The sequence below is a fragment of the Phaseolus vulgaris genome, chromosome 11 (genome assembly GCF_051622355.1).
Source record: "Phaseolus vulgaris cultivar YP4 chromosome 11, ASM5162235v1, whole genome shotgun sequence".
Classification (NCBI taxonomy): Eukaryota; Viridiplantae; Streptophyta; class Magnoliopsida; order Fabales; family Fabaceae; genus Phaseolus; species Phaseolus vulgaris.
Window position 1 is genome coordinate 8454631 of NC_143508.1, and position 124293 is coordinate 8578923.

Genomic DNA, 124293 nt, shown 5'->3' on the forward strand with positions numbered 1-124293 from the left:
CATGGGGTCGAGAGAAATCAGAGAAAGAAAAGTCAAGTAGATGATATCTAGCAGGAATATGGCGAACGAGAAGATGTTTGAGGCCGAGCAAATGGCCTATCTCATGTCCCTTCAATAGGGATATGGCGGAAATGAATCACAAGAATGAGGAGGAGATATGAGTTATCCGAAAGGAGAATGAGGACACAAAGCGACAATTGATCGAGGGCAATTCGTCCAAGCAAGCAACAACGCAGTTTGCCACTAGCCAACCGCATCACCTAAATCTATCGCGTTCGTGAACATCCGCTAGGAAAAGGGAGAGTCTCTCCAAGTATTCATGGAAGGGTTTACCAAGGTGACGCTAAACAACCAAAATCTAAGCCCGGAAGTCACCATGCTCACATGGTCACGACCCTCCGACTGAGGTCGTTCGCCCGATAGCTTATGCAAGAAGTAGACCTCCAACTTGGATGAGCTCCTATAGCGAGCAACCAAATTCATGCAGCTGGAGGAACTCCATGAATACCGAAACCAAGTCTGGGCAAATACCGAGGGCAAAAAGAGGAAGGAGAAAGAGAAGATTGGTCCACCCTCATTCGGAAAAAACAACATATACAGGGAGAATAACGGCAACTCGATTCACCAAATACACCCCTTTGAACAATGACAGAGGAAAGATAATGGATGAGGCTCTGAGTGTGGATCTCCTTCTGACTCCTTGGAAGGTGTTGAGTCCCAGAGATGTTGATCCGTCATGTAAGTGTCGGTATCATCGCAATATCAAACACACGATCGAGGAGTGTCAGGCGTTGAAGCATAAGATTGAGGAGCTTATCCAAGTTGATCACCTACGTAAATACATGGAAGGTGACCATTGAAGCGTGAAACGTTCCCCTCCACGAAGAAAGGAACATTCAAGGATAGAGGAGGGGCGTAGGGAGTACTTCACGGATCGCACGATGATGAGCGTTGACCAGAGCGTCGGTCTCGACACGTCAAGCCTTCACGGAGGCACAAGCAAGGGTCAACACATCTTACAACATATTGTTGGGGAGATTGTCCCTCAACCGCCTAGGAACAATAATATTGAGATATTATTTGGCAATGAAGTTTTCATTGGTATCTAGGGATATTCTAACTATGCTTGTAGATCAAAAGGTTACACGAGAAAGTTATGTGGCTAGCTTAAGAATGGAGTCGACCGATAGAATGTTAAAACATGTGGCCAAAACAAGAGGGGAGATGAATTTTGTTCACAAGATTTTGCAAAGATTAAAAGTAGAGTGAAAATATTTGTAAAAATGCATCAATTGATTTTCTATTCAACTGGATAAAATATCATATTTACAGTTCTTTATGAAAAATCAACTAGTTGTTTTATTGAAACTGACTGTTTATACCGAAAAACAAAGAGCATAATATAAAGCAGTGTGAAGAGCAGGGAAAGAGAGATTCACATAAAGAGATTTATACTGGTTCACTTTTAACCAAGAGTTACATTCAGTCCTCAGTTTTCCACTGAGAATTCACTGTGCAATCAAAACTAAATTATAAAACACACACCAAGAATGTTGATCTTGAACCCCTTAAGAACACACAACACTCTTTGACAATGCCACAGTTTCCAGAAACCCTTATGAGACTAACTTGCACACAATTACAATACTCAAAGAAGGAAATAAAATACACAAGGGATTTTCAAAGTAGTAGAACAAAGAATAGAAAACCAAGATTCTATTCACACACATGTAATTATCCAAAAGCTCTTGTCTTCTCTTGCAAGCGTTTTTAATAAAGTGGCTTTCATCTTCTTTTTAAATGATCATAAAACAGTTTTTATATTGACTAAAAAAGTAGTTAATATTGTTAGATTATTAATAAAAAAACAATTAGAAACATTTTAAAACAGTTAGAAACATTTAAAAAACAATTTGAAATTCATAACAGAATTATGTTAAAAAACAACTGATTGATTTGAAAAATAACTAATTGATTTGTTTTTTCTGTTAATAATTTCACATAAAACAACCAATTAATTTATTGAAATAACCGTCTGTTTTTGCCTCACAAAAAAGACAAAAGTAAGTAAAAAAAAATCAAAATCTTTGAAAAACACTAAGTGCAATTCAATCGATTGTTTCGACAAATCAACTGGATAAAAAACTTGTTGCAATCATAATACCTCATACAACAACTTTTTCAACTGATTGAAAGCTCGAAACAACTAACTAAAACTCACATAGTTTTTAGAAAACACTTCTTTTAAATCAATACTAGATGTAAATTGACAATTCAAAAACTACTAAACATCACAAACAAACACAACAGTAGGTTCTTCAAGTCTTCAAAGCATATTTGGAAGCAACAAAGCACCTTGTTCAACATAGAGGGTCGACCTGAACAAGCAGGGGCAATCACAAGAGCATAGAGCCTCAAGGCAAAAGCTTAGGGTCTCACGATGGGAGTACACGGTCGCCCTAGTTGATATTGACCCTTGAATGAACGATGCTCGACTCGAACTCGATGAGGATCTCTGACCGATCCCGTTGCAGGATAAGAAGCACACAACGAATCTGGAACATCGTTATCCACCAGTGATGCACCTTCAATTCACAAGACACTCAGAGAGAATGTCCACCTCTTTACGTGGATTGCAATCAACATGTCGGGGGTAAGCCCCAAAGTGATTACACATAGACTCTTGATCTATAAGGAAGCACGATCATTCGTATAGAAGAAATGGAAGTCGGGGGAAGAAAAACGGGCGGCAGCGAGGTCCAAGGTCGAGAAACTTTTTTAGGCTGGACATATCGGGGAGCCTCATTACACCACATGGTTGCCCAATGTGGTAATGGTCTGAAAGGCAAGTGGCAAAAATGTATCAATTACACAAACTAGGGGAGGTCATGGATTGGATTTTTAAAATCTATATCCATTTTAACTTGATCAGATTTATTTGGATTTTTCAAATCCATTTAAAGTGGATTAAATCTAGATTAAATTCACTTTGTCAATTAGATTAAATCCATTTCGATTTGGACACGGCCTAACTTGACTCAACCTCGACCTAAACCAACTCGACCTGGACCTCGGCCAACTCGGCTAGATCTATACCCGGGCCCACTCGGTTAGACCTGGACCCGGGCTCACTTCGCTAGACTTGGACCCAGGTCAAATCGAGTTGACTTGGACTCAGGCAGACTAGGCTCGACCTGGTACCAATAAGGTTCAACTCGACATGGGCTTGAGTTGATTAAACTCGATATGGGCCCGGCCCAACTCAACTCAACATGGGCCATACTAACTCAACTTGACATAGGTCTGTGTTAACTTGACACTACTTGGCCCAGTTCGACATAGTTATGGGCCTACTTAGCCTAAAATGGACTCGAACAGAATTGACCTAACCTAGACCCAGTGATAACTCAACCTAAGCCCGGGCCTATTCAGCTCAATGTGGGTCGGGACCGACTCAGCTCGACGTGCGACTGGGTCAACTTGGTGTGACATGGGTCAGGTGCCGACTCCACCTCTTTTGGGTGCCAACTCAACTCGACATGGGCCAGGATCGACTCGTCTCAAGATCGGACCGGACCAACTCGACATCGGCCAGAACCGACTCTGCTCGACATCGACCTGGGTCGACTCACTCGACCTTGGCCCGGACCGACATGGCTTGACATCGACCAAGATCAACCAAATCGACTCGGATCGAAATCGGCTCGCACCAACTCGACTCGACATCGGTTCAGATTGACTCCACCTGACATGGGTCAGGAACGACTGAAATCGACATCGACCGAGGCCGACTCGGCTTAACATCAGTCAGGACTGACTCGGCTCGACCATGGCTTGACATCGTCCTGGCTTGACTTTGCTTGAGATGGGACCGAACCGACTCAGCTCAACATCGGTCAGGATCGACTCGGCTCGACATGGGCCTGAGCCGACTAGGCTCAAACTTGGCCCGTACTGACTTGGCTCAACGTCAACCCGGGCCAACTCGGCTAGACATGGATTCTGTCTAACACGACTCGACATCGGCCCAAGCCAACTCGGCTAGACATCAACCACAATCAACTCAGCTCAACATCAACGTGGGATGACTCGGCTCGACATCGGCCTGGGCTTACTTGGCTAGGCATGGACCCGGTTCGACATGGGTCTAGTTCGACACGAATCAATATCGGTATGGGCCTACTCGACTTAACATCATCCGCGATCAACTCGGCTCGACATCGGCTTGGCTGACTGGACTCGATAACGGCTTGGGCTGACATGGCTCGTCATCGACCCTGGTCGACTTGGCTCTTACATGGGTCCAGGCTAACTCGACTAAACTTGATACTGACCTTGATTAATTTGGCTCGACATGGGTCAGGACTAACTCGGCTCAACATCGACCCGAACCAACTCAACTCGACATGGGCTCGGGCCGACTCGACTCGACTCGACACAGGCTAGTGTCGACTCGGCTCAACTTGGGCCCAATCTAACTTTACTCAACATCGGCTCAGGCCGACTTAGCTCGACATCGGCCTGGGCCGACTCAGCTCAACATGGGCCCGATTGACTTGGCTTGACATAGGCCTAGACCGACTCAACTCGTCTTGGACCAGGGTTTACTATGCTTAACTTTTGCCTTGACTGACTTAACTCGACTTTTGTCCGGACCGAATCAACTCGACTTTGGCCCAGATTGACTCGACTCTACCTATGCCGGGGCCAAGTCAAAATCCAACTGAAAAGTCGTTTTTGGGTAATCCATATGTTAATAAAAATGATACATAAGTATACTATACATATTCATAAAGAATTATAAAAAACATACTAGATGGAAACCTATTATACCAATGAAATGATTCTCTATGAATAAATACAAAATTAGTCAACTTATTAGCACACGCATTCCCTTCACGGAAAATATGAGTAACCCTAAATCTGATTTTCCCATAGTAATTAAGACAAGTATTCCATCAATTATGAAGCATTCACGGAACATTAGTCTTAGCAGTAAACGCATCACAAACCAAGACAACATCACATTAAGTCAGACATTAGTAAGCCCTATCCTTTGAGTTTCCTCCATAGCATGCATAACTTCATAAAACTCAACAACCTTAACAGACTTCAAGAAACGCGAAGAAAACACCAATAAACTCCCACATAAAATACCTCCACAAGTACCAAGACCAGGATGCCCCTAACAACCCCATCAATGTTAATTTTAACCCAGTTTGGTGAAGGAAACTCATATCTAATAGGAAGAGGACGAAGAACTTTATCACTACTTCTTTGTTTGGATTAGAGGGTGTGGGAGAGTGGAAAGTTGAGGGTGAGGGGGAGTGGAAGTGTGAAGAAAGTGTGAAGAAAGTTGAGGTTGTTTGGATTGGGGTATGTTAGAGTGGATTATGAAGAAAGTTTATTGGAAATTGTGAATGATGGGATGGTTGTAAGAATATTATAAATTATTTTGAATAGTAAAATTTGTAAGATTACAAATTTACCCTTGTATATAAAAGAAGAATAAATAATGGTGAATAATTTTTCATATTTTAGTTAATTAAAAAAAATTTAAGTTTCATTTATAAATAAAAAAAAATGTAAAATTGAAAGAAATCATGAATTATAATTTTAAATTTAAGTATAATTTGATTATTTAACATTTTATTAAATTTATTTTATTTTTTACTTAAGTGAATTTATTTTCATAATTTTAATATTATATATGAATTTTTAAATTATGTTATATTATATATATATATATAGAAATATATATAAAATTAATTTTAATAATGATTTTCATTATTATGAATATCAAAATGAATATATTTTAAAAAGAAAATAGATATTTAGAATATAACATGAATATTAAGTAGTTGTCAAAATATATAATATAAAGTCATTACATTTGATCCATAAATAAATATAAAGACATGTTAATTTGTTTGTAATTTTGAAATTATGTAAAAATGAAGAACATAATAATGTTAATTAGAAAAAGAAAAGACATCCCCAATAATAACATTTTAATCTTTGTTGTGAAGACCTTCAAACGGTTTTCTACAAGATATATCTTATTCCGTTGTGTGATAATAATTGCATCTTTTTCATTGGCAACGTCTTCAATGCACCATTTGAAAAAATTACAGCCTAGAACCATGTCACTTCTAATCTGCTTTTAAGAAAACAATAAAATTGAACAATGAATAAGTTTAAAATAGCATTCTTAAGTTTGTATCAAACCTAATTGTATAAATTTTACCTTGTAGTTGGGACAACCCCAAAAACAATTTCTAGCATTTTTTTTTTCTGTTGTCGCTATTCTCAAAACAGCAAACTGTCCACAATCACAAATAGGAGCAACGAAGGCACTTGTGCTCCCAATAGCATGGGTAAAAGTACCACGTTTTTGCACAATACAACTAGATGACGACGTGTTCTGATACGCAGACATTGACTGACACTTAACCAATGTTGTTGAAGTTCCGTATTAGGGTTTAGGGACACAAATATGATTTATGCATAATAGAAATAAAATGGTAAAAAAGTTGCATTCAAAACAATATGATTATGTAAATAAGTAGCATGAAAAGTAGCATAAAACCTTAATATTAAATAACAATAACAATTCATTAGTGTTCAAAATGAAAATTAGAAATAAAAATAACAATGACAATAACATAATGATAACACAATCAATGGCCTTGATGACGTCGAATGTCATTCAGAGTATCCTCAATCCGGTCCATCCTTTGATCAACCCTGTCAATGCGGGTATTCATGTTTTGTATCCCGGACAAAATTTGGGTTAACAATTCGGTTTGATTGGGATTGCCGCCTCAGGTTGACCACCTTCAACATCTTGTGCTGACAATTCATCCTGTTCATCATCTTCTTTGTGTGCATGGTGAGGCCTACCAAGTTGCCATACGCCATTGACCTGGAATATATTTAATTTTGTCATACTCTTTTTCCCAAAGTAATGATTCCAGCCTAGCATTATTGGTTGCTCATTCGACAAGTCGAAGCCATACACCTGCAAGATCCTCGTGATCAAATTTGCATATGGGAGAGGCATTTTGTTATTCTGACATTTGATGATGTGCTGCATGATGTAATGAGGCCAATTAATGCGTATATTATTTTTTATTAACCACAACATCAAAATATCTTCATTTAGTAGTTGTGCAAAGTTGCTTCCACAAGGGCACAAGATATGCACCCATGTGTAATGCAACAGTCGGTCATTCATTTTCAGACTACCGGCATTTATGACATTTTCACCTTCAACATCTTCACGAATCATGGACGATAATGCCAGTGCTCGATCAAAATTCAGTTCCTCATGGATCGTCCCAGGCGTTAACTTAAGACCGTCATACTGGAGATGAGCAATGGTCATCCAATCCATTTCTTTAATGTGTATCATTGTTCTGCAAATCTCAATGGCAAGGTGACCAACAAGTGTGATTTTTACATTTGTATAAAATACTCTTACCAAGTCCTCATAATACGGAAGATTAATTCCAAGGAAAGGTTGTAAACCTTGCCAATTCAAAGCATTTTGGAATTCAAATCCTGGAGCAGCAAAAAATGGAGTATGCATAACTTTAGGTAGTAATATTGGTCTTGTGTGAAACTTTTTTTCAAACACCAACATTTGACGTTTAATACTAAAGTATCTTGAATAATCAAGAACTTGTTCAATCGTCATTGCTGGCTGAGGAGGAACGACAACATCTTCTGCTGGAGATTTACCCTTATGGGTTCTGTTACGTTTCTGGGATGATGATGTCATGTATAATGCAATTACTACAATAAATAACTAAACAGAAGTTAACATGATATCATAAACATAATGGTAGGTCATTTGAAGCCCAATAGTACAAGTTCACAAAGCAAAATATTACATGCCAATGAAAATACAAGTTCTCAAAGCAAAATATTACATGTCAATGAAAGTACAAGTTCACAAAGCAAAATATTAGATGTCCAATAATAAACAAACACAACCAAAGGTAACGCCGATGCACAAATATGAAATCAACGTCTAGTCATAAATCCAATCAACTTTGTCATGCGATGCTCATATGGCATTCCAAATAGTTGTTTAACCCTGCCTGGATGCTCACATAAGAACTCGTAGCATTGATCCATGACTTGTTCGTCCAGGATGTTAAGCTCCACGAGCATTGCCCAAATATCAGATTCTGAGTATTGGTATGAGGCATGACGTCGATAATGGTGTACATGCTCAGCATATAGGTCATTTCTACACCAATACAATAATCCTAATATCTAATTTTAAATAATTATAATAAACATTTTATTGTAAATGACTCTATCGTTTAATTTATGTAATATAACAAAATAAATATACAATAACAAAATTATAATTTAATCAATCAAAAAATAAATATATGTTCTCTTAACTTTTTTTTAGGGTTTTGGTACAATAATATTTTTAATATTTTAAATTACATTTACATTTTGTAACAATAAATTTTTTTTTATAATATTATTAATTTTTTTAATTACATATGTAACAATAAAACTCTCTATAACATTATTAATTTCTATAAAAACTTCTGTTAACAGTTATTATATCAAATTTGCCATTATGTCAAAATATTAACTATAAATAAATAAATGTATTAACTATGTAAAAATTTTAATTTATTACGTAACCTTTTTCTGTTTTTTTTTAAATTACTACAATATTTGATTTAATTTTTAAATAATAATATTAACAATTTACGTAAATTATGAGAAATAAATTATATATATTTTCATAACATTAAATGAAAAAAAAATTATAAATAAAACATTCAAAATTTGTATTTCCATTCTATAAAAATAATCATTTCAAATAAATAAATATTTTTCTAATAAAGCATTAAGTGTTAAAAAAAATATAATTATCTACCCATATTAGTAGAAAATCAAATTTATTATGTAATTTTATTCTGTTCTTTTTAATTACTACAATATTTGTTTAAATTTTTTCATAATAACATTAAAAAAATTTATGTAACTATGTACACATATTATTAAAAATTCTAATTTATTATGTAATCTTTTTCTGTTTTTTTTATTAATACAATATTTGTTTTAAAAAAATAACATTAAAAAATTATATTTACATTCTGTAAAAATAATAATTTCTAAAAAATAGTCTATTCTGTAAATTTAAATCAAAAAATTTATTTATTAACAGCTTCAAAGTTTTTAAAAAAATACTATCTATACATTCATAAATTTATTTATTAACATTATAAAATGTTCAAAAAAAAATTATGTATATTTGGTTTTTCTGTTTTTAAATTACTCCAACAATTTTTATAATCTTTTTAATAACAATATTTTAAAATAATATATTCATCTCTAATTTCAATCTATAAATTAAATTCAATTCATGTCACAAAAATAACATATTCAAATTTTATGAAATTTTTACATTAACAATTAACAATATACAATCTTAGATAATCAAATTTCCTAAACATTCACATCTAAAATTAAAAACTCATTAACAACTACTTTGAAATAATTTAAACAAATTAAATTCAAAATAAAACTAAACATCCAAACACAATTTTTAAAAAATAAACACATACATCAAGAGAGCATAACAAAACCACAACACAATGCAAGTCTAAGATTGATCAAACTGTGCCGGAAAAAAAAATCATTGAAAAATTAGTTCAAAAAACATAAAATCATAAATCTGGAAAATTAGAACCATAATCGATTATCTAAATCTTTATGGCACATAATCGATTATGCTTCCAGTGCAAAAACGACCATGATCGATTATCTCACGATTTTTTTTACATATAATCGATTTCACATAATCGATTATCAACTATTTTTTTTCCAGATAATCGATTATTGCATACGCTCATTTTCAGTGATAATCGATTAAGAGTGAAACTAAACTCACACACAACTCACCTGAGGTCACAAACGAAGAACCAAGCGCACTCACGACCCTCTCCAAGCTCTCTATGTATGTGCTTTGTGAATAACCGAATTGCCTTTGCTATGCTTTGTGAGGTTTGTGAGGTTTCTGAGCTTGGTAACCACATATATATTGCTGGAGCTCTTTATTACGCTCATCCACCCTCTCTCACCAACTTGACTATGCATTCATTGAGTTTTGAATTTGGTCAAACAGATTCCTGACTTGTTCAGGAATCTCATTTGTTGCTGAAAAGCTTGTTTTCACAAATGCTCATGCATGCTTCACGTACAATGCTCACATACGTCCAAAATTAAAGTGAGGGCACAAATGATATTTCACTCCATCCTACGTGACACTCACTCACTCACCCTCTCCTTTCTCTTCACTTCTCAGAAGACCCTCATTTTGGCCAACTTTCTCCTCAACCTCACCCTCACCCTCACCCATCAACATATTCAAACGGGGGTGACACCCAACATCTGTCTGCGGCTACAGTGCCACCCCCCCCAATCCAAACAGGGGCTACGAGTATTAATACAAAAAACTTAATCACATTGAAACCCAACATATCATTCTTCATTAAAGCTTTAAACGAATTTTCCACTAAACAGGTTAAATCTTTAATTACCGAAATAGTCTTAAAAACTTCAATTTTATCATGAAATCTAGCATAATTCCTCATATATCATATCATCTAAATAGAAAAAGTTATCACAACAAGATTAATCAATTTAATCAAAGGACAACTAACACTCTTAATAAAAGAAAAAAGATCATCGTTATCAGAGACATATTAAAAAAAGACATTTCTTAACTAGGTTTAAATACTCTTTATTATGCTAAATAATATATTTAAGAATTAAGATTGTTTTTTTATTTATTTCTTGAACTCTTAAAGACACATAAAAGATAAAACTAACCTAATTTTTCTAATTATTTTTATTCTCTTCACTCTTTTTACCCCAACTCTTTTTCTTGTTTTATGTGATTATTTGTCGTCCACCACAACTTCATTCTTGTCTTGTGACTAAATGTGTATTTGTTGTTGGCATGAAAAATGTAAGATTTATGTTTTCATTTTTCTGAGTTTTGCATATTCTTTTAAATTCAGTGATCCTTATATTTGTAATATTGTAGAATTTAGAAATAATTTTAGATTATACAATGAGAGAATATACGTGACTTTTAAATTCAAAACTTTATTCTATATTATATAATTTATAAGTTATTATAGGAATTTATTCTAAATTTTAAAATTCGGAGTGATTTCTAATATATATTCTAGTGGTTTTACAATGTTATAAAAAGTTTTGTTCATCTTGAACATTTGCAAAGTCCTCTAAGCTTTCCAACCACGCCTTCTAAAATAATAGCCAAATAGAAATGTTAATATTTATGAAATATATAAAAAAATAGGATGTAAAATTAAATACTCTAATAATAATATTGGGTATGTTTTACCCATCTTAAGATTAGGTCAAATATTTATTGACCCAAAAGCTATCAAAGTTGAAATTGTGGGTTGAAGAATTAAATCATATAGCTAAACTCCTTTCCAATGGTTAAATTAAACCTAATGATTTATTGTTTTCAACAAATTTTGAATACCTAATGAACAAAACACGAGTTGATATTCATTTGACTGTTTGTTTACACGTTTGATGGATCTAAAATATTTTTATCAAAACAAATACAAATGGTCGAATAAATTATTTCAAACATAATTATTAACAATTATATTTATCGAATGCATTTTCAAATCTAGAATTACATATTTTTAGTATATATTCAATTTTTTAAATATATTTTAAATTAAGTAATCTTGTATGAATCTCAAAATACATTTGGGATTGTATAATTCCAAATATATTTTAAAATTATAATATATTTTAAATTTCATAATATAAAAAATTATCATTTTACACAATTTAAATGAGAAAAACTTATTCAACCAATATAAGAGACAACAACAAAGAGATCACACAATGTTTCATGGAACAAAATTGTAAGGGCCAATTCTTCCTGCACCAAATTAATTGTGATCTGTACCCATTTTTTTTTTTTAAAATTCCAAATTGCTTTTATTACATTTTTTGAATTTTTGCATTTAGAGTAAGAAAAAAGACTTCCAGAATAAAACTGTGGATGATTATATTCAGAAGATCCATCTCAATATGAATATCAGCAAGATTAAAGATAAAATAGACAAATTTTTTTAAATATATTGGATTTAGATGACAATTGATCTGGTTGGAGAATTAGCCAACTGCAAGAACAAAGGTGCACTCCTAAAGTCAAGACGGAAAAGATGAAAAAGGAAGAAAATAAGAAGAAAGTGAGATCTTATTTACCTTTACATTAAGGATATACTGGACATTTCCTATCCCATAGGATTCAAGTTGAAAACATAGGGGTGAAGAAAAAAAAGTGCCTTCTGTCTATTATCGGTCCACGACGGACAGGGTGGACCTTCGTTCATTACTGATTTCATCCGCTACGAGCCCTTCGCATTTTTATATTATAGGTTTAGTTGATTTTTTTTTAACATGTAGTTATGTTTTAAGTTGTTTAAATTTGATTTTCGTAAGTAAATTAAAAAAAAATGAAAAATATTCTTGATATTTTAAATTTATTTAAAAATTAAAACAGTTTTAAAATAGCCTTCTATTTTCTCAAATGGAATATTTACAAATTAAAAAACATATATTTATAAAAATTGATGAAGTAAATAATTTTTAAAATAATTTATCCTGAATTTGACCATGAATTATAAAACATAAGTAGAGTTTTTCCATCACATTTTTTTTAAATTAAGAATTTTGTGTGGATGCTCTCCCTGCATCAGAAATTAGAACCATTGGATTTCTGCAGAACGATTAATCAAGGACTGTGATGTCGCAAGATGGTGGCGGAAGGCAAAACTGGACGTAGAGGATCCGAGTGCAACTACACGTCTTAACTAATGAGCACCTAACACCTCGTTGTTTTTTGTCGTCTACTCAATGATATACTTTATCGAGGGACCGTTTGAAACTTTCCTCTTTCTTGAGAAATTTTGTAACACCGAAATTTCATTTTTAAAAAAGAGAGGAAACAAAGAAAGGAATAATGATAATAGTTAAATAAAAAAGATTTTCTTAGCGCAACCAAACAGATCTAATTTCTCACTTTCGCTCATTTCGCATTTTGGCCAACTCACCATTGTTCTCGGGACGAGGCCGCACGCGATAACTATCCGAATGGCTCCGTTTCCGTCTGAGAACGGCGTCGAAGGAGACGACGAGAGAGAAGAGGAAGACGAAGAGGAAGAAGAAGAGGAAGAAGAAGTGGAAGATGAAGAAGAGGAAGAGGAACCGAGGCTCAAGTACCAGAGAATGGGAGGTAGCATACCTTCGCTGCTAGCGAGTGACGCCGCGTCGTGTATTGCCGTCGCCGAACGGATGATCGCTCTCGGCACACACGGCGGCACCGTTCACATCCTTGATTTTCTCGGGAATCAGGTTAGTTATGTTATCATCTATTCGTTGCGTAATTCGTCGTGGAGAATCTCCCTATTACTGTGTATCTGAGCTGTTATTACTCGAATTGGAGCTGGTTAGATCAAATTTATGGAGCGAAATATTTTGTGTGATTGAGAGCATGCGTGTGTTGACGTTCTATTGCTAGCAATTGTGGATATTATTTGACTTATGCTAGTAGTGTGCGCTTTGAGATTTCGCATAGCCGCTATTTTGTGATTGAGAATTTCGCAATTTCCGTGAGTTAGACCTGTTACTCGAATTCGAACTGGCTAGATCAAATTTACGGAACGGAACAATCTGTATTATTGAGCTTCGTTCGTTCATACTCTCTTCAAATGTATGATAAGGATTATGGATATAATTTGGTTTATGCTGACTCTGCGCTTTGAGATTTCATGTAGCCGCTGTCGTCAACTGTTATTTACTCAAATTGGAGCTGGCTTGATTATATTTATGGAAAGAAATAATTCGTGCGATTGTTAAGTTGTTTTCGTGATATTATCTTCAAAATCATATTATGCTTGGGTTTATGGATGTATTTTGGTTTATGTTGACACTGCGCTTTGAAATTTTTTGTCTAGCGGCTGTTGGCTCATGAGTCATGGTCAATTGCTTGCGTGTTGTGTTATTTATAGGAATCCGTTTCTAATTGAGTTACCTTGTTATAGGTTAAGGAATACTCTGCACATGCTTCTGTTGTCAACGACCTTAGTTTTGACACAGAAGGTGAATATATTGGAAGCTGTTCTGATGACGGATCAGTTGTGATAAACAGCCTTTTCACTGATGAGAAATTAAAGTTTGAGTACCATCGGCCAATGAAGGCAGTTGCGTTGGATCCAGATTATGCAAGGAAAATGTCCAGGAGATTTGTTGCTGGTGGTTTGGCTGGTCATTTATATTTAAATTCAAAGAAATGGTTGGGCTACCGCGATCAGGTTTGTCAGAATGTTTTAGTACTTGGGATTTCTCTTCTCTACTCTACAGTAATTTCTGTTTGTTAACGTTACAACGACCCCACTCTACCATCTCCCAAAGGTTTTGCACTCTGCTGAAGGTTCAATACATGCTGTGAAATGGAGAGCAAGTCTTGTTGCTTGGGCAAATGATGCAGGAGTGAAGGTTTATGATACTGCCAATGACCAGCGTGTTACATTTATTGAAAAACCACGAGGAAGCCCACGCCCCGAGCTTTTACTTCCTCACCTGGTCTGGCAGGTTAGTCAAATGATTTAGGCATGCTGTCGAGTTATCTCATTCTTTTCATGCAGTCTCTCTCTACTGCTATAATTGAAGGCTTATTCTGTGGCATTGTAATTTGAACTGTGGCAAGACCATTATTTCATATGTTCCTGTGTATCTCTTGATAAAACTGTGGAGCTTAATGCCTTCCATCACTTGTAGGATGATACCCTCTTGGTTATTGGATGGGGAACATCTGTCAAAATTGCTTCAATAAGGACAAATCACCAAAGGGCAGCGAATGGGTCATTCAGGCAAGTTCCTCTTTCTGGTGTGGTCCAGGTGGACATTGTGGCATCTTTCCAAACCAGCTACTTCATCTCAGGGCTTGCTCCCTTTGGTGATGCTTTGGTTGTTCTTGCATATATTCCTGGAGAAGAAGATGGAGATAAGGATTTTAGTAGCTCTGCTCATTCACGGCAGGTATTTATGCTCATTGTTAACAATGAAATGAAATTCTTTAATTTTCATGCTGACCTTCTATCCAGTTGTAAATTCCTCCCTTTGTTTATATGCTACAACTTGTTTTCTTTGTTCATTCTTCTGTCTTTTACTCAAGTAATGGTAAATTTCTCCAAATATCATAATTTGAAGTATAATTTCCTGGTCGGCATGCTGAAAATTTTATTTATTTGTTATTACATTTTGTGAAGGATCAAACAATGAATTTGATCATTTGGTACCAGATCAGCACCATGCTGCTTCCTTAGTTAGACATTTTCATATATATTACAGTCAGGCATGTAGCATGCTCATTATTTACTATTTATTGAGGGCACTATTACTTATTGGGGGTGTAGAAAATAATGAACTCAAGCTGCATAACAAAATCAGAATGGAAGCAATCAAATTTATATTGTATTTGCCAAAAATAAAGAGTATTTAGTGTATTATAATATGAAGCATCGATACTTCAGTTTGCTTCACATACTTGATATCGATACTCCTAGATGTTCAATAATTGTTAATGAAGTATCAAAACTTGTGAAACACCAATACCTTTATTTGTTTCGCATATCTTATACTGATATTGTTGAAGGTTCCATGGCTTTAAAACATTTATACCTAATAAAACTACATGAAACTGAAACATACAAGTATGTGTAATATAGGAACATAGTCTCTTTATGAATTATTTAAAGGAAAAAAAAAGAGATAGATATTGTTATCCCTATATGTAATTTGTAAATAATAGGAAGTAATTTATGATGACAATGGTTTGTAATTTTTTATTTATTTCAGCAATGCCTAAAAAATGTGTTTTTAATTTGGATCTATAAAATTGCAATTATATTTATTATATTTTATGAATTTTATACATTTTAAACTATGTATCTTGCACATACCATGTCCTGTTATCTTTAAAATAACTATTGTTGTATTGAATACATATCTCTTACACAGTGATCTATTCAATACATGTGTACATTAAAAAAATTGACTTTGTTATGAGCGTGAGTAAAATAATTTTGAACAGGGCAATGCTCAAAGACCAGAAGTAAGAATAGTAACATGGAATAATGATGAGCTTTCTACAGATGCTCTGCCAGTACATGGGTTTGAGCATTACAGGGCGAAAGACTATTCTCTTGCACATGCTCCCTTCTCAGGTTAACATTTGGCGTACTTTGTTTGTGATGTTTTGAAGCATATTCAGCTATGTTGAATATGCTGTATTTAATTCCACCGGATATTAGTATGATATCACTGCCTGCATAGTGGGGATTACAGTGGGAGACAAATAACCGACAGAAAATAGGTGACAGTATTCAAGAGATTCTGCACACCCCTACTCTTCACCTTTTTTGTCACCTGTCCATCTTCTCATCTCTTTTCCTTTTATAGTCATACAGATTAATTTTTCCTCCCCAAATTCCCCTTGGTTGCCTTGCCTCAATGGAAATCCGTTAGCATTTACCATTTTCTCCATTGGATTGTGTCTCTTGAAATCTTTGACTTCAATCATTCCCTCCCTGAGAGACCTGGATCCTCTGTGATCCTTCCTAATATGCACCTTAGTAACATATTGTTTTTCATTCAAATGTAGGTAGCAGTTATGCTGGTGGTCAGTGGGCTGCAGGTGATGAACCACTTTACTATATTGTATCTCTGAAGGATGTAGTTATTGCCAAGCCAAGGTTGATTTCAATTTCTATTGTACTGTTTTAAATTTTTTGGATGCGTTTATGTATGACTTGTGACCCTAAAAGTATTGAGAGGGATCTTGATAAAATGTTTTTGACAAATACATAATATGTGATGTTTCCTTTGTTTATTATGCATTGAAAGATGACAATATTTGTAGTTTAAACTGTTCATCATATCCACCCCCAGGAAAGGGGAGGGATTTAGTACGAAAAGAAATATTCTTTTGATAAAAAGTTGTCTTAAACCTCGTCATATCCACTTAGTATGATATATGCTGTTTTGTGTTTGTTTGTATTTTCTAAGACAAGATATGATGTGCCCTTGAGAATGTTCCAATGCAAATTGCAGTAGCTTGATTTGGGTATCATTGTTGTCAGTTAATTGGTAGTTGTGTTACGTCGAATATTTCCTATATTATTGTATTTCACTAGATTATAGAATTACAAAATGATAGTCTAAGGAATTTTTGTCACTCATTTTAGTATAAAAAATTGATGTCTGAATGCTGGCATCTATCCATGTTATCCTTCACACTTGTACACTTTGCTATTGGAAATTTTAACCTCCCTCCCTTAATTGACCCTGCAACACAGGCTGTTGTTATGGTAGTAAGAAGCTATATCATTTAAAATAAAAACATATGGGGTCTGTTATTTATCTAAAAGTTCTTGCTAAAACAATATGCTGGAATTTTTTAATACATTTAAAATGGTGTAATTGCACTTTTTACTTCTCAACTTTGTCACCTCCACAAATTTTGCCTCTGAATTTTTTTTCCGCCCATTGTACCATATGAGTTAAAAAATTAAAAACATTTTACCAATCCATCAATTGGAAAACTACTATGATAGCGTTGCCAATAAAATAAGTGATACAATTCCAAGTTGGCGTGATCATGTGCACTAATTCTAAATATAACTACCGTCCACTCTGAACCTTAACACACATCCTAACCAGCCCCACAACCACCCCATCCCTGCATTCTCAATTCTTCATTGCCACCCAAATCCCTACCTCACCTGGGACTACCCTCCCTTCCTCTACTCCAACCCCAACTTTCTAAAAATGTGGCTCCACTCATTCTTCCTCATAAGGGTCTTCAATACCACTTCTCCTTAAACCTTTTGGAGTTCCAAGTTCCCCTTCCACTAACTCCCATTCTCTTTTGATATTTTATTTTCCTTTGTGTCTTAACCACTTCAACTAACCCACTTAAAGTCCAAACCTTCCTCATTTGTAACCTCCCCCACCCACCCACACTCTCCTAGCCCAAGTCCACCGCCCCAGGATTTGACCCATCCACTCTTTTCGTTCACCTCTATCACATAGACACACCCCCTCAACAATATCCCTTCCAAGCACGTTCACCTAAGGCTCCAATGGAACACGAGAAGAGTCAAAACCCTCAAAGTGCTCATATTTCACCAAAATACCTTACTCCTCCCCCTTTATCACCGCCTCGACCTCGACTCATCAGGATCCAATTGGTAAAACAATAATTGCTAGTGGCATGTTTCTTACGGCGAGAGGTTGTTCATGTTAAATAATTTCTCAACAGAAACCCTCACATTCCCATGCTCCTAAGTCCCACGTGTGGCCCTTGACTCCGTCCATAATAAAATGGCCTCCTTGTGTGCATCGCAAGTTTGTTGAACATAGGTTGTGTCAAGTAGTTGTTTCCAACCCAAATTAGAACCCACCACTTCAACAATTCTCTTACTTTTTAACTGCTTGAATGCTTCCATCGAACCATCTTTAATTTGTTTGGCAACATGGCTCCACTCATTCTCGACATTGTTTTGATTCTTCTTATGGTGGTGTGTGTTGAAAATATGAAACGAAAATATATTTTTAGCACTAGGGGGAAGTTGTCGAGGAAGGAGGGGAGTCAAGGGTGTGGATGGATGGGGATGCTGGAGAGAATGATGGAGGGGGTGAGGTTGATGATGGTAGTGAGGGAGGACATGTTGGCGATGGCCGCCCATTTTTTGAGATCGTGACCGTGGCTTCTGAAAAATGAAAAGTTAAGTTCAAACAACTAGTTTGGGTTTATGATGTTGTCAATGGTGCAAGGTTAATGTCCACAACACACAACACTAATACTAGAATTAACATGTGGTGCCATGCTACATAGGCCAACATTAAATTTTCCACTTGTTTAATTGGTCAAGTCATGAGTTGTTTGCCAATTGACGGATTGGTAATGTATGTTTAATTTTTTAAATTATACAGTACAATGAACGAAAAAAATTGAATGGAAAATTTGCAATAGTACCAAAGTTGAGTGATAAAAAGGGCAATTAAGCCTTTAAAATATCATGTTTTTGTTCTAAGTTTTTCTAAAGATCTGAAAAAGTTAAATTAGATAATTTAGAAAAATTGATGCATTTTAATAATCAGGGATACTGAAGATCATATTGCGTGGCTTCTTCGGCATGGGTGGCATGAAAAAGCATTGGCTGTGGTTGAATCTGGTCAGGGACGAAGTGAACTGCTTGATGAGGTATTATGTTTTATCATAGTTCAGTCTATAATTTCTAATTGATTGTATGCTATTCAAATTATAAGTGTAAAATATAGAATAAAGGGTACTTGTGTAGGACATCATTGGAATGAAGATGTGCACAATTGTATATATAGGCACTTGTGTATGTTGATTGTATGTTTGTGAAAGCTCCTCAACTATTTTGTTTTCAAGAAGTTTGTTAAAGTATTATCTTTTGTTTTGCTATCAACAACACTCTATATAGACATTCAAGATGAAATTAAATGAATCTTGTGATAATTTCCGATATAATTAATGGTGATTGGATTATGTAAAGTAAAATTGTTGACCCGCTGTGCATAGATCTATATGAAACTTGAAATCAACTTGATTGGTATTGAAGCATGATTGACCGTTTGCTTTCTTCTCTAATTTCCTCAAGGTTCTATTTTGATGCAATTGGTACTTATGTTTGTTTTGGTTTAGTTATTTGGAAGTCTTTACTCTTGAGGGTACCTTAACTGCTTTTGGTATCCATTATTGTACTTCCCTTTAATATTAGTTCTTTTGTATAAAAAAACACAGTGGATGAATGTATTTTATGTGTATATGCTTTGTTACCTTCTAGTTGAATTTGTCCATTTGAGTATTATGAGAAGTTTTTCTTTTTTTCCACTATCTTTGCAGGTGGGATCTAGGTACCTTGATCATCTGATTGTGGAAAGGAAATACAGTGAAGCGGCATCTTTGTGTCCCAAGTTGCTTCGGCGATCAGCTCCAGCTTGGGAGAGGTACAACATGTCATTGTTTGTTAGTCTGTTACTATGTTCTGATTTGTAATTGGTCTTCAATGAGCTGCTTTCAACAGATGGGTTTTCCACTTTGCACATCTTCGTCAACTCCCTGTTTTAGTTCCTTACATGCCTACAGAAAACCCCAGACTACGTGATACTGCTTATGAGGTTAGCTAAAACAAAGTGGTCTCTGTCACACAATTAATGTGTTTGCTCAGTATCTGTAAAGAACTCACTTGATATAAATAATCTTTTATGCTGCTTTTTGGTTCTACAGGTTGCTCTTGTTGCATTGGCTACAAATTCTTCTTTTCATAAGGATCTCTTGTCCACTGTAAAATCCTGGCCTTCTGTAATTTATTCTGCATTACCTGTAATTTCAGCCATAGAACCTCAGCTAAATACTTCGTCCATGACTGATTCACTTAAGGAGGTTAGTCTGATTAATTGTACTTGCATTTTTTAATCTGTTAACCATCTATTTATGTTAACATTTTCTTATTTTGTGCTAGGCATTGGCAGAGTTGTATGTAATCAATGGGCAATATGAGAAGGCCTTCTCTTTGTATGCTGATGTAAGTGTTCAAAGTAATTTTTCTTTTGTTTAGGCAGCAATACATCCGTTAAATGCTAACGCATGCTTTATACTACAGCATGTCGTCTACTTGTTATTACTGCTAATGGACATTTCTTTTTTTTTGGTTGACTTTTTCAGCTTATGAAGCCAGAAGTATTTGATTTTATTGATAAACATAACCTACATGATGCAATTCGTGGAAAGGTATAATTATGCTTTGTAGAAGTTATGGTAATCTTGGAATTCCGTTTTCTCCATAGGTCTGTAGTATTACCTTACCTGACAAATTCATGTTTCATATATCTGCTGGCATTCTATTTTAATCACCTGAATTGTTTTCTTTACAAGCTTCATTGTAGTATAATAAGGTCTGGGTATCCATGTTTGCCATATCTGATATCTCTTGATATATTGAATGCATACAAAGAAGGATTAATGAACAAAGCCAAATTGGTTGAGTAAGAGTTCAATATTCTGACAATTGTTTATAGAGTTGTTGAATTTTCTATTTTAAGCAGTATATATGTTCAATTCTGTCTGTATTGGTTTTCATTTCTTTATATAATGATCATTGGACTCCTATTTGTTTAATGTTTATCTGTGCAGGTTGTTCAACTAATGATGCTAGATTGCAAGCGTGCAGTTCCTTTGTTGATCCAAAATAGGGACTTAATAAGTCCACCTGAAGCTGTGAAGCAACTTCTAAATGCTGATAATAAGTGTGATCGTAGATATTTTTTACATCTGTATCTCCATTCATTATTTGAAGTAAATCATCATGCTGGGAAAGATTTCCATGACATGCAGGTAGTTTTGTTTCTTTCATTTAGCTTTTTACAAGCTTCCTTTGCTTTGAAATCTAAGCAGTAAGTTAATCTCTCTTTAATATTTACAATTACAATTGATGAAAGCCATGTGTCTGCCATTTTGAGTTCCACTCGGCCATTACTACCTTTGTTTCTCTTATAGAAAATAAAGTAGCAAACTTCATTAAGTGACAACTCTGGTTCTAATTGATTATGGTCCAAGACAAATGTACAGGAACAAGGAAACGTTAAATCCAATGATAGGGACTTAGGTAATATTGGGTGTCTAAGTCCCGCATCAAATAACATGAAATGTTTGGTGGAGTATTTAAGTGTTTGGTTCTTTCCCCTTAACAACAACTAGCTTTTAAGGGTGACTTCCCTAAGTGTTTGGGTGCATATCAATTGGTATTCCCAAAAAGGGCTACCTACAGAGGGTTCTAACCAATGAAAGATTTTAAACCAATGAGGAAGTTGAGTGAATTATCACCGAATAAGTGTTTGTAGGGACAAATGTTATCCGTCCTCATTTTTACATGTGTATTTGTTCCAAAGTTTATCTAGTGTCTGTCTTGTCAATGAGATAACTCTGAAAGTTTGGAGATCATGTTTTCAAATCTTGAAAGCACTCTCTTTGCTTGCATGGTAAGACTCTTTATGTGGGCCCTCCTCAGACTCGACTTGTCAGGAGCCTTGTGCATTAGTAGTCTTCTTTGTTAGAAGAATCTTTGTGCTGTATGAATTGAAATTTAACATTATATTTGGATAATTTTCCTATGACGTGCGTGTTGAAAATTATTTCGTAACTGGTCCCAAGCTCAAATAAAAGTAAGGTTTATCTAAGGAAATTGACAACAAACACAATTTGTACTAATCTGTGTGCCCTGGATAGAGATTATGTGATTGTGTAATGCTAGGTTTATCCTAAAACACATAGGTGGTTTATCCATGTAACCAATCTACTTGGTGGGTTATGGAGTCTCTGATATAATTGATGTGTCAAAAACTATTTGATATCATGAATTAGGTGTAAACGCATGAATGGTTTTATGTGTATTGTAATGTTAAGTGTTAAAACAATAATTTTTATCAAGACATAAAGTTTGAAAGACATTGAAAAGTATGAAATGCCATAAGTAATAGACTTTGAGCTAGCAGAAATCCAGGACCTGTACATTTTATTCACAAGCATGCAACCATGGATGTGAGGGGATTTTCTATGACCTTGAGTTTGGTCTTGTGTGGTCGAATCCTTAGCTTTGGGTTTTTAGTTTGTTAAGGCACACTGTTCTGCTTCTCTAACATGGAACTGTCCCACTCTTCACATAAGGATATATAGCATCTCTAATTGTTGTGCAACAGTGTGTGTGCCCTGGAACTAGAATCATCAGGTCATTGTGCTTTTCTGATTCAATCTAGGTTTACTAATTTTTAATTGATCTTTAAATAGTCTAAGGCAATTGCCCCTATTTTTGTGATACATTTCTGTGGTATTCCGGCTGCACCATTTCAGTCTCAATTTTTATAGCATAATATTAGCGCTGATTGCTGAGGACAAGCTCTGGTGCAGCGTAAAGTTGCATCTTGTTGACCACATGGTCACAAGTTCAAACCCATAAACAGTCTCTTTGCACATGCAACGGTAAGACTGCATACAATGACCCTTCAGTATACCTTCGCATACCAACACGGAGCATTTTGCCTTTTAACACCAGGGTTATGTTGTTAGTATTAATGCTGGTTGCTTGCTGAGTCCCTACTGCTCTACTCTCCTCCCATTGTTTTTGCCTGGTTGATTCAATAACTGTCTTCTGAAGCTAAACATGAATAATAATGGTTTGTAAACGTGATTAAATTATTCTTTTCAGTCATTTACTATAATTTTTTTGGTATAATGTGCATAGGTAGAACTCTACGCAGAGTATGATCCAAAGATGCTACTACCTTTTCTTCGTAGCAGTCAACATTACACCCTTGAGAAGGTGATGAACCGATGGAAAACTTTGACAGTTATTTGTACTGTATGATTGTGAATCAAATTTCTGAGAGTTGTTTTTCAGGCTTATGAAATTTGCATTAAAAGGGACCTATTGAGGGAGCAAGTCTTCATCTTAGGAAGGATGGGAAACTCAAAACAAGCCCTAGCTGTTATTATAAACAATTTGGGGGATATAGAGGAGGTAATTAATTTTTTTTTTCAATTGAATGGGTTTGGTTTCAACCAACATCTAAATCGTGAATCAGATCTGTGGTGATTATGTTTGAAGTGGTCATAATTTTTTGCAGGCTGTAGAGTTTGTCACCATGCAGCATGATGATGAACTTTGGGAAGAATTGATCAAGCAATGCCTTCACAAACCTGAAATGGTACTATGATAACTTAACTTTTTGGCAGGCTTGAATGTTCATTGTGTCGTATTAGAATATGTTGGTTGACCACACATATATAATGTGTTAGCTTTAAGCTAGTGCATATTTAGTAGGATTAGTTACTACTGATTATCCATGTAAAGATTAACTTTTTTGTGTGATTAGGGCTCTATATTGCTTTAAAAATGACGACAACAAATATAATGTGAGGGGAAAAAATGTGGACATTTTTTTTTACCAAAAAAGTGTAAACATTGTTCTCTAAATTTGATTTTATTTAATTTTTAGAACTTTGATTCGAAATTGAAAAAAAAGTAAAGAGAGAAATAACTGACCCATTATGCTATTATTTTGTACTTCTACTCTTTCTCGGTCTGTTTTAAGCTTGATTATTGTAATTAATAGGTGGGCATATTATTGGAGCACACAGTTGGAAATCTCGATCCCCTTTACATTGTAAATAAGGTTCCTAACGGGTTGGAAATACCTCGGTAAGTAATTAATGTAAACTTTGTTATCAGATCATAGATTGTATTCGAAAATACTATTAGGATTTGTGCTTGCCTATAGTTCTAGAGATATGTGTCAGTAAGCATGATGTTCACTGACTCTAATATCTCTATCTACTTTCTGTAGGCTCCGGGATCGACTGGTTAAGATTATCACTGACTACAGGACTGAAACATCACTCAGGCATGGGTGCAATGATATTCTTAAGGTGTTTTTTCTTCCCTATTCCCTCTGGCTCGACCTTAGGAGGCCAAATTCTTGAATCTGAATAATTTGGTACCGCGGAATATCCCTCTGACTTGCTGTTATTGAAATAGGCGGACTGTGTCAATCTTTTAATCAAGTATTACAAAGAGGCAAGGCATGGAGTTTCTTTAGGTAATGAAGAAGATGAGCCACGGGTTAAAATGAGTGACGCTCGTGCTTCTCAGGTATTTGAGAAATCCCCGAGTCTAAGAACTATGGAGATGAAGTCAAAGACTAGGGGAGGTGGAAGATGTTGTATATGTTTTGATCCATTTTCTATACAGAATGTATCGGTCATTGTTTTCTTTTGCTGTCATGGTTATCATACAAATTGTCTCATGGATTCCTCTTACACTAGTAGTAAAAAGAAACAAACCACGTCCCTAGAGAAAGAAATGTATGATGATTACAATGGTTATGAGGACGATGCTAACGAAGACTCTGAAGATGAAGAAACCACGTCGCGTGGCCCTCGAATGCGCTGTATATTGTGTACTACTGCTGCTAGTTGAGTGTGTTTTTGTATGTGTCCACAGTTTGTGTTTGCATGGTTAATCTTTTAGTTCGTAGTTCCATACACGAAGAGCATGTGTGGTTTCATTTGTTGTCAATTTTTTTATGAATATAATTAATCATGGGTTTCACTCCCCCCATTTTTCGCATTGTCTTGATGGCTTGAAGCATATTCTCATTTAAGATCATGTTATCCCTTCTACATCAAGTTCCAGGTACCTTTCCCATATATGATGAAAGAATCAGGAGATGGTTGAGAGATGAGTTTTACTTCTCTTCTAGTATGTACCTATTTTGTCAAAAAAATTAAAATTAAATTAATAAAAAGTTGTTAAATGCAGGGTGAAAAATGCTAAAAGGAATAGGTAATGTATAAATACCAAAAAATTGTTTATTAACAAGAACAAAAGTACGACTACTGTGAAATTGAAAATATTGTGGTGGATTATATTTTATAGTTGAAATTTTTTTATTAATTTTTTTATTTTACTTTAGCGAAGGCTGAATCAGAATGGTTGGATTAATTGGAAAATAAAGGAATTGGTTCAGTCATTGGTTCTATTTTAAATAAAGCTTAAGTATATTTTTCGTCTATATTATATTTATATATTATAACGTGAAAATGATTTTTTTTCTACTTTAAATTTTATATTTCACTAAAAACATAAAAATATGAGAATGAAACAAATTTTTAACGTGTATTATAATATTCACATTAATAAGGAGTTAATACAAAATATTTTAATTCTAAAAATCTATTTATAAAAAAAATAAAATTAATTCAATAATTTTTTAACTACATTTTAGACTAAATACAAAAGTAGTATACAATATTTTAACTCTAAAAATCTATTTATCACAAAAATATTAATAATGACTTAATTCAATAATTTTTTGCAAAAACCAAATTCATAAAACGCCAAACTTAACGAACGTGAACCAATTTCATAACACGCCAAACTTAACGTACGAGAACCAATTTCATAATACGCCAAACTTAACCAATTAAAGTAGCAGCTGAGATGTGGCCCAAACTTTCCACATGACAAAGTTCAATTGTTATACGAAGAAATATAAGAGACGTAGAGCACTCACAAGATAACTGACAAGGCATAAATATGATAAGGCTCTCATTCCCATAACTATATTCCCAACTTATAAGATCTAAATCGATTAAGTAACTTATTTTATTAAAAGTGTTTGGATAGTTTGTTTTATCAGATATTATAAACTAAACTAGCTGGTAAATATAAAATTCATAAAAGATATAATTATATAAATGTTTTTTTTTAAAATTATTATTAAACTTTTTAGTACATCTATTTATTTTTAAAAAGTTCTGTAATTATTTTTATTTGAACAAGTCATTTTATTTAAATATGTTGATATAATGAGTATTAATTAAATTAAATTTTTATTTCGCATTTTAATGTTACACAATTTATTTTTTGACAATTTTCACTATGTAATTTTTCTTGTAGCATTATGTAATTTGAACTATATACAAAATTAAAAAACAATAAAAATGATTAATTAATTGTATCTATAAAATTAAAATGAGTAATAGTAGATCAAAAATATTAAAACTAAAAATATATATTAAAACATAAGAGATATTAGTGAAAAAAAATTAAATAAGTTACATGAAGTTAATTGAAGTAGAAAGTTGTAGTTTATATAACTTAAAAACTCCTAAAATAAACTAATTTTAAATATTTATCAAACATTTTTATATTGGTCAAGCTTATAAACTAGTCTTGGTAAGGTAATAACTAATTTATTAGTGTTATCAAACAAATTCAAGATTTGAACTTTTACATAAATATATAACAAAAAGGCAAAAGGAACTTTCACAGCTGTTGCTAGTGGAGGATAATTTTACTATACAACAACGAATTATTATACATTTGATCTATCATGCAAATCATACAATCCAGGTATTAGTCCTTATATTATAGAATTGGATAAAAGGAAAGTTATAGTTTGAATGCATACAATATAATTGTGCTGCTTAAAGTTAGTCACGTGGTCCTCAAACCAGATATGCACCATCAGTGAAGTTCAGACTTAATTTCATACAGAAAAATGTCAACATTTCGAATGCACTATAGCTTCAGAGGAATACATAACGAGTGTAAAAATTCTTCGATTTTTAGCATCCAAACATGAAGAGAACAAGAAATCAACAAAATATTTATGCACGATTTGAGAACTTATAGTTAGAACTTTCTAGTTTTATGGCTTAAGTTCGATTTCCTTAAAACCCATCTTAATAATATTTATGGTAGATTGTTAACCAACATATAAGTGTAGGATGTTAAATCCATTTAATAGGTGAATTCTCATAATATATTTAAGATATTTAAATTATTTTGATATTAAAGAGGTGAAATTAGTAATAAATATAATAAATACATAATAGTATGATAAAGAAGGATCAATGGACAAACATGTGATTAGAAGAAAAAGTGACAAAGGAAAAAATAAAACTAAATATATAATTTGGAGTTTTCATTTTTCTTGACTAGAATATTTTAATGTTTACCGTGAGGTTTATACCCATCGCCACAAGGTTAATAGTCTTGTTATATATTCCAAATTTATATGTTTGGCATTGGTCCCATGATATCGTCGTCGCCAAGCTTATATGTTTGGTATTGACTGTCGAAATTCATCAAGTTCGTACACTTGAAGAGTTTGTTATATATATATATATATATATATTTGCCAAGAATATACACTTGGTATTGATATCGTTGTCAAGCTTATGCACTTAGTATTGGTTGATTGATATTGTTATCTATATTATATCCTTGATATTGGTCACGTGATGTTGTCGCCAAGTTTATACACTTGGTATTGGTCATTAGTTTACATCAAGTTTTCACACTTAATGTTGTCGCCAAATTTATAGGTTTTGTATTAGTTGCTTGATATTTTCGTAAAACTTATAAACTTGGTATTGACTGTTAGAATATATTAAGTTCGTACATTTGAAAGTCTATATTCGTGGGATTTATTTACTCAAAGTTTATATATTCTTGAGTGTTTAATCGCTTGCATATAATTAGATTATGAAAACATGTTCTAGTGTTATGGTCAATGTTTGATCTCCTTAGGCTCGATTTTAGTAATGTTCTTGGTGGGACGATAACAGAGCTAAAGGAGTGTGTGATCGCTTTACCGCTTCTTTTAGCTTATAGGTTCAATGTTCGAGGTGAGGGATTATGTAGTGTTATAACACATGTCCAATTTTCTTAAATTTAATATTAATAATATTCGTAGTAGGTCATTGGTCGATCCATAAGAGTAACATAAGATATTTAGATCTATTTAATAGATGAATCCCGATAATACCACTGAGACATTTAAACTATTTTAATATGAATCATGAGATCAAAAGTTTTTTTAAACTAAAAATTAGTTTAATACTCTACTATTGTTTTGGTTATGCCAAATAATCATTATCACCAACCATAGATTTAATTCATTTCACACATAATTGGTTCGAGAGTGAAACTTTTTGTGGAATCATGTGAATTTTGGCTAATTTTCATCATGGTGAGTTATGTCAACTCAAGATTTTGTGTAAGTTATATAACCTCCAAAGGTCAGCCTGAATTTGTTACATACATACCTAAGTACTTTTTTTGTACACACGAAATTTCTTTCTATTCAGACATTCATATATTGGATCTCGGGTGTGACACTGAATTACGTGAATATTAGAATTGTAACAGTTTTTTTAAACTAAAAATTAGTTTAATACTCTACTATTGTTTTGGTTATGCCAAATAATCATTATCACCAACCATAGATTTAATTCATTTCACACATAATTGGTTCGAGAGTGAAACTTTTTGTGGAATCATGTGAATTTTGGCTAATTTTCATCATGGTGAGTTATGTCAACTCAAGATTTTGTGTAAGTTATATAACCTCCAAAGGTCAGCCTGAATTTGTTACATACATACCTAAGTACTTTTTTTGTACACACGAAATTTCTTTCTATTCAGACATTCATATATTGGATCTCGGGTGTGACACTGAATTACGTGAATATTAGAATTGTAACAAATTATTAACAGAAATGCTCCATAAAATAAGAAATACACTTGGATATGTGAATTCAAACCTTATCTTATAACATAGTTTTTATAAGATTCAAATTGAGTATGTATTTATATAAATTGAAATTTTGAATGGAATAAATATAAATTCTACAAACACAAATTCCTCAAAATTTAAATAAAATTATTATTTTAAAAATTCATGTTAGTACATTAAAATAATGTTTTTTAGATAAAAAAATTCTTATGAGAAACTCTTTTAGAGACGCTCTTGGAAATATGAAACTGCACCGTCACTTTTTAAATAGACCTGAAATGTTATTGTAGATATAAAATTAAGGCAAATTTTGTATTATAAAGTATATTATGTCCAAAAATATTATTTTCATTGGCCTGTTTGGTTATTATTTATTAATTTAAGAAAAATATCATTTTATTTGATTAAAATTTGAAAAATGAGAATGAAAAGGAAAGATAACATAAATATATGGTAGAAATAAATAGTTACTGTCAAGAATAACTATTCTAACGAAAAGTAGTTTGGCATGATTAGTAGTCACAATCGAGTCAATTTATTCATAATTCTAGTTTCAAGAATAGATATTCTAATGATTTTTATCTAATACTCTCTATTAATAATTGAGACTCTATAACATATAACTAGATAAGTTATATTCTAATTTAGTAGAAATTCAAACTAATTAATATTTCAATAAAAGAGACTTTAAAAAAGAATGTTATTCGACTTTTAAATATTTGAGATATCCATGATTATACAACGACATTAATTTTTCAAGTAATATGAAATAGTCAGCCGTTGTCATCAAATATAAATGGTGAAAAAGGTTTCTCGCAAATAAATAAATACATCCATTAAAATTTCGAAAATAACCTCACCCTAATTTTTATATTTCGGAAAGAATGAGATGAAAAAAAATGCCTTATGTACCCTACAAGGAAGCATGGTGAATAAAATTAATTTTATTATCAAAATATATATATATATATATATATATATTATATTCATGTCTTTGGTCATATAAATTTTTTTTATGCCACGTGTAGAGCTCTAATAGTTCAAACTCTATTTTTTTTAATGATTCCCTTATTTAGTTTCAAACTCATTATCTTTGTAATTGTTGTCTTAATGTTTGAATATACTAATTAACTATAATTTTCGTCAAACTAGAAATCAGAAGTTTGGAGGTGGTAGCCGAAGTGATTCTTTCGTAATCGTAATTTTTTAATGTCCAAATATTACAATGAGATGTTTTACTTATTGACAATAGTCAGACGATTAAAGTCAATGAGAATATAAAATATTAGTCTATCATACTTCCCTTACTTTACTTTGCTTTTTGGTTTTTGTTTTTGGTGGTCATCCTATGTTTATAGAGTTTTTTATTAAAATAATATCACAACAAATTTAAATAATAACAATCATATTTTTTATCTTCAAACTAATATCACAACAAATTTAAATAATAACAATCATATTACTTTATCTTCAAAATAATATCATAGATCAAATAATAACAATCATATTTTTAATCTTCACAATAATATTACATCAAATTTAAATAATAACAATTATATCTTTTATCTTCATGTATCAATTTATGAGTTTATAAGGAATAAAAAACATCTGAATAACAAATTTTTATTAGTCAATATTTCATTAGTTTTTTTCCTATCTCCATGCAACTAAAAAATAAATAATCTTTGATATCTTGCTAAAAAGTAACAATCATTCTCTCGATTAGCTTGTAAAATAACACATACATAATGCATACAATAATGCACATTATAAGGATCTTTCAATTATGATTCTCACACATCATCTTCAATTATTATAGAGATAAAAACTTACCTTGATCCATGAGAGTCCCTATGTGAGCACTTTCTTTAATCTTTTTTCCTTAATCTATCTCTTGCAATTCCTTTCTTTTCACGTCCGTTCTTGATGGTTAACCGTGAACCACTTCCTTTTCAAAGACAAGACGACAAAACCTGATTCTATTATTTCCTAATCTCCATCATATTAGATTTTCATTAGGTATCATAATATATATATATATATATATATATATATATATATATATATATATATATATATAACTTCTCACATTAACCAATGAGTCTTTTATTTTATTAAATCACATTCACATTAAAAATTAATTTACACAATTTTCTAACATTCTCCCACTTGACTCAAATGAGTTATAATACTTTCATGATTTAATAATTACATAAATCATAATGCGCATTGAAAGGCCTTACGTAGATTGGTTCTATCATCAATCAAAATCAAGAATACAACAATAATAAGAGAATAAGAGTAATGACAGTTACATGTCATATAATCAACACATTTCCTTCCATATACTACTATATCATCATTTCTCCTTAATACGACTTTATAATGAGAAGTCCATAATGAGTTCAGACATAATGTCATTTTCATCAACAATAACATAATTTGTTTTCCGCATCATAATTTGCATGTATATACATAAAGTAGAAAAAATAGATTTCAGAAATTTGTATATATCAATGAGCTCAGAGAGTCAAATAACCATTAATAACAACATTCACCGTTCACTAGTAGACATAAAGCTCATATTCTCAACATGACCAATAAATGTTTTGGGTGGTAACCCTTTTGTTAAAGGGTCGACAATCATAAGATCAGTGTTAATATGTTCTATTAACATTCTATGTTTATGAACTTCCTCTTTAAAGATAAAGTATTTCAATTCCATATGTTTAGCACCTTTCGAATACTTGTTTTTATAAAAGAAGACAACTATGAAATTATCATAATAAATTCTCAGCAGCATGACAATACTCTAAACAATTCCAAGTTCGGAAATAAAATTTCGCAACCAATTAGCATGAACTGTGGTCGTAAAGCATGCCACCAATTCAGCCTCCATGGTGGATGCAACAATGACTGACTGTTTTGCACTTTTCCATGAAATCGCTCCTCTGGCTAAAAGATATACATAACCAAATGTGGAATTTCTTGTATCCATACAACGAGCAAAATTTGAATCTGTACATCCAATCACCTTAAGATTATCAGATTTTCTATACTAAGAATGTGATTCTTTGTCCCTTGTAAGTATCTTAAAATTTTCTTTGCAGCTTTCTAATGATCCAATCCTCGATCACTCTGGTATCTACCAAGCATACCAAATGCAAAGCTAATATCTAGTCTTGTACATGTTCGAGCATACATCAAACTCTCAACAACAGATGCATAAGAGATATTCCCCATCTGTTTCTGTTCTAAATCATTCTTTGAACATTGCATAAAACTAAATTTGTCTCCTTTCTGTATTGGAACAGGAGATGTTGAACATTTATCCATTCTAAATTTATCTAAAACTTTATTAATATATGCTTTCTGAGACAAGTCAAACAGTCCTTGCGATCTATCACAAAATATTTCTATTCCTATCACATAGTATGTCTCACCCATATCTTTCATTTCAAAAATTATTAGAGAGAAACTTCTTAGTCTCGCTTAATAGACCAAGATCATTAGTTTTAAGCAAGATATCATCAACATATAGAATAAAAAATACAAAATTGCTCCCACCGACCTCTAGATATATACACCGATCGACAATGTTTTCCTTAAATCAAAAGGACACAATAGTATCATTGAACTTAAGATACCATTGTCTGGAAACCTATTTAAGCCCGTATACTGATTTCTTAAGTTTACACATCGTGTGTTCCTTTCCTTCTTCAATGAACCCCACTGGTTGGTTCATATAAACATCCTCTTCTAAATTCTCATTCAAAAAGGCAGTTTTAACATCCATCTAATGCAACTCAAGATCATAATGAGCTACTAATGTCATGATAATTCTAAAGGAATCTTTCTTAGAAAATGGTGAAGATGTTTCCTTATAATCAATGTCATCCTTTTGAGTAAAACCTTTGGCAACAAGTCAAGCCTTATAACGTTCAATTTTGCCATGAGAGTTACGTTTAGTCTTAAAGACCCATTTACATCCAACTCTCTTACATCCTTTTGGCAATTTCATAAGGTCCCATACATCATTGTATGCCATTGATTTAAGCTCATTTTTCATAGCATCTAACCACTTGTCAGAATTATCACCATTGATGGCTTCTGAAAATGAAACTAGGTCATTATCAATGTCTAAGCCATTTTTTGAATCTTGTATAATAAACCACATAATCATTTGAAATAATAGACTTTATTTCTCTTTGAGATCTTCTTAATACTATTTCTTGTGGTTGTTCTACTACAAGTTCATTGTTAACCTCATGATCATTAATTTGTTTTCTTCTTCATCGTTGAGTGGTTCAAATAACAATAATATTTGAAGTAGAGGTACTAGTTAAATGAACTTATACTTTAACTTCCTTAATCTCCAAATTTCGTGAAGCTTCACTCCCACTAGTTTCATCATTTTTAATGAACAATGCACTTCCAGTTTCAAAAATTCTTGTATTGTAGGTAACCAATGAAATATCCACTGATTTTTCTTACATCCAATTTCTTTTCTCGCGGATTGTATATTCTAATTTCTGCCTAACATCCCCAAACATGCAGGGATCTCAAACTGGGTTTCCTATCTGTCCACAATTCAAAAGTTGTCTTTTGAACCGTCTTACTAGGAACCTTGTTCAACAGATACATGACAGTTTTTAAAGCATACATCTATAATGATACAGGTAAAGATGAATTACTTCACATACTCCTAACCATATCCATTAAGGTTCAATTACGCCTTTCTGACACACCATTTTGTTGTGGTGTACCTGACATTGTGTATTGAGCACAAATACCATGTTTCTCAAGGAACTTAACAAATGAACCAGGGTGTTATCCACTTTCATCATACTTTCTGTAATATTCACCTCCTCTATCTGACCAGACAATTTTCACCTTTTTGTCTAGTTGTCTTTCTATTTCATTTATATAAACTTCCAAGGCATTCACTGCTTAAGATTTTTCATGCAGTAAATAGATATAACCATAACGTGAAAAATCATCAATAAAGGTGATAAAATACATTTCTTTATTGAAAGAATTTACATTAGAATGTCCACATATATCAGTGTGTATAATTTCAAGAAGTTGAGTGCTTCTTGTGGCTCCCTTCTTTGTTTGTTTTGTTTATTTGCCTTTAATACAATCCACACATACATTCAGGTCAGTAAAACCTAAATTTAGAAGTAATTCATTCTTTACTAATCTTTCCATCCTTTCTTTGGAAATATGTCCCAAATATTTATGGCACAAGAAAGCAGAACATTCATTCACTGAATTACTTTTAGTGTCAACATTATGATGTGAGGTCATAAGAGTTTCAGCATAAAAATTATCAAGATTCAATTTATATAAACCATCATAAAGAGTATCAGATCCAATCAAACAAGTACGCTTAGACAAACTAAAACAACCATTCCCAAATTTAAAAGAGTATCAACAACATCAAGTTTAGACAAAGAAACTAAATTCCTAGAGATACTAGGTACATACAAAAGTATTCATCAACTCTAAATAAAATCTAGTGTCAATGATTAAAAGATAAGTCTCGACAACTTCCACTGGAACCTTCACTCTATTCCCCATAAAGACAAACTTTTCATTTGGTTTTATGGTTCGGGTTGAAAGGAATCTCTGCATCATATTAGAAACATGAGTTGTGCATCCAAAATCAATCCACCAAGAATTATATGGAACTTCAGTTAAGTTGATTCAAAACATACATAATAAGCATTATGCTTACCTTTCTTTTCGAACCAAGCCTTACATTTCTGACAATCGTTTTGGAAATGTCTAGATTTCACACAGAAATAACATTTGTCATTTTTCTTCTGAAGTTTAGTAGAGGACACATTTTGTCTTTAATGGTCCTTTAACCTTTCCATATTTCTTGTAAACTTTTTGTCCAAAAGGTTGATTAGTTGTTCTCATAATTAATGGATATGATTGTTAGTAATAAGTATGCATTATTAGTTTTATTTATATATCCCAAGATAATAAATACTCATAATTAATGCATATGTATTACTGAATAATGTTAATATTACTAACGACATTATGTTTTGTGTATTAATGCATCACCCAAAGGAGAACATTAGTATGCATAAAATGCTTGTTATCTGAATTTATATTGTATGTTAGTTTATTACTCAAAGTATTAATGTTAAGTATGTTTTAATTACAGTTTCTATTCTTGTATCTTTGCATTCGCATGCTACGTCTGCTCCGTCTTTAATGGTTTTTTTATTGGACTCCAATTTCTCTTAGGTGTATTGGATCTTAATTTGTCTTTTCAATTATTATTCTCACACATCATATTCAGTTATAATAGAGATAGACACTTACTTTGATTCATGAGAGTCCCTATATGAGCAGTTTCTTTAATCTCCTTTTCTCAATCTATCTATTGTCATTCCTTTCTTTTGATGTTATTTCTTGATGATTAACCGTGAACAACTTCCTTAACAGAGACAAAAATCCGTTTCTATTCTTTCCCAATTTCCATCGGAAATTAAATTTTCATTAGATACCATAATATAATATATATATATATATATATTAAATATAAATAAAACTTCTCGAATCTTTTATTTTATTAAATAATATTTAAGTTATAAGTCACGTTATAAAATTAATTTACATAATTTTTTAACATAGTCAAATTTATATTCCGTTAAGATCATATCAAACATATTATTTGATATAATCCAAATGATACAAACACAAGTAAAGATTTTACAGATATTGAAATAAAAGGTCATAGCGTTTTTAAGAACGTTAAACCAAAGATTTATCCTTACATAACTTCTAATACAAATCTTAAAAGAAAAATAATGTATAATTCTTTAAGTGGTTTTAGTGTTATTTTATGATTAAAATTTAAGTTCATCTTAGTAACATCGCAATAAAAAATAACATTAAATATTAGTGTTAATTAGCCAGAAAGTGTAATTTTAATTAGAAAGTAAAACATAAACAATTGTACTTAACTTATTTTTTAAAATTAATAAAAATCACAATACATATATCTCAAAACTAATTAACTCGTATTAAAAGGTGGAAAGACAGAAATATAATTTTACTAATGAATAAATAAATAAAAAATCATAAACATTAAAGTTTGTGGGATCTCGGGTTGAGTTCCGATCACACAACACTACACAACTCTTTTATTCCATAATCCGTAACAGAATCACAAGTTAATAAACGAATGAATAATAAACTTATTAAAAAATACAGTGATGGTAAACTAAAAATTTGGATAATATTTATGAATAATATTTTTCATATTTTATATTTTTTTGTTGATATCTTTTAAAAAAACAAGCATGTCTAGGATACAAATAAGGGAAAGGGAAATGAAATGCCACATAGACAAAGAAAAAAAAAGGTGTTAAATGATAATTAAAGAAAAAAGTTAAACAATGAAGGCAAGGACACACCATTAACAAGTATGTTTGAGTTCTCACATAATTGAATACATTCTAATCTCTAAATAACACCTTTCACATAATTATTAGATTAACACATATAACTAAATATAATTTATTAGATTAATTAATATAAAAATTTAACAATGATATTCATGTTAATAACTCAATTTTTGTTAAGTTTAACTCAACTTTATAAATAAATTAATCATATAAACCAATTAAGATACACAATTAAATTAACATTTAATATCATTAATCACTAAATTCTCCGTACTAAAGTGAATATCAATTTTTTTTTATATAGAAATACTCATTCACACCTAAACCAACAATCAATACTTATCAGAAGTCAATGAAACATAAGAGCAACCATCAATAAGAGACATTAAATAACATCACAAATAGTAAAGTATACAAAATGTAAAGAGAGTGATATAATCATATAACATTGAGAAATAATAAACAAACAAAACAAAAAGAATAAAATCACATGTCATAGTTTCATTTGATAACAATTGCATGTACACACAAATGGTATTTGTTTGTGTCTGAAAGTAGTACGAAGCTTTCATGGCGATTCAAAGCTTAAAAAAATATGCATGGCAGCTTTTGAAACTCCTCCTCTGCTATGTTTCTTTTCTTCCCTCAACTCCCAATGTTTCTAAATTTAACTTTTCTTTGTTTTCTTTGTCTTATTGCTTTTTACTCTGATCTTGCTTTGTTTATGTTTGTCTCTTCAATGCAAATTAATTTCCTTATTATGCATGTTGGGTCAGGTTGACTTACACCAGGTTACTGATCATCTTCAACAGTAGTTTTGAGAACCAAATCACAAAAAGCTGAACACATGCGTGAAATTAAGATTTGTTTCGGCTTATGAATCACTTTTATTCCTTTTGTGTTTTTTCTTTTTTCTTTTTTGTATTCTTGTAATTTGATCTAGGGCTTTGCTATTCTCACTCTTTTGTTTTTGTTAAGTTTATGATGTTTTAGAGCATATTTTTAATTTCACGTTAAATTAGATAATAATAAAAGTATGATTTACATATATAAGTTAAAGTTATTTTTCACACAGATTCAAAACTCTAAATATTAAATGTTACGATAAAAAAAACTGTATCTATTTATATATATTAAATGTTTACGATGAAAAAGTTGTATCTATTTATATCTTTCTATATATATTAATCAATCTATAATACAAATGTTATAATACAAATGGAAGACACTCCCATGTAAGTTCTAAAATAAAATAAAAAAAGAAAAAAAAATCTAAAATAGAAATTTGAAATGTATTTTGGTAGTGATAAGTGGTGCGCTATAAAGCTTACACGTGTCACAAAATTCTCATTTTAAAAACCATCAGTATGTTTCCCTCTCATTTCAAATTCTCATTTACTTTCATTTTTCGTTTCTCTCTCTTCGATTTTAATTATTCAAAATCCTAATTAAATACAAATCATAAATTATTTAATGTCATACTTAAATAAAAAAATTGCAATAAAAAACTCCTAAATATATTAAAATTATAGACAAATACAAATCCTAAATTATTGAATTTTATACTTAAATAAAAATTTCAATAAATAAAATACCTAAACCTTTTAATTATTTGTATATGGTAATGTTTATTTCTTATGTATTATTACTATTTGCTTTGTAATTTTATTTTTTTCTTATTTACATGTAAATTTATATTTATATATATATATATAATATTTTTATATAAAATAGTGAAAGAAAACGTGTTAAAGAGACAAATGGCACGCTGTAGAGTTTACACATATCACAAAACTCTCATTTTAAAAAACATCAACACTTTTTACTCTCTTATTTACTTATCTCTCATTCTGCTTTCCCTCTTCTCTCTCTCATCAGTGTCTTCTCTCTTATCACTTTCTTCTCTCTCAAACCCTAGTCCAACCTTTCATCTCAATCTTGTGTTAAGGCAAAAATTTAACACCCCAATGCTTTATTTAGCACTTATAAACAATTAAAGTATAAAACACAATCGCAATTCATTTGTAAGATAATAGTTATTTGAAAACAACATATCACATAAGACGCAAATGTTTCATTTGACAAACGATACAACATTGTGTAGTCTTTTTTTAAAGTTTGGTAAGGTATGTATAAGAATAGATGAAATACACACTAAACATGAGACTATACAAATAGACTAAGCAAACCCCGTACTTAAAATAAATATCTTTATGCTTACACTTTGACCTTGGGTTCTATTAAAAAACATACAGAAAAATTACCTATAATTTCTTACTCCAAAGTAACTTCCAACTCAAACAAAAGAGAACTACTCAAAATCTAGAAACCTATAGCAAAGTATCCAAACATAAAGATTAATAACAAATTCAAAAATAAAGAAAGAAAGAGAATAAAGAATCTTCAAAGCAAACAAGAGTTTACTTTGGTTAAAAACATTGATCGATTGAAAATGATCCTTAACTCCTCAACTATTATAAGGTGTGATTAGATTCTGAAAGAGATGAGATTTTGAGGAATGAGAGTAGAGAAAAGTTAGAGAGAGAGAGAAGGGTGAAACATATGAAGGAGAGAGAGAAAGAGAGAGGAAAATGAAAAAGGGTGAAATGAAAATGTTTTACAATGATCTCCAATAATTAAAAAATTTGTCATTTGAAAAATATCTTACTAAGTAAAAAATTATGGTATGATTCTCTTATCTTCTCTTTTATCTCTCAAGTATAATCACCTCATATGATATTTTACAACACTTTGACCTGGTATGATAAAGTTTCTTATGTTTGTTTGAACTCAAACTGTAACTTGACCGTTTGGTTCAAGTTTGATAAAGTTTCTCGATGTTTGTTTGCACTCGGATTGTGACTTGACCATTTGGTTCAAGTTTGATAAAGTTTCCCAATGTTTGTTTGAACTCAGATTGTGACTTGACCTTTTGGTTCAAGTTTGATGAGGTTTTGCGATCGTTTGAACTCAAATAATAGCTTACAATAAGTATCATTGTAAACGATTATGTGTAAAAAATAACTTTTATTTCAAAAGAATAAGCCTCGTTAAAATCTTACCCGGAAAAAACCCTCCTCAGGGATTAAAAATCGAGGTAAGAAAAAAGAGTACTTCTTCTTCTACGTTTAAAGGGAATTATAGAGTCTACACCTTGTGTCAATCAGAAAGGTGTTTCTCTCGTAGATGTTTGGGGAGTGTCCTCCAAAATCGGGCTATGCATGTTGTACGAAGTGGCCAAGAGCACCTGATTGGATTAGTTCTTCAATTAGATTTCATACCTTGAAGCATTATTCCATAGTGTGACCCATATTTTGATGATAATTGCACTTCTTGGTCGAGGGAGCTTATGGATGACTGGTTGTCGGAGGTGAAAGTTGCACCAACCCGAGATTGCACGCTCCACACAAGATCACGTCCCAACTTGTATTTAATGGGGTATAATTTTCAAGTCTCTTAGTTTGTTTTCTTTTGGGATATTGTTCCGAAGTGGAAACTACTGAGGTTTTCATCATTTTTCTTCTTGCATCCACATTCTCCTCAATGTTTATGTATCAGGCAACTTGACTACGAAGTTTATCCATGTTGGCAGGAGAATCCGTGTAAAGGGTGTCTAAGAACTTCCCTGAACGAAGTCCTATCAATAAGACGTGCATGGCTACAACTAGATGGAGTTCAAGAATGTTTAATGTTTCTTTTGCAAATCATGTCATGTACTGTCGCAAGCCTTCTTCTTCTTCACCTTGCAACACATTGTGCAATGACGTCGATGTCGCAACTATTGGTTTGCAATCAGCGAATGTGGCAAAAAATCATGCACATAGTGTGTTAAAGGAGTCAATGGAATTCCTAGGCAAGGAATAATATCATTTTAAGGCCACTCCCATCAACGTGGTGGGAAAAAGTCTACAATGTACGACCATGCTCCCCGATAACAGGTTCTCCTGGGTCATGTATGTTTTGATGTGAGCCTCGGGATTTTGAAGTCCCATTGTATTTTTCCAAGTTCGATCATTTCCATTTTCGGGGTAGTTGAGCTCTCATGACCTCGGAGGTAAAGGGGTGGAAACCTTGTAGATTGACTTTCATCGTTTTTTAGAGGAGGACCGAGTACTGCCTTGAATGGTATTTGCTCATGTCCCCGAGTTTTCCTTCATGATGCTTTTGGAGTTGGAGCATAACGAGTCTCCCTTTAGGATGATCTTGGAGTATATGTGTAAGGAGAGGTAAATTCTTGCCGAATAGATGGTTCAAGCAATAACTGTTGGATTTTTGCCACATACTTGGTATGATTCCTACTAATCTGAGTATGATTGTCGTTTCGTTTCTTGCCACCAGTTGACCTTGTAAAGCTTGTATCTCAACTCAATTCTTGTAATGATTGTGTTATATCATTTTCCATCTTGTCCCGCATTTGTCTGAGGACTTTCTCCATTGTCTTTTGCATGCTTTTCTCATTCCTTTGAAGGATAGTCTTGAGCTGGGTGGTCATGAGGAAAAGTTTTACCAAGATCCAACGGTGGGTGTCAAATGTTTTTACAAAAAATGAATTTGGAGAATTTCGAAATGGAAAAAAGATGACTTCTTTGTGAACCGGACTTTGTCACATTAATTGATCACAAAGACAGAAGAGATATCTACCTCCAAAAGACTTTTCAACATTAAAATCAGTAAGAATATAAAATACATGTGAAGATATAATAGTATGAAAAGTGACAATATAAACTTCCTAATAAAGTAATCACTAATTTAGAGGTTTTTTTGGATTTGAACTATTAAGAAATAATTATTATAAGATATAAATATGATTTAATAATAATAGTTTATAATTATTAATAACACAAGTTATAATCTAATTTATATGTCTTAAATTATATTAAATATATCGGGTTATAATGGATATATGTAGATTTATTATATATATATATAACAACTTTTAATTGATTATATAATATAATTGAATATTGGTTAATGTAATTAATTACTGTTTGATATTTTGTTTGTTTGTTAGAATCTTTGATACGCACAGTAAAAAAAAGCGAGATAATTTCGTATTCTCTCTGTCAACCAATTCCAATTCTAGTTCTATTACTGTTTCCTTTTTTTATACCAATATAAAAATAATAACAACCCATTCGTTTATAAATAAAGTGACAAAAATTACCTCTTTTCTTCCATCTACACGTTTTCTACTAAATAGCCTTTTAGCTCCACAGTCGCTTCCAAAGAACATGACTTATTAAATAACAAGTCCATAAATTTATTCGTAATATTATTGTATCTTTTAATTTTAATCAATTGCTAAAAAATGTATATCATAAACGAGCAGAAAATAAAGTCTTTTAATTTCAAAAAAATATTTTAAGAGAACTAAAAATTAACATTCACACTTTAATTTTTTAGAAATTAAAATAGCTTTATATAATACTCTCTCTATTTATAACTAGGTCACCATTACGCTATTTAAAATACTTCCATTGTTTTGTTGACGTAACACTGCCCTAATCAGACAATAATCCACATACCCACATTAAAAGTAAAAAAAGCATATTCCAAAAATAGACATTTAAAAAAATTGACACTAAACTTTAATTATTTTTGAAAAAATAAAAATCATACATTTTCAATAATAATATAATCTGTATATTATTTTTTACCCATTTCCATGTAATGTAATTACTGGTTAGCAAATGATATAAAATATTAATGATGATGCTGACTATTGAGTATTCTGTGTGAAGTTGGAAAAAGAAAAGCACGAAGGGACATTCACAGTGCTTTCTCATCACCTTCCAGGTACCTTGGTAAATGCTAATGTTTTGCTTCTTAGAACCTTCTAGAACCAACTATCCAAAACTTTCACACCAAGTAGACACAAACTATCCAAAACTTTCACACCAAGTAGACAACTGTACAGACAAAAAAACAAAGTAGCAGCTTGACATTTCAACCACTACTCTGTTTTCTTCTTATTCTATTAATGGAATAAAAATGATTAAGCTTTATTATATTAAAGAAAAATATGTGTTTTTACTTATAAATTAGAATAAAGGGAAATAAAACTTGTCGAAGTGTAAGATTTATTAATTCTATAAACGCGTGAATAAAAGTCCACAATAATTCAAAGCATAGCTTAACGCTGTAAAAAGTAATATGCGTTTCTTAACAAAGCACTCTCTCAAAGTAACAAAATGAGAAAAAAATATTCCAAGATTGAAAATGTAAACTTTTATATTCTTCTTGCTTTCTCATTTTAATCCTTTTTTTATGCAATTTTTCTACAATAATTTGAACTGAAAAATAGAAGAAACGGTTAGAGTATTATTTAAAATAATTCGAAATAAAATAAATTAGGAAACATTTTGTCCCTTGGTCTTCTCTTTGGTGGAAAGTGAAAAGATAGAGAGAAAAAGGATATAGTTAATGAAACAGAAAAAGTAAATTATTTCCCTATAAGGCTCTTCACTACTGAAAAGTTTAAGTCAGTGACCGAAAATTGAAGTTGTACGGAACGCGGAATATCCTAGAACCGTATGAAATTTCTTTGGAATTCCAACCGTTATATTAAAAAAAATATATATATATATATATAACCGTCAATTTGTGAAAAAAAGACAAAAAAAATAATATATATACATGAAATGAAAATTTGATAGATGGATTTAATAAATACTAATATGATGGAAAAAACATTAAATTGAAATATATATATATATAATTATTATAATATATTATTAAAATACATTAAAAAATTGTACGGTCCATTAAGATTTATAAACCGGTCGACCTTGACAGGAAGTGGGAGAATCAGGTCTGTATTCTGAAACGCCGCCTCTGCAGCACGCAGGAATGATCACTCAGTGGTTTTCCACGTTCTTCACGCGCCTCCTTTGGAAGTTACAAGCTACTCGCGCTGTATTGGCGAAACGTGTCTAACCAAAAAACTTCTGCGCGTGGAGTTTAATTTTTACTTTGTTGTTATAAATTTAAATAATATGTAATATTATTTATATCTTGAATAGTTCTTTATGTAAAGGATATAATTTTTTATGAATACATTTAATATATTTTATTACAGTAAAATAATTTGATTTTGAATAATCTCTTCTTTTATTCCAAAACAATGTTGTATTTCCTTAATTAAAAATAATTGAGTAACATTCTAATTTTTAAAATTATATTATACTATTTTAATATTATAAAAATATGAGCATATATAGATATCATTTTCTAATTAGAATAATTTAAAATAGTTTATTAATTGTTTATTTAAACCCCACAAAATATGTAATTTTAACAATTGTATATTTACATAAATATAATATAAAAGTATATTTTTTCTCAAATTTTTGTAAAGAAAATGTATCTACTTAGATTTATTAACTTAGGTTTTATTATAAAAAATACTTTTATTAGTATAATAGATTTTTATCTAATTTTTTTTCTTAAATTACTTTATCAATAAATATAAATTATCTATGTATTGTTTTTTTAATATGAATTTTAATCTTGTTTTATATATATATATATATATATATATATATATTTAATAAAAAAAATTATCGATAAATAATTATTGTTATTTAAAATATCAGCATAATTGAGATATCAAGTTTTATAATAATTAAAATAAAACTTTTTATAAAAAAGAAAAGTATATACGAAAGTTCAATTCATTCAAAATTTTGTATATTTTTTATTATTTATATTGAAGTATGCAAAAATTTAACTCTCTTTAAGATGATTGATATATGAGTTTTAGTTTATTCTTTTATATTTATTTTTAATATTATTATATTTATATAATAACAAATAATTATTATTATTTCAGATGTGAGTTTATTTAAGAATGTTAAATTTCATAATAATAATAATAACTAATATAAAACTTTTTAAAAGAAAAGGAAAAAATCTACAAAAGTACAATTTATCCGAAAATTTGTCTTTTTTGGCTATCGAATGAAGTATGGGAAGATCATCATCATATTTCTTTCGTCACAAATTTTCAAAATTTAGTTCTATATTTCTAAAAGTTAATATACATACAATTTAAGTTTTTTAATGTTTTATTTTTTAAAAGTGTAAGATTTTCTAAAACCATATTGTAAGAAGTATTTAAAGTTTAAACACAACTTAAAAGTTACTTATAAAATGATAAAAATTCATTTTGAATACTTTTAGGCAGTTTTTGTTTATACAGTTCCAAGCGAGGAAATTTGACGTTTCCATAAATACAAATTTTTACAATTAATAATATTACAATCTATAATAATTTTGTTTAATAATAATAAACTCGTTAATTAATTACAATAATGTTTTTTAATTAACAAATAATTTTATAGAAACATAAAAGAAATATTTTTAGTAATTTTAAATATTGTATACAAAAATCATGAATCTTATAAATATATATATATATATATATATATATTTTACAACTAATAATACTTTAATCTATAAATAATTATATTTCATAATAATAAACTCGTTAACCAATTAAAATAATGTTTTTCTTGACAAATAATTTGTATGAAAATAATATTTTAATTAAAAATATTTATTATCCATAAATAAATAAATAATTTTATTTATTCAACAATTTTAAAATATAAAAATAAATTTATAAACTTATATTTTTATTATTTTAAAAAATTCAATCATACCCATAATATTACACAATCTTTTATAAATTTTCCCAACAATTTCACTTTATTAACAATTTCTTTTCAAATATCTCAAATTTATTTTCTAATTTAAATAAAACATTAATGTAAACAATGTTATTTTGAGAGATTTTAATTTAAGTTTGGAAATTAATTAATTTAAAACCGTGTTACTCTCTGATTGGAACCACATAATCCATTATTTTAAACATCTGTCCGGAAACAATCATTTTTGTATTTATTTATTTTCAGTGCTTCATCACATTATTTTAATATAGTTTTTTAATATCAACAAATGTAAATATCATATCTGTCTGTATATATTTCTAATATAATAAATTAAATTTGGATAGAGAATGTTTTTTGGTTCAAAGTTACGATTATTAAAAAATAAATCTTATACATACGTGAAAGAGAGTCAAGGTATTATCCTACTTTCATTAAAATTTTAGTATTCAGTGAGGAGGAATGATTAAAAACATTAACACTTGTTTAATATTTTTACTGCAATGATTAATGTAGAAAACTCTGTATTAATATTTTTTTACTGGACTCTTGAATGATAATAAATACAAAACTGTAGCATTAATTAAAACAGTATATATTAAATTTTATATCATTTATTTCTTTAGTTTAATCTTAGAAATGATTATTATTTTACTATTTTCTCTAACCTACTAAACTCGCATGCTATTCCAAGCATAGTTATATTAGCAAAAAAATTAAACTCTGCCGTTTATTTTAAACACATAATTAATTAATATATTTGTTTTTTCTTTAAATACAACCGAGTCAAGTCAGTTTCCTGTGAAAAAATAAATAAAAATATTGAAATGAGGAAAGAAATTTTTTCGTTTTGATTTGTAATTTCAGATTTTATAAAAACCATAAGGGGTTCTTTGAAGATAGTTATTGAGAAAAGAAAAGGGGAGTTTTGAAAATTACCAGTTGCTATTCTCTCTTCCTGCATTCTTCATTCCTTCCCAAACGGTTACCTTCCCTGCAATGCAGTGCAATTCAGGCAGAAGCACGTTTCCTACTTAAAGAGTGCCTTCAAACGCCACTTTTCTATTTTCTCAACTCGATCACGACCACACTCCAACCGTTTCTCTGAAACCTCTCACTCGCAGAATGTCTCGTCGAGGAAACCAATCCGATTCTAACCGTCCGCCGCACTCCACGGCTCCTTCTCCCGCTGCCGGAGGCCGGGGCCGTGGTCGTGGTCGCGGTCGCGGCCGCGGTGAACATTCCGCTCAAACAGCATACTCTGCTTCTCCTGCGCACACTTCATCTGCTGTTTCTCCGGCTCCTTCCACTGCCGCTCCTCCCCGTGCTGTGGCAGCCGTCCCTGCATCGGCGGCGCCTGGTCCATCCCTCCCTCCGACGGTTCAAGTCTCGCCGGCGCCAGTTTCTGGATCAGCGGCAGCGGTTGCTACGTCCGCGCAGTCTCTGGCGGCAGAATCTCTTAGTTCGACGCTCGAGAAGCAACTGACATTGGCTTCGTCGGCATCGTCGTCGTCGGCACCGTCGTCGTCAAAGGCTGTGCGATTCCCGGACCGGCCAGGAATAGGAAGAGCGGGAAAGAAGATCCAAGTGCGCGCGAATCATTTTCCAGTGCAAGTTCCGCAGATAGATATTTATCACTACGATGTTAGTTAATTGAATCGCATTTATTCTGTTTTATTTCAGTTTTAATTTTTTGGTTGCATGTTACTATTTTCTGTTGCTCATGCGGTTGAGAGTGAAGTGAGATATGTGTTTGAGTGAGTTCATTGTGTGATTAGGTAACGATCACTCCGGAGATCACTTCAAAGAAGATTTCCAGAGATGTTATCGGCTTGTTGGTCCAAGCCCACCGCCAATCTATCTTAGCAAATCGCTTGCCGGCGTATGATGGAAGAAAAAGTCTTTTTACATCTGGACCTTTGCCATTCGAATTTAAGGATTTTAAGGTCAAGCTGGGGGATGAGGATGAACCAGGGTCTTCTGCCACTCCTACATCTGCCAGGTGTGTTTTTTTTTAAAATTATTATAAAGGTAATAATTGTTATTGTTTACATAAATTTAAACATAAATATAATTTTAAAATCTTATGTTTTGTTTATTTCTATTGGCATAGAAAAAAGCGTGAACGGGAGTTTAGGGTCTCTATTCGATTTGCTACGAAGACTGACCTTCATCACCTTATTCAGTTTCTTGGTCGCAGTCAGTTGGACTGTCCACAGGAAACTATTCAGGCGCTTGATGTTGTTCTGCGGGCTACACCTTCTGAAAAGTTAGTTTTTTTTTTTGTTTATTGTTTTTTGATTGGTTTAATTTTGATTTGAATTTTCTGACTTAGTTGTTTTTGTTTTAAATGAAGGTTTGATGTGGTTGGGAGATCCTTTTTTTCTCCTGCATTGGGACCTAAAGGACCTTTGGGCAGTGGGACTGAATTTTGGCGAGGGTATTACCAGAGTCTTCGCCCAACTCAGATGGGCCTGTCTCTTAATATTGGTAATGCTGGGTATATTCTGATTGTCGTGAATAACACAGCGTTTGACAACTGATCAAATTTGATAAGTGATCATTCTTTTGACGCAGATGTGTCGGCGAGAGCATTTTATGAGGCTATTCCTGTCCTTGATTTCATTTCGGAGCATTTTAGACTCGATCCTCGAGGGCCTTTGCATGATCAGGATCGAGTTAAGGTATTGTACTGAAAGATTGTTTGGTTGTTTGTTTTTATTGAGTTATATTTTGCTTATGAATGCACAGTAATGCTTATTTTTCTGTATATGCTGCTGTTAACAATTTTTTGTTGAGATGGTTTGGTTAATTTTCACTCTGGGCATATTGAAATCTATATAATTAACTTATAAATAGTGTTTGTCTTTCGCTCTCTAATCTACAGATTAAGAGAGCTCTGAGAGGAGTCAAGGTACAGGTTAATCATGGACAGAATATCAGACGTTACAAAGTCTCTGCTGTCACAAAAGAACCCCTCAGAGGCTTAATGTAAGGAACTTTTTCTGTGGTTGTTGTTTTTCAATTACATTTACATTATTAAATGGAGAAGAAAATGTCAAAAAGTAGCCTTTTTGTGTTATGTATTTAGTTGTTGCCCTTCTTTTCCTTAATAAGTTATGCCTGTTTTAATGGTAAAATGTTTTATGTGTAAATCATTCTCATTTAGTTCATTTAGTCCGTTTCATTACTTAACTTACTGAAGTCTTTGATTTCGTTATTTGTATGTTTAGGTTTACTCTTGATGACAATGGAACAAAATCCTCAGTTGTTCAGTATTTCCAAGAGAAATATAATATTTCTTTGCAGTATACACAGCTTCCTGCTCTTCAAGCTGGTTCCGACACCAAACCAATTTTTTTGCCTATGGAGGTTCATCTCGGCTTCACTCCATCTTTTATCTGTATATGTAAAGAGTATGTATAGAATATTTTTGCTGAGACTTAACTTGGTTTAGTGTACTTGTTTTATATTGTAGCTTTGTACAATCGTGGCTGGACAGAGATATACCAAGAAACTGAATGAGGGTCAAGTAACTGCTCTTTTAAAGGCAACTTGTCAGCGTCCTCATGATAGGGAGAACTCCATCAGACAGGTACCTACTTCGTAATGAATTGGCATGTCTTAGTTCTTTTCCTTTAGTAAGTTTTCTCTGTTTTGACAGGTTGTCAAGCAGAGCAATTTCAGTACTGACCAATTTGCTCGGGACTTTCAAATTCGAGTCAGGGAGGAACCAATATTGCTTGATGCTCGTGTCTTGCCTCCCCCTATGGTATAAATATGGTTATATATGATTATACTTGACACATTTTGGCCAATTCTTTTTGTTTTAAAATATTTAATTTTATTACTGCAGCTTAAATACCATGGATCAGGTGGCGAGTCACAGGTTCAACCAAGGATGGGTCAGTGGAATATGATTAATAAGGTAAATCTGTGAATAATTCCTTGTTTGGTGTTACATCATGTACCTTACCTTAGATATGGCTAATTTTATACATTGTTCAATTATACACAGGGAATTATTATAAGTAAATTTGATGCCAATTAAGTATTGTATACCGAGTTATATTATAATCATTTGCTGGATCAGAAAACAGGATGTAACCACTTGTAATATTTTGTAGAAAGTGATTATTGGCGGTACGGTTGAATATTGGACTTGCCTCAACTTATCTCGAAGAATATTCAGAGATCTTCCATTTCAACTTTGTCAGAATTTAGTTGAAATGTGTAACAGCAAGGGAATGGTATGGTAGTTTGTACAGTTTGTTACTATGATTATCTAATGGCAAGATTGTTGAGTATTCTTTATGTGTGTATTTTTATGCCAGCGTTTTAAAGGAACTCCTGTAGTGCCTATAACAACAGCTCCAAGTGGTCAAATAGAGAATGCTCTTAAGAACCTCCATAAGCGCTGTATGGAGGCCGGAGGACTTCAATTGTTGATCATTATTTTACCTGATGTCAAGGGGTCGTATGGTGAGTGATTTCTATTTTCAGACAGAATACTCTTAATGTGGCTTTATCATGTTTAATCGTTTTGTTCTGACAGGGAAAATTAAGCGCATCTGTGAAACTGAGTTAGGAATAGTATCTCAGTGTTGTCAGCCTAATCAAGTGACGAAAATGAACAAGCAATATCTTGAAAATCTATCCCTCAAGATAAATGTGAAGGTTGAAGTTATTCACTAAAAACCTTGCTTAAGCTATATATATACCTTTTGTTTCTTTTAAATTGTAAACGTGTCTTTGTTGTGATTATATAGGTTGGTGGTACGAACACGATATTGAATGATGCATTTGCGAATAGAATACCTCATGTCTCCGATACACCAACAATCATCTTTGGTGCAGATGTAACACATCCCCAACCAGGGGAGGACTCTAGTCCTTCTATTGCTGCAGTAAGCCCCCATTTTTGGTCCTTTTTGTTGATGTATTACTGGGTGTCAATAATTGTTGAATGTTGGTGTAGGTAGTGGCATCAATGGATTGGCCTTACGTAACAAGGTATAAAGGAGTTGTTTCTGCTCAGAAACATCGGGAAGAAATTATTCAAGATCTTTTCATTGAACGTGAAGATCCGGTGAAGGGAGTTGTACATTCAGGAATTATCAGGTACCGTTGATTGGTGTTGCTAATGCAACTTTTGTGGAGCAAACCCTATTGATATTTGTTGAATCTTTCTCTTTAGGGATTTGTTTCGTGCTTTCCGGAATTCAACTAATCGAAAGCCAGAAAGGATTATATTCTACAGGTTGGGTTTGATTGAACTTAATGGGACACTTGTATATTAGGTTCTTATAATGTATATAACTTATTTTCCAGTTTCAATTTGTTCTCAACAGAGATGGTGTGAGCGAGGGCCAATTTAATCAAGTGCTACTTTATGAGATGGATGCCATAAGACGGGTATGTTGGATATGGGAGACTTGTTTTTGAAGAGAAGATAAACAGCATGCTTTATAACAACCACATCAATTTACAAAAGAGACATTCAATCAAACTATTGAGCATACTCTTTTTGCCAAATCATGGGAATGCATAAGGGCTCGTTGATGAACTTTTTAATCTATATATACTGTTCTCTCAGGTGATTTATTCCATACCTATTCATGACGAGTTTGACATCTTGTTTCAGGCCTGTAGCTCGTTACAAGCCGACTATTTACCACCTGTTACTTTTGTGGTGGTTCAGAAGAGGCACCATACTCGGTTGTTCCCTGCGGATCACAGAGCTCGTGATAGTACAGATAGAAGTGGAAATATAATGCCAGGTATATATCTCGGCTGTATTTGGCTATATTGCAGTTTCAATGTTAACCCCTAAATTCATTAATGTTCTGCACTTTTTCTCTTATAGGGACTGTAGTTGACACAACCATATGTCATCCCCGGGAGTTTGATTTTTACCTGAATAGTCATGCTGGAATTCAGGTAATGCAGTGCTCTCAAGACTCGCATTCAACTTTTGTTATTTATTTTTCTCAAGGCGTTTGACAAGTTATCTGCTTGGATTGTACTGTCTGCATTTTGCAGGGAACAAGCAGACCAACTCATTATCATGTATTGTTCGATGAAAATAAATTTACTGCTGATGAGTTGCAGATTTTAACCAATAATTTGTGCTATACGTAAAATTCTACCCCCATACTATTTTGTTGCTTTTACTGTATCAGTTTTGTCAAGTTTGATTGAAACATGAATTTTTATTTCAGGTATGCAAGATGTACTCGATCAGTTTCTATAGGTTTGATACTTCAAATTTGTTTCCTGTATCTTGATGATCACGCATTCACCCTCACTTTCATTTGAGTTGATTTTTTTGTTTGATTTTTTTGTTTGTAGTTCCTCCCGCGTATTATGCTCATTTGGCCGCATTCCGTGCGCGCTATTACATAGAAGGCGATGCATCAGAATCTGGTTCTGCATCTGGAGGCAGGGGTGGTTTTGCCAACTTTGAGGTTAAATTGCCCTCGGTGAAAAGTAATGTCTCGGACGTGATGTTTTTCTGTTGAAGGCTGAAGACGTTTTTTTTTGGAAAGATCAGTGTTGGATCTCTGGTGTTGCCTCATCTTTGATCTTTACACCTCTTTTTGTTGCAAACATTCTGGCGTCTTGCGTTTTATTTAGCATATAGCTACACAGATAATTGTTGGGTTTCTACTCATTTTGCCATGTAAAGAAAGCTTTTTGGTACTGATAGCCTTTCCTACAGTTGAAATTGAAATCAAAGTTTTTATTTCTTAGAATTTTGTCTATTTTGAACCTCCGTTTTCAAATTAAATTTAAATTTGATGTTCGATTGAAGCAAAATCTATTCTTAATTTATAATCTCTTAGATGTATTGCATTGATGTGTAATGTAGGAATAGATTGCAGTGCATGTTCTTCTTCGAATGTTTTTATGCTTTAAGATTACAAACTAGTGAGAAATAAGCTTTAGAACAATTATGAGAAATACAACCATGAATTTCGAAACTTTCGATCTTATCAGAAAAGTCATAAAACAATACACAAAATGAACTTACTAAGCCAGAAAGTGAACCAGACTAGATTAACCCAACATTTCTTGGAGTGAGCGAATATTTTCACTTTAGATTGTCACATTTGAATTTATTTAAACTGTTCAAAACAAGTTACGATTATGAAACAAAATCCTTATAAAATTATGGTAATATTAAAGAACATAGATATTGGCGTTGATGGTCACGTGATCTGAATTCAAATACATGTAAAATTTATTTACACAGCTAATATATTTGATTTGATATATGCATAAAATAATTTTGTATACTTCACCAAAAGCTAATTCACTGAAAAATTAATAAATAACGTATTTCAAATATGCTCAAAATTTATGGAAGGTGAAATGATATGTTGAGATTGCTTTTATTATAGTTCTTGTTTTTACGTGGACGTTACGGAATATGCAATACTGTAGTTGACAGCTTATGTGGAATCGTTACGAATCACATCCATGACATGTGAATTTTATTGTTAATGTAATTTATTTAGAGGCTGTAGATATCTATAGGTACATATAATCCAAGTTTCATCTTACAGGAGATTCTGTAAAATGCGTATAGAAACTGTTCTGTAATTTTCATAATTTGACCGGCTACATAACTTTTTCTGACTAGTTTTTTATAATAATAATTATGTTGATAAGTGCTACATCCACATGATCTGAATTATTATTTTTTCCAAAGAAGGCTTCCATAATATTCAATGAGCCATTTTACAACAAAAAATTATGTTGACCAATATGCAGAAATCGAGTTTGTCAAAACTCCAAGAATGTGTTATAACTTGTATCTTCATTCAATCAAAAAACATATGTTAATTTACAATACTATGTACCAGAAAAGCGAAAACCCCGACAGACATGGCTCACAAAGAGTGACTCACATAAAAACAGACAACCCCTATTGTGCACAGAAAACACAAACAAGTGACTATCCAAGTAATAACGTGTGGTCTTGCCGATTGCACCAATTATATACCGGCAAGAGAAATACATGGCGAAAAAGATTACTATGTTCCAATTCCACATGCTACAAAAATAGTGTTATATGCATGAACAGAGCAAGGAACAATGTCCTTATCAAAGTGTGAGGTCCATCACATAAAGAAGTGCTTCCACCTAGCTCTCCTGCATCTACAAACTCACTTCTGCCCCTACCAGTTGATGCAGATACATTCACAGGCAGTGAACCTATTTGAATTCATTTACATTGTAAAACGCATTAGAATATGATGTACCCTTCAAGACATACAAATACAATGAAACACAACCCAATGGTGAGTTAGACCTATAGCAAAACTTTAGAGATCTTTTTACTTTAAATAACAGTTATACGTTAGACCTTCTTTTTCTTAATATATGGATCTCTTTAGCTTTATAAAACTGTGACCTAAGATCTAAAACAAAATTGAAGAAACCATTTACTTTAAATAAGACACTTACATGTTTGACCTTTTTCTTAATTATTTATTTACAAAAACTATTCACGAGTAATTATTTGCTAGTAGGTCTAAAATTTGAGTTTTAGTGGTCTTATCCTTCAACCGGCCTAATGATTCATAACTAAATAGAATCCTTATTCTTGGAGATCTGGAGATCCTAGGTTTACTTTGACTAGAGATAAGAATATTTCATACATGTAAATGGGGTGCCAACCTCACTTTTATGCCGATTTTATAAAGTTAACATCTTAATACTTATTTACACATGTCCTTTGCTATGTGTCTGCAATGAAGTGTAGGTGAAACTTACAGTCATAATTAACCCATCCAATGCGTTGACCAGCAAGATCATAGACAAAAATTTTGTCTTTTAATACGAGATCTGAGGCAAAAGAGTGCAATGTTGTCAGTATCATACATGCTAGTTACTTGATCATGAACAATTTATAAACAAGAACACTTTTGAGTTGATATTCTGTCAGACATATACAACATACTAGTTCTAGTATCTCAGCCCCACAATAAGCAAAAGTATAAGGATTTCTGTTTTGATTCTATACTATTTGTGGGCATACCAAAATTACTTAATATAGGATTTATTTTCTTTCAAAATATAAGCTTTAAGATCTAACTATTGCTATTTTAACTACAGTGACATTATTAATTTGTTTTATGCATGCTTATAACACCAAAATACAACATGCATATATGAACTAAAGTTTCCAAACTAGTATTATACCTCCTAGAATAGTTACACTTTCACCCGGGATTTTCTGAAAGCCAATACACCAAACTGAACCCTCACCCTGCAACACAGTTTAATTAATACCCTTGTACGAGTGAGAAAACATGCACAATAGACAAACGACAGAGAGTATAATGATAACATGCATATGAAAAATAACTGAATATTAGCTCTGAGATGTTTCCTAAATTTCCCAGTGATAAAAGTTCAGTTGCAGAAATAATTATAAGAAGCATGGAGTTTTCTTTTCCACACCCACCCTTACCCAGAAGGGAGCAAGCAAGGCATGAAAATGATAATATTTAAACAAATATAGCAAAAGTACAAAATAATTTTGCTATGCCACTACAAATTATTGAATACTTAGATCTATTGATATCTTTGCAAATCATGTAATCAGGTATTATTCCTTAAAAAATTGAATAAGAGTAAATTAAAGCTTGAATACTTACAATATAATTCTGTTGAATAAGGTAGTCCAGTGGTCTTAAAACCAGAGATGCACCACCAGCGAAGTTCAGACTTACTTGTGGAAAAATGTCAACATTGCTAAATAAAGTATAGACAGAAAGAGATAGATAAACAGTGTCAAAATTTTCTAGTTTTATCCAAACATGAAAAGAAGAACGCTTAAAATCAACAAAATATATATGAACAGGTCAACTTAACCTGGAGCTGGTTATTAAGTAACACTGATTTCCCCTAGAAAGAACACTACGTACAGATTGTGGAATAGCTGCTGTAATCTGCATCAACAATAATGTTGCTGTTAATTATTGAAAAATTTCCTAAAGAGAAAAAATAATGCCACTATTGCTAATCACATATGAAGAATCAAAGCATCATCTATTATTAATCAATTGGATGAAAAGAAATTACCTAACATAACTCACCGCATTCACAAAGGTTGTATAAGCCTCTTCTGCAAGGTAGGACAAAGTTGTTCCAGAATCAACAATGGTACCTCTGTTGTTTGATGTAGCAAAAACTGCAGGGTCAATTTGCAAAGGCTGGCCATTGACAGAGATGCTCTGCAGATATAAATTGTAATGAGGCCTGAAATATTTGCCAAGGAAGCAGTAAGTCGAACCAGTTTTCACAAATAAACTGTCTATTGCGATACATTTGAATTTTAAAATTCTTATTCAACTTTTGTAACAGTGAGTGCAAATTTTTGGTAAAAGGGAAAGGCAATAACCATGATAGAGTTGTAAAATCCAAAATTAAGCCTCAGTAAATATTTATCTTTAAAATCTTAGTAAATAAATAAAAGCACTTGCACCAAATCACATCTATTAAAACAAGTAGAATAAATTTGAGAGTACCACCTTAAACAAGAAGTAAATGACTCTGATTCATGATGGAACATGTTTTCCTTCTGTGTTTTGATGACTGATTTCAATGTTTTGGAGGCCTAACCATTTGTATAAAGTATAAATAAATAGGACCACTTGACCAACCAGTAACCCCTGAATGAAAATTCTTTGACCTTTCCGAGAGCAGGCACTCAAGTACATTGCAAATATTGAAAACATTCCATCCGTCTCATAGTTCTAGAGCCGTTAATTGGTGCAGACAAACCATCAAAGCGCCAAATTCCTATTTTCGGGTGAACATTTTCACAACATATAGTGTGCTAGATATTATAAATTGATTTTACTTATTTGTTTTATTAGGCTCCTAAGAACAAACACAAGAAGCTCCATCAACTTATCAACTTTTTTCATTCCATACAAAAAATCAACAGAAGTCAACACTTGACAACAAATTTCAATCTCCAAGTCAAATAGATAATCTAAAGGATAAATACCATGTTGAAGTTCACTGAATCTATGAAACAGCATGTATATAGCACATGAAAAAACCACAAATAAAAAATTGGCATAAAGAAATTGAAATGTAGCATGTACTCTAAGTTCTAACAAATGAATAAACGTACTGTGATGGAACAAGTGGAGTATAAACTATGTTTGGCTCCACAATTTCACCAAGAACCAAGACACCCCCACCACTATTATCTCCTTTTAAGCAATGAGAGAACACTCTTGGTGCAATTCCTTGCGATGAGAGTTGGGAAATGACAGACATGCCTTGTTGCCCAAATCCAAATATCCCATCAACTGCTCTATCAGACTTTGTTAAGTCCCCAGTCTGCTGGATGCTACAACTGTTCCACAGTACAACATCATAAGACAATGCCTAACAAGCTTAAACCAACAAATTCAAAAGGGGAGATGAGGGTGGGGTGCTTATTGAAACATATGAATGCTATTTTGAGCCATTTCTCAGACTCACAATACAACAATAACAACAGTCTTATCCCACTACATGAGATCGGCTATTTCAAATTCGTGATAGCTTACCCAAAAACTACAGATGCCGAAGAATTTGTTGTCAAGGATCCCTCAAAAATACTAGCAAAATGCATCAAGTCTGACACATAATAGCCTGATGTCCCACTGCCATCTCCGTACTGGAACGTATAAGTGCACTGGTTGTTCTGACCGGAACAGCTTGCATCGGAGGACTGTACTCCGTTCTTGCACCTCCGGTCTGAACAAGAGATCAATGAAGATGTTGATGAACTCCTAGGGTCAAAGTAATTGAGCTGAATCTGCAACCAAATCCGGCAAAGATGATATTCAATCAGTATTATTCACAAATCCCAAAAGTACATTGTTATAGTGTCATAAGAACTGTGTACTGAACTGAATCAACTAACTAACAAATAAGGAACAGGGAAATTAAACTTACTTGCAGCCCACTTGTCTGAGGACAACCATTGCAGGACCCACAACTAACCCAGAGAACATCACTCCCAGTGTCAATCTGCACATAAAATTCCCTTGGAGGAGTACCCATTTTTACCTTGGTATAGTAAAGCCTGTAGAAAAAGCCAAAAAAATTATTTTGTTGCATTTTATTCCAAAAAATAAAACATTGAATTGAGATCACAAAACATATAACAAAAACAACAAGATTGGAATTGCGAGGAGAGAAATTCAAAAACATAAAAAAGTTCAGAATTGAGAGCCATCACACATCACCAAACCACTCAATTTTTCATTTCTAATTTAAGCACCAAGATACGAAATTTGAAGACACCCATGAGAGAAATTGATCCAAAAAATAAATAAATAAGCAAAACTGAAAAAGGGGTGATAGAATTACCCGACTTGTGAGGGATCGAAGGTGCCTTTGACAGGGAAATCTACAACATAGTTAGTAGACTGCAACATTCTACGATGTCTGAGGCTGTCCCTCGCTCTGAGCTGATTCAACTCCACGCCATGATTCGAAGGAAATGCTCTTTCCAGCGTCAGAGTCACCGGCGACCCCTCCCCCACCGACAGAAGAGCGGCGGCGAACAGAAAAACGGCGGCCACCACTTCCATTTAGTGTCGGTTGGAAAGTGTAAAAGAAGGGAAAGCGAAACGGATTTGAGACAGTTATACTAATGGAATATGAGAACAAAAAGCAACACAGCGCAAAAATTGTTGGTGCTTCTGTTCTTCATGATCGTGATGAGAGAGAGAGTTGTCACCTGAACGAACCTGCAAGTTGCAGGTTGCAAATTTGGTTCACATAACACAACATAATGGATTACGTATAGTTACTACCATTTTTATTTATGAAGCTATAACATTTACGGCACCACCGCTACATTCATCTTTTTAATATACTTCACCTTCTTCCTCCACCATTAAAAAAAATATACATGGGGAATTTTTTTATTACTCTGTTATATTATATGTTCTAAATTTTCGTACAAAAAAAACAGAACATTAAAGGACATTTTTTCATAACCATGATACAAAGCAAACCATGTTTTAACCCAGGAAAAAAGAACAGGCTAAATGAAAATAAAAAAAGAAGAATGAAAATATGAAGAAGAAAAAAAGTGATGCAGTGAATTTTATTTTTAAATTTTCTTAAACTAAAAGACTTAGAGTCCTTAAAAAAATATTTTGGGTTATAGTAAAAAAAAGTGTTTGTAGAGATTCTAATAAATGGTTTTTACTTAATTTTTTAATAAAAGTTAATAACTGAAAAAAGAATAAATATCGTTTTTATCTAATTGCCAGCTAGACTTACTTTATGGAGGAATATCTAATGAGATGTGTTTCATATTTTGAATTCGTAAAATATATTCAAAATTTAATCCCAGATAATAAAAATCTTCATATTTCGGAACCAGATTTGAAAGATTTAAAAAAAAAAATAGAGAACAAGAGAAGATTTAACAAAGAAACAAGGATAAAAATGTTTTTGAAGATAGAAAAATATGATCAAAGAGGAAATTCACTAAGTTTATATTTGTTTCTAAGTAAATATTATTTGATGCTTTCTTAAATATTTGGATGTGTTAGACAACAGTTTATACTTATGACTCGAGTACTTATTACACTTATGACTTTGAGTAAGTTGCAATGGTGTTTATTATTAAAATATATAGGTGTTATCTTTATAGTATTAAATTTGATATATTAAATTATCATAAAAGTATGAATAGACGTATAATCATAAGAAGTTAAGCATGTATTGAAGGAGTACGAGTTTAATGAATATATCATACTAGCAAGACTAATATGGTAGCAAATGTGTGAGAAGATAATGTTTGTTCTAATAATAAATAAGTTGGACTTGATTAATATTATATAGACTTATGTGGAAGTTGTCATAGAATCATTCGGTGATACTTGTCGTATTTAATAATTTTATTGGAATAACTAATGACTTTAGTCTTAGGACAAATGGTGATTTAAGAGTTTTTTTTTTTTTTTGAGTTAGTGTATTTTGTGATGTTGATACATGGAATACGATGTTGGAAAAATGACATTTTAGTAAACTTAATATACATCCATTCAATAAATTAGATATTTCAAGATTAAGAGTTTTTATTTATCAAACAAAAAGAGATATGTGACACGATATGTATCAAAAAAATTAAGCATTAGAAATCTAGTGGTATGCTCCAACAATTGGAGATACTTGAGTGGAAATGGAATAAGCTTGTTATGAATTTTGTTACCTATTTTCCACAATCAATGAAGAGAACAAGTTAATAAAGCGTGCTCACTTTTTTCTAGTTAGCTAGATGATCTCAATAGAGAAGTTGATTCAACTTTACATCAAGGAGACAGTGGGACTTCATGATATATCTTCTAACATTGTTTTTTTACTAAGATCTTAGGTTTACTTGTAGGTTTTGACAACTTTACAAAAAAGTTATTAGGACCAAGTTCATATTTAGTTCTACATATTATCCCTAAATAAATGGATAATTTGCAAGTATGACTTGATCGCGGGATTTTTAAAAAAAAAAATTGTTTATTACATCATTTGCAAAGATGGGATGAAGTGTTGTCCTTGATGGAGTTCACCTATAAGTACAATTATCATGCTAGTATTGATATGACTCCTAATGATATTTTTTATTGAAAGAAATGTATAAATCTTTTATGTTACGTTGATCACAAAAGACGATTTTTGGAGTTTGGAACATTGACCATGTGTTTATGAGAGTTATATCAGTCATGAATGTAGGAAGAACTATTAATTCAAGAAAGTTAAATCTTAAGTTTAGTAGATCATATCATATTCTCCAATTATTAGTGTAATAGTTTATGGGCTAATTTTATGTATACCTTTAATAAACTTATATAGTGTTTTTAATGTGGCTTAACAAATAATATATGTATCAAATTCTAGTTGCATCATGGAGTTTAATGTGATTCAAATTAGAAAAAAATATATCTTATAAAACTAAACCACTATGGATAATCATTCAATCAAATACTTAAGGAGTAAAAACACCAATAATATATATATATATATATTAGAACAATTAATACGACAATTTTGTTGTTGTTAAAAGTAATGTAAGAACTTATTTCTATATTATAATACATGTGTGTGAAATAGATTAAAAAAATAATTAAGATTCATATATATTTAAACTTTAATCAATTTATATGTGTTTTTTTTTATATATTTAAGCTAAGTAAGATAATTGTGTTTAAGTTGAAAAGAGAAAATAATATCTAATAAAAGATGTACAAAATATAAATAATCTGAACTTGGATTGAAACTTTCTTAAAACAAAACATTTCACCCATTTTTCATTCTTTCACCTTCCACTCCTTTTTTGTCCTCTTCACATATCCCTAATATTCTTCTTTATTCTTTGACAATTACATTACAAACAATACTCCTAGTTATTAACATCTCATATAAATATTTAAATGAATTAAACTATATTCTAATTAATAAGCATAGATGTTTTTTAAATAAACACTTAATTTTATCAAATTAATTAATGTTATTCATATTTTTCATAAAAACATTATCTTAAAAGATAAATAACACGAGAAAAATAGTTTCAAAATAATTTTTTGAATATTTTCATAAAAACTATAGGTACTAAAACGAGTTTAATATAATTATCTGACTAAATTCAATTGATTTAATTGTATCTTGTTTTTATTTAGCAATTCAATTATGAAGTTGATTAATTTAAATATAACTACCACTTACTGAAAAAACTATTTCAAAATAAATATTTTTAATAATTATAAGATAACAATGATACTTATACATTCATAAATAATACTTTTATCTTCTTTAATTCTAATTCAATGTATTCTGAAATACATGATAAAATAAATAAATAAATTATATAACAAACTTCTTAGAAGAATAATTTTATACAATATAATTTGATTTACTAAATCTAAATTTTTTAACATATTATATAGTCTAGTTACACTCATATTAATGACTATATTTGTTATTAACATTTTTCTCAAAGAGAAAAATGAATAAGTCCATAATACATATAGAACTTTTAACAACTACAATGTATATATTAATCACATATTTAAGTTGAAAGGCTTTTATTTTTATTTTTTAAAAATAGGACATTTAATATTATCAGTGTATATTTTTTTATGTGAAATACTAACATATTTTTTTATTATGTTTTGACTTATTATTCTTAATATTTAGATGAACAATGTCTTGAAGATGGATTAAATTTTAAAAATAAATTATAAAAATAATATTTGTATTTTACATATCTAAGCTTAATGATTAAGTCATCTTAATTTTCAAAGTTGACACAAATCTCCAGGTAAATTGCTTTTGTTTTCCAAGGAAAGGTAAATTGCTTTTGTTTTCCAAGGAAAGGTAAATTGCTTTTACTTATGCGTCGACACTTGTCTTTCATTACTAATTAAAATAATTGGCTTTTAACTTGTTCCAAACTACTATCATTGGAAGACACAATTATTTATCTCATAAGATATTTATCTTTTCAAACTTAGTGCTAAAAGTTTATTATGATTCAACCAACTTATTGCAACCTTGTTTTCTTAGGACTTTCTAAAACTTAAGATAATATAATTAATGTCCAATGTTTTATGTTGATTTGGTCATAGTTAATAGTTAATTTGTAAATAAATAATTGATTCTATATTTAATTTTTTTGATCAAGAGATCAAAATAGAGGAAGATATGTAGTTTGAATTAAAAACCATATGATCGGTTTAAAGATATTTGTGAATAAACTAACTATAAATAAATAAATAAATAAATAATCATTAATATATATTATCTTGCTCTTATAGTTAGGATAATGTTTTCTAGATATATGCATGCTATAAAGATTTGAATGGATTCCGATGATGATTATTTTAATTCATATCCCAAAAAAGGATTGTTTTAATTTTTTACTACTAAAGATTGATATGCAATCTCCTTTCCCAATGATTTCACAATGAATATTATAAATAATGAATGTTCCATTTAAATAACTTAAATTTTACAATATCCATCTTTTTCATATCCCACTATGTATATTGTAGAGATTTGTGCTCTATGATAAAAAAGATAGAGAAAAATGTATAAAATAAAATAAGAAATATATTAAAATGAGATAGAAAAATGTAATATTATAATATAATAAATATAGTTTTTATATTATTATAAAAATAGAAATTAGTCAATTGGTTTCTAAAATAGATAAAGTTTTAGAAATTCGAAGAATGAACTTTTTCCTCATAAGATTTTCCTCTTCGAATACTTGGTTTTAATGATGTTCATTTATAATTTGTCTTGATTCTTGTTACTTAATTATTGGATATTTTTTTTAAATTTCTTTAATCTTATAAAAAATGAAGAAACAAAACATGTTAAGTATCATACACTTGCATCTATCAGTTATAAACTTGAATGATTTTTTTATTTGTTACATGATCTTCAAATAATTTGTTCTAAACTTACGATTTTATTTTGTGATAACCAAAATACTTTTCATATTGTTGTCAATCCAAAATCTTAAGAACACACCAAATATTTGAAGATTGACTATCACTTAGGCATAAAAAATCTAAGACTAATTTAATGTAATTACTTCGTTCTCCTCCTCCAATCAATTATTCGACATCTTTATCAAAATTCTCCTACCACAACTTTTTCACTCCAATTCATTCCAACTGGAATTGGTTGACATTTTCCTAATTCTACCTTGTGGAAACTATTAGAGAGACAATATATACAAAATGAAAATAGCATAATAAAAAGTTTATACCAAAAATATGATGAGTTGTGTATAGGATAAAAATATAATATTTTCTATTTACTTTTATCCTATTAAATCATCATCAAATTCAAAATATTATTCATTTTAAAATTTGAAGTTCCGTAACAATATTTTACTCATAATTACATCAACACCAATGGTTTTATAGAAGGCACCAGAAACCTGGCTTTGGAATATCTTTATCCCTTTCCCTTTATATCAACATCATAATGGTTCATCACATTTTTACAGTTTGAATATTTGAATCATGAACCAGGAAACCTAGTGTGCCTCTTCAAACACATTCATCATTTTTTTTATTTTTCACTTTTGAATATTCATGGACACTTGGTACTCTACTTCGCTTTGAACTTTTTGGTCATAAACGAAACCTTTCTTTTATTGTTTTATTAAAAATTAAAATATTATCTTTATTATTCTTTAGTGAGTAGGGTCTATAGAGGGTCATCTTTGTAAGACTCCACCACTTTTTTTTTTTCTTCACTTCTTTCCCTCCTATCCTATCCCAAGTCATAAAGTTAAAGGGCAAAACTTTAGTTTGGTGGTTGGAAATTTAGTTAGTTTCTTACTTACTTTAATACAACAAAGATTTCTAGTGGTTCATTGAGTAAAATATTTACAATCATAATGTATAAATAATTATAAAAGTCAATCATGTTACCAATAAGTCAAACAGTAATGTAAAAATTCTTTACATATAGATATATTTTAATTAATACTACAAGAAAATCATTAAATAAAAACCAATTTTAGAGAAAAAAATTAATTAGTTGGTATAGTGATTAAATTAAAGACCATTTATTTTAGAAACTAAAAAAATTATTGATTTTTAAATTAGTTTCTATTGTTGATAAATAGTTTTTAAATTCTAATTAACAACCAAGATTTTTGCTATCAAATTTATAATATAAATAATTGGTAGTTAAAACATTGGTAGTTAATTAAATACCAATTTAAAAACTATTTATCAATATTATAAACTAGTTACTAATTATTTTTTATCTTTGAAATTAGTTTCTATTTAATGATTTTCTTGTAGTGTAAATTAAGTTTTCAACTCTTGAAATTTATGGGTTTTTTTTATATTTTATACTGTCATTTTTTTTTATAATATTAAAGGTGATATTTAAAAACAATAAATTGGGATAAAAGCTATATTATCTTCTCAAATTTGTGTATCACTTGAGATTTGTGTGTATTATTAATACAATATCTTTGGAATAAAACATACATAAAAGTGTGTTTTCCAGCAACCAAACCAAAACCTTATTCTAGGACACATAACAGTCTTTTGTCGATTTTCCTCGAAAAACAAAAATTAGAAATGATTTTCAAACAACTTTCTGCTATTCTGAGATTTGTATAACAGTTTGGTCCTGGGCCTGATCTTGGGCCTTGTTTTCCTGTTGGGCCTGATAATTCAAAGGCCTCCTGAAAAGGAGTATTTGTGGCTCAGGTCGATGAATTGCGTAATGAACCCACCCACGGCTCTGCCGAACCCCAATCGCCCTGTACTCTTTCTGTAACATTATTCAATAATATTATTAAGATTAATTATCGTATTTAAAGTATTATTCATGTAATATTATTTTAATGAATTAAAATTGAAACACAAGATAAAAAGAACATATATTTAATATATTTTTATTTCAACGTTTATTAAGAAACATATGTTCTTAATTTTTTTTATTCATAATCAGGACTTGAACTTGAATATCAGAAAACTTACCATAACTTATACAAACTAGTTAACCAACTAATACCCTTTTGGTTATGCATTTAGTTTCTAGTAAAAGAGTAAAAACATATCACTTTTAAAAATAGCATTTCAAAAGATTAAGACCAAAATCGTATTTTTTTTTTATATATGTAAAAAAGAAAAAGTAATTACTTACTTCAGAGAGAAGTCGATTTTTGGGAAGAAGCTTGGCGATTTCAGGAGGCAGAATCACATGTCTGAAGAATAAATTATAAAAAAAATTCCATAAAATTAATTTAATCAGAGAGAAAATGAAGCAAATAAAATAGAATAATGGTTTGTATACCTATATTCATAAGCATCATCGAAGTACTTATCAGAATATGAGATTTCCTCCATCCCAAATAATTGCAACTTTGCTCAATTCAAACTGCTAACAAAAGTTTCAAATGAACAATTGAATAATCGAAAATAACAGAAATCAAAAGGGAAAATAAATGGAAGTAAGATATTTTACATTATAGTAGTTACCTGAGAAGTGAGAGTTATATGTATTATATAATGTACAAATTGTGCATTGGTGACAATATTTACAGAGAAAACAGCTTGAGTTCATCTTCATTTATTATTGGAGATCTAAACGTATTGAGATTCTATGTTATTGACTAAGACAATTATTTGCATGAAGTAATTGCAAATATGCTGAACTGATTTTTCTAATTAGATGACATATATGATACAGATTTGTTGACTAATTTTCCTTATCACACTTTAAATTAGAAAGATTGGTATGTGATTTCATTCTATTGTTCTCTTTTATACTATGCATATACATATGTGTGTATGTATACATAGTAGGTACATAGGGATTATCTTAGCAGATGTTTTCCATTTTTAATTATTGATTTTGTTCCTTATTATTTTATGTCTTCATTGAATAAGACTATCGTGTGTACAATACACACAATTACAAACAATCCTTTCAATAAATATAATTTATAGTATTATCTTGTGGAAAGTGGGTAAATGTTTGGTTGTTTCTTTTATATGATGTTAGTACCATAGTAGCACTGAGTGATATGAATGCTCCATTTTTCAATACTTCTTGCAGCATCAGCCCATTTAGTTGTGATAAAATGTCCATTCAGTTGTAATTAAATGTCACCTTAGATTTTACCAGTCTGTATTAAACTGTCAACTGCAAATTTTGATATATATTTTATCTGGAATAAATTATTTTAGCAATGTTTGTCTCGAAAGAAATTAAAGTTGTTGTGATATATTACGAATATAGTTCCACGTCTTTTAGAGATAAGGTAAATGATAGTTTATATATATATATATATATATATATTTTAATTTATTGAGACTTCTTTTAAGAACAAAATCGTGAAGGAGCATTGACTTCTAAAATTGACAGTACTTCGAATGTGGTGATTAATCAGAGGGATGTTGTTATGCGAATATAGTCTCACATCGTTCAGAAGTTTAAGTCAAAGACAATTTATGTTCTTCTTCCTCCTCTTGCACATTAAAGTGTCTTTAAAGGAAAAAATGATGACTTGTAAATGAAAACATTTATAACATGTTTATTTTTCTATATAAATATAATTCTATCTATTCAATATACACAATAAATTTATTTTATTATTCTTTTAATATGCTTAACTAATATTAATTTAATTTAAATTACATTGGTCATGTCTTGGCTAAATACTATATCAAATAAAAGTTGAAGTTTCGTAAGTAATTAGTCAACCTAGTGTGTTTGATATATTTACACATAAAAAGTTCTTATTTCTAAATCATTCACTTAATGAAGTTAAAATTATAGAAGAAATAAATTGTTTAATTTATTCTGTCTAGTGATAATTTAACTTGTAAAAACAAGATAATTGTTATATAATATAGAGAGTGTGTATTTAGTCTATAAAAATAGTGTGTACTTAATAATTAATCACTTAATTTTAAGGGAAATTAACAAATAATTTTAAATATGTAATTCTTTTTAATATAAAAATACTCGCAATTCGCTATAATTAGTGAAATCTTTGCTGTTTATAAAAAATAACTTTATGAAAGTATTTATTAGTTTTTTATTACCTAATATATCTTCTATTGACTTTCCTTTAGTTAAAATAAATTATGAATTCATTTTAAAACCTTTATACACTCGTCAACATCAAGTCAGCAAGTTAGTAAACATTAAAATTTATTTAAACTTATTTCTAAAGCAGTTTCTTTCAATAGGGTGTATATTTCTTAAAAATTAAATATCATTTGCATCAAATACATAATCGAAGGTTTATACAAATAAATATACTAAATTAAATTCTAATTATTAATATTTAATTTACAAGCACCCATCTCCTGTAAAATCATATATTAATTTCTTCTTAATAACAAAAACAGAAATCGTAGTAACATGATATTTGTACTATTTTTGGTTATATTGTAATTTGTTGTGAACTCCATTTGTTAAGTGTAGTTACGTATTCTTTATTATTTAATGAGATACATATGAAACTTTATTTGATAATAAATTTTATAAAAATAATACAAACATTTATTATTAATATTTTTCAAAATCAATAAATAAGGTTTTTTCCGTTATTTGTACATTATATAGTTATTTAATTAAGTACATTTCATAGCAACATAAACATTTTAGTATTGTTATTTATCAAAATAAAAAGATAAACATTTTTTCATTATTTTTATGCGATAATAATTTATTATATGCATTTATCTGCCTATTAAATGGATTAAGTTTTTCATTTATTAGTAATGAATAAAAACAAGTTAAAATATTTTTTGTCACTTATCTTTATTACTAAATTTAGTTTTTTTTTTCTTTTCCTTTTAATTGAACTATTTTACGGCTCAATTCCCTATCTAGCACCATTTATATCTTTATTTCCCTATCCAACACCCTTTTGTTTTTATTTCCCTATCTAGCACCCTTTTGTTTTTATTTCCCTATCTAGCACTCTTTTATTTTTTATTTCCCCATCTAGCACCATTTTAAAAATAAATAAATAAATAATAAATTATTATTTTTTTAATAATTTTAATTTTTGAATGCATTAAAAAATAAATATTTTTAATGTATAAAATAATTAGAAATATAATTAATGAATAAATAAATGAATTTTTACAAAATAAAAATAAAAAAGTAATAAATTAAAAATGTTTAGTTTAAAATTATTTTTTTTAAATGAAGAAAATAAAAAATTAAACTATACACCAACATAAAAGTTGAATCTATAAACATAAATTAGTATTTATTTTTATTATTATTAATGATATAATCATGTTAATTTCAAGTAAAAAATACAGGACATAATTATTAAAAAACCAAAGTCAATTAGTATTAATGAATAGTGAACACATAAATAATATTGAAGTGTCTACCCTAAATGCAAAATTCTAAAAAAAAGCTAATGCAAATGCTACACTTAGAGCATTAAAAAATAAATATTTTTAATGTTTAAAATAATTAGAAATATAATTAATGAATAAATAAATGAGTTTTTACAAAATAAAAACAAAAAAATAATAAATTAAAAATGTTTAGTTTAAAATTATTTTTTTTTAAATGAAGAAAATAAAAAATTAAACTCTACAACAACATAAAAGTTGAATCTATAAACATACATTAGTATTTATTTTTATTATTATTGATGATGTAATCATGTTAATTTCAAGTAAAAAATACAGGACATATTTATAAAAAAAAACCAAAGTCAATTAGTATTAATTAATAGTGGACACATAAATAATATTGAAGTGTTTACCTAAATGCAAAATTCTAAAAAAAACTAATACAAATGTTACACTTAATGCTTAAAAATGAGAAGAAAAAAATGCAAAAATAAATAAGTCTAGAAAATAAAAACAACAACAATAAAATAAAAACAAAAACCATAAATAAATAAATAAAGATTGCAGAAAAAATAATAATAACTAAAAACATAAAAGGTATAAAATAAAGGAAAAACAAAATAAGATAAAGATAAAAGATATAAAAAAAAATCAAATAAATCAAAACAAGATAAATATAATAGATATAAGGCGATATTAAATAAGTATATGTTGATCATGGAAAATAAATAAAAGATGAATATGTTGATCATAAAAAAGAAAATAAATAAAAGATGATCATTCATTTGATATTTTCTTCAGTGGTACATTAAATAGTTTGTGCAAAATGAAACATAATTAATGACGAGAATTGCACAACCAGTAATTTTTTTTATAATTTTAATTTTGAATGCATTAAAAAAATATATTTTTAGTATTTAAAATAGTTAGAAATATAATTAATGAATAAAAACATAAATAGAAATAAATGAAGAATGGCAGAAAAAATAATAATAACTAGAAACATATTAAATTACTGATCATCTCTCATTTATTTTCCTTTTTATGATCAACATATACTTATTTAGTATCGTCTTATATCTATTATATTTATCTTGTTTTGATTTGTTTGAATTTTTTTTATATCTTTTATCTTTATCTTATTTTGTTTTGCCTTTATTTTATATCTTTTATGTTTTTAGTTGTTTTTTTTTTTCTGTCATTCTTTATTTATATCTATTTTTTGTTTTTATTTTATTGTTGCTGTTTTTATTTACTATACTTATTTTTTTATCTCATTTTTAAGCATTAAGTGTAACATTTGTATTAGTTTTTTTTTAGAATTTTGCATTTAGGTAAACACTTCAATATTATTTATGTGTCCACTATTAATTAATACTAATTGACTTTGTTTTTTTTTATAAATATGTCATGTATTTTTTTTACTTGAAATTAATATGATTACATCAGCAATAATAATAAAAATAAATACTAATTTATGTTTATAGATTCAACTTTTATGTTGTTGTAGAGTTTAATTTTTTATTTTATTCATTTTAAAAAAAAAAATTTTAAACTAAACATTTTTAATTTATTACTTTTTTTTTGTAAAAACTCATTTATTTATTCATTAATTATATTTCTAATTATTTTAAACATTAAAAATATTTATTTTTTAATGCATTCAAAATTAAAATTATTAAAAAAATAATAATTTATTATTTATTTATTTATTTTTAAAATAGTGCTAGATAGGGAAATAAAAAATAAAAGAGTGCTAGATAGGGAAATAAAAACAAAAGGGTGCTAGATAGGAAAATAAAAACAAAAGGGTGCTAGATAGGAAAATAAAAACAAAAGGGTGCTAGATAGGAAAATAAAGATGTAAATGGTGAGGGAATTGAGCCCTATTTTACTTCTCAGTTATTATTATATTGACATAATAGTTGCTTTCTATTATTTTGAAACCCGATTTCAGTGGATTTAAACGGTTAAGTTTCTCTCATTAAATTCAAACCATGAAACTTAAACAATGTTTAAAGAAAATAACGAATATAATAAAACTAACATAAATAATAAATTTCACATTCAACTGAACATTTTAATAATATATTTTTTTGGAGAAATAATCAATGCCACACAATAAACCGTCACAATACGAAAATTTTATTTAAATATGTTGAATATATATGTATTAAGAAAAATGTATATTTTATTGATGTGCCACCCTCAATAACTTTTTTTAAAAATGATTTTTTTATGTAACCATTATATTATAATATCCTGATCATTTATATAAAAATTTATTAAAATTAAATAATGATACAAAAGTAATAAAATAATTTTTAGTATGTTATGAAAAGTAGACACTATGTTGGTTTTTGATTTATTTAAATATAAATTTAAATAAAACATTAAATAATTTTATATTTATATAATTTTTATATTTAACGTTAAGTTTTGAAAAAATCAAGATTATTTCTACATGTTTTTTCTTAAAAATTCACTATAAATATAACATTTTCGGTTATATCATAAAATTTAGGATATATATATAATTTACACACTTACTATCGTCACATATTTTAACAAAATAAACACAAACCATAGGCTAAACTATATTTTTGAAATTTTCAAACTGATTATTCTAAAAAAAAAAAATCCATATATCTTAATTTACATCAAAATAGATTACTTAACAATCAAATGTTTATGTTCAATTCTCATATCACATAATCTTATCACAACATATGAATGATCACATTTCATTAATTCTAAAATACTAAACAATCAATTGTCTATTTTTAGTTTTCATATCACAATGTCAACAATTCATTAACATACAACAACAAACACATGACTATACTTTTGCAAGACTCATGCATTAATTCAGATTCAAAGATTTGCAATTGTCATACTATTCTCACTGTGATATCTTTTTACACTATCACATATACATATGAATCAATTCAACCCGTATAACAGGGTTAATTCATATGATATGCTATGACCACTTATTTTTTAAACCGTGGACTCAATCATATGAATCTTCTTCAACTCTCACCACACATGACATCTTCATGTATATGATTCTAATATACTAGTAGAGTCAAGATACCTCATTCTAGACCAATTCTTAATTAATGCACATCCTAACAATCTCAACATGGTATTTCCTTTCTTGGAAATATTGTCTCTCGTCACATTTCCACATGATTAATAGTTCATCTCACTCATCAACATTAATCACATAATGTTTAGGATGAATTTCACAAATTAATTATTAACTTCATTTTTGTTCATAGAATAACATATATTTCACTTAACAAAATAAATCATGCAAGAGAATTTCGAAACATCTGAATATGTCACCTTCACATCTAAATCTTCTAACTTATAGTTTTATTAAAAGATAAAACTAGCTTCTATTACCTGATTAGAAGGATGAACACTCACAAAAGCTCCAACTCCTAAAGAAATCATGAATAACCTAACCTAAACCACAAAGTCATGATCAATGATTTCGACATATTCCTAGGACCTTGAACTAACATAGACTAATCTTGGAGCTATAAACACTGCATGCAAAACACATTTACCCATGCGAATATAAAACTCAAAACTGATTCAAAAGAAAATAAACTTATTGTAAAAAAATTATGATCAGACAACTTTACTCTACTTATCGCATGAGTCTAAAGACTTTGTCAAACGGATGAAGAATGAAGTTAGAAATATAGAGAAGGAGAAAAATAATGATTATTTAAAAAAAATAAATTCATATATCATTTATCTTTTAAAACTATTTTTTAGTTCTTACAATAAAAGTTTGTTAAATAAATTATCCCTACACAATTTTCTTTTAATATAAACATATTTTGTACTTATTTTGATTTATTCAAATTGATATAATATAATTTTTAAAATCCATTAAAATAAGAATTATTTAATAGTTATACTAATATTAAATTAAAATTCAATAGAATTTATAACGTGTAATCTATACCATTTTTATAACTTTCTCTGGTCTCATCTGGTGAGAAAAATTGATCTTTAATAAATAAAAAAGAATCTATTTATTTATTTAATAAAATAAATAATTGAATAAAATTTCTTTATTTTAAAATACCTAAATATTTTTTCAAATAGCGGTTACATAATTCAATACTATTTTTTGTACAATTATATTTGTATATAGATACATATATATTTAAATTGTATTATTTTATATATTCTAATTAATTAATCATAAAAATAATAAATTATAAATAAAATAAAACTATATATATTTTAATGCAATAAACATATAGTTAATATATAATATGAATTATTTATGTTTATATTTTAAAATTATTAAAAATAAATATAAGTTACTTATATGTTAAAAAGCAATTAAGCACTATAAAATATTAATTTTTTTTTTTATGTAACTATCATTATATTTTTTCTTAAAAAATATAAGGATATAAAATGTCTTTTGTACCACTGGTGTGTGATAGAATAATGATATATATATATATATATATATATATATAAACTAATTTTTGAAAACTCAATTATAACTTTTTTATATTTTATATTTAATTTGTACGTAATTTGGTTTTAGTTGGTGTAGTTATCTTGTTTTAAATTTTAAAAATAACTGTCAGAAATTTTTAAAAAATGTAACTGGTACAGAGAAAACAGAAGGAGTAATAAAAAAACATGAAGTTTGGAGATGGATATTAATTTAAAATTCCAGAAGTGTAGACTCTTTTATTATTTTTCCATTTTCATAATTTTAATTCCTTTATGGTAGCCACGATAATAAGAGTTCCTCTCACACTCATTCTCAAATTCCGTTGGTTTTATTTTCCCGGTAAAGTTCAAAAACCCTAACTCCGATTCCCCATCTCCGACTCAAAGAAATTGGGATTTCTAACCGAAGCATTTAATGGAGAGGAACGAGAATTACAGTTCAGAGGAGGAATGCATGGAGGATTATCGGCGTGGAGGCTACCATGCCGTTCGAATCGGCGATGCTTTCAACAATGGCCGCTACGTCGTGCAGAACAAGCTCGGTTGGGGCCATTTTTCCACCGTCTGGCTTGCCTGGGACACTCTCAATTCGGTGCCTCCACTTTTCAACGCTCTTTGGTTTTCATCTTATCATTGCCAACTTTATGCATTGTTGATGTTTTTGGACTTTGGTCACTCACTACGTTGAATTGTTAGTTCCTCGTTTTTCGGGAACTCCGTTGCGTTTAGTTGCTTCCCTGTTTTCATTTCGGGTGATGTTTTTCGAGTAATGATTATGAGAATGTTACAATTTTAAAACCTTGAACTTAGGGAGCTAAATGAAAATTATGTGACGCTATTTTTAGGAGTCCCACATTGAGTGAGTATAGGTGAGTGAAGCGGTGAAAGGGAAATGGACCATCATTGGGTTGGAGTAGTGAAAGGATACCATTGACTCCGGGTTTTTAGAGGAAAATGTTAGAGTCCTAAAATATGGTACTGAAGCCTGAGACTCTCTTACTTAATGGATTAGTCAGTATAAAACTTACGCTCTTAATTAATCAGATGTCGCGTTGAGTATAGCTTTGTACTAAGTTTCGGAATAACTCAACAAAGTTACTAAATATTAGTTGTTATTGGATGCCTTTATACTGTCTGTGCATGCAGTATTTACTGTGGTTTTTATCAGTGGAAACCTGTAAACTGAAAATGAAGTGACACAAATTAACAAAACAAACATCCACCATGTTTCACTTGTTGCTGTTTGTAAGTTTTGAACTTTGGAGTTTGAACTCTCTTGCTGATAGGAAACATTTTTGTTTGTAGCGTTTTGTAGCCCTTAAAATACAGAAGAGTGCGCAACATTACACTGAAGCTGCAATGGATGAAATAAAGATTCTCAAACAAATAGCCGAGGGGGACCTGGATGATAAGAAATGTGTTGTGAAGCTTTTGGATCATTTTAAGCATTCGGGGCCTAATGGACAGCATGTCTGTATGGTTTTCGAATTCCTGGGTGACAATCTTCTCACCCTTATTAAATATACTGACTATCGTGGGGTTCCTCTCCACATGGTTAAAGAAATCTGTTTTCATATTTTGGTGGGCTTAGATTACTTGCATCGTGAGCTTTCTGTTATACACACTGATTTGAAGCCAGAAAATGTGTTGCTTCTGTCACTGATAAATGCATCCAAAGATCCTAGGAAATCGGGTGCTTCACTCATCCTTCCTAATACGAAGGATAATGCTGCGTCTAATAATGGGACTCACCAAGAAAATAAAATTTTGAATGGAGATCCACTGAAGAACCAGAAAAGGAAAATAAAGAGGAAGGCTAAGGTAGCTCAAGGCTTTGTTGGGAAGGAAACTTCAGAGGAAGCTGAAGATTATAAAGGACCCGAGCAAGAAGATTGTGGGAATGATGTAAAATCAAGTGTAGAATCTGTTGAAGATAAACCTGATAGTTCTTTGAGTAAAGATGAATCAACAAAGACTTTTGAAAAGGATGTTTCACAAGGAAGTCATAGTCATATGAGTAGCAGCCGTTCCATGAAAAAGAAGTTGCTGGCAGCTGTTGATCTTAGGTGCAAGCTGGTTGATTTTGGTAGTGCTTGTTGGACTTATAAGCAATTCACAAATGATATTCAGACAAGGCAATATAGGTGTCCTGAGGTTCTTCTTGGATCCAAATACTCAACCCCAGCAGATTTGTGGTCCTTTGCTTGCATTTGCTTTGAGCTTGCCACTGGTGATGTTCTTTTTGATCCTCACAGTGGTGACAACTATGATAGAGATGAGGTAATTGCACCTGTTTTCTGCTAAAAACCAGCTGGTTGGCTTTATTGTGCTGTCAAGTATCACCATCATGCTTACAACTATCATGAACTTTTTTCTATTGAGTGTTTTCTTAACAGTGTGGAAGTTTTCTTGTGCTTAAACTTTTTGGTTTGGTTGCTATGCTAATACAATTCAATTCTGTATCTTTTTGTGCATTTGTTGCATGCGGGTGAATGCAGAGGAGCATAGTTCTTCATACTTTGAACAAATATCTGTTTTTTTAAAAGGAAAAAAGGCAAATGCTATCTTTTGGAAACAATTATATGCAATGAGAAGGCCGGGTAAAATATACTCTTTCTCATAGAAATTTAAAAATTATGTTGCTGAAAGCCTTGCTTAAACCATAGAGTTTGTAATTTCTAATTTGACAATGGGAAATATATTATGGGCCCTGAGGGTTGGGAACAATAATACAAAGGACATGCCCATGGCAGTTGAAGAGCAGCTTCCCTCCTAAACAGATTAGTTCTCTTCTTCTCCCTGGATCAATAATATTATCATGCTTGTGCCTTAATTCTTTTTCATTTATATCAGCATTCTTTGGAATTCAATTTGTATTTGAAAATTAAGAAAAACATTCATTGGGAACGTTGCTAACTTTTGTGCAGAATACTTATAATAGTCAAAGAGCGATTCTTTCCTGCTAAGGATATTTAACTCTCTGTACTCGTTTTTATCTTCTGAAGGATGAAATGGAGGATCTTGACGTTTCTTTTAGAAAGTTTCTTGTGTCCGTAGCGTAGCTTTTTGAAATCATTAATTGGCCTACTCTCAATTTTTAATATGTTTTGCTGTTACACTGCTGGTTAGAATGGGGGCTTCATTATTCTTCTTTGTTTGGTTCTAATTTATGAAATCGTTAAACAAATTGTGGGAAAGAAAATATACAGTGAAATCAATGGGACTCAATTCCCATGTTGTTCTGTGTTAACTTATATATTTTTCCTTGCTTTATACTTACTGGAAATTTTGACATCTATTTTAGTGGAAAACCATATTTGAAAACAATGCTGTCTACCTAAATTTAAACTTCAATTACTGTATTGTTTTGGTGTTATTTGGTCGTTTGTTTTACAGGACCATCTGGCATTGATGATGGAGCTTGTCGGGAAGATGCCTCCGAAGGTATGGATGTTATCTCCTCCAGGAAATTTTGAAGTTTATTGGTATCTTTTTAATTCTGTATATTAAAGAATCAATATTCAAATTTAAACTTCGTTTCAGACTATTTTCCAGATCGTCATGCTGTGAATTTTACTTGCAATGAGTTTTTCTACTTAAAAAAACTGAAAAATAGGGTAATTTACTGTATTTCATTTTCAAAATTGGTCAATGTTGATATTGCAAAATTTATATAAATATGCCCTTCAGATTGCACTAGGTGGCCGCTATTCTCGAGAATTTTTCAATAGACATGGTGACTTGAGGCACATCAACAATTTGAGATTCTGGCCAATGAATAAGGTGCTGATGGACAAGTATAATTTCAGTGAGCAAGACACAAAGGACATGGTTGATTTCCTTGTTCCAATGCTTGATTTCGTCCCAGAAATGAGACCAACTGCTGCTCAGTGCCTTAGTCATCCATGGATGAATGCAGGTCCTCGTACTCTTCAGCCCTCAATACCTACCGCCCAACCTGATGCCATGAATGAGGAATTGTCTGAAAGAAGGAAGAGGGAAGCTGCTGAAAAGGAGTCAGTGGAAATTGGTTTGAGGAACATAGCCATTAAAGGAACTTCTGAGCCTCTCAAAGACTCCCAACCTCTAAAATCATCGAAATAGATATAAACTGGCTTGTCTTGGGGTTATATGCAAACCTGTTTTGTTTTCATGGATACGTTTTTCTGGCCTTTGAGCTTGATATCCATGGAATTGTTGCATGGGGCATTATATGCAATGCAGGTCAGACGAGGAGCTTCTGACTTAGGAAGCTCTTTCTGGGCCAAGACTGCTGGGTTTCTGCTGTATTGTTGTAACATAACTTCTTTCACCTTTACTAGCATTACAGGTGTAGGTGTAGCTTCAATTCAATGGATCAAGTGTGCTAAGTTATACAAACTATGATTTTTTTGTGCTTGGAACTTCTTCCTATATTAGAGTTGTGTCTTTCGGAAACGCAATACTTGTTTGTGAGGGGGGAGGAGGATTGTCCAATTGTACATTTTAAATTAGTTGATCCTTGATTTCTCTGCATCAGCCTTTGTTGCATGCTTAGTTTGTGGGACATTTAACTTTGGTTTCTGTTCATTGTATATAAAAAAAGAGATTGAATATTTTCCTGGATTTGAATTACCAAGTCTAAGTCGCAAAAAACTTAAGATTAGGGATTCCCACATCGATGACCCTTGGTAGCGCCAGGGTGCCACAACGCTATAAATAAAATGGTAGTCAATGAGCTTTGTTAATCCATTAAATACAGTTTAATAAACCTTTCAATCCATTAACATTCTTATTCTTGGAGTTTGTCTGAACAATTTCCCAGGATTATATTTTCATCTTCCGAAAACACCGTGCTTTAGGGGTATGGATTGTGCAAAAGTAAATGAATGGTTCCTGAATTGTCCATATCAGACTTTTTTCCTATAATTTTCCATTGCATGTGTTTTAATCACAACTGAATCATAGATTTCTGAATCAAGAGTTATATTACAAATATGTATATGTCATAGACAATGTGACGGAAGAAAGAAAACCCTAGGGTATTCATCTAGTTGTGGAATACCATTTTTACTCAATTTAGATATTTCGGGGGGTCTATGTATGACCAACAAAGTAAAAATTAAATCCCTAAACGTAAGATAAGGATAACCAACTGTAAAAGGTAATGCATACTAATTATCCTAAATTAAAATAAAATCCGTAAATATAAAATCAAGATTAAAATGCTAAAAATGCCTAATTGGAACAATGCAGCAGTCATTTTGCAATGCACTTTGTTGGTGGATTTCTCGGAATAAAGATATATACATCTGAATACAAACTCAATCTTAGAAAGTTCTGTGTGCTAACTTGCCAAAAGAAGGGAACTTCCCGATATCAGATGCCAACCTCAATAATGCCAATCTCTGTTTAATCAGATACTCACATCATGTAAATTCTTCAACAAGAGGCTGATAGAACATTTTGTATGCCTCAATCACTTCAAGATACCACATAGCCTCTCGGTCAGGAGATGACGAAAGATCAACAATCTTGTGAATCTGTTACAATTATCAGTTTAAATTAGACTGTTTTGCCCCACAATCCCTTTATTGTTTCCACTATATAGAGCAATACTATGATGTCTTCTATTATTTCCTTTAACATGGGAAATTCAGGTGCCGTTATCATGCAGACATAGAGTGTGAAGATAAACCACATAAGACAAATTGAGAAGACACTCAAAACAGTAATTTTAAGTGTTATTAGGGTGAAATCCAGCGTGAGTTAACCGAGATCGTTCTTTATGAATTAGAGGCAGCATCATATGTGTTTCGATTCCAGTCAAAATTGAAGTTTTCACATCAGTAATTCACGTTAGCCTCTAATACACAACTTTTTTGCTTGACTCAGTGATGTAAAATTCTAATTTAATTAGAGAACAACACAACGCACTAACTTTAGAGTTGTGTCCCTTTCTTTATTTGTGAGACCAGTATTTCACACCCAATAACAAACGGTGATAAACGAGTGCCTAAGGAGAGCTGCCTAGCATTAAACCTTGGGAAGAACAAATTCGGCTTATTTCATGTTAGTTCAGATAATCATCGTGCCCTTCTCAGGAGTACGTCTAGAATAGAATACAGAAAAGGCTATAAGTTATTCACGGTTAGGATACATCTAAACCTGTTCATTATAAATATATACATAGTACTACATGCTCACTATGAAACAACTTATTGAAAAGACGAACGTCAACAAATTGTGAAGGCAGTTAATAAAACATGGCAGCCAGCTAGTCTAATTCTGTATGAATCCTAGTTTTTACATTGCTATAAATAACAAACTCTGTAAATGGGCTGCCATATTCAGAAATTCAATCAAACACATCTTGAAATCTTCTCTCTTAAATCAATACAATTCTTTGGATTCTATTCTCACAATTGGAATCCCTAAAATTTTGTAGTTCTTCCAATAGTTTCTATTCCTATTTCTACCTTCATTAGTGGTATCAACTTGGACCTTCCATCGGCAGTTATGGCAGATGCAACTCGTAATCAAGCTGCGATGCATGAACAAGAGGAGCGGTTGGAGAACAGAATCAATCACCATGAAACTTGAAGCACATTTAATTGAGATTGCATCTTCAATTCGGGAAGCAATTGATTTTTTGGTTGAGCAGCAAATGTCTGAAACTATCCAGAGAGGAGTACGTCATTCAAATTCCAATTATTCTTGTGAACACGGTTGGAGCAAGTTGATTTTCTGTGTTTTGCTGGTGATGCGATTCAGCAATGGATTTACCAATGCGAAATGTATTTCGCAATTGATGGCACTCGGGAGGATATTAGAGTGAAATTGGCGGTAATTCACTTTGAAGGGAAGGCACTCCAGTGGCATACCTCTTTTGTGAAGAATCTTCCAGGAGGTAACCTTCCTAATTGGACCGAGTTTACACAAATACTAATTGATTGTTTTGGTGAAGTGCGACAATCCAATGTCTAAACTTATAACTTGAGGCAGCAGGGAACTGTGGTGGAGTATCATGATCAATTTGATGCAGTCACTTCTTGACTAGACCTAATTGATGCCCACTTATTAAGTTGTTTTTTAGGAGGCTTAAAGAAGGATATTCAAATGACAGTCAGAATGTTTCAGCCTACAGATGTAAGAAAGGCATTTCAGTTGGCTAAATTGTATGAATCAACTTATAGTTCAAACATATATACCAAAATCCTTCCTAAAATCCAGAAAACACACTTTACTACAACAGCTATTTTGCCCACTCCTAATCTATACACAAAGCTCTGGACTTCACCTCAGTACAAACCAAAGACAGCTTAATAAAAAACTAACCCCTGCTTTTATGGCTGAGAGGAGATCTAGAGGACTCTGTTATTTTTGTGATGAACCATATAGTCCTGCACATGCTTTGACACACAAAGCTTGAGATTCATGTCATGGAGATGAGTGATACTGATGACGAAAATGTAGATCAGTTTAATGTTACTCAAGAAGATGGTAGTACTTCGGACCCTGAAATTTCAGTGAATGCACTGACAGGTATAGCCAGCTTCAAAATGATAAGAGTAACTGGTTACTATAAGAATAAACCTTTGCATATACTCATTGACAGTGGAAGTACCCATAATTTTCTAGATGAGGAAGCAGCTAAGAAATTGGGCTGTCATATAACCAATATTCCTACCTTAAGCGTGGTAGTCGCTGATGGGGCTGGAGTAGCTATTACTTCTTCTGTTAAGCAGTTTCCCTGGACAATTCAAAATACTGGATTTACTTAACGTTTATTGGGATGTTGTGATGTGGTGCTCGGAGTTGAGTGGTTAGTTACTCTAGGGGACATTACATCGAACTTTGATAAGTTGTCCATGCAATTTTTTGTTCAAGGTAAGAAGCTGGTATTGAGAGGGGCAACAGGTGAGGGACTTAAGACAGCCAGGAAAAAATAGTTGCAGAGGATAATTGCTTCTGGTGTGCATTTATCCATGCTACAATTGTGTGACAAGGATACTAGCTGACAGCCAAATTATTCATAAATCTATAGAGTAATTACTATTGTAGTTTGATGATATTTTTCAGGAACCTACAGGACTACCACCTAAGAGAAAAGGACACGATCATAAAATTGTAGTTAGTGCAGGATTATCTTAAGTCCGGGGATAATACAGAAAAGTAACAGTCCTTTTGCAAGCCCTGTTGTCCTAGTTGGTAAGAAAGATGGCTCTTGGAAACTCTGTGTTGACTATAGAGACCTTAATAAGCAAACAATTAAGGGCAGGCTTCCTATTCCTTTAGTAGATGACATTTTAGATGAGCTGCATGGTGCTGAGGTGTTTTCAAAAATTGATTTACGGTCAGGATATAATCAAGTGAAAATGGAGGCCAATGACATCCATAAGACTTCATTTAAGACACATGGGGGCCACTTTGAGTATCTGGTCATGCCTCACCAATGCTCCAGCCACTTTCCAAGGTCTCATGAATGAGGTTTTTAACAAATATCTGCTACGTTTCTTGCTGGTATTTTTTTTGACATTTTAATATACAGCAAGGTTTTGCAACACTATCTTCTCATTTGGATGGTATTGTTGACTATGAAAAGGAATTCTTTATAGCTAAGAAATCCAAATGCTACTTTGGTTTAGAAAGATCTGAGTATTTAGGCCATTTCATTTAAAAAATAATGGTGTATCAACTGACCCTGCAAAAATCATGGCTGTCAAGAATTGGCCACTACCAACATCTTTGAAGCAGCAGAGGGGATTTTTGGAACTCGCAGGGTATTACAGATTTGTTCAAGGGTATGGTGCTATTGCAAGACCCTTAACCAATATGTTAAAGAAAAACCATTTTCACTGGCCTGAGGAAGCGAAAGCTGCATTCCAGTCTCTTGAAGATAGTCTGATTCAGTCACCAGTATTGGCATTACCTGACTTTTCAAAGGAGTTTGTCATTGGCAGTGCTTTTATTAGCAGAGTTCTTAATAGGCAGCAACAATCCCTTTTCACATATGAAAAGTAACTGTTGTCAGTGGTCTTTGCAGTTCAGAAGTGGAGGCATTATTTGTTGAATACTCACTTTATTATTCGAACAGACCACAAAAGCCTGCAGTATAATTTGAGCCAAAGGTTGACTACAACCTTCCAGCAGAAATGGCTGGTGAAATTGATGGAATTTGACTTCACAATTGAGTTCAAACAGGAGAGAGAAAATTGTGCGGCAGATGCTTTATCAAGGTTGGAAGCAGTAGACTGTCAAGCAATGACAACTATCATACCAGAAAGCAATACGTTGAACAGAATCATGGACTCTTGGCAGGCTGATCCTGACATTAAAAAATTGATCCAAGACTTACAAACCGATGCTTCTTCACATAAGCATCATACTTGGCATCATAATGAACTCAGAAGGAAGGGAAGACTGGTAGTTGGGAAAGATGCTGCCCTAAGGACTGATTTGTTACAATGGATACATGTTGGTCCTACTAGTGGCCACTCTGGTCAGGAAGCCACACTGAAACGGTTGAAATCAGTTGTATATTGGAGAGGCATGACCAAGGATGTTAGAATGTTTGTGCTGAATTGTGAAGTCTGCCAGAAATGTGAGTATGACAAATCTACCTATCTGGGTTTGCTACAACCTTTACCAGTTCCTGAGAGGATATGGCAGCATATAACAATGATTTTATTGAAGGACTGCCAAATTCCATGGGCGAACAGGTATTATACGTGGGAGTTGACAGATTAAGTAAGGCTGCCTACTTTATGGCCCTAACACACCCCTACACTGCTACTGAAGTTGCTCAAGCTTTCTTGGACAATGTGTTCAAGTTACACGGGTTTCCAGAATCTGTAACCAGTGATAGGGACCCTATATTTGCCAGCCAGTTTTGGAGGGATTTGATGACCTTTCAAGGGGTTCAGTTACAACTATCTTCAGCTTACCATCCACAATCTGAAATACTGAATAGATGCTTGGAGACATTTTTGAGATGTATGTGTTGTGATGCTCCTCACGAGTGGTCTAAATTGCTTTCTCTAGCAGAATGGTGGTACAATACTAACCATCATACTTCCATACAGTGCAGTCCTTATGAAGTTATGTTTGGCCAGCTTCATCCAATTTACCTTCCTTATGTGCATGGAGAATCAAAGGTGGAGGTAATTGATCGAAGTTTGCAGAAAAAAGAGGAGGCATTAAGATTTGTAAAATTCCATATGAAGAGGGTCCAAGAAAGAATGAAACAACTAGCCAACAAGAGAAGTGATAGATCTTATGACATTGGTGATTTTGTGTATGTCAAGCTACAACAATACAAACAAATTTCAGTCACATTCAGATCTAATGCAAAGCTAGCACCTAAATATTTTGGGCCATTCCTGCTCGAAGATAAAATTGGAGCTGTAGCCTACAAGCTCAAACTTCCATAGGGGTCTAAAATCCATGATGCTTTTTATGTTTCACAGCTTAAAAGACATGTTGGGGTGACACCAGTTTCAAGCTTCCTTCCTGGGGGGGGGGCAAAGAACCTGAAAGAATTCTGGATAGAACAAACAAAGTTGTCACCAAGGTGTTAGTCAAGTGGAAGCACTAGTTAATAGAAGATGCTACTTGGGAACTCTTCTATGATTTGAAGTAGAAACATCCCAAGGACAAGGGTTTTTTTTCAAGGCCCCGAATTGATGTAGGTGGTTAATAAAATGAGGCAGTCAACTGACAGCTACCTAGTCTAAATCTGTTATGAATTCTAGCTTTTACATTGTTATAGATAACAAACTCTGTAAATGAGCTGCGAAATTCAGAAATTCAATCAAACACATCTTGAAATCTTCTCTCCAAATCAATACAATTCTTCGGATTCTATTCTCACAATTGGAATCCCTAAAGTTTTGTAGTTCTTCGAATAGTTTCTATTCCTAGTTCTGCCTTCACTAAAAAAAAACCCAGTTCTACGGGAATGCCCAGTATCCTTAACAAAAGTACGTTTAGAACAGTTATCCACTATTGTAGGAATACAGCTGAGGTGTTGAGCAGCACAAAAAACATCTAAAAAATATTCTTTCCACAACATCCCCCAAATCTGAGTGCAATATAGACAGCCATATAGAAGTGCTCTCCCTCAGACAGAGATTGAAAATCAGATTTTCTACATTTATTGAACATCACCAAAACAAACGCCATTACTTAACTTTGTGGGTTGGAAATGCCTCTATCAGATCAAATTATAAACATACGTGTACAATATTATCACCTTGATCAAGGGAAGTTCTCCCGCACGTGCAACATATCCTCCAACCACCATTACATACATCCCTGACAAAGTAAATAAATTAAAATATAGAGTGAGCTATTTGAAGAAATACATCAAGTAGAAAATTTTGAGAAAACCCGTTAGTAGAATTTAAATCTAATTCAATCCTACAAAACAATTTATACAGGAAGGGAAGGGTCATCCTCTATATATATACTAGTATCTAATAATCTCAAATCTGAAGTTTGCAGGATTATATATTAAGTGGTAACCCTTACTTCTACCACCATTTACCACAACCAACGGCTCTATACAACATGTTACTTTTTTTTTCCGAGATGATTTGGCACCAATATTACTTCACCTTCAACCCAAAATCTTGAAGAAAATAATTATTTAGTTACTTGCTCCTTCTCCAGGAAAGTCTTTGATGCAGATACAGGGGAATAGATTAGCCGATTTTGATTGCTGGAGAAGAAGGTTTTGAGTGGAATGTTATTCATGGTTTCTGATGGGAGCAGAGGATGGGTCGGGGTGCCTATGATGATCCAAGGACAATTCAAGCAAGCTGAAATGCTTGGAAAGGGATGCTTTGGTGTTGGAGGTCTGAAAGTGATAGGGATCTTGGGAGAAGTTGAGATAGCTCTGGTGCTTTAATAGGCTTCGAGAGTATGCACTGCTTTGAGAAGTGCACTATCCTTCACTCAATTTATTCTCACCCACATGTGAGCTGGCGTAAACATCACTGGTATAGTTGTGAGAATGCTGGAACTGGTTTAGTGGTGCAGGACAGGCTTGCTGGAGCTTGGAGGCTGCTCATCGTGTACATACAACTACGGTTTTTTGGTTTTGCTTGGCATGGGTAAGTTGGGAAAAGGCTACAACAGATGAAGATATGGAAGGGTGGTGTTACGGAAGGACAACAGTAGGTGTATGTTAGGTGCTGGCTTTGGATGATGGTTTTTGGTTATTTTAGCTGGAAGGGGTGGTCTTGGAAGAACATGCTGGGGTAGAAACGGGTGAGGTGGGTTTGAGTGCAAGAGAAAACATCACTTTTTGGAGCCTGCTGCAGTTGAGAATATATATAAACACTTTGGAGTTTAGTGTTTGATTTCCTCATGCTTCTGTTGATGGGCTAAGCGACTTGCGTAGGTGAAAGATAGGATGGTATTTTGTAAGGCAAGTTACTTCGGGGTACTTGCTGCCTTTTCTACTGCTGAGGCATCCTTAGGATTTCATTTTAAGGGTTAGATCATAAGCTAAGAGCACCCTCCTCATGATTGCATGGAGGATGGGTTTAGTGGGTTTGTAAGCTCAATCCTGCTGCTATGATTCTGTTTTTGCAGGGTTTATCTTTGTATCTATCGCTGCAGGTATAGTCTCTTTATGGTTGCTCAGTGGTATAACCAGTTTGTGGTTTGTAAACGGGTTGGGATACCTCAAGTATCCCTCTTAATTTAATTCATTGCTGATAAAAAAAAAAAAATTACTTGCTCCTTATATAGTCCACTTTGTCACACACTAGATCGATCAATTTAACTGTGGCAGGATGTTTTGCTTTACAAATTATACTCGAGAAGACTCAGATTAAAATATCGAAGTGGAGTAATCTTAATGTTAGAAGCTGGTTTTTTACAGGAGTTGGACTCGTACAAATTCTAAGATTAATTGATCGAATGCAGAGAGGTGGAGTTTACCGAGCTGCCAGCCACGGTGGCGAAACTCCCCGGTGAGGGAGAGTTCGATGAGGCCGGTGCCGTCGTCGAGAAGTAGAGAGCCGGTGTCGGAGGCGGAGACAATAACGCCCTGAGAAATTAGGCAAAAATGAAAGACGAGGAAAACGGCAGCGTTTAGGGAATGCCAATGGAGAGGGAAGTCGAAACCTGTAACCAGGCGCGCTGGAAGAGGAGGCCACCAAGCGTGAAGCTGTTTTGAGAGGCTACTTCTCCCGCCTCCTTCAGCTGTGAGCACAAAAGCTTCAACGCTGCCAAGCTATAGTCCATTACCCTCTCTCTTCTCTCCGTCCGTTACAAAGGCTCTCTCATTTAAATTTTGTTGTCTTTCCGTATATTTATATCCGTATTTTAAATCACAAAGTTTCAAATATACAAATTAATGTCACTTCCAGATTTTATCATCCAGAAGTTTAACTGGAGAATATAAATAACCTTCTAAATGTCAATATCCGTAAACAAACATAAATGAGTCATGAATCTTAATTCTCAACACCATTTTACAACACATCATTTTGGATATGAAAATTCAGAACTCATAACTCACTTTCGAATATGACAATCCGAAAGCTTAAATGAAATATGAAAATGACCTTCTGAATTTCGAAATCCAAAATGTATAAAAATCACTTCTCGAGTTGTGCATCCGTAAGCAAAATAAAATCAAAGACAATGTTAAATTTTAAATTTTACGAGTGCATGTCATAAATGATATGATGTAGGAAGAAATTGCCTTCCTTAAATATTTTGAAAAAGATTTGACACCAATTTATCATCAACATTTCATATAAAAAAAAGTCTAAGATATCATGTTCAACCCAAAATCCAATAAGCCATCATCATTTCATATAAGAAAATCAAGATTTCAATCCAAAATACTTAAGGTGAATCTTCTTCCTTGTATACATTCGTAATGAATGTGAGAGAAACTTAAATCTTAACAAATACATTATTCAAGGTTTTTAACTGAAAATGTCAAATCTACAATTTTGCAATCAACTTTTTTTATTTTAAAACTATATCTTCGTTATTAAAAATCACAGCTTTTTATGCTTGAATAGGTTAATGTTTCATATGCCATAAGTGTAAATTTTCTCATTATTATCAACAGTATATATTGAATTCCGATTTGGGTCGAAATCATTCCCCAATTTCATATTTCACCAGAGTTTACACTCCTCAAAGTTTCTGATTATCTTTGTGACTACAAAACAAATTTCTAAATGGAGTATTTTATTATGTTGCTACCATGCACCATAATATGCATAGTTGAGCAAAAAAGTATGGTTCACACACACCAAGCTTAGAGACAGTACTAACAAGGAATGTAAAAGCATACATTGATCTATGCAATTTAACATATAGAATCTCCTATAGTCTTTTACATAAGCATCTTCATACAACGCCAGCAACAAGAAGTGTAGAAAACCCAGAGTATGAACCATGAAGTGTTTGATTAGGATATGAGAGAGATGCCAGCAGCAACCAAACTATCCGCCAAAAGCTTGTTAGCAGCTTCTGAGGGATGGAAGCTATCCCAGAATACATACTCAGATGCATTGGCACATGTTCCTATGGAATTCCTATTGCACAAGATAGATGTCTCTATCAATCCAGTTCCACAACAAGCCTTCCTTGCTTCAAAAAATCCTGTGATGACACAATGCATGACACATAGGAAACAGTTAAACAATCCTGGTTCATAATGCTTGGATCACTAGTTCACTATACTTAGATCAGATAAAACTTAGATGCAGATTCTGAAGTACTTTGTGTATTGTTTCCAATCAGAATTAGAGTTTCGATTCAATGTTGATGATCATTTGATGCTTCATGCAAACGGTTGAAAATCCCACATCAACTAGAGATGAAGATATTTCATAATATATAAGTGAGTGCAAACTTCATCTTATAAGCCGATTTTGTAAGATTGAATTAGACAAGTCCATTTCTTAATGGTGATATCTAGTCATCTAGAACTAAGAGGAGAGTTTATCGGCCTTATTAGGTTTTGAAGTACACTTCTTAATACAAACTTTACTTAAAGCATCTAAGGAACTACATCTAAATTTTATCCATTTAGATTTTTACCATTTTCAGAAGGCTTGTTGACAGTTAACATTCCTGGTTTATAATCCATTAGACATTAGTTTAGCTCACTAGTCATTATGGACAAAACATGAATGCAGTTTTTCTTAAGAACTTTATTGTAATTTGAATCAGAAGTTATCTAATTAGATGTTGTACCATTTTCAGAAGGCTTGGTGACCAAGTTATAGAGAGGTTGGTAGATATCAAAGATGACCAAATTGAGGCCTGGAAGCATATTTTTCAAGTTACGAGATGTGGTGTTTAGCTTTTCATTGAAGTTAATTGCATCACTGTTTAAACTGGCCACACATTCGTTGCTCTGAAAACCAAAGAGAGTGATGGCTCCAGGTAAGCAACCTATTGGAGGCAATGATGTCACACCAATCCTCCTTGCTCCCAGTGAATGTAATCTCTGTTAAAGGCATGATTAAAAATGCAAATCATAATCAGCAAAATAAAATAACTTCACCTTTTCTTTTTGGAAAGTTTCAATCCATGGCATTATAGGACAAGATGTGAAGGTTGAGAAATGCATGCCTGGATGAAGTCTGAATAGCTCTGCAAGATCGTGTCTGAGAATTGATCAATTGTATAAAACTTGTTAAGCAAAGGATTTATGTAGTAGTTCTGAACAAAATCACTGGTCCCAGCACTGACAAGATATATAGCATCAGATATGATTGATGAAGCATTTGATTTCCCTGCTGCTTCCACCAATTTGTTCTGGCACTCCTTGTAGTATTCCAGCTGCTGGCTCAATGGAATTGTATTCTACAACCATGAAAACACACAACAGCATTTACCAATTATATGATGTTAAACAAAGAAGAAGAAAAAAAACAATGAGATATAGTCTAAAACTTCTAAAAGTGTTTACATATAGTTTGGCTGTGGGTTCATAGTAACCAGAAGAAGCTGAGGCAAAGTTGGCACCATTTAAGAGGTTATTTCCTTTGGTGTTTAAGTTGAGGTAAGCTGGGGGAGAAGAGGTAAATCCAAGGACTTCAGCTGCAGTGAATGAATTAATGGAACAAAGATCAAATCCAAGTTCAAAAAATGAGTGATAGAGCTTAGGAAAAAGATATTTAGTTAAATGGGGAATTGAGGAAAAAGTAATGGTACCTGTGAAGTCTGTGGCAAGCTTTCCATTGCAGAACCTTCCTGTTGGATCGTGATTCTCATAGTCTCTTCCATAAGGAGGGAAGTTTGCTTTAATAACAGTAATTTGGTGATTATTATTCCCCACATCAACAACCGAGTCCCCAAAAATGAACAATGCAGGCACCAGAGGCTGCCCATTGATCACATTGAGCAACAAAGAAAGAAGAAAAAAAGCCAAGAAGGACCTTGAATAATACCCCATACTTTTCAATACGCCTTCAGCAAAGAGCTTCTTGTTGTTCATGCAAAAACACACAACAGAAAAAGCAGCTCTGAAGATGGATTACAGTTTTGGGAACTGATAATCTGACTCTAGCCGCTTGCTTTGAATAAGGCTGCATTTCCAAGAACTTCATTAATGCTCCAACTTAAGTAAAGGGTATTGTATAACATAAGTCAATATACTGTCAAAATTCCTGTAACTTCAAAAACACTATTTGCATTATTAGTTTCAGGAATTTAGAAAAAAGAGGTTGCATGCTTGGATAAGGCACCAAATTTACTGTTGAGATGGAATTACTTAGGTGGAAACATGATAGCCTCACCTTTCTTAGCTGTTTCTCCTCTTAACATGGCTCAATTTAAGGAAAAGTTAACTCACTCTCAATCTCAAATGAAACCATAAACATGTGCTTAATCTAATAGAACCAATGAGAGCCATAAGGAGTGAAGGCACAGTTAGGCTTGGAGCTGAGAGTATTCTTCAGCACATACACTCAAACTAAAAACATGACAGAATTGAACTATTGACACATGAATTGAACTATTGACACAGAATATTTGTTAGTACACTTACCCCAGTAAGTACAAGAATTGAACTATTGACACATGATGTCTTCAACTGTCCAAAGATCCTAAGTTCCTATTTTTTAACCATACCAAATGTACACAACATGAACTCAACCAAGAACAGAAGGAAAAGGAGAAAGAAATTTGAGAGCATAAAGAAAGGGAGGTAGCAGTAACTTGTATTAGTTCATACATATTAATGCGGTTGGTGACCACTTAGTTTTGTATTGCGTGCCTTATTTATTCAAGTGGCAGCACCACTTTGATCACAACCTTTAGGTGTCTTTTCCTCAGTTCAACACAGGATTCTGTTGCAATATTTATTTTTTTTGTGTGAAAAATATACATTCAGATTATTTTTTAATTTTGATTGTAATATGTGAAATGAAAGATTCACTAAATAATCAATGTGAATTGCCAAGGTGACATTTTAAATCTGATTGGAAAACAATAGTTGACTACTTGTAAGATGAAATCTACACTAACAATTATCTATTTTTTTATTACTGTCATGCAATATTAATTATAAATAGGAAAAATTGTGTAGGATTTTTCATATTTTAAAATACACCGTCTTTATTAAAATGACTGAAAGGTTGTGAAATATTTTGATTTGTGTTGCATTATAATAATGAAAAAAGAGAGTTTGAATTAGATGTTGAATGTCTTATTTAGTTATCTTTGAAGTTTTTCAAAGTCAGATACAAAGCAACTAATAAAATAGTATTAAGAAGTACATAAAAGGTTTGTTACGTGATAAGTTAAATAAATTATTGTTAAAATAAACTTGATACTATGTTAAAAAATAATTTATTTAAATTAATTTTATAAAATCAACTTATATATAACTAGATATCTTTATTTTTAATCACATAGAATCTCAAAAAAACTATATAATATTAAAAATTTCAAAATTTATTTTAATTAATGATTATAATTTAAATTTAAATTTTATGAAAGTAAAATCAAAACTAAAATTTTATAGAATTTAAACAATTTTTGAAAATTTGTTAAGAACAAAAAATATTTAGCTCACCACATAATTCAAGAAATAGTTTTCTATCAATAAATGTAACTTATATTGTTAATAGATCCCTTGTTTCATCTCTTTATGTGATAAAACTAAATTAAAGATGAAGAAATAAAATCGAATCTTATATATCTTAAAGGAGAAAATTCTCATTAACCCTAAATTTAATATTAATTGTGTACAATGTTTTGCAGGAATTTTTTTTCAAGCTTTTAAGTGATAATCCTTGTATTTATACTATATAATTTTGGAGGATTACTAGTAGTATTCTTCAAGAAGTTTTTTTCTATCTTTCATTACATTACATTACATGTTATTATTAGTTGATTTTATATTAAAAATGATTTTTTAAAGTTTCGTATAAATTCATAAACTTAACCATTTATTTTTATTTCAATGAATAATCAAATATTAACATTATCACTTATTTTTTGTTATATGGAAAGAATAGATTAATGTGATTAATGAATTGCATTCACAATTTTTTTTATCTTCTTGCATGCTAATATGAATTTGTAGGAATATCGTGTGTGGAAGCGTGGTAATTTCAACCAAAGATTAAGAGAAATTAAAGTAACAAATAAAATGAGAATAATACCAGAAATTTTTAGGTGGAAACCTCCTTTAAAAAGAGGTAAAAAACCACCGGCGAGAGAGCCAAAACTTCCACTATAATGATACTGAGTACAATGAATTCTTGTTGATGTTTGTTGTGTTACATTGCTGGAAGGAAGCCACTATATATAGTGATTCTAGGAGACAACAACAATAAAAACAATTAATGATAAGTAATCTTTTTTTTATAACAATTAATTGTGAATTGTGAGTAACCTCTCAATGATTTCAATTAATTGTGAAACCTTCCAATTATGCCAAGAAAAGGATAAAGGTAACTCATAATCCACCGCAAAATGTTGTTGAATTACTTCTATGAAAAAAAACTAATGGAATAGTAACAATGTAACATTCAGATTGTTTAATTTACAAAAAAATTACACACTTATCGTCTTAAAACCATTAATGGAGTATAATTGGTAATAGTATATATTAACAAAGACGTTTCCTTAAATTTAAATGGGTTAATACGATAGTTTAGATAAATTTTAAGATGAGTAGTGAACTAGGAAAGGAAAAAATAATCTGTCAATTTATTTATTTTTATTAAAAATATGATCCATACAATGTTTATTTAATTAAATTATTTATGATATGTCAATTACTTCGATTGGTAACTTTTTTAACGTACAATTTGTCTTTAATAATAGAAATTGTTTAAATGAAATGAAAATTAAATTAAATTTTTTATAAATATAAAAACTTTATTATTAATGGTTCAATTTAATTAAAAGTTATCATCTCATTGTTTTTTTTAGTTGGTTGTATATTGGATGATTTACACGTTCTGACTTTTTGTGGACAAAATATTTGCCACTTTAGAATCTTAGTGGTGGTGCCTTTGGTTTAATGGTAGGGTTTTTTGTAAACATGTTGAGCTTTCTATGTTAAATCCAATGATTTTTTTTAATTTTGTTTTGAATAGCTATAATTTCAGGTAAAATTTTTTTTATTGTTTTTTATTGTTGAATGAGAAGGTTGGTTCTTAGATTGGATTAGATGATTAATGCATTGGATTTGTGTTGTTGAATTTTGAAGTTTATATTGATTTCTTACCATCTTAATGGCCTAGATTAGAAGAATCAAAATTAGCATTATTATTTAATTTGAATAGTTTTCACTTTGAATTAGCTTAAACAATTTGTGTATTGGATTTGTTTAGTTGTTTCAGTAAAAATATATTATAGTTATTATGTATGTTAATTTGTGTTTCAAAATCAAATTTATTATTACTTTTGAAATCATTTAACATATAAAAATTCTTTTATCTTACTCTAAGTCTTGGTGATTTATTAGTATGTTGTATAAAAATATAATTTATATAATTAAATATATATATATATATATATATAAATAAATGTAAATGTAAATAAGAAAATAAAAAAAAATACAAAACAAATATTAATAAATATCACCATATACAAACAATTAAAAAAAAAACCAAACATACTACAATTAATATAAACAATCCATAAACAAAAATAATACACACAAATAAATAAATTGTTCAAGAAAAACCAAAGCCCTACCATCCCGCTCCAAATTTTTTTATTTTTTTTATTTCATATTTTATTTAAGCAGGACATTAAATATTTTAAATTTGTATTTATTTAAGATTTTGAATAATTTAACAACTGTATTTATGTGTGATATAAAATATTCAAGGTTTCATTTTTTTAGCAATTTTGAATAATTTAGGAATTTAATTTATTTCATATTTTTATTTAAGTGAAATATTAAATAATTTAGCTTTTGAATTTATTTATGATTTTGAAAATTTAGAAATTTTAATTATTTTATATTATTATTTAAGTAGGAAATACAATAATTTAAGATTTTGAAAAACTTGGAAATTTTATTAATTTTAGATTTTTGTTTAAGAATAAAATTAATAATTTTAGAATTTTTTTTAACTTTTATTTTTTTTATTTAAGAAGGTCATAAACCTTTTTTTTATTAATATTAATTTAGGATTTTGTAAAACTTATAAATTTTATTTATTTTAGATTTTTATTTATGTAGGACATAAAAGAATTTAAGATTTTAAAAAACTTAGAAATTTTATTTATTTGAGATTTTTATTTAAGTGTATTACATAAAATAAATTAGAATTTGTATTTATTTAGGATTTTGAGTAATTTAGAAATTTTCTTTATTTCACATTTTTACAAACATTTAACAATTTAGGATTTATATTTATTTAGAAGTTGGAATAATTTAGAAATTTTATTTATTGTAAATTTTTATTTAAGTATTACATTAAATAATTTAGATTTGTATTTAATTAAGATTTTGAATAATTTATGAATTTCATTTATTTCAAATATTTATTTCTGTATGACATTAAATAATTTAGGTAAGTATATATTTAGAATTTTGAATAATTTTGGAATTTAATTTATTTTGGATTTTATTTAAGTAGAACATTAAATAATTTAGGTTTTTTATTTATTTAGGATTTTTTAAATTTTAGATTTATTATTATTATTATTTAATTAGGAAACAAAATAATGTAGGATTTGAATTTATTTAGAATTTTGGAAAATATAGAAAATTTATTAATTTTAGATTTTTATCCAAGAATGACATTAAATAATTTAGGATATCGATATATTTAAAATTTTGAATAATTTAAGAATTTTATTGATTTTTTATTTTTATTTATAAATGATTTTGAAAATATTTGGATTTTATTTATTTAGGATTTTGAAAATCTTAGAAATTTTATTTATTTGATATTTTTATTTAATTATAAAATAAAATAATTTCATATTTTTTATTGACTTAGGATTTTTAAAAGCTTTGAAGTTTTATGTATTTGAGATTTTTATGTATGACATAAAGTAAGCTAGGATTTGTATTTATTTAGCCATTGCTAGTCACACAGAACACACATTAAGAAACTCATTGAGTCTGGTCACTCATTTTGGGCCAGCAGAAGCATGAACTCGTTTTCTTTCCAGCTAAAGTCTCACAATGTGTCACGTGTAAAACATTCTTCTTATGATAAATTTGATTTTTTGTTTATTTTTTTCAAAAAATTCGTGAGAACGTGTACAAAGTTACATGTTTGTGCTCCCTCAATTGTTATATATAGATATAAATATAGATTAATTGGATAAATTAGTAATATATATTTAAATAAACAATAATTTACTTGTGTAATGGAGGAAATAAGTTTAGAAATTATGAAATAAAGTATAATAAAATGATAATAAATGTTTTATTATATATTTAGTTTTCGTTATCTTAAAAGAATGATTATATATATATATATATAAACTTACTCGTATTTTGGAATTCATATATTTTTTGTAAAATTCTAACCTTTAGAAGATATTAGTGTTTGTTGACACTATTCATATATTTTCAGTCCTTGTAATAATATTGTGGAAAAACAAAGGAAAAAAGAAAAAGAAAGAAAAATGAAGTGTAAAAAAAAACACTTATAATTTGTTTGGTATAGGGTGTATTATTCATCTACATGGAAACAAGTTGGAATCAAACCATTTTGAATAAATTAATTTGATAGGAAATGAGAACGGGAAATTTTGAGAGAAGAGGAGAAAAACAACTCCATTGTTTCATAAGATGATATTACCTTCGTCTTTTTTTTTTTTTCAGTGTGCATACAAAACTTTGCAAATTGAATTCAAATGATGTTAGTTATATGTGAATTGCAATATAGAGTTGTTAATGTTTAAAAATGTTACAGGTGTGTTTTTCATGGTGATGGTTTGATAAATCAAGTAAGATTTCAGAGTTGAAACACACATGAAATAAAAAAGGAAAAAAGTAATCACCATACTATTATTAAATGTAATATAAAATCGAATATATATATATATATATATATATATATATATTTATATTGTAATACAATCAATTATACTACGTTATATAATAAAATATAATAATGATAATAGTAATAAAATTAAAAATAATAATAATAATTTTGGAAAGTAATAAAAGAATAATATATTTTAATATTTTTAATAATAGAAAAAGAAGTAAATTTATAAAATAATAATAATAATAATATACGTATAAAATAGTAATAAAATTATAAAATAATAATAATAAATTATATTATAGTAACAATAAAATAATAAAATTTGAATAACTAATATCTATAAAATAATAATAAATAATAGATTTAAATATTTTTTTATCTATACCTATATATAAAGGGAATTTTCCATAATAACTATTTTTTTTACACAATTTTTTTCTGATTCTACCTTTATTTAATATATCTCATTTTATTAATATAATGGATTATTTTGTCATTTCATATGAATTACTTAAAAAAAATATTTTTTTAAATTAATATTAATGTACAAGTTTTATATGACTCTCACTTTTTCCTTAGTTCCTTATTTTAAGGCAACAAAGAGAGCATGATCTCACACATTTCCACACTAAATCTCACACCTCCACTTTCAATCACTCATCCAAAATTATTTATGTATATACATTACATTTCTATCATCGTGAAAATTGAATAAAAGAAGAAAATGTCGATACAGAGGCGCAATATTGCTTGTGTTTTCACTAGTAATAATAAAAGAAATAAATTTATAAAATAAAAATAATATAAATATAATAAAATAATAAAATCATAAAATAATAATAAATTGTAAAATCTATATCTATACCTATATATAAATCTATACCTATATATAAAGGGGATTCTCCTCTTAACTGCTCTTAATTTTTTTTCCTATTTTATTCTTATATTAATATTTAATTTTATTATTGTATTATGGTCATGGTGTCATTTCTTATTTCCCTCTTAACTGCTTTTAATTTTTTTTTCCATTTTATCCTTACTTAATAATTTATTGTATTAATTTATTTTGGTTATTTGGACATTTTATAATTTCAAAAATTAATAAAATAATTTTAAAATTTTAAAATTTATTTTATTTGTTATTATTTAACTGGAGAGTGGAGAGAGTGGAGGGATTGATTAGTTACTTTTCTGTTTTAAAGATTTTCTTCTCTATTAAATAAAAACTTAAAGATATTTGTAATATTTTGTGGACCAATTTAGCAGGAGAGTAGAGATTTGGCTGATATTCTTTTTTATTAAAATTGAATTAAGAAACACATTTTATGATTCTCCACCACACATAACCCACGTATACTACTTCCCACTTTCTCTCTCCTATATAGGTACCTACTTCCCACTTTCTCTCTCCTATATAGGTACCTACTTCTCACTTTCTCTCTCCACTCCACATAACACATTCTTTTTTTACCATACTTCTCACACTACTACTTTTTAACTTTATACTCTTTAATTTCTCATTTTAATGTTATTAAGAGAAATTATTTTTAAAAAATAAAAAAAATACTAAAAAAATAAAAAATGCGGTTACACGGGCACGTGCCTGTGTTCCCGCTAGTCTTCTTTATATAAAGGATTCTCCATTATAACTGCTTTTTGGTATACACATTTTTTTTCTGATTTGATCCTTATTTAATATATCTCATTTTATTAGTACAATGAAGTATTTTGTCATTTCATATAAATTACTCAAAAAAAATATTATTTTTTAATTTTTAAATTAATATTAATGTACATTTTTTATATGTTGACTTCCACTATTTCCTTAATTCTTTATTTTAGGACAACAATGAAGAGAGAGAGAGCATACTCTCACACATTTCCACACCAAATCTCACATATCAGATAAAATAACCTCCATTTTCAATCATCATCTTCACTCCATTTCAAACAACTATATTTTTTGGTAAAACCATTATTCTTTTGTATCTATCATCAAGTTAATCCTAACCTTTTGAACATCATCACACTCTTCGATCCCAATACTACCAATGGAAGAAGTGAAAAAACTTGAAGAAAAAGAGAGACTCAAACCGGAGAAGAACAAAAAGAGGTTGTTTAATCAATACATCATTTCTTTTTACATGCTATTTTTTATTTTTTGTTCCGGCCGGTTGACCTGGGACGTCTTTATGCGCAACCTCACCCGTCAGCTAGGGACTCCTTCCCACTGGTTACCTGTGGATTCCTGCAAAGAAGGACAAAAGGGCGCCCTAGCGGCCGTTTGCACTCCAACGCTCAAGTCAGCTAGCAAGAAACACCAAAACTCTACACCTCCGTATCGGAGCACCGTGACTGGCACTCTAAAGGTGGTCTAATGAAACTGTGTATTGTGTCTCTTTTCTCCCTCTGGCAAACAAACTCTCTCTCCCTAGTCCCTTATGCCTAGTCTCAAGACCTGAGCAAGCAACTAGAGTGTACTCTGGGAAAGTCTGCCAAAAGTTCGAACCCCGTTTCCAACATTCAAGGCGCTATTTAAACTACTCCCACATTCAAAGCACCTTAAAGCGCATTTAATTATAAAACGTCCTGCGCATTTAAGACGTTCAAACCGCTTGGGAGCATTTATAGTACCTTAAATGCTCGAAACGTAAACTGTGTTAAATAACTTTAATTACCTTGTACCTGACAAAATGACGTTTCTATTTTGACTTGGCTGCTGTACACGTGGAGGGTCTCACAGCGCCGTGACCCCATCTGGGGGCATTTCCTCGTGTGAGTCCTCATACCTAGGAGTGCATCTGCGCAAGGGGTGACTTTTTGGGTGCCAACTCATGCCCCCAAACCTCTAGTCACTGACTTTGAGAGCGTATCTACCTTCCTCTCGTACCCTGCACCTGGCTGCCCCCGGGCGTGACCCTTCCCATGAGTCGTAACTATCCCAAGGGCGTCTCTGGGGCGGCATGGGCACTTCACGAGTCAGATTGCTCTACACTGGCGCTATTACTATGGCCTTAAAGCCACCTTTCTCTTCCCTTTATTGCTACCCCGGGTTATCGGGGTTTGAGGCCTTCCCACGACGTCACTCCCTCCATGGTCTTTCCTACCCATGGGTATCGGGGAGCAACACTGTGATTGCCTTGCTTTTGTGACATTTGACCTTGGCGACGCCCTAGCTAGGCGACGCCTTGACTTAGCGATGCCTTCACCTAGGCGACGCCTTACCTTGGCGACGCTTCCTCTCGGTGACGCCCCGCCTCGGCGATGCTTGCGCTTGGCGTCTCCTCACCTAGGCGACGCCTCATGTTGACTTTGACCCCGACGTTGACTTTGACCTTGACTTTGTCAACGCCCGGATACGGGACGATACACAAGCCCCCCAGTCTTAAGCTGAAGACTTGTCTTCAGCGCAAAGACTAAGGTCTCGCCCACGCCATCCACGTGTCACCCTGGTGATGTGTCATTCTTTGCTGACGTGACACTTCTCGAACTATTGACGTGACATTCTCTGAACCATTGGGGTGCCCTTAATGGTTGATTGGACATCCTCTGAAGCGGGGAAGGTAACACCTTTTGGGGCCACGCTTAATCACGTGCCACGTGGCTCATCACACGGTCAGCCTCAAAAGTCCCTTGCGCTCCCCTTGAGCGCCTAATCCTTTGACACGCGGCTCAATCACACGGTCCCCAATTAGCGCCTCTTGGGTTGCAAATGTAATGTTTAAGTTATCCAAAACCCCGCGCTCAAAACCACTATTTCATCCATTCTCTCTGCATTTCCGCACTGTTCATCCCCTTCGAGCTCTTTCTCTGCGATCTCTGCTCTTTCCTTCGCGCTTCCATTCCTTCCACACTTCGACATTAAAAGGTATGATTTTTCCATCTCCATGACTCTTCTTCTTCGTCGCATTGCATCGCTGTGTATTGAACTGCCTGAGAATGTTTATGTTTTTGCGTTTCTGCATCCTTTCGCTCCTCCGTTCTTCTTCGTTCTCTTCGCAGTAATCTGGGCCACGGGCTCCGCCTCTATCCATTCAGCGGTGAGGTAATAGTCATCAAGTCGGACCAGGAGGAAGCGCGGAAATGTTATGAGAATAGCCTGAAAACGAAGAGGGGCGTGTTCATGGTGTTTGAACGTCCGCCAAGTGCAGACACAACGATGATTGAGGCGACGCCCGCTGGGTCAACGCCTGATGAGGCCACACCCGTGGGGGCGACGCCCGAGGCAGACACACTAATGGAGGAGGGCCCTCCAAATGGATAGAGGCGGAGCCCGTGGCCCAGATTACTGCGCACAAGGTGCAACACTTTGTTTGGAAGAACATTGTGTGCCGCTTTGGCGTGCCTAGGCGGCTAGTATCCGACAATGGAACCCCGTTCGCCAGCCAACAGTTGAGAAACCTGTGTGCAGAGGTAGGCATCAAGCAAGTGTTGGCATCAGTCGAACACCCCCAGACTAACGGGCAGGTAGAGTCAACGAATAGAGTTTTGTTGATAGGGCTAAAGAGAAGGCTAGAAAAGGCCAAAGGAGCGTGGGCGGAGGAAGTGCCAAGGATCGTATGGGCATACCACACCACGCCCCAATCTTCCACCATGGAGACGCCTTTCAGCTTAGTGTATGGGTCAGATGCGATGATCCCGGTCGAGATACACGAAAGCTTGCCACGCTTCCAAAATTTCGTGGCTGAGGAATCCAACGAAGAAAGGCGGGTGAACTTGGACCTACTAGACGAAGCCAGGGAGGAAGCCAAAATAAAGGCCGAAGCAGTAAAGAGAAGAGTAGAGCGACAATATAGCTCTAAGGTGAAGCCACGGCAGTTTCAGATTGGCGACCTAGTTATGAGGAATGCTCACCCCTATGAGCTAGAGAATAAGCTGTCTCCCAAGTGGACCGCACCCTTTAGAGTTACCGAGGCTAAGGGCAATGGTTCGTACAACCTAGAGACTTTGGAAGGGGGTCCCATTCCGCGCAGTTGGAATGCAGCCAACTTGAAGTTTTATTTTAGTTGACTTATGTAAACAGCCATGTAGCAATTTTATTATAGGGGACACTCTTTTTCCCTCTCGGGGGTTTTTTAACGAGGTCACCCAAATAAAAGAAAGAGAAGTTCAAGAAAAGATTTGCCTCGGTTTTCATTTTCTTTCCACTCGAAGCGCAAGGCCAAAGGCTAAAAAGATGAAAGACAGATTCGAAATGGGCGATAAGCGTCGCCAAAAGGAAGTGTCGCCTAGGTAGGATGTCACCTAGTAAACATAACGGGGGAGCGTGGACAGTATGTTAAAAGAAGCGAATGCAGGCGAAGGTGTGCAAAAATGAAGCGGCGTTGCAGAAAGCGAAAAACATGACGCCAAAGAGTTAATATTACAAATAAAGTTCGAGATAAAGGTCAATGAGGCGAACAAGTACATGCCCTATGCTCAAACAAAAAGTACAAACATGACCACTTTTCAGTGGCCTCCGGAGTTGGGATGGGAGGAGGACGAAGCTCCGCTCTCGGCCCTCAGTGCCCGGGTAAGCTGTGACCTCCGCTGCTGGTTTATCTTCGAACCTGCACCAAGGGAAATGAACATGGTAAAGACACCACGAGGCAAAACACGCAAAGATTTAGAAAGCATCAAAAGCGGAAGTTTCTAAGGCAGTCACTCGTACATATATACTTCTCTAGGGTTCCGGCGTTGAACTCCAAACTGATCAAAGTGGCAAAGTCAAAATCCCCCGCCTCAGCCAGGATCCGGCAAACCACCTGGTCGTTCGGGGTTAGTTTCTTGAAGGGTTTGGACTTTAGGGCTCTCGTCTCCCTCACCCAGTACAGTGGAAAACCATCTAGGGCGGAAGGCACGAGATCAGAGCAACAGACTTTGAAAAACCTACCCTTCCACCCAGTGAAGGAGTTTTGGAAGGGGGTCAGGAGAACCCTGCCAGGAACGTTACTGAAGGTCACCCAGAGGTTGTTCCTTTGCCTATTCACCTCAAAGAAGTGAAGAAAGATATCAACCGAGGGTGCACACCCCAGAAAGCCAAAGAGTATGTCAAAGGCATTGACGAAAGTCCAGCTATTAGGATACAACTGGGCCGGAGCAGCATTAATCTCCGTCAATAGTTCCCTCTCGAACCTGGAGAAGGGAAGGCGCACGCCGATGCTCTTGAATACCACTTGATAGAAGTAAAAGAAGGGGACCCCGTCGTTGGCTCGCTCGTCCCCGCACACCAACTCCCCCAAGGTGCAAGGGAGTACGGCAATGTCGTCATCATGCCTCCTAGCGAAGGCACGATGATCGTAGGAACACGAATCCCCTTTGCGTTCCCTTATGGCCCTGGTAGAAAGCAAGCAGGAGCACTCGTCAAGGAGCTCACGCGAGGCCCATGCATACAGGTCCTTGGGGCTAACCCTAGGGGGAGGAACATGCGAAGACATGTCGCTACAAGGGGTGAGCAAAGAGCTGGGAGTTCAAAGAAGAGCGACGCGTTAGGAATACGGGAGGTAAAGCGCCAACTAGAAGGAATACAGAAGAAACTCTCTCCGCAGCGGTGCAAGGAGGGTGCGAAACACAGGGATGATAAACGCAGGTAGGGGTTCCTGAAGATCTAAATATTACGGTTAGAGCGCCAAGCGACGAAAATGGGAGCACCGTGCGATCAAGCCACGTGTCAAACGATGGGAGGATGATCCCGGCGCCTCTGGTCGATTTTCAGAGAACGTCACATCGACAGAATGCCCAAGGGTACGATGCGCCGTCGAGAATGGGAGCATCTTGTTAGAAGCTTAGAAAATATCAGGATCAAGTCAAGTGAGGGAACGTCCCATCAGCCATACGGGAGAGGCCACGTGGATGGCGCGGGCGAAACCCTAAGCTCTCTGCTATCCCCAGGCGTTGACCAAAATCGAAGTCAAAGCCGACACCAAGGTCGAAGTCAACAGGTCGATCGCACCAGGCGTCGCCAGTGTAAGAAACCGATGGCGCCGCCAGCATGTGACGCCGAAGGCGTCACCAGTATAAGACGCTGAGGGCGTTGCCAGCATGAGACGCCGAGGGCGTCGCCAGTATAAGTTATCAGCGGCGTCGTCTCCCCGATAGCCACAGGTAGGAAAGACTGTGGAGGGAGACAAAATCGAAGAAAGTCAAAGCTGGTCACCAGCGGCGTCGCCTCCCCGATACCCGCAGGTAGGAAAGACTGTGGAGGGAGACGTGATCGCCAAATGCTGAGTGAACCACTGGCAGGGTTGTTTCCCGATACCCATGGGAAGGAAAGACCATGGAGGGAACGTCCCCCCGGGGGGCTTCGAGCCTTCCCAGTGTTTGGCGTTTCTAGACACCCTGAAGGCGATACGGCGCTGCTGTAGCAGGCCTCTCCTTAGGCGTGGGCGCCAGGCACCAAGAACCAAGGGACAGATCACCTCGGTGTTTGAGACACCCCATGGACGATACGGCGCTGTTAGACAGGCCTCTCCATGGGCGTGGGCGTCAACGCGTGATCTTGTCCCAAGCGTTTGAAACCCACAAGGGGATTCGTGTTCCTACGATCATCGTGCCTTCGCTAGGAGGCATGATGACGATATTGTCGTACTCCCTTGCACCTTGGGGGAGTCGATGTGCGGGGACGAGCAAGCCAACGACGGGGTCCCCTTCTTTTACTTCTATCAAGTGATATTCAAGAGCATCGGCGTGCGCCTGCCCTTCTCCAGGTTCGAGAGGGAACTATTGACGGAGATTAATGCTGCTCCGGCCCAGTTGTATCCTAATAGCTGGGCTTTCGTCAAGGCCTTTGACATACTCTTTGGCTTTCTGGGGTGTGCACCCTCGGTTGATTCTCTACACTTTTTTCTTTCATTCAAATAGCCTTCATTTTCACTTTTTTTTTTTTCCGTTTCCTTCGAGTTTCATTCTCTCAAATCTAATCTTTAATCCAAATACTAAAGAAAATAAGTATCTTACTTAACTCATCTAATATATTTTTTTTGAAATAAATGGACCATCAGATCGAATATTTGAATATAATTATATAACTATGAAATTGATTGGATTATGAGTGTTTATATTATTATACCAACCCTGGTTAAAATTAGCCAACAAATTATTAATAATAAACTGTTCTTTGGTTCAGATTTTGTGATGTAAAGCATCACTCCTCCACAAAGAAAAACTTCAATTCATCTACATCTTTTTTGACTGGTAGCTAAATGCAGACTTCTTGTTAAAGTGATTGAGAGCAAATTTAGAATGATTTACATAATGCATTTTTTCCTAATTTTTATTTATTTAATCAGGCTTTAAACATAATGTACATATCTGCATAATTTCTGTTAACCATTCAAATGAAATAACAATAATAGGATGTGATATAATGAGGAAGTTAATTGTTTCAATAGGGAGTGAACATGTTTGTTGGCATTCACATATTGTTGACATTATTTGATTTTTCTAACCTGTCATTGCATCATATACCATGAAACCTCCACAATAGTTCTCTTGATGGAAGATGGTTACTTACAAGTTGTCATCAGATTCCACCTGTATACCTGTTTTGTTAGTGATCTCTCTATTTCTACATTAATCTTGCATTTTCTTCAACTTCTCTTACCATGCAAGAAGATTCAATCATTAAACATAGTCATAGTCTGAGATTTATCCTCTCAGACATCCTCATTATATCAGAAAATATCCTATCACCTCCAATATCTACTCCTGTAGCCCCACCAGCTACTAGTAAAACATCTTCAATTAAGGCAACATTTCCCACAATGTTGGAACTTTTCCCTGAGAGAACTCTACTCCTATCAATAAGACTACCTCTTTGTTTGACCAGATACTCTCTTGCATAGGTAGCCAAGCCAGATGGGTTGAACCGTGTTCTTCCACGCCATCCTTTGACACACATGAATCCTGAGCTTACAATGGACACACTCTCATCACCATCCACAGAATAAACACCATTCTGTGACCAACTTTCTTCTTTTCCATCTTCTGGACCATCAAATTGGAAAGGAATACTTTTGGACTTGTCAGAAGGGACCAATTTTTCATGAGGAATTCCAACACCATATAGACAGTATATTTCCATATCCGGAGCATTAGGTAGTCTGAATCATAAATTCATGTTAATTTTCTTAAAACTGACTAATCAAATGAGAATTAATGATCAAAAGTAGTGTCAATATCTTAGAGCTTGCAAGGTGTGATACTTCAATTCATTACAAAAAGAAGCAAAAATTGCTCCTACTGAGCATCTAAAGCTGAGGCGTAATTTGAGTACCAACAATTCTATAACCATGACAGATGAGTGAAAGTAAAACTAAACTAAGAAAAGGAACTTCTGAATACTAAAGTTATGTCAAGAATAAAATAATGTCACTGAATCTTTTAAGGAAAACCTAGGAAAATTTTTGCATGAATCTGCATACTTACTTGGTCTCAAGCGAATTAGACCAGTATTTGTAATGAGCATATTTTGGATCCTCCAAGTTCTCTGCTATCCCATAAGAGAAGTGAGCCTCACCACGCTTCATCATTGTTGGAGCCACAAAGTTAGGTAGATCAAAAGCTGTTCTTGCAATATAAGCCCTGTTTTTAGTCACTTCTGGAATGCTTTTTCTGCTGATATCATCATTATCAGTCCACACAGCCTTGCGAGATAAGTTGAAGGTGGCAGAATTACCACCCCGTGAAATTTCCTGCTGATGAGAAGACACATGAATCATTGTTGTTCTAATATATATACACATTCCTATCATAATTACACTGATGAGAGTATAAAAGGGATAATCCACATGGAAACTGAAATAATTTGCATTAAGGAAGAATAAAGGTTTTACTTATTATTCCATCAATGATAGGAATGGCTTATAAAATATCCAGTATTGTACATTTATGCAACAAACATATTTTCAAGAACAAAAGAAATTTGCACAGGGACATATATATCCCTTCATTACCTGATCATAGTTATTCCATTCTTCAGGACACCAATTCAAGTCACCCCAGATAGTTTTACCACCTTTTGGCATCAATGAAACGGTTGAATCCCACGTTCTAAACACCTTCATGATGAGCTCAAGAGTGTGACGACCAAGGTAATCAAAATTTGTAATGCCAAAAGCCACAGCTCTGCGAAAATTGAGTGATTCCATCATCTACTAAATGTGTATAACTATTATGGATATGATTATGGTGCTGATGATACATATAGTCACCTATCATATCACACAAAAATGTTCAATTGACCATTAATTCAGGTAAACAGATTTTGACATATTGACAATTACAATCCCAGTTTTGTTTAGGGAACAATTACTTCGGTCAGTGAAAAGACTTGCATGTTCCAATCATTTTCTTTTTACTATGCAAATTACTTGCATAGATTTTGTAGGGTCCAACTTTTTTCTCTTCTTTACAATGTGAGTCAGTTGCAACTTATTCACTGTCCTGTCTGTATTTGCTTTCATTTTCCTTTTAAAGTTCTGTTTCAAACTTAACATTAATGATACCTTCAATATTTCGCTGAAATTTTCATTTTAAATCCTCAGATTATTAGAGACATACAGCATTCAAATCCACTAATCAACTATGAATTGCAATGACACTGGTTTCTACAATTTCAAATCATACCTTCAAACTTCATAATTTCATAATAAGATGCCAAATTGAAATAAAGGATTTTGTTGCAAATACTGACCTGACAAATCCAAAACTGCCTTCTGTTGAAAGTATATTACTAAATGCCCTAGGAACACCAAGAAATGCAGGGCTAATATTCAAGATTGATTTGATGTACTTGTCGCACCAACCTGGACCACCACCACCTCCCATGGGAGGAGGTGCCTCAACCCATTTTAGGAAATGGAGGAAATAAATAGCCCCAATGGATTGTGGTACCACTACCACTTTCTTATAGCCATTTGTTTCAAACATAAGCTCAATATTACTCTTCAATGTACTAAGACTTTGGTCTCGAATCTGCTTTCTCCAATTAAATCTAAATTAGCTGAAACTTCAACAAATATGCCTACCATGTAAAATTTCTACTTAAATTTTGGATATAGAGATGGAAATGAAATATTTCGAAGGCATACATAGGGGAAAAAGGTTCCAATCAGAAAAGGGGTGAGATGGGAGAATAAGATTCACATAAGGAAACCAAAGGAATGTTTTTTCCTTCTAACAATGAATATGAAAGCCTGGTATACAGTTTCAAATACAGTGTCATTGCAATTCATAGTTGATTTCATCTATAGTTTTGCTATAAGTAAATAAACAAAAACATCTTGTTCTTGCGTAAGGATTATTTGAGGCAACAAGAGCAGAACAATAGCAGCTTGGAGTTGAATTCAATAAGCATTATACCATAACTAGAAGGTATTGAATTTTTTTAAAAATAGTCACTGTACCTCGGTATTCTGAAAGGATAGTCTCCAATCATAAGCAGACATGTACAAATTCTTTCCTTCATAACCAATTCTTGCCAAATTTTCAATCAAATCTGCCCAAACAAGATAACCAGAAGCAAAATTGTCAGCAGCAACAACCCCTGGCACTGCCCTGACTTTAATGCCTGGTGGGTCCAACCCATCATCATGCAAAGAGAGATGCTCTAACCAGCACAAAGGCCTACAAAAAAAGTAAGTGCTTATATTAACATGTCATTGACTAGTAATGAATTATTGGATTCTCCATTCACACCCACAACTACAATTAAAGGACAAAACTTACATGTACAATGTTCTATAGGTTTTTTGGTGTTGTCTTCCTATTAGAATTGAAAATTTACTTCACTAATTCACATGATAAAATTTTCTACTCAAGGTTAAGGCTAATATAGATTATCAAGGTGAAACTCTAAGTCCAATAAAACTTCCTGTAAGTTTTGTCCTAAGCTAAAATCCTTGGCCATTTCAAGTTTCAACACCAATGCAATTAATAATCTCACTCACTCTACCATGAGTCTTATACAGTATGACCAATTAATGAACTTCAATCACAATCACACCTTTTGAGGATTTGAGCAAGACCATCACCCCACAACCGCTTTCTAAAAAGTCCTTCAGCACATGATCTCCCTTCCCATAGCTCCAACCCATCAGTCACAATGCCCGGTACAAGAACAACTGGGTGAAGTGCAGTGACTCCCTCACGGCTTAGCCTCACCCCAGGTGACACTGGTGCCTCAAAGCCAAGCAACGTGGCAGACAAGCAACCATACAACAAAGAGAGAAACCACCAAGTGGTGCACATGTACCCTATCACCCAAAACCAATAATCAATGCATCTGCGCTCCTTACACTGCCCATTTTTCTGCTTCTTTTGTCTTTTTCTTTCCACTTTAACGGATTGAAAACCAATGGAGGAGTTTTTCAATGGCTCCACCAAGCAGAACTTCTTCAGCCTCCACATTCAAACCACTTTCAACCAAACCCAGTTGAAATATTGTATGATGCTTCAGATGAGTCACTGAATTAGTAAAATTGTACACTGTACAGTATTAACTTTCCACCCACATACATTGAGGCTATGCATCAATGACAAAAGGAAACCCTTCTTCATACTGTTTTGAAAATGGAAGATGAAGCCAAATAACAGTATCGGTTTGGGGTTTTCCTGAGACACTTGTCTTGAAACCAACATGCAGCACTTTATCAGGTGTCACTATTGAGTTCCAAGCGTTTATGTTTCCGTGCTTTCACGAGGATGCTCCTTTTTTCTTTATTTCTTTGACCCTTTTGGACCTTTTCACCAAGCTTGGACTGTGTGTGATGAAAGACACAAAGAAACACAAACGAGCTTTTTACTGTATAATGGCAAGTTCTACGTTAAAAGAGCTTTTCTAGATAGAAGGCACTACATTTCGTTTTTGAGCCCCTCTAATCATGGAAGAGAAACCATGAACACACCACGAAAAACACACTCATGAATATAGAAACAAAATTGGAAAAAGTGAAGAAAGGTTACAAACACACCACACTAGGAAAGATTATGGATGTATGTATGTATAAAGAGAACTAATATATTCACTAGCACTACAATCTCATCTCTCTGTTTTAAGTTTTACATAATGACAAAAATATTCTTTCTTTATTTATAGTATGTACACCATTTTCGGTTTATATAAAAGGCAGAATGGAGAAAGAATAAGTGCATAATATATATATATATATATATAAATAATACAATTTAATATATACATATATAATTTTATAAAAGTAGTATTATAAAATTATATAACTATTATTTTTAAAGAAGAAGTTATTTAATTATTTTGAAAAAAAAAAATATTCAATTATTTATTTTATTAAATAAATAAATAATTTTTCATTTATTAATGGGTAAAATTGTCCAATTAAAAATAAATATAAATAATTTTTATAATTTTGTAGATATTTTTTTTTATTTTGAAGGTAGTTTTTTTTTATTAGTTATTTTAGTTTAAAAAGATATTACTCAAAGAATAAAACAGTAAAAGAATCTCCTTTATTTATATTAATTAGAAATTAATGTTATATCAATTGGAAGATTAGAATTCGAGTAAGTTTTTTTTTCTATTGATTTCATTTTAACTGTATAAAGTTAATCAATTATTGTTTCACGTTTATAATTCTTTTCAAAGTTATTTTAGTTGAGATGGAACATGGTTTTTTATAATACCGAGTTGGAGCAAATTGTATTTTTTTTATTTGAACAGATGTATTTTAAAATTAAATAAAAAATTATGTACAAATTTAGTTATAAATTAATACTTCAATATGTTTTGTTATTGCATTTTATAATATTTAACTATGATTTATATCAGTTAATTATTTAAAAAAACCTATACAACTAAAATAAAAATATTTTTAGATTATCAGTATCGTAATGTGTCAGCATACTATGTTTTTATGCGTTAATATATTGATTAATCTCTTATATTATGTATTTATACAAATAAAATACTAATACAATCTTTTGTATTATATTTATGCGTTAATATAGTCGGAAATCAGTGAGGTATAGGTTTATCTGATCTTAAAAGTAATAGCAGATAATTTTATAGTATTATAATATCAAAACAGTTAGCTATATTTTAAATTAAAAAATAATTAATTGTAATTGTAAATTAAAGTAAAATAAAATTAATAATATTATAAATTGTGTATACATAAATTTTAGTTTAAAAAATAACTTTATGCTAACGAATTTTTTTAGAAGTAATGAAAAATTATAAGCGTGAATAAGTATACGTTTTCTGAATAATATCAAACAGAGATTACACAATCATTATTAATAATGACAAATAAATAAATCTTATTATTGTTTGAACATATTTGAGATAAAATGATATATGCATTCATGTTTTTAAGATTTATATTCGATTATGTCTATTATTTTGCTGGTCAATCAATTTAAAGAATGGTGATTTAAAATTAAAAGGACTTATTTTGTTGACAATATAAAAATGTGACCATGAATTAAAAAGGAAAAAAAAAATAACGTAACACTTTATTTTACTTTAAAATTGAAACGTACTAATTGTGAACAAGCATGGTTAATCCATTTGCATTGGATTTTTACAATAACGAGGAAATGTAATTGCAAATAACTCAAATTTGAGGTAGATAATAAACAGAAAAATTATTTTATATTAAGCATTTTATTAATGACTCTATATTACATTATTATAAATAAATCAAACTATGATTACGTATAGAAATGGGTTTTATATTAATATATACAAAATACAATAAATATTATCAAACGAGATGTTAATCATATTTATATTTATATTTATATTGAAAAACATTATATATTGTGCTGATAGGGTCTGCATGAATCGAGACTATATATAACTCGGTATCGATTATTATGTCGACTGACACCATAAAGCCTATTACGCTTAAGCATAATTAATAAGGTTAATCAACAATAAAGACCTAGGAAATACACTTCTAAACTTGATCTAGCTCTCTAACCTGACTCAATCAGAAAGGTCTATCACAATCATATAAATAGGTACAAAATTTAATAATCAAGTACGTCATTATACAATACTCAGAATAACGAGTATCGAATACTAAATCTGACTTTAGCGTCGGAGTGTCTTCTGCAGGTACCATCCGAGTCTAAATTTCGTGAAAATCGAGAGGCAGAGAGACAAGGAAAGGAAGAGCTTGCTTGGAGAAAAATATGAGTGCAAACCAATAAGGCAAATAAGAAGAGCAGTTTGAATCGTTATATATATTGAGAAAGAAGAAACATATAAAATAGAAATAGCTTAAAAGATGTGTTAAAAATAAATAAAATATATAGAAATATAAATCTCTATGGATAAAATATATGAAAAAGAAGTATGATTTAAGAAATCGTGTTTATTATTTGTATGCATATACGTTAATTTATTATGAGAATTTATAATATTCGTAAAACATTTAAATAAGATTTATTAGTACATTTTGATTACAAATAGTAAGAATTCGCTAAATAAAAAATATTTTACCTTCACTCCTAACTTTATAGATATAAAAAAAATAGTTTCACTCGCATAGGAATCCATGGTAGAAAATAAAAGACGTGTTATTTTATTTAATGAATTGGAAAGTTTCTTAAAAGAATCAACAGAAATGTGATTCTAATATGGAGCTAAAAATATGAATTTCTTAAATTTGAATAAAGTTGTTCATATAAGTATGTGTCTCTAATGAAAACATTTTATCATAAACTCTTATTTTAATTTAAGTAGATCGTAGTACATGATTTTTAGTTTTAAAATTCAAAGTATTAAATTTAGCACCTCAACATGGTTCGATGAGGATTTTTTTTTATAAGATTCGCAAATTAAACTTGAGACTGTGACTATGACTCGTGTATTGAAATACTCTAAAGAAATTTCTTCAATCTTAAGGCATTTGTATTTGTAGAACTCGTTAAAATAACATTTTAATTTATAAAAAAAATTATAAGAAAGATATTAGACTTATTATATTTATGTTATAGGGTGATGGTCTATTAATATATATTTGGATTTCAAATGGAAAAAATGCATTACATATTAAAATAAATACACAGTTATTAATTTTAGGTTTATAATTATCTATAAAAATATATAATTTTAATTAGATATTAAATAGAAATGAAGTAAAATGTTGCACTATAGAAAATGGTTTTAAAATATAAATTGTATAGTTATAATAGCATAAGAATATTTTATTATTAAAGTAAAAAAAATAATATAAAAAAAAATCAATTATTGAATATAACCACCATATCTATAGAAAAGTGTTTTATTTTCTCCTTTGCTTTCTATCTAGATTTATAATCTTATTTTTCATCAAATTAACGATTAGAGATATCTTTAAAATTTTGACAATAAATAGAGTAAAGTTGTCTTATATTTTTTAGAGTAAGTTCAATTTTGTTTATTTTTTTTTTGAGTCAATTTTGAGTTTACCTAGGTAATTGTGTTTTGCATGTGGTGTTTGTGGCTCTAAGATTAGTCTCTATTAGTTTAAGATCATAGTGATGTGTTCTGATAATTAATTATGACTTTGTGGTACATGTTATGTTATCTCTACGTCTTTTTGGTATTTAATCATCGAATTAGGTAAAGAAAGCTAGACTTAAAACTCTATGATACTTAGGTTATAAGATCTGATTGTGAGAGTGAATTGATCACTTTGTTGGAATTTCTTACGGGAATTAAACATTTAAGTGAAGTAAATGTGTTTTGAATTGATAAGTGATATGAAATAGTTGAGTGTTTATGTCATTGGAGCATCTTTAGTGTATTTACTAATCTTGTTGAAAATGAATTAGATATATTGGAAAGATTGTAGTGTCATTGATTTGTACATGATTTTATTTGATCTTTGACGATTTGATGCGAAATTTGGTTGATTTGACACTACAAGAAAATCATCAAATAGAAACTCATATTTAGAGACCAAAATAATTAGTTGCAATAGTAATTAAATTAGAAATCATTTTAGAAACTAAAAAAAATGGTTTCTAAATTAGTTTCTATTATTGTGAAATAGTTTCTAAATTTGTATCTAATTAGCTACCAAGGTTTTAACTACCAATTATTTAGATTATAAATTTGGTAGCAAAAATCTTAGTTGCTAATTAGATACCAATTTAGAAACCATTTAACAATAATAGAAACTAATTTAGAAACCAAAAATTTATTTAGTCCCTAAAATGGTATCTAATTTAGTTACCATAACAACTAATTATTTTTTGTCTCTAAAATTAGTTTCTATTTCATGATTTTATGTGAACTGTCTGAATTGCATGTATAAGTACCTGAGTTTTGATAGACCTTAAATAGGACCAAGTGACTCAAGTTGAAAATGATAGTTTGTAAACAAGAAAATAATACAAAAAAAAAACTCTTTTGAGACATTTGGACCACTTTCATAATTTTGTAGATTATGCAAACATGTTGGGTGAGTTATATGTTTGTTGAACTAAATTTGTAAATTTAAAAACCTAAGAGCTTTGGTCGTTAGATCGTTAGATGCTAGAGAAACCTGATATATGATATGTTTAGAATACATCAAGGTTAGGTGTTTACAAAATTTATGCATATTACAAATTATCTTATGAAGCTAAGCAAAGAATTTAGAAAAAAAAAAAGTTGATCATTTAAGTCCTCACTTGTCATGGTAGATTTTGTCAATCAAAGATGACTATGCAATTCATAATCAAAACACTTGTCTAAATAAATCTTGCATCAGTTTTTGATAAGATAAGAGAATGAGTTGCAAATGAATAAAATTTGTTGAATAATACCATTGAGAAATAAAAAAAAAATCCAATATTCTTACATAATTTTAAAATTAAAATATTTATGGAAATGCACTAATAAACTATCCCAAATATCTAAAGGAAACGTACCGTACTGGGTTATGCTGTCAGGAGACTTTGTTGTTAAAAGTCTATTATTAAATATTTAGTTTGGTCACATTAATCACATTGCTCACTCTTTGACTCCGACATCACAATTTCATCTTACATATGAAGGTATATGAGTTGTTTCTGTAAATAAAAAAATTCAAAGAAAAAATATTTTGTGATGTGTGGCTAACGTCAGAGTAATAATAAACAGTAAAAAAAATATTATAAATATTAAAATAGATAATATAGAGAACAATACAGAAATGTAGAATAATTTTAATTGTTTAAATTAGTGCAAACAATTTCAACTAATTAATACATTCAATATTTCATTAAAAAGACTAATGACGAGAAATGCTTCACCATAAAACACTTGTCAAAATGGTTTTATTTTATTTTTTATAAAGTTTTCGTGTTAGGCATCACTATGTAACTTGACATTTCATCTAAGCTGACACCTCAAGTAACAACAATCATCTGCCATCACATAAAAAATATACATAGGTAGATTATAGCTATTCATAAAGAATTCTAAGAACAGGACTAGCTGGGAGTCTATTATACCAATGAAATGATTCTCTCTGAATAAATCCTAAATTAGCCAACTTATCAGCACACGCATTTCCTTCACGAAAAATATGAGTTACCCTAAACCTGATTGTCCCACAAAAATTAAGACAAGTATTCCATCGATTCTAAAGCATCCACGGAACATTAGTTCTAGCAGTAAACACAACACAAACCAAGGCAGAATCACATTCAAGCCAGACATTAGTAAGTCCCATTTTTTGAGCTTCCTCCATAGCATGTATAACTCCATAAAACTCAGCAACCAAAGCAGTTTGAACTTCAATAAATGCTGAAAAAGCACCAATAAATTCTCCCATACTCCCACGAAAAATACCTCCACAAGTAGCAAGACCAGGATACCCCCTAGCAGCCCCATCAGTATTAATTTTGACCCAGCCTGGTGAAGGAAATTCTCATCTAATAGGAAGAGGACGAAGAACTTTACCACTACGAGTCTTAATACCAAAAAACTTAATCACGTTGAAGTCCAACATATCATTCTTCATTGAAGTTTTAGACGAATTTCCCACTAGACAAGTTAAATCTTTAATTATCGAAATAGCCTTAGAAACCTCAATCTTATCCTGAAATCTAACATAATTCCTCATACGTAATATCATCCATATAGAAAAGGTTATCACCGCAAGCTTAATCAATTTAACCAAATGACTATCATCACTCTTAATAAAAGAAAGTAGATCATCCTTATTAGAGAAATGAGAAATAAGAAAAATTTGTCAAACCCAACTCCAAATATGCAATGCGTTAGAACATTCAAAAAATAGATGTTGAATAGATTCCTCTTGCTTTTCATAAAGCGAACACATAGATGTTCAAAATGGTTTACCTTAGTTTAAAAGTGAGAATTTAAAAAGTTTAAAAAGTTTAAAAAGGAAAAGAATACAATAATTTAAAAATGTATAGATTATAAAGTGTAAGTTTAATACCCATACAAGACATAGGATATTATACTAGTAATATAAAAAACATGAATGTTATTTTACATACATATTTTATTTTTATTTAGACAAAAATAAATGTGTATACTTTTAATTTAAATTATTCATATATATATATATATATTAGATGTTTTTAATAATTTTACTATGACAATTATGGTTTTTAAACAAAGCATTAGGTCAGCAAATCTTCATGCTAGATTTCATGACAATGATTGAGCGACTTGATTAATTTTTATATTTATTAATTTATTTTAGATTAAAGAAAATAAATTTATCTCTTCATTAAAAATTAAATAATTTTAAAAAACGGTGCTTTTCAAGCGCGCCACAATCGCGTTGCGTGAAAACCATGTGTGTCGGTGCGAAGTTGTGAGTGTCAAATGACAGTTGTGCCCTTTTGTCGCTGACGGCTGCGGTGACTGGCTGTTATGCAATCAATGGCTATTATGCAACCAATGCAATGCATTGTAGCTTTTTAACCTTTTTTAATTTTATATTTAGAATTATACTTTGAATTAACTATTTATATAATTCTATGTTTCTTTTTAATTTTCTTTCAATTGAATAAATTAGTTTCACAGTATTAATTTATCTTAAAATACAACACAATTTAAATTTAATAAATTATTTAAGAATTCACATTTAAGATAATTTTTAATTAATTAATTAATAATATGAAATATTTATATTAAAATTTATTAACATTAAATTATATATATTTTTATTTAAATATAATATACATACAATTAATTGAGTTAGAAAAACATTATAAGATACTATTAATCTAAAATGTATAATTTAATCAGCAATTCAATTTTTATTACAAATGAACCTACTCATTTTTAATAAAAAAGTTATTTTTCTTATTTTAATTGCTTTTTTATTCAAAAATAATAATCTTTATAATTTGTTTTGATGAATCTAAACGGGTTCCCTCAAAAATTCACACAAAACCTACAAATTTTCTCCTTGTTAATAAGAGGAACTTAACATATGAAATTATGTCTTTTTAAGATATAGTAGTTTTGAACATATGAAAGAAGTAAAAAAATTATTTGACATAGAAGAAAGTAAAAACATTCATTTGAAAATACATTATAATTAATATAATAATATTTATTAGTATTTTACATTATAAAATAAAATAAATATAATCAAAAAAATAATTTATAATGATATTTATTAGTATTTTAAATTAAAAATATATATAATTTAAATATTAATTTATTTAATTCTTAGGTATATGTAATTACTTTTTATTAAGTTGTTAGGTAAATGTAATCTCATCAGGGTGACAAAATATCCACATTCATAAAAGAAGTTAGGTCTATTTGAAAGGTAATATGACTTTGGATTGTGGTTTTGATAAAGTCTCTTAAATAATTCAGATGAAAAAAAAAATATGATTTTTTTACACATAACCTAATTTATCGAAGTTATGTTATATATTTTTAAAACTTTATTTTTATTTTTAAATTATATTTAAATTAGTTTTAACTTGTAGAAAACTGTGATATGTTCAAAAGATTAAAAAAATGCTTTGCATTTATTTGTTATTTTTTTTTATCAATAATTATAAATATTTATATTTTGTAAAAATTGTAAACATTATAATGAAAAGACTTTAAAAGGTAAAAGTTTCCCTCTCTTTTACTCATATTATTTATAAGGCTTGATTTTATATATATATATATATATATATATAAATTATATAAATAGATAATAAATTTGTTTTTTATTTCATTCAAAAATTTATCTTTCTAAGACTCATTTCTCTTGATTCTCCTTACATTTTATAAAAGAATTTACCAAGTATCCTAATACATTCTTAAAGTATAGTAAGACAACGAACTTAATAATCTAGGAAGTCTTTACTTTTAGTAAATATATCATTTCCTATTAAATAGGTTTTTTTCTTCTCTGCTTTGGTAGCTAGTTAAGAGAAAATGCTGTTAATAGAAAGTTTGATTTGTCCAAAAGTACCTACATTTTTATTGAGCGTATGGAAATGTCAATGAAACTTAAGGTTATAGGCATCTTATATCTAGATAAAGGGAGTTAATAGTTACATTTATTCAATATGTTGATTATTTAGATGGCCCAAGTGTTTGGTGTTTAGATTGTTATATTACATCATAATGGATGTATGTATAATTTTGAGTATGATTTTGGAAATGAAACAAATACTAAATCATAATTGTTGGAGATCCCACATCGACTAGAGATAAAGACATTTCATTGTATATAAGTGGTTGCAATCCTCAATCTTATGAGGCGGTTTTATGGGGTTGAGTTAGGCTTAAAGTCTACTTCGTAACAATAATAATAATATATTTAGAGTTATTTTCAAGATAGTGGATGATTTTGATGATATTTTAGCATGTATTAGATTGGTTTTTAGGTTTTGTATCGCACAAACACAATTCACCGCTTAGGTGACATTTAAGTATTGTGTAATAATTACTTCACCATCGAGTCATATTGAATGCTTGAGTGATTAAGTGTGAAACTTAAGTGAGAGAAACTAAAACAACTCCCAAGCAACGTAATGAAGTTGGTGGTTATGTATACGAGTTTAGGAAATTTAGGATCATACAAACACGACACTCAATCGATTATATACTCGCTCAATCATTAAACTTATTGGAAGAAATTCAAACTTAAGTGATGGACACTATGAAAAGACAAAACGTATTTATGTTTTTTGGAAGTATCTCATTTAAGCGATGTAATATCTCATAATGAGAAAACTTATTCCTAGTTGTGGGAAGAGGTTGGTCAAGCAAAAACCATTAATATATATATATATATATAGTGATCCCTTGAGGGTGTGTATGAATTCATGGGATGATATCAAAGAATAAAAATCATGATATTAAACATGTTAGTTGATTAAATAAATGAGATGTGAAAAGTTGAAGGAAAGTTGCATCTAACTTGGTAATAAATGTTTCTAACTCCCTTATATATGAATGAAATTGAGATTGATGTTCACCAGTAATATTTCTTATGTGCTTGGTGTTTTTATATGATAGAACATGTTCAATACAAATGATTGAGAATTGCCATATTATTGATATTGTTTCAATTGATGTTGTTTATTGGAGCTTGTTGAGGGATAAATTCATCTTATTAATAATGCAATAATGTAACCTGCAATGTATATTTCCAATATCTTATATGAGATGGAATATATATATATATATATATATATATATATATATATATATATATTGTGCCGGTTGGGATAGGACGATCCGGTAACATCCGGTATCGGAGGTTGTCCAACCGGCTAGTATAAATACATCAAGATAAAAAGAGAATACACAATAAGTCAGGTAATTTCATTTTTATGATGATACACAATAAATATGGCCCATCAATGATAGAGTCCATTACGAACTATATAAATAAGCATGTCTTATTATTATATTAACAACATCTAAATACTGAATACTCACTTAAACTTCAGATAATCTTTTGTAGGTGCACTTCTGATCAAGAACCAAAGCTCAAACAAAAGAAAAGAATAGAAATGAAAGCACAATCAAGAAAGAAGAATCAATTGTTCATCCGGTAGCAGAAAATGTTTATAACCCTTACAAATATATATATATATATATATATATATATATATATATATATATATTGTTCTCGTATTGAGAGGATTATTCTATCTCCTTCTATCGGTCAGTCGTCTGTCCTTCAGCTCCATTCCTTCCTAGCTTTGTCTCTCGGTCTTCTCGTAATCCAGACTCGGAGGATACTTGCAAAAGACACTTTGACGCTCAAGTCAGCAAAAACGTTCGGTACTCGGTTCTCAGAACATTGTATTTGATGACGTACCTGATTCTTGGAATGTGTGTTATTTATATTATTTTTTGTGGACTTTTCTTATTGGGTCAGGTTAAGGAGTTGGATCGCGTTTAGGGCAGCATTACCTAGCTCCTAATCGTGGATTAACTTCGTTGACCTTGATTGAACGTAAATGAACTTGTGTTGTCGGTACGTTGACTTTTATTTCGGTCGATCCGGTGATGAGGATCGAAACGTAATATTAACACGATATATATATATATATATATATATAAATTTATTACTATGTGTTTTGTATATATTCTCTTCGGTATATATGTCATATTAGTATGTGTGTTTTTCTTCAATATTATTTGCTAACTATATAATTATAATTGTATTTTTTATTAAATGACCTACTGATAAATGCTAATTAGACGTACTAATTAAATGAGATGTAACATTATTCAACTTACTCATTATAATTTTTTTTTCTATTTTTATAAATTATTCTCTATTGTCCTATTTTTAACTAACCATGTTAATGAATTTGGATGAAATAACACCCCTTTATCCTTTATAATTTATTTATTTCATTCAAAATTGTTTTTTGTTTTAATTATTCGGATATATGTTTTAATTCGTTTTAGTTATTATCATAGGTAATTTACTTGTCTTAAAGTCTCTATTGAGTATTTTCCCAAACAACATATAAGAATCAAAACGAAAATATACATTGGAAAGTAATAATAAGAACTAAAAAGAAAAATGTTACAACAAAGAAGCAAAACAAAATATTTTTATTTAAAAAATAAAAACATTTGGAAGCTTTCATGAAAATATAATTTAATTAAGCACACATAATATCAGGGGGAAAATGGTTACATATAAGCACGTGTGACAGCTCAGTGACACACTAACGGCTCCTAACGTTCACGTGTTGTAGCGTGTGTCCAAGCCATGATGTGAACCCCGTGAAAATTGACGTCTTTAGTTTTTCTTTTTTCTTTCCAATTTCACCTGAAACCCACTTCTTATATACGCGCTCTACTTATATACAAAAGTTTAATAGTTTTTTTTATTGTATTATAATAACTTTTTAAACCCCTTCATATTATTTTAAATATTATTAATTTGATATTTTGTTTGAAACAGTATATGTTAAATTTACGATGATGTTACTAGGTGACATATAATGATACTGTATCACGCATTATAGATATCATGCATCATTATTGTAACCCAGCCATCATAAAAAATTATATTATTTTAAAAATATATATAAACAAATTAAAAACATTCACCAGAGAAGAAATTGAACAAATTATTAATAATAATTAAAAAAAAACTACTAAAATCGGAAAACGTGAGAGATAAAATATAAGTAGGTGGATTTCGTACTTACACATATTTTCTGAGATATTATTGATTTTTGTTTCAATCTTAGTATCATGTTTGGGGAGGTGTGTATACTTTTAAGTTTTGAAGATTTGGCAAATGCATTATTCATACGTTCCAAGGTCTTTTATAGGAAATATATGAAAAATTGTAAAACAAAAATAAATGACACTACTCAACTAACTCCACTAATAATAAGAAAATAATAAATAGAAATTGAAATAATCTAAACAACTTATTCAACATTCCCTCCCTTGAACTGAACTCGATCAAGAGTTTCAGTTTACAACACTCATCCCAAACGATTCTCTGATCCTTTGAAATGATGTCATCTTCAAAGGCTTTGTCATTATGTCGGCCAACTGCTCCTCAGTGCTTCAATAGATCAATTTAACGACACCTTCCTTTGTCAATTCTCTGAGAAAATGGTACCGAACCCTTATGTGCTTTGACTTTCCGTGCATGACTGCATTTTTTGACAACTTGGTAGTGGATGTGTTGTCGCAAAACAGAATCATCTCTTCATCTTGTTCATGCCCGGTTTCTTTCAATATCCTTTTCATCCAAATGGCTTGACAAGCACATGTAGTTGCTGCTACATACTCTGCTTCAGTAGTTGACAGAGTGACGATTGGTTGCTTCCTTGAGGACCATGCCACAACTCCTCCACTCATTAAGAAAACATAGCCTGAAGTGCTCCTACTGTCATCCACATCTCCCGCATAGTCACTGTCGGTATAGCCTAAGAGTTCACTCTTCCCTTCACATTGATACCATATCCCAAATTCCAGAGTTCCTTTCAAGTACCTCATGATTCTTTTTGCAGTAGCAAAGTGCAACTCAGTAGGATTTGCCATAAAACGACTAATGAGACTTACCACAAACATCAAGTTAGGTTGTGTGGCTGTGAGATACATTAAACTGCCCACCATTTGCTTATATAATATTGAGTCGACCTTCACACCAGCTTCATCTCGGCCAACCTTCTGTTCAGGGACTATCAGATTGCAAACAGAGTTGTAATTTTGCATCCCAAACCTCTTTATCAACTCAGCAACATATTTTCTTTGACATATAAAGATGCCAACAGCCTTCTGCATCACTTCAATGCCAAGAAAATATCTCATCTTTCCCAAATCAGTCATGTCGAATTCATCCTTCATGGAGAGCTTAAACTCATTCAACAATTCCTCATCATCATTACTAGTGAACAATAGATCATCGACATAAATGCTTACAATTAGGATTTTACCTCCCTTTTGTTTGATGAATAATGTCTGTTCACTAGAGCTGCTTACAAATCCTTCCTTGACAATATAAGCCTCAATGCGACTGAACCAAGCTCTAGGCGCTTGTTTTAGTTCGTAAAGAGTCTTATGTAGCTTATAAACCATGTCCTTCTTCCTTGCTACTTCATAACCTTGTGGTTGCTCTACAAATACATCTTCCTTCAGCTCACCATGTAGAAAAACAGATTTGACATCGAGTTGATAGATTCCCCATCCTTTTTGTGCTGCTACAACAATGATCATCCTCACTGTATCCATTCGAGCCACCGGTGCGAATACCTCTGTGTAATCTACTTCGTACTCTTGAGCATACCCTTTTACAACCAGTCAAGCTTTGAACTTGTCTACATCTACCAGTTCATTTAATTTGGTCTTGTAAATCCACTTAACTCCAATAGCCTTGGCTCCAACGGGAAGTGCAGTCAGTGACCACGTGTGGTTCTGTTCGATGGATTGTATCTCAACATCCATCGCTTGTTTCCATTTCTGATGTCCTACGGCTTCTTGAAAACTGGTCGGATCTGATATGACCATGAAAGCTAGGGTTTCAATCTCGACTCTAGCCATGTATGCTTCTTCCTCTGTATTTGATAGCCCTTCTCTTGTGATATAATATGCATACTAGATTGGTGGTTTTCGCACCTTGCCAGTTGTTGCTATTGTTTCTCCAGTTGGTGGATTGTTTGGTGAAGGAACATCATCAGTGTATTCTTCTGCTTCTTCCGCTTCCTCTGCATTCTCAACATCTTCATGATCATTTTCCCACTCAAGTTCAATGCTTTCTTCACCAGAATATCCAACATCTTCCCAATTCCACTTCTTATCTTCCTCAAATATCACATCTCGGCTGATGTGAACCTTTTTCTCCACTGGATCGAACATCTTAAAGGCTTTGGATTCACTGCAGAAACCTAACAGGACACACTTCACATTTTTGTCATCGAGCTTGCTTCTTTTAACATCAAGGATATGAACATATGCTATACATTCAAAAACCCTAAAGTGTTCGACTGATGGCTTTCTTCCACTCCATGCCTCTTCTGGAGTCATATCCTTTACAATGAGTGTAGGAGATCTGTTAAGAACGTGATTCACCCATTGCATAACATCTGGCCATTGCATAGCATCCATGCCTCCTTCTCTAATAAGGCTGCTCTCACCATGTTCATGATTGTCCGATTTTTGCGTTCAACAACGCCATTTTGCTGAGGCGTGAAGGCGGTGATCAGCTGTCTTTTGATTCCATGCTCTCTACAGAATTCCTTGAACGCATTTGAGTTGTATTCTCCTCCTCTATCTGTTCTTAGACATTTGATAAACAGTCCAGTGTTGCTTCTCCACAAACGCTTTGAATGTCTTGAACTGATGAAATGCTTCTGATTTTTCTAGCACAAAATATATCCATGTCTTTCTCGAGAAATCGTCAATAAAGCTTATCAAGTACCTTATTTGAGTGTTTGATGGTGGATTGATCGGACCATAGAGATCGGAGTGGATAAGCTGCAATCTTTCAGTGGCTCTCCGCTTGCTCTGCTTCGGAAATGGAACACGATGGTGTTTCCCTTTGACATACGCCTCACAGGTGGTTTTCACATCTCCAATTTCAGGTAAACCCACAACCATCTCTTTATTGCATAATGTGTGAAGTCCCTTGTAGCTGAGATGCCTATATCGATGGTGCCACAACTCTGCCTTGTCTGAGATATCAACCTGCAGGCATTTCTCCTATTTTGTTTTGTCATTTGATTCACCAAACAGAATAAACATATTATTAGCACTCATAACAAATTCTGCTATTTTTCCTCTTGAGGGATGAAAGATGTTGCATGTGTTTCGATCTCCTCCTCTGAATAACACGTCTAAACCCCTTTCTTGAAGTTGTCCAACACTCAACAGGTTCTTCTTCAATTCCGAAATATAATACACATCGTTGACCACATAGCTTATTCCCTTAAACATTATTTTCACCACTCCTTTCCCACCAACCATCAGTTTGTGATTGTTCCCAAGCTTGACATTATGTGTGAAGCTAGTGTCCAAGCTTGAGAACATACCTCTTTCTCCACACATATGATTTGAACACCCAGAGTCCATGAACCACACATCTCCTCTTCTAGTACCTTGAAGTTCCACATATGCCATGAGAAGAACTTCATCCTTTTCTTCGATCTCTGCAAAATGTGCTCCATTGTTCCCATTTGGACATTCATATCGGAAATGTCCAAGGTTCTAGTAGTTGTAACACTCGATTGTTGCTTTGTTGAATGTGCGTCCTCTGCCCCTGCCTCAACCTCTGTATGATCCTCTTCGTCAATCGTCATCTTTTATGTGTCTTTTGACACCTCGATGGACACCACCACATATGTGAACTTGTCAGTCAGAGTTTGAAGTATTTTCTCAACAATCTTCGAATCTGACATGTCTTCTTCGTAGCTTCTCATTTTGTTGGAGACAGACATTAATCTTCCAAAGTAATCATCGATGTTCTCTTCATTCTTCATTGCAAGAACCTCAAAATCTCTTCTTAAGGTTTGGAGAAGAGACCGCTTCACCCTTTCGTTGCCTCCAAACTTTCTCTGCATCAAATCCCAAATGATCTTGGATGTTTTGCGATTCAAGATCTGTTTAAACACAACCCGGTCAATTGCTTAGAACAGGTAGTGCTTCACTTGATGGTCCTTCATCTTGAGCTCCTCAAGATTCTTCTTCTGCGCTGCAGTCACTTCGATTCCCCCTGCCGGTTCGGTGTAACCCTCTTCCACTAGACTTCACAAACCCTTGGCACGTAAGAGGTTTTCCATCAGTTCACTCCAATGGTCATAATGACCATCAAAATGTGGAATCTTGGTGAGTGTTTTGTCGTCGCTCATTTTCTCTCTCTTTGATCACTTCGTTTTTCTCTAACTCTTGATACCAAATGTATACTTTAAGTTTGAGAGACTTGACAAATGCACCAGAAAATGATATTTTATTCATAGGTTCCAATGCCTTTTATAGGAAATACATGAAAAACTGCAAAACGAAAATAAAGGGCACTATTCAACTAACTCCACCAATAACAAGAAAATAGCAAACAAAAATTGAAATAATCTAAACAACTTATTCAACAAAGTGAACTTGAGTTTACCGTTTTGTTTTGTTTTTTTTTGAATAAAACTTTCATGTATGTAATTTAAGATCTCAGCTATGCTGACATCTCAAGTAACAACA

General features: G+C 31.8%; 8 protein-coding genes across 11 annotated transcripts; 3 read left to right on the forward strand and 5 right to left on the reverse strand.

The window, feature by feature from the left end:
* Window positions 1–12781: 12781 nt before the first annotated feature.
* On the forward strand, window positions 12782–25313 carry VPS41 (vacuolar protein sorting 41). Its single transcript, XM_068633402.2, has 19 exons — window positions 12782–13449; window positions 14139–14408; window positions 14509–14688; window positions 14875–15135; window positions 16190–16322; window positions 16760–16850; window positions 19261–19363; window positions 20033–20136; window positions 20214–20307; window positions 20417–20572; window positions 20652–20714; window positions 20855–20920; window positions 21323–21523; window positions 23427–23504; window positions 23583–23702; window positions 23809–23889; window positions 24298–24383; window positions 24529–24610; window positions 24720–25313. Exons 1-19 carry the CDS (start codon window positions 13189–13191, stop codon window positions 25158–25160), a joined length of 2871 nt encoding a protein of 956 aa, XP_068489503.2. The 5' UTR covers window positions 12782–13188; the 3' UTR covers window positions 25161–25313.
* Window positions 25314–46168: 20855 nt separating this feature from the next.
* Window positions 46169–52122, forward strand: AGO5 (Argonaute family protein). Its single transcript, XM_068621161.2, has 22 exons — window positions 46169–47011; window positions 47146–47369; window positions 47481–47636; window positions 47724–47857; window positions 47945–48051; window positions 48255–48358; window positions 48601–48739; window positions 48846–48962; window positions 49032–49139; window positions 49224–49295; window positions 49495–49617; window positions 49702–49849; window positions 49923–50044; window positions 50137–50274; window positions 50346–50488; window positions 50565–50627; window positions 50719–50782; window positions 51012–51147; window positions 51234–51307; window positions 51410–51504; window positions 51589–51620; window positions 51719–52122. Exons 1-22 carry the CDS (start codon window positions 46493–46495, stop codon window positions 51886–51888), a joined length of 2988 nt encoding a protein of 995 aa, XP_068477262.2. The 5' UTR covers window positions 46169–46492; the 3' UTR covers window positions 51889–52122.
* Window positions 52123–53172: 1050 nt separating this feature from the next.
* Window positions 53173–58370, reverse strand: LOC137820914 (aspartic proteinase 36). 2 transcript variants are annotated; one of them, XR_016517364.1, is made up of 10 exons: window positions 57755–58287; window positions 57338–57467; window positions 56947–57197; window positions 56523–56750; window positions 55463–55639; window positions 55253–55329; window positions 55036–55132; window positions 54578–54644; window positions 54149–54220; window positions 53173–53587 (listed from the first exon to the last, which is right to left on the reverse strand). XR_016517364.1 is itself a non-coding variant. In XM_068625252.2 (10 exons), exons 1-10 carry the CDS (start codon window positions 57976–57978, stop codon window positions 53427–53429), a joined length of 1470 nt encoding a protein of 489 aa, XP_068481353.1. In that variant the 5' UTR covers window positions 57979–58370; the 3' UTR covers window positions 53173–53426. The 2 variants fall into 2 exon arrangements, 1 of the variants encoding a protein (XP_068481353.1); XM_068625252.2 differs by having other exon boundaries at window positions 55477–55639; window positions 57755–58370.
* Window positions 58371–64531: 6161 nt separating this feature from the next.
* LOC137833503 (cyclin-dependent kinases regulatory subunit 1) lies at window positions 64532–65283 on the reverse strand. Its single transcript, XM_068641849.1, has 3 exons — window positions 65231–65283; window positions 65081–65141; window positions 64532–64705 (listed from the first exon to the last, which is right to left on the reverse strand). Exons 1-3 carry the CDS (start codon window positions 65281–65283, stop codon window positions 64532–64534), a joined length of 288 nt encoding a protein of 95 aa, XP_068497950.1.
* A 7703-nt stretch (window positions 65284–72986) lies between these two features.
* On the forward strand, window positions 72987–77280 carry LOC137824541 (uncharacterized). Its single transcript, XM_068630205.1, has 4 exons — window positions 72987–73357; window positions 74071–75045; window positions 76162–76209; window positions 76456–77280. Exons 1-4 carry the CDS (start codon window positions 73181–73183, stop codon window positions 76867–76869), a joined length of 1614 nt encoding a protein of 537 aa, XP_068486306.1. The 5' UTR covers window positions 72987–73180; the 3' UTR covers window positions 76870–77280.
* A 624-nt stretch (window positions 77281–77904) lies between these two features.
* Window positions 77905–86048, reverse strand: LOC137827184 (recQ-mediated instability-like protein). Of its 2 annotated transcripts, none has more exons than XM_068633413.2 (4): window positions 85882–86047; window positions 85696–85804; window positions 83999–84060; window positions 77905–78287 (listed from the first exon to the last, which is right to left on the reverse strand). In XM_068633413.2, the coding sequence occupies exons 1-4, from the start codon at window positions 85999–86001 to the stop codon at window positions 78174–78176; spliced, it is 405 nt and encodes a 134-aa protein (XP_068489514.1). In that variant the 5' UTR covers window positions 86002–86047; the 3' UTR covers window positions 77905–78173. The 2 variants fall into 2 exon arrangements, with proteins under 2 accessions (XP_068489514.1, XP_090153325.1); XM_090297199.1 differs by lacking the exon at window positions 77905–78287 and adding an exon at window positions 83170–83287 and having other exon boundaries at window positions 85882–86048.
* Window positions 86049–86947: 899 nt separating this feature from the next.
* Window positions 86948–89986, reverse strand: LOC137833007 (GDSL esterase/lipase At5g22810). Its single transcript, XM_068641407.2, has 6 exons — window positions 89780–89986; window positions 88945–89318; window positions 88700–88830; window positions 88360–88593; window positions 87979–88234; window positions 86948–87381 (listed from the first exon to the last, which is right to left on the reverse strand). The coding sequence occupies exons 2-6, from the start codon at window positions 89225–89227 to the stop codon at window positions 87188–87190; spliced, it is 1098 nt and encodes a 365-aa protein (XP_068497508.1). The 5' UTR covers window positions 89228–89318; window positions 89780–89986; the 3' UTR covers window positions 86948–87187.
* Window positions 89987–103453: 13467 nt separating this feature from the next.
* Window positions 103454–107998, reverse strand: LOC137810082 (putative phospholipid:diacylglycerol acyltransferase 2). Of its 2 annotated transcripts, XM_068611209.2 has the most exons (6): window positions 107194–107808; window positions 106595–106814; window positions 105883–106163; window positions 105143–105314; window positions 104616–104881; window positions 103454–104290 (listed from the first exon to the last, which is right to left on the reverse strand). In XM_068611209.2, the coding sequence occupies exons 1-6, from the start codon at window positions 107595–107597 to the stop codon at window positions 103822–103824; spliced, it is 1812 nt and encodes a 603-aa protein (XP_068467310.2). In that variant the 5' UTR covers window positions 107598–107808; the 3' UTR covers window positions 103454–103821. The 2 variants fall into 2 exon arrangements, with proteins under 2 accessions (XP_068467310.2, XP_090153021.1); XM_090296895.1 differs by lacking the exon at window positions 105883–106163 and having other exon boundaries at window positions 103609–104290; window positions 107194–107998.
* Window positions 107999–124293: the final 16295 nt, after the last annotated feature.

Coding starts and splice junctions, on each gene's coding strand:
- AGO5 (XM_068621161.2), top strand. CDS start 46,493: ATGTCTCGTCGAGGAAACCAATCCGATTCTAACCGTCCGCCGCACTCC. Junction 47,858..47,944: donor GGGCCTGTCTCTTAATATTG/GTAATGCTGGGT, acceptor CTTTTGACGCAG/ATGTGTCGGCGAGAGCATTT. Junction 50,489..50,564: donor GTACATTCAGGAATTATCAG/GTACCGTTGATT, acceptor CTTTCTCTTTAG/GGATTTGTTTCGTGCTTTCC.
- LOC137820914 (XM_068625252.2), bottom strand. CDS start 57,978: ATGGAAGTGGTGGCCGCCGTTTTTCTGTTCGCCGCCGCTCTTCTGTCG. Junction 56,751..56,946: donor TCGGCATCTGTAGTTTTTGG/GTAAGCTATCAC, acceptor ACTGTGGAACAG/TTGTAGCATCCAGCAGACTG. Junction 54,645..55,035: donor TTATTCAACAGAATTATATT/GTAAGTATTCAA, acceptor ACTGTGTTGCAG/GGTGAGGGTTCAGTTTGGTG.
- LOC137833007 (XM_068641407.2), bottom strand. CDS start 89,227: ATGAACAACAAGAAGCTCTTTGCTGAAGGCGTATTGAAAAGTATGGGG. Junction 88,831..88,944: donor GCTTGCCACAGACTTCACAG/GTACCATTACTT, acceptor CATTCACTGCAG/CTGAAGTCCTTGGATTTACC. Junction 88,235..88,359: donor GCTATTCAGACTTCATCCAG/GCATGCATTTCT, acceptor TGCCTTTAACAG/AGATTACATTCACTGGGAGC.
- LOC137833503 (XM_068641849.1), bottom strand. CDS start 65,283: ATGGAGGAAATCTCATATTCTGATAAGTACTTCGATGATGCTTATGAA. Junction 65,142..65,230: donor GATGATGCTTATGAATATAG/GTATACAAACCA, acceptor TTTATTCTTCAG/ACATGTGATTCTGCCTCCTG. Junction 64,706..65,080: donor AAAATCGACTTCTCTCTGAA/GTAAGTAATTAC, acceptor ATAATGTTACAG/AAAGAGTACAGGGCGATTGG.
- VPS41 (XM_068633402.2), top strand. CDS start 13,189: ATGGCTCCGTTTCCGTCTGAGAACGGCGTCGAAGGAGACGACGAGAGA. Junction 14,689..14,874: donor TTCCTCACCTGGTCTGGCAG/GTTAGTCAAATG, acceptor CATCACTTGTAG/GATGATACCCTCTTGGTTAT. Junction 20,137..20,213: donor TCAGCTCCAGCTTGGGAGAG/GTACAACATGTC, acceptor TGCTTTCAACAG/ATGGGTTTTCCACTTTGCAC.
- LOC137810082 (XM_068611209.2), bottom strand. CDS start 107,597: ATGTGGAGGCTGAAGAAGTTCTGCTTGGTGGAGCCATTGAAAAACTCC. Junction 106,164..106,594: donor TATCCTTTCAGAATACCGAG/GTACAGTGACTA, acceptor TGGAGAAAGCAG/ATTCGAGACCAAAGTCTTAG. Junction 104,291..104,615: donor TCTAATTCGCTTGAGACCAA/GTAAGTATGCAG, acceptor TTTATGATTCAG/ACTACCTAATGCTCCGGATA.
- LOC137827184 (XM_068633413.2), bottom strand. CDS start 86,001: ATGGACTATAGCTTGGCAGCGTTGAAGCTTTTGTGCTCACAGCTGAAG. Junction 85,805..85,881: donor TCCAGCGCGCCTGGTTACAG/GTTTCGACTTCC, acceptor CTAATTTCTCAG/GGCGTTATTGTCTCCGCCTC. Junction 78,288..83,998: donor GAGAACTTCCCTTGATCAAG/GTGATAATATTG, acceptor TAATTGTAACAG/ATTCACAAGATTGTTGATCT.
- LOC137824541 (XM_068630205.1), top strand. CDS start 73,181: ATGGAGAGGAACGAGAATTACAGTTCAGAGGAGGAATGCATGGAGGAT. Junction 73,358..74,070: donor CCTGGGACACTCTCAATTCG/GTGCCTCCACTT, acceptor TTTTGTTTGTAG/CGTTTTGTAGCCCTTAAAAT. Junction 75,046..76,161: donor ACAACTATGATAGAGATGAG/GTAATTGCACCT, acceptor TTTGTTTTACAG/GACCATCTGGCATTGATGAT.